This window comes from Castor canadensis, chromosome X (assembly GCF_047511655.1).
Source record: "Castor canadensis chromosome X, mCasCan1.hap1v2, whole genome shotgun sequence".
Classification (NCBI taxonomy): domain Eukaryota; kingdom Metazoa; phylum Chordata; class Mammalia; order Rodentia; family Castoridae; genus Castor; species Castor canadensis.
In genome coordinates, this window is record NC_133405.1 from 96,872,013 (window position 1) to 97,016,191 (window position 144,179).

General features: G+C 40.1%; 2 protein-coding genes, 1 non-coding gene and 1 pseudogene across 5 annotated transcripts; 1 reads left to right on the forward strand and 3 right to left on the reverse strand.

Moving 5' to 3' along the window:
• Window positions 1-12,949: 12,949 nt before the first annotated feature.
• Cenpvl3 (centromere protein V like 3) lies at window positions 12,950-118,884 on the forward strand. Its single transcript, XM_074062273.1, has 2 exons — window positions 12,950-13,372; window positions 118,171-118,884. Exons 1-2 carry the CDS (start codon window positions 12,950-12,952, stop codon window positions 118,210-118,212), a joined length of 465 nt encoding a protein of 154 aa, XP_073918374.1. The 3' UTR covers window positions 118,213-118,884.
• Window positions 27,765-29,860, reverse strand: LOC141419569 (proline-rich nuclear receptor coactivator 1 pseudogene; annotated as a pseudogene).
• LOC141420035 (U6 spliceosomal RNA) lies at window positions 48,899-49,003 on the reverse strand. The gene has a single exon (XR_012444743.1). It is a non-coding gene; the product is annotated as a U6 spliceosomal RNA (small nuclear RNA).
• On the reverse strand, window positions 105,853-118,981 carry Nudt11 (nudix hydrolase 11). Of its 3 annotated transcripts, none has more exons than XR_012444218.1 (2): window positions 118,850-118,981; window positions 105,853-107,528 (listed from the first exon to the last, which is right to left on the reverse strand). XR_012444218.1 is itself a non-coding variant. In XM_020188374.2 (2 exons), coding segments are annotated over exons 1-2 (510 nt in total). In that variant the 5' UTR covers window positions 112,608-112,738; the 3' UTR covers window positions 105,853-107,527. The 3 variants fall into 3 exon arrangements, 2 of the variants coding, with proteins under 2 accessions (XP_020043963.2, XP_073918692.1); XM_020188374.2 differs by lacking the exon at window positions 118,850-118,981 and adding an exon at window positions 112,099-112,738; XM_074062591.1 differs by lacking the exons at window positions 105,853-107,528; window positions 118,850-118,981 and adding exons at window positions 107,549-111,541; window positions 112,099-112,741.
• Window positions 118,982-144,179: the final 25,198 nt, after the last annotated feature.

Below are 144,179 nucleotides of genomic sequence, written 5' to 3' on the forward strand. Positions count from 1 at the left end.
AAGAAGGCCATCACCAGAAGCAGCCGCTTGAAATGGACCTACAGAATCATGAGCAAAAATGAAACTGTTTTATCATAATCAGTTTATAGAATTGTGTTATTAGCAACAGAAAATGAAGACAGCCTCTCTATATATGATTTATCATCTCTAAAATGTGGAGAAGAATGGTTCTTAATTTGAGAATTACATTTTATATGTGTGTGTATGTGTATAGTGGCTAGCACATAGTAAGTGCTCAGTAAGCACAGGTATTCCCAGACCACATGTTATTGTGTCTCAATACTGTCTTTTAAAAAAATTACCCAAAATTGTAGCAGCATCTTCAGAATTGGTGAGATGTGTCTCCCAAATGTCTACCTTCTCATCTCATCTTACTTGAGAGCTAAAACCAACCTGAACCTGGGGAAAGAGTACATTTTAAAAACTTGGTGTGTACAGGGGTGATGAATTGAATCATGTCCTTTCAAAGTTCCTGTTGATCCTTAATATCCCAGAATGTGACTGCATTTGGAGACATAGCCTTTAAAGAAGCAGCTAAGTTAGAATCAGGCTGGTATGGTGGGCCATACCTAATCTGAATGATGTCCTTATAAGAAGAAGAGATTTGGACACATTAAGAGACACCGAGGATGTGCATACACTGAGGGGAGGTGATAACACAGTGAGAAGGCCACCTGAAAGCTAAGGAGAGAGGCCTCAGAAGAAACCAAAGCTGCTGACACCTTGTCCTGGACTTCCAACCTCCAAAAGAGGGAGCAAATAAATTCTTATGAGAAAATCAGTTTCTGTTGTTTAAGTCACCCATTCTGTAGTATTCTGTCATGATAATCCCAGCAGAAACATATATTCTTCTGTTTTTCTTTCTAGTCTAAGAGTACAGGATGTGGCCAATGTATCTCTCTCACCCCAGTTCATACAGTCTGGCACACAGCTGATGCATTATTAGTATCTGTTCAATGTGCAGCGAATAAGTTAATATATAAGCACAGAAGAGGCTACTAATTATTGAGAACTGAGTATGGCAGAAGAATAGGAGGGTGGAGAGTACGTTAAAAGTAGGGGGATTTGGTGGTGTTCGCTTGTAATCTCAGCTACTGGGGAAGTGCTGATAGAAGGATCATGATTCAAGGCTGGCTTGAGCCAAAGAGCAAGAATCTGTCTGAAAAAGAAACTAAAAGCAAAAGGACTGGGGTCATGGCTCAAGTCGTAGAGTACTTGACTAGCAAGAGCCAGGTCCCGAGTTCAATCCTCAATACTGCAAAAAAGAGGGCAGGATTGGAAGTCACAGGACCTGAATTTCAATCTCCAGCCCCCTAGCTTCATAGCTGAGGGGCTCAGCCTCTTCCCTGGAGCTAACTAACTCATAAGGCACACTCTAGGGTCAATGTGCCTGATTCAGATCGGTTCCATTATGACCATGGAAACTTCTCCAAACCTCTCGCTGTTGATTCATTCTCTTCATACACAGCAATTGAGATATTAATAGTTGCCCCATCTTACAGCATGTGAGAATTAAATGCAATGATGACATTTAAGCGCTTAGAGCTGTGCATGGCTCAGTATAAGCAGTCAATAAATTTTAGCTCTTAAAATAAAGATACCTCAGGATTATTGTAAGCAATTATATAGATTCAATAAATGTTAATGAATATTACTGTATGGCAATTGAGGGCTGGGGGCATGGCTTAGGTGGTAGAATGAAAGATTATCAAAAAAATTAAGCCAACAAACAAATCAACAATTTATGACAATTGCTGCTAACATAACTTCATTTAACTTTTGTGACAATTCAGCAGTACAGGTGATAAAATTGACCTCTTACAGCAAGTGAGCTGCAGAAAAATGGTGGTGCACACCTGTAATTTCAGCATTCAGGAGGTGGAGGCAGGAGGACTGAGATTTTGACACCAGCCTGGGCTATAAAATAAAACCATCTCAAAAAACCAAGAATAAGTCAGGCTCATGCCTGTAATCCTAGTTACTTAGGAGGCTGACATTGTGAGGTCAGGGATTGCAGTTCGAGCCCAGCCTGTGCAAAAAAGTTAGTGAGACCCCATCTCAATCAACAGTTGAGCACAGTAGCCTGCGCCTGTCATCCCAAGCTACATGGAAGGCTAAGATCGGGAAGATCACAGTTCTAGACTAGCCAGGGCAGAAGTTTGTGTGACTCCATCTCAACGGAAAATACCTAGCATGGTGGTACATGCCTGTCATTCTAGTGAGGTAAAATAGGAGGATTGCGATCAGGCCTGCCTAGGCAAAAGCTAGACCCTATCTCCAAAATAACCAGAGGGAAAAGGGCTGGAGGGGTAGCTCAAGCCACCTAGCGCCTGCCTAGCAAGCACAGAGCCCTGAGTTCAAACTGCAGTGCCACTCCGTCAAAAAAAAAAGAAGGAACAGAAAAAAAGAAACTGAGCAGCAGTAGTGGGTGAGTAGCCAGGTATTCTAACTCAAGTGCCTCATGGAAGGAAGTTTTGGTCAGAGAAAGGTTACATGTTTGCAGATGTGATTAAAATGACAATCTAGCTTTCATTCTATTTTTTTGATGCTGGGGATAGAACCTAGGACCACATGCATGCTAAGCAAACACTCTAACCCTGAGCTACATTACCAGTCTTCATCCTAAAATTTTATCCCAGGAAAAAATTTACTCCAATTCTGCTGAGTTTTCAGCTTCCCTGAAAACAAAAATAGCCAAGCACAGTGGTTATCGGGACACAAAGCTACTTGGGACTGAAAGATTGATAGGATGGCAGTTTGAGGCCAGCCCAGGCAAAACATTAGTGAGAACTCATCTCAGTCAATAGCTGGGCATGGTGGCATTTGCCTGTGGCCTTGTCTATGTGGGAGGCTGTAGGTAGAAGGATTGTAAAAGCATAGGCCCTATGTGAAAAATAACTAAAGCAAAATGGGGTTGGGAGCACAGCTCAAGTGGTAGAGTGCAAGCACGTGGGGCCCTGAGTTCAAACCCCAGTACTGCCAGAAAAAAAAAAAAAAGAAAGAAAAGAAAAATAATTTGAAGGAAGATTGAATTTTATGCATCCATAGATGAAGCAGAATTTACACTGGCTTGAGGGTATGATAAGACACTCATGGCCAAATTGATTCAGTGTCCTCATTTGTAAAATGAAGGTGACCACAGCTATTTTGGAGGTGTGCCGGGAGGTTTAGGTTGGATAATACGGATAAGCCTCCTGACTACCGGTAACTGACACATCTTTGTATTCCATTCATATGTCACAGGACCTGGTACGTGACAAATGATGCTCTCAGTAATTCTTTGAAATAAATGAACTAGAGCAATGATGCTCAAATATTTTGGTCTCAGAAACCTTTCACACTTTAATTTTTTTGATGATGTAAAAGTACTTTTTTTTTTTGAGACAGGGTTCATGATGTAGCCCAGGCTGCCCTTGAACTTGCTGTGTATATTGAAGCCCTGTCTCAAAAAAAAACAAGGACTGGGGATATAGTTCAGTGGTAGAGCACTAGTTTTGCATGAGCAAGGCCCTGGGTTCAATCTCCAGCACTACAAATTGACATTTTACAAAGCATTCCACTGGATTGCAGAGTGATGTCATCACAGGTTCTGTCATCTCTGTAAAACCCAGCTTTTCATTAGAGGGTGAATAAAAGTTGAAAATTAACTGTTAGTATTATCATAAAAGTACCTTTGATTTTGCTAACTCCACAAAATGGCCTTGTGAACCCCTGCTCTAAAGAGAAATACTGCAAATTGTGGGGAACTATAAATTCCAGGAAATCTACATGGCAAACTGAACTTTGACTTAACAACTTTTAGATTCACCACTCTCCACTAAATCCTTACCCTGTCTTCAGAGGGTACACTCATCGATGAGGAAAACTAGAGGCTGTGGTAACTATGGAGATGTTTGGTCCAATAAATCATGAATATTTATCCAAGTAGGGTGCTAACTCAAGAAAATAAAGTGTGGGTGGGGGAAAAGAGCAACAGTCTTTGATCTGGCTTTAAACCAACTATTGGAGATCTGCTTGTCTTATTTATTTCTCCAAATGGGTACAAGTTAATGGTGTCTGTGGGTCTCAGCATGTAATTATACACCCACATGAAGAATTTCGTAATGTTTCAATGCTTACATTTGACAAGGTTTAGCTGGACAATGAATGTACAAAAACAGCCCTGTTGGGAGACTCCGGGAGATACATGCAAATTCGTTAGGGTATAAATCAGTTAAAATTAGTGTTCAAAGGTTTTTAACTTAAGGCAGGACAAGCGAGAGCAATGGGAGAAATGAATAGATCAAAGTAAATTATATACCAGTATGAAAATGTCATAATGAAACCCATTAACACATGCCAATAGAAATCAGGGAAAAAAAACTAAACAGAGTTTTTAAATTTAATTGCTTTCTTTAGATGGTATCTTTTCCCCTAAGAAAATAATTTCCCTACTTATTTAGAAACATGTATTTCCATTATTGAAATTGTGAATGATTCCCTTTGGAGGTGAGCATTACCATTTGCTTCCCTCCCCCTCCCCTGTTTACATGGTTCATACATACGCCTTTCTTTTAATATGTCTCTTATTTCCAGTCATGGCATGGGTTGTAGTTAAAAAAATCTTCATAACAATTCACAAGCCCCAACATAAATGTTTAGAAAACTGGTAGATAAACAGTTTCTGTATTTGCTGGAATATATCAGATGCTAAAACTAAATGTCTAAATATCTACACCCAACTTTTAATTTTGAAATATTTCAAATCCGTAGAAAAATTGAGAAAATTGAAAAAGTTAAAATGAGTGTCCAAAGACATGAATATTTTCCCACATTTTACATGTATTCACTCTCATTTGTTTACATCCATTTATCTATCATCTATCAATTATCTAGCTCCATTTTATGCTGAATCATTTGAAAGGAAAATGCAGATATTTTGAACTTCACTCCTAAACACATTAGCATTCATCTCTTAAAAAAGGACATTTTCTCTATATTTTTCCATATCTCTCTAAAACCATATTCTAACCATATAAATCCATATAATCATGTTAATTAAAATTAATTCAATAATGTGATATAAATAAACCTATTTTTTAATTTTTCAAGTATCTTCAATAATTTTGTATTCCAACACAATATTCAATAATTTAATCATTTGGTTATATGAATCTTTTTTAAAAATCTGAAACATTTGGGAATGGTGGCTCATGCCCGTATTCCTAGCTACTCAAGAGGCAGAGATCAGGACTGTGATTCAAGGCCAGCCCAGGCACAAAGTTAAGTGAGACCCCATCTCAACCAACAGCTGGACATAGTGTTATGTGCTTGTCATCCCAGCTACAAGGGAGGTATAAATAGGAGGATGGGGACTAGTCTAGCCCTGGGCATAAAAGCCAGACCCTGTTAAAAAAGTAACTAAAGGAAAAAGTGTTGAAGGTGTCACTCATGGTAGAATGTCTGCCTAGCAAGCATGTACCCTGAATTCAAACCCCAGGACCCCTCCTCCAAATCCATTAATTCACTCATGGACATCTTAGTTGATTCCATATTTTGGCAACAGCAAACAGTGCTACAATAAATATGGGAGAAATATGGGAGTTCATATGTCTCTTTGATATACTGATTTTAATTCCTTAATATGAGTCTGAAGGCATAGTTCAAGCAGTAGAGCACCTGCCTAGCAAGTGTGAAGCCCTGAGTTCAAATTTCAGTACAGCCCCCCCAAAAAAAACCATGCTTTGGGAACACTCCATAAAATCAGGTTAATGATATTTGATAATGGATAACCAACACATACCACTAAACACAAGTAGCTTTAGCCTGTCTGCTGAACCAAAAGGTTAGTGGGGAAAAAAAAAAATATATATATATATTTATATATATTTAACCACCATATAGTGGTAACAAAAAAAGAGTTACCCCTTCTTTGCATTCTTGCCAGCATTTGCTATTTTTGTCTTTTCTTTTTATTTGGCAGTACGGGGGTTTGAACTCAGTCTTGCTAGGCTGCCACTTGAGCCACTCCACCAGCCCTTTTTTGTGATTTTTTTTTTTGGGATAGGGTCTCACAAACTATTTGCCTGGGCTGACTTCAAACTGTAATCCTCTTGATCTCTGTCTTCTGAGTAGCTAGGATTATAGGCGTGAGCCACCAGTGCCCAGCTTAAATAAGCTTGAATATTTGGTGGGGGGAGTTGGAAGGGGGGGTGGTAATGGGGTTTGAATTCGCCACTTCATGCTTGCTGAGCACTTGAACCACTCCACCAGTCCTTATTTTTTATCTTTTTGATAATAACTGCAGTGAGTTGATACATTATTGCTTGTATTTGCATTTCCCTGATAATTGGTGATGCACACATATATTTTATGCACTTCTATATGAACATAGGCTTTACTTCATCATTTTAATAAAAGTGCAGTTTTTAAACTTAAAATTGAAATAATTGATTTAAAGGTACAGAAAATGGAAGTGTAATTGAAGCAATCACCTTTGGAGTACTCTGGTCACATCCTACAGGAGTTGAATGTGTGTACAACCTGTGATCCAGCTATTCCACCTCAAGGTTTCCACCTAACAGAAATGTGTACATATCTAGAAATGTACAGGTACCATGATGCTTATAACAGCATTTTTCATAATAGCCATTAACTTGAAATGATTCAGATGGCTATGTTGCTGCATAACTTTTTATCTCAAAACTTAGTGGCCTAAAATAATAATCTGATAAGGGACTAAGACCCAGAATATATAACGAGCTCAATAAATGAAACACTACAAGAATAATCCAATGAATAAATGAGAAAATGAGTTTAATAGACAGTTCTCAAAAGAAGGAATACAGATGGCCAGCAAATGCAACATCCTTAGGCATAAAAGAAATGCAAATTAAAACATCATTGAGATTCTATCTCATTCCAGTCAGAATGGCTACCACTAAGAAACAACAAATGCTGGCAAGGATGTGGGGAAAAGGAACCCTTATACACTGTTGGTGGGAATGTAAACTAGTGTAACCACTGTGGAAATTAGTATAGAGTTTCTGAAAAAAAACTAAAAATAGATATATCATATGATCCTGCTATACCATTCCTGGGCATATACCCAAAGGAATGTAAGACAGAGTAAAAGCAGAGATACCTGCACCCCATGTTTCTTGCAGCACTATTAAATGCAATCAGCTTAAGAGCCCCCTGGCTGGTGAATGGCTAAAGGAAAAGTGGTATAAATGCACAATGGAGTTTTAATTGGCCATAAAGAAGAACAAACTTACGTCATTTGCAGGAAAACAGATAGAACTGGAAATTATCATGTTAAGCAAAATAAACCAGACTCAGAAAGAAAAATATCATGCTTTCCCTTGTATGTGCAATCAAGACCTAAAATAATGTCATGAATCTAAAAGGGGGACTGAGGAGCTGGCAGAGTGACTCAAGTGGTAGAGCCCCTGCCTAGCAAGCATGAAGCCCTGAGTTCAAATCCCAGTACCATCAAAAAAAATTGGGCTGTCGGAATGGCTTGAGTGGAAGAGCACCTGCCTAGCAAGTGTGAGGCCCTGGGTTCAAATCCCAGTACTAATAAACAAAAACAAAATTATTAAAAGAGGGGACTGTTTGCAGGGAGAATAAGTGGGAGGAGGAGGATGAAAGGAGAGGATGGGGGTGGTGAATATGCTTGAAGTATATTATATCTTGTATGAAGACAACCTAATGAAATCCATAAAATTATAAAAAGGTGTGAGTGGGAATAAAGAAAGAACAATAGAGTGGGTGAATATGATCAAAGTACATTCATGCATGAGTGGAAATAATATCACACTGAAACCCTTTACACAATGAATATAAGCCTATAAAAAATAAAAGTATGTGCTAGTCAAAAGGCGGTTGGTTGGTTAGGGATGGAAACACATATTGGCAATTACCTTCTAAACACCTGTACCCTTTCCTGCCAGATGGGTTATTCCTTCTGGATGCCCTGCCACACCTCAGCCTCTAGGAAACAAAAATACTACCCTCTTATACTCTGTCCTAGTTTGCCTCAAGAAATTCTGAGACACCATGAATAGGCATTTTGAAAGGAAGATTAAACAGAGGTGATAGGATACATGTTTTTGTGTCCTTAGCATGGCATTCCTAGCCCCTCATGGTAACCTCTCTAAAATCATCTCTGCCACCAATTTCATTTCTTTTTAACACACAAATAAATAAATATAAATGTTTGTATCTCCCCGTCACCCACACACCATTCAACTTGCAAGCTCTGAGCCATTGCTCAAACAATTCTTTTTGTTTGCATTAACCCCATGTTCCTTTCCCATATATACCTTCTACTTATCCATTCACTCCCAGCTGAGGTCCCAACTCTTCCAGAAAGTCTTCCTTTCTCATAACATTTACCACTAGTGAAATGACCTCTTTACATGTTGGTCTCCCCCAGTAGACTGTACAAATTTTGAAAGCAAGAGCTATATCTTGGAGTTCTCTCCTGAGCCCCATCATACAGTCAGTGCTTAATAAATATCTGCTCTGGACTGGAGGTGTGGTTCAAGTGGTAGAGTGGCTGCTCTGCAAGTGTGAAACCCTGAGTTCAAATCCCAGTTCCACTAAATAAATAAATATCTGCTACCCTGTGCAGTGTCCTCAGTACCACCTGACAAGTGATCACAAGTGAGAGAGAGGAGCAGGGAGGGTAAGAGGAGGGGAATTACAAAGCACACATACCTGGATTTGATTCTCTGCTATCAACTTCACAACTGAGGGTCCCCACCAAAACTCTTGTGTTCCCCTCCATGTAGTGAATTGACTCATAGGACTCACTCCAGGCCTATGCTACCTGGTTCTTATGAGCTTTATAACTAACCTTCAGTGTGGATTGATTGTGGTAAATTCTCTGACTCTCTCTGTGCCTCGGTTCAATCATCTGAAAACTAAGCTTAGTACTAAGGGCTTCTGTGAGGATTGGATGGGTTGAAATCTGACAGAATAGCAAGCACTGTGCAGGCCGGCCTGGACCTTGATCCTGCTATTTATGCTTCCCACATAACTGGGATGACAGGCATATACCACCACACTCCAACTTTTATTGTTTGAGTTGGGGGGTCTCGAGGACGTTTTGCCCAGGCTGCCCTTGAACCACAGTCCTTTCCATCTCTGCTTCCTGGGTAGCTAGGATTACAGGCTTGAGCAATCCTGCCTGGCTAGGAAAAGTAAGTTCTAAGGACTAAAATATAACTCTAAATCTCTATTTAAAATTAAAAGTGACCCAAAATCCTGATGAATTTTCAGCCTTGCTGAAGAGAAGAAAAGTGAAGGAAGAATTTATATTATACATCCACGCATGTAGTGGAAATGACACAGGCTTTGGAGTTAGACAAGACAGACCTGCATTCCAATCCTGATCCTGCAAGGTAAGTCATGCCTTGTAATAAAGCTTTAGTTGTCAGTGGTCTTTCCTTGGAAGTTGTTCTCCAATAAGTTTCCTTACTGTATTCAGCAAAATTTATAACAATTTCAAAGCAAGCAGAGTCTGGTACTGGCATAAAACCAAATACTAAACCAATGGAATGGAACAGAGGACCCAGAATAAACTCACAACTAGATGGCCTCTTTCACACCCAGTGCTAGAAAAACTGGATGTCCACATGTTGGAGACTGAAACTAGATCCCTATCTTTCATTCTGTATAAACATCAATTCAAATTGGACCACATATCTTTTCTGGCATATATTAATTGTACAAAGGGGTTTTCTTGTGATATTTCCATACATGCACATAATGTACTTTGATCATATTCACCTTTCTGTTACTGATCACAGACCTTAAAGTGAGACCTGGAACTTCGAAACTACTAGAGAAAAACATGGGGTAAACACTTCAAGATATAGGCATAGGCAATGGCTTTCTGGATTGAACTCCAATAGCTCAGAAAATAATAGCAAGAATTGAGAAATGGGATTGCATCAAATTAAACTTCTGCATAGCAAATGAAAAAATTACTAGAGAAGACACAGTCTACAGAATGGGAGAAAAATTTTGGCTAGCTAAACATCAAACAGGAGATTACTATCCCAGAATATATAAAGAACTAAAATACCCCGAAAACACCAATAATCAATAAATGGACAAACAACTGAGTGGACAGTTCTGAATAGAATTACAAATAGTCATTGTGTTGGGTCTGGATACCTAAGGCAAAGTAAGCAGCCCATCCCCAGTGGAGAGCCCCATGAGCCCTGCACCCTGGGAAGTAGTTATAAATCTACATTCCTGCATCCTGAGAGGGAGTTGTAAACCTGCATTCCTGTACCCTGAGGAAGAGATACAGGGCCTCACAAATCTGCCACAGGACTGATAAAATTCTCCCAATGTTGTTCCCCCCCCCAATAAGGGGCAAAGAGTCCAGTTCATCTAAGAGGGCCCCCATGCAAATACATGTCCAATAGGAGAAACCCACCAAACTGATACCCTAACCCAGAATTAAAGCATCCTTAAAAAGCCCCAGCCTTCACCTGAGCGGGGAGTTACCTGCTTCTGGTCTCCGCTGCACTGCTCTAGCTGTAGCCTTTCCTTTCTCTCTAATAAATCCTACTTTACATACTGGCTTTGCCTCATCATTCAGCTGCCTCATGAGCCAGTTCCCTGGCCTGTGAAGGCAAGGACCCTCTACACCGTCCTGCAACACTTCGACACCGGCACATAACAATTATATACATTAAAAAGTTCAACATCTTTATCTATCATGAAAATTCAAATCAAAACTGCATTGAGATTCTACCTTAACTCAGTCAGAGTGAGCCCTTATACCCTGTTGGTAGGAATGGAAATCAGTGCAGCCATTATGGAAATCAGTATGGCGGTTCCTCAAAAAAATAAAAATAGAAATACCATGTGATCCAGCTCTAAGACTCCAGGACATATGCTGGAAGGAATCAAAGTCTGCATACAATAGAGATCCTTGCACACTTTACCCCATCACTAGTCACAATAGCCAAGATATGGTATCAGCCTAGGGGGTCATCAACAGATGAATGGACAGAAAGAATGTGGTATATATACACACAATGTAGTGCTAGTGAGCCAGAAAAAGAAGGAAATCATGTCATTTGCAGGAAAATGGATGGAACTCAAGATCATCATTTTAAGTGAAATAAACCAGATTCATACACACAAATATCCCATTTTCTCTCATATGCAAACTCACATGATAAAAGCGAGAGCACACAAGGGAGGGGTGAGGATAGGTAAGACACCTAAAAAATTAGCTAGCATTTGTTGCCCTTAACACAGAGAAACTAAAGCAGATACCTTAAAAGCAACTGAGGCCAATAGGAAAAGGGGACCAGGAACTAGAGAAAAGGATAGATCAAGAAGAATTAACCTAGAAGGTAACACCCACGCACAGGAAATCAATGTGAGTCAACTCCCTGTATAGCTATCCTTATCTCAACTAGCAAAAACACTTGTTCCTTCCTATTATGGCTTATACTCTCTCTACAACAAAATTAGAAATAAGGGCAAAATAGTTTCTGCTGGGTATTGAGGGGGTGGGGGGAGAGGGAGGGGGTGGAGTGGGTGGTAAGGGAGGAGGTGGGGGCAGGGGGGTGAAATGACCCAAGCCTGTATGCACATATGAATAATAAAAGAAAAAAAAAGAAAAAGACCTAAAAGTAGACAGGACAACTAATTTGCAAAGAGGAAGGGGACCATGGAGAGAGGCTAGGGACAACTGGAGGTGAATATGTTCAAAATGTGCATGCATGAAAATGTCACAATGAATCGCATCATTTTTGTACAATACATGCTCACAAAAAGTACAAGAAAAAAGAGTCATAGATATTCACAGTTAAACTGACAGAATCAAGAACGTGAAACCATAGACTAGTGGAATTGTTGAATACACATGAGCTCCACACTCACAAGGAGAGGCCTCTCTCCAGTTTCCTGTTTCTCTTTTGGCCCTTTATCTGATCTGTGGCTTCATTTGTGCCTCAGACTCCTTTGTATTTCACATGATACTCTGAAAAACTTCTAATTCTTCACTTAACCTCTTTCCTACAATTTTTCTACCATACTAGATTGTGAGGTGCTTGAGGAAAGGTTCCAAGTTACGTTGGCTTTTCCCCATCCGGCATCCAGAACATTTCCTGAACGTTGTCATAGAAGAAAGCTAAAAATAAGTCCAATAAAATTTTTTAAAATTTAGGACTGGAGGTGTGGTTCAAGCAGCAGAGTGCCTGCCTCCCAAGGGGGAAGCTGAGTTCAAACCTCAGTACAGCCACACACACACACACACACACACACAAACTTATTAAATTACTGGAAAATCAGTTTAGAATAATGCACACAATAAATGGAGATCCTTTCTGCTGTATTAAATATTTCAAATATGTTCTTGCACTTACACCTTGCTCCACCTAAGCTGTAATGTCTTATACTCCTTTTTTTCCCCAAAAGCAATTACTGAGAAGCGGAGAACTTCAAAACTATTTCACATTGACAGGTTTGTAACAGAATGAGCATGAAAACTCCACATACACGACGCCAACGCACACGACATCTCCCTGTGTACAAAAATCTCAAGACACAGGGTACCAACATGTTACACCAGCAAAGCAGTCATTTTAAGAGGAAGGAAAATCTCAAGTTCAAGACTCCTTGGTAGTGGAAAGGAGTGGTCCAGTAAGTTCTCAGAATTTGAACTCCACCTGCCCCTCTGACCCTCTCCCTCCCACTCCCCGCTTTGGCCACCAGCCCTGCAGGACCATGACTTTGCCAGACTTGATGTGCCTGGGAAGCCGGTGCAGCCAAGAGCAACCCTGGGTTACCTGCTCCCCTCCCTTTCCTCCCTCTTCCAGCCACCTTGGGCACAAAAGACAGTACTGAAGGGGATCGGGCTCGCGGCTAGATCCACAAAGATGCACAACCCTAAGCGCCGCCCCGAACTCGTGCTTGCGGGCGCGGTTCACCAATGAGCTGGACCTGGGCGCCGCGCAGCGCTGGGACGCTCAGGAAGCGGTGGGGCCTCGGCTGCGAGCGCGCCGCCAAGTTCCTGCTGGACACCTTCGAGGACCCGGCCCCGCATGCCCCACTGCGGGGCTGCAGCCGCCATGGGGTTCAGCGTCAAGGTCTGCGCCCCTGCAGTCGTGTGCGTGGTGGATTTCAGCTACAGGTTACGCATGAGGAAGCAATGGCTGCGCCTCCTCCTGGCGATCTCCTTCCTGAGGCTCCTCCCTGGCGTGGAGAGCATCTTCGCTCTCTGACCCCTCCCGCAGGCCGCGCCACACAGTTTCTGGAGCAAGTGCGGGGTGCCCAGTCGCACCCAGATGTCTCTGACCCTTGGATAATCCTGCCTAACGCTGCACTGCCTGGGCGACGGAACGTTTTCCTGAAGGTAAAGCCCACGGGCATGCGAAGGTCCTCACCCTCCCGCTAGTCCATATTCTGCCTGGAAAGATTCAGCAGATTGACCATTTCAGTGTCCTATGATGTGGCTATAGAGGCTTGGGTTCCAAGTAAGCAATCTCAGTTGTGACTCTGGATGTGTCCTTCGGAGTGGTGAATTTTCTGTTTGTCCAATGTTTTCTTGTAAGAAGGCGGGGTGTCGGTCGATTTCCAACTTCTTTGCACGTGGGAGCTGAAACAAGAAGTCTCACTTGTGGTCATCTTTGCAATATGCTACAATCAGTATTAAGTCTATGATTTGGAAACAGTAAAAAATATGTTTAAAGAAGTTTGAGGGATTGGGGAAAGGGTGTGGATTTAGATGCAAATGATTTCTTGTTTCATTAAAGGCTAGTGTTACTATTTAACTTTTAAGATCATGTATGTGATTTTGAGAAAATAAAGAATAGGTGATGCATTTATACAGAAATAATTTGTAAAAATTCTACCTAGAAAAACACAGAAATACTGAGCTTAATTTTAAGAAGACTAAATAAATGCTCAAACATACACACAGTTCCTAAAAGTTATTACTTGTTGATATCAGTTGTATTTGTAAAACAAAATGCATGTTTTACACTTGATCTCAGCACATTTGTTCATTAATTAGCTTAATAACGTGAAAACTCCACTTTGCAAAATTTGGAGGAAACAGTGCAATGTAGGGGACTATTGGCCACACGAAGAAAGTAGGGCTAGAAAGATTAACTCGCTGAAAGTCAGACACTAAGTACTGAAATTGAGCCTATCGCCCAGTTCTACCTATGTACCACTTGAGCCACACCCAAGCCTTTTTGCTTTAGTTATTTTTTGGATAGGATCTCCCATTTTTGCCCAAGGCTGCAATCCTCCTACCTAGGCTTCCCACATAGCTGGTATCACTGCATCACACCCAGCTTCTTTTTTAAAATTGAGTCTTGCTGATTGTCCCCCAGCTGTGCTCCTCCAGATCCTGTGTAGCTGGAATTACAGGTGTGCATCTTCCATGCCTGGCCTATCTGAAATTCTTGGGACCAAATGTTTCATAAATTTTATGCCATATATTACATGAGATCCATAGCAAGGTCTGGGGTGCTACTGCTGAATATAATAAAACAGTATTTCTGCAGTGAATTATATAAATATTAATTCCAAGATATAAAGATTAAACTATACTCATGTCAGGTTTTATGTGTAAATGTGTCAAGAAAAGTTTGTTTTTAAAAGCATTTTAGATTCTAGCCTTGCCTAAAAGAGATTGCATGAAATATATTTCTGTCAATTCTTGGCTTTCCAATTTTTTTTCTTTTTTGGTAGCTTTTATTTCATTGAAGTATAGCATTCAAATAGTAGAGTGCATAATTATCAATTAGCAATTTTGCAAATTGGTGACATTTTACAAAGTGAATACATTCATGTAACAACCATCAAGGCCAAGATATAGAACATTATCCTTCACTGTCATCACCCCTGAAAGTTAAACACTGTTGTGACCTATGTCACTATAGATTGATTTTAATACTTTATACAGTTATAAATCTTATGCCTGGTTTCTTTTGTTCAGTACCAATGATCTTGGTTCATTGTGTTGTGTGTGGGGATATTTTGGACCAGTGTTTATTCAATTTTTGATAGCTATTTATATTGTTTCTTACTTGTGACCATTTTCACGAATGCCACTGTGAATATCCTTATTCATGTCTTAGGGAGAGCATGCAAGTCTGTTGGATATACACTGAGTGGTAGGCAAAATTCTACAGTGGTTCCCAGTAACCCTTGTTTTTGTGTCATCATTGAGGTGATATCTATGAATAAGATGAGATTTCTGTCTTGTGATTATATTACTTTTATGGCAAACAGGATTTTGGAGATGTAATTAAGGTCAAGGCAGTTGCTCTTTCAAAATGGTTATATTCAGGGAGGGCCACACCTAACTAGGAGAGCACTTACTTACAAGGTTCTAGTTCCTGGCTCACGAGGGGATATTAGGAAGGGCCACATGGGAAGAGACTTCAGGTGGCCTCTCAGACGGGAGTTCTGCCTTGGTTTATAGCCAGCAAGAGAATGGGGGCCTCAGTCCTCTAACTGAGGAAGCTGAATTCAGCTGACAACATGGACAGTTATGGTTCTGAAAGAGCTGCTTCCTAAGAGCCTCCAGAGAGGCTCAGCAAGAGAAACAGCATCCCACTTTGGGTGTACCTAGGCAGGGCAGCCAGTCACACTCTGCGTGGCTTCTGACATACACGACTGTGAGGCAATAAATGAGCATAGGTTTCAGCTGCTAAGAGCGACGTGATGTATTCCTTATCAATAGAAAAACAACGTAGATTTTGGTGCCTGAGTGGGGTATGCTGCTACTGCAAACACCCAAAAATGTGGCCAAGGCTTTGGAACTTGGTAGTGGAGGAAGGCTGGAAGTATTTTGAAGTGCATGATGGGAACACTGTGATTGTCTTGGGCAGACAGTTGAATTCAGCTGGGTTTGTAAACTGCTTTGGAATTTTGAACTCCTTTCTGTATTCCATTTACTCCGGTATCAAACCAGAGTGCTTTGAACTCAGGGCGTCACACTTGCTAGGTAGGCAGGCACTCTACTACTTGAGCCACTCCACCAGCCTGAGAGAAGCTTTATCTTCTGGAATAAATTTTTGCATATGATTTAAGTTAGAAGCTAAAGCCACATTTTTCCTGTGGCTTGGTGTCCAGTTCGTCCATCTTCACTTACTTAAAGGATTATCTTTCTCCCCATGCACTGCAGTTAGCTTTGCTGTGAGGTGACCACTTGTGTCTTTTTCTGGACTCTTTATTCTTTGTTGTTCTATTTGTCTATTTATATAGATATAAAGATATATCTATTCCTGTATAGCAACCTATTATATACAAATGACACAATCTTAATTATCATGGCTTTATCTGACTGTGAAAGTCCTTCAAATATCTTCTGGGTAATTCGGCTGTTCTTGAATCTTTTATATCTATATATATTTTAGAATGAGTTTGCCAACTTCCAAAATACAATCTGCAGGGATTGTATTGAATCTGTAGAGCATTTTGATAAGAATTCTATTTTTCATTTTCACAATATTGTCTTCTATTCCATCATCATGCTGTATCTTTGATTAACGTGGTTCTTTTTTAATTTCTTTCAGAAATTTTATGGAGACTTTTAGGCAAAGTTCTTGTGAATTTTTATTACGTTTGTTCCGCAGTTAGATACTTTCTCATTGCTACAGAAAATGGCATTTAAAATTTTTTCTCTTTGTAATTTTTGGTGTTGGTATATAGAAGCTCAATTTGGTTTAACCTTATACCCATTAACCATATGAAATTCATTTATGAATGCTAAAAGTTGATATGTGTATTCTTTAAGTTCTTATGTAAACAGTTTGTTGCATGTCTTTTTTAAGAGCTTAGAAGCTTTTCCCCAAAGCCTCCAAAGGATGTGCATCCATTTCTTAGATGACAACAGAGAAATGCCTGTTTCCAAACCAGTCATCAATGTAGCAGTGAGATTATTATGTCCTGGTTAGTGAACCACACCACTCGTTATATATCAGATACATTGCATTATGACCCACAGTTTTTCTTTAGGTTAACCAAATATATAAATATTTGGAAATTAAGGCTTTGATGAGACATTTGAAAATCAGCAGATAATGTACTGCTATTTGTGAAATATCCATGTAAATGAGCTAAAACTACAATTCTTAAGTTATGTAACTTCTTAAGCAATGAGTAATATACTTAATATGTCAAAAATATTTGTAGTTTGTTGAGGAAGAATGCAGGGGTTCTTGGTGGTACTGGGGTTTGAACTCATGGCCTCCTGCTTGTTGTGCAGGTGCTCTTGAGCCATGCCCCTAGGGCAGAATGCCATTTTTAAATGAATTACATGTGGCTAGAAGAAATACCTCAGCAGTGGACCATCAGTGTAGTAAGCACAAAGCCCTGGGTTTAGTCCACAGCACCACAAAATGAATTCACTTATTTCAAGAACACCCTTTGCACTAATTATAAAGTATAAAATTACCATAGAAAAAAACTAACACATACATGTATCAAACTCTTAATGATTATTGATTACTAGTAGGATTTTTGTGATTTATGTTTTCTTAAAAATTTCTGAATTATCTAAGTGATCTACTGCAAGATTTATCCAACTTGATACTGTTGGCATTTTGGGCCAGATAATTCTAGAATCAATTTTTGTGTATGAGTCAAGTCAAAGCCTCATTGGAGGCTCTGGTGTGCACTGAAGTGGTTGAGCAGCATCCCTGGCTCCTACACACTAGATACCAGTGTGATAGCCTCTCCCCAGTTACCACAGTCCATATAAATTTTCAAATTTCCTCTGTGGGGCAATATGCCCCTGATTTAGAACAATTGTACTACAGTGGATGAAATTTCAATATACATTGAAAATTTCAAAAAATGTCAAAACAAGTAGATATAAATATAGGTCAGTAGTTACAGTACATCATGCAGGATTTTTGGTGTAATATAACCATTTCCCATGACACTTAATGTTTTTCAGAAACATCTCATAAAAGCTACATAAATTTATTCCATGAGCATCTAGTATTCGATTGGAAATGGAAGTTGTTTCAGATTTTTAAAAATAAATGATACTATACACATCTTTGCTTATTTTTTAGTCAAATGATTTGGGTGGTTTAGTTTTTATTTTCATTTTTTTGTGCTATTGACTTATACTTCCTTACATATCCTGGATGTTAATCCTTTGTTGGATAACTAGTTTGCAGATAATTTCTTCTAGTCAGCAGTTTAAATCTTCACTTTGTTGATTCTTTCCTTTGCTGTGCTGATTTGTACTTTGATAGAATCCCACTGGTCTATTTTTGCTTCTGTGGCCTTAGCTTTTGGGGTCATACCCAAACAACATTTGCTAAAGCATTTTCTCCTCTTTTCTTAATTACAGGTCTAACATGTAAGTGTTTAATCCATTTGAGTTGATTTTCATATGGAGAGAAATAAGGGCCTAATTTCACTGTTCTGTGTGTAGCCGTCCATTTTTTTCTCAGCACCATTTGTTAAGTCCTTTCTCCAATATATGTTCTTGGCACCTTTGCTGAAAAATGAGTTGACTATAAATATCTGGATTTGTTCTGGTTCCTTTACTCTATTCCATTGGTTTATGTCTGTTTTTTATGCCAGTACCTGCTGTTTGGGTTACTCTCTTTCTATAGTGTATTTTGAAGTCAGGTAGTATGGTGGCCTCCAGTTTTGTCTTTTTTGCTCAGACTTTCTTAGGCTGTTTATCTTTTCTGGTTCCACATGAATTTGAGAATTTTTTTTTGTATTTCTGTGAAGAATACCTTTGGTATTTTGATAAAGGTTGCACATTTATCCAAAGAAAACATGCATATAACTAAAAGGTTTATTACAATGCCCAGCATCACTAATCATCAGGGAAATGCAAACTGGAACCATATTGGGATATCATCTCACTCCTGTTAGGATGGCTGGTATAAAAAAGACAAAAAAGTAACAAATGCTGGTAAAGATGCAGAGAAAGGGGAACTCTTAAACACTGTTGTTGATAATGTAAATTAGTACTGCCATTATGGAGGCGCCTCAAAAACACTAAAAATACAAATACCTGTTTACCTAGCAGATCCACTACTGAGTATATATCTAAAGAAAAGGAACAGTAGATCAAATCTGCACTTCATGTTTATTGGAGCACTATTCACAACAACAAAGGTATGGAATCCACCTAAATGTCCGTCAATAGGTAAATAGAAAGTGAAAAAAATGAAATCCATACATCCATGGGAACATGAATACACCTGAAGGACATTATGTTCAACGAAATAAGTCAGGCACAGAAAGAGAAATATTGCATATTATCACTTACATGTGGATCAACATTTATGTCGGACTAGTGGTTATCAAAGGCGGGGAAGGGTAGGCCGAAAGATGGGCTCTAGAGAGGTTGGCTAACTGGTAGAAAATTGTAGTTGGGTAGGGGGAATATGATCTAGTGTTCTGTATCACAGTAGGATTCTGTAGTTAACAGTGATTTACTCTGTATTTCATAATGGCTGAGAGGATTTTGAATGTTCCTAGCACAAAGAAATGATAAACGTTTGAAGTGTTGGATATATTAATTAACCAGATTTGATCAGTGTATATTGTATACAGATATCAAAATATTACAGTGAACCCCATAAATAAGCACAATTATTATGTACCAATTAAAAATAATGAATGAAACTAATAATTGCCTTTGAGCATATAATATTGTGAATGTATATCTGAGAGTTTGTTTTTTTTTTTTTTAGACTTGGTCCTGGGAAGAGGAATTATACTATTGTATTATTTCATGTAAGGCTTTCTATTTATCATCATCTTGCCAAATTTTCCCTAATGATGGTGAATTTATGATCCCATCCAGTGGTATAAGAGAGCCTGTTTTCTTACAGCAGCTTAAAACCTAATTAAAACCTTTTTGTTTTAATTGTATATAAAATAATTGTTTTTAAAAATTCAAATAGGTATTTTTAGTATGCTCATTGAAAATATGCAGAAGGTAAAGTATCAATCCAATTAAAATCAGTCTTCCAGTTTTTTTTCTGTGACAACTACATACATACACACATACACATACACTTTTAAAATGGAATAAGGAGAATGAGAAAGGAGAGGGTATTGAAGACACAAATGGAATTAGAGAGATATTTCTTTAGAATAAAGTTTGAGATCTTAGAGAATAGCCAGTCAATAAGTAGAATAATACATGTATACATGTATATTATTTAAAGAAAAAAAGGATGGGGGAAGGGTGTTTTAGTTATTACTAAGTCAAGATCATGACTAAGACACACAGAAATTGTAGAAAAAAGGATGACTGCAAAGTCAAATAATTCCTCAGAGGAAAACTTGATCCACAAAATTGGTGAAAGTTCACCTACAGAATAGTTATGAGATAAATTGGGATTCATATTCCTAAATAACTAGAGCAAGTATACAGGGTATAGTGGTCAAACATGGTCTTAACAAAATCACTAATTCCCACTGTCTCCCTGATCTCAACTGAGCAAGTTTGCCATATTTCCGTAAGTGGCATTTCCATTCACCAAAATGTAGAAGTGATCATTTACTGCAGTCCTTCCCTCATGACCACATAGCCACTCAAGTTTCCAGCGGAGGACCCAGATGTTATGGAGCACAGAAAAGCCATCCATTCTATGTCCTGACTGAATTTAATTCTACAGAATTCATGTGAATAATAAAGTGGACATTATTCCATGAGACTAAATTTTATGGCATGGTAGATGATCAGAACACATTCTATGCAGCTAAGTCCATCCTGCATTTCCTCAATATTTCATTTTCCACATTCCATTCTTATTCAGTTCACATCCCAATCCTTCATGAGCCTGCATTTTACATTTCATTCTGTTCTTTTCTAGTATTTGAAGATCCATAGTGCAGATTTCATAGTCCATTGATTGCAGGCCATTATACATTCTGTTCCATTGTGCATTCTTTCCTAATTTGATTTGTTTTCTTTAATATTTGATACTATATTTCATTCCTGTTTTCAGGAACATTTTTAATTCATATGACATTATTTACTTCGATGTGTTGGTTTCATCCCATTTTCCCACTATACCCCATCCAGTGTTCAAGCTGTAAAATGTTCATTTACTTTCTTTCTTGTTTTTCCTTTTTTGGTGATACTTGGGTTTGAACTCAGGACCTCATGCTTGCTAGGCAGACACTCTACCACTTGAGCCACTCTGCCAGCCTCTGGTTCTATATTCCATTCCATATCCTGTCCAAGTATGTATTCCATTCCCAATCTCATTCCATTTCATTCATACACAATCTCCATTTCATCCCATTTCATCTACATTTCAAATCCACTTTCCATTCTGCATTGTTGAACACTCCAAATACCATTTCATTGCTTTTATCTTTCAGTCCAGTTGCTTATCCACTCCATTAAATATCCCAGTCATTTCTGCTGAAATTGTTATAATGCAACTTCCAGAACAGTTTTACAAATATGCAGAGACTTATGCCAAGCATTTCTTCTTTGGGGAATTTATCCACAAGGACACACTTGAAGATAGGAATAATTTTTGATGAGAATTAACTCACATTGATGTGAAAAGTTGGAAAGAACACAAATGTTGGTCAGTATAGGAATTTTAGAAAATATAAGCTTCGTCCTTAAAAGGAATATTTTTAGTTACAAAATGACTTTGTGGAAATTTATTGACATGGAAAAGTGTGTTTTCTGAACCCTCCAAAGCAGGTTACAAAGTAGTATGTTATGCATAAGTGATTCCGTTTTCATTCAACTAGGAAATATGTATAAATGGCTACTTTTCTTTCCCCGGATTTGCCTGGAGGTTTAGGTGCTGGTTTTAATATTTTTCTGTTTTTGGTACTGAAGAAAGCAGCCTTTTCGTAATAATAATTATAACTATGTCTGCATATTAAACTGCAAGTCTGTGCCTCAAAGCATACTTACGTTATCAGAAAATAAGTTACTATAAATGCATGAGTGACTTCCTATGTAACAGTTACGAAAGTGGATGGGTTTAGCCACAGCATCACCCTAAATCCTAGCCAAACTCAACCTGTACCTTAGGAGGCAAGGCAGCGAGAACCATGGTCGTGAGTGATTCTAAATGCCCATGAAGGGTGTGTGGCACCTGAGGAAGGCAGCACACTCCGTGATGAGCATCCCAAGCCACGACCGTGTGGATCCCATCCCTTTTGTCACCTTTGGGCCTGACGCTGACCTAAAAAGTGACCAGACTTCATGTGGGGTTATCCAGATGCCTAGAGGAGTTTTAGGACAGTTCCCCAATAGGGTCATGAATTGTCTAGGTTATAACCTCTTGGCCATATAGTATCTTTCAAGCAACCGGCCGCTAGAGGCTGAGCTACCAGCGTGGTGCTGCCAAAGCTGTTTTGGGGTGTCTCAAGATGTCTCACCCCAAAACCCTCCCACTAAACACTGTCACGGGGAGGGGTTAAGGCTAGGGAGATTTCCACTATTGACTCTGGAGCTCCGAACATAGATGGGTAGAGTACGCTAGACTCCGCCAGACGCCGAAGGGAGAGGCGGGGTCTGAGAAGCCAGACACCAGAGGGAGGGGGAAATGCAGGAGTCTGCTACATGGGAGAGGCGGGGTCTGAGAAGCCAGACGCCAGAGGGAGGGGGAAATGCAGGAGTCTGCTACATGGGAGAGGCGGGGTCTGAGAAGCCAGACGCCAGAGGGAGGGGGAAATGCAGGAGTCTGCTACATGGGAGAGGCGGGGTCTGAGAAGCCAGACGCCAGAGGGAGGGGGAAATGCAGGAGTCTGCTACATGGGAGAGGCGGGGTCTGAGAAGCCAGACGCCAGAGGGAGGGGGAAATGCAGGAGTCCGCTACATGCTAAGCATCGCGTGAAGTCCAACTAGCCAATCAGTGGTGGAGCTTCAGCCGGATGTGCCCATCCCCCACCGGCCAAGTTGCACCCACTCCACAGTAGGCTTTGCTACTTGCAGCTTGTCTAGGAGTGGAAGGGAGAATTCGCCATTATGTCCAGCCAGTCACCCCAGGAAAAGAAGCAGAAGTGCCGCCAGGACGAGATGCCTGGAGGGCTACAGAAAGATGCTGCCCTAGCCCCTGGCATCACCGCAGCCAGTGATCAAGATTCTGTTGCATTGGTTCCTGCAGCCTTGAGCGAAGAGTCTCTGTCGGTGAGCACAGAGGGAAGCAGAGCAGCAGGTACCGGGGCCTCTGCCGCCATTTCCATGGTTGGTGAAGACATGGCGCTGTTCTCTGCTGCTTGTTTGCTGGCAAAGCAGCATTCTGGTCCCCACGCCAACCTTAGAAGTGTGGGGACCGAGACCAGCGGCCAGGCGGTGCTTGGGCAGCTGTCGAGGGGCACTGGCTTGCCCGGTCAGTGCCCCGAGCCAACGAAGAGCCCGGGGAGCAGCCGTCGTAGGAAGCAGCCCCGCCGCCGCGACCAGGTTGTAAATCTGCCAGGGCTCCATCTTCTTCCTGGGGTTCCTGAGCCTCTGGCTGCCATGCCTCTGCCGCCATCTTTTCTGAGCTCTGAGCATGGCAGCCGCAGCCATTTTAAGGCTTCTAAGGGCAGTCATGCACCCCGGCTGGGGTCTGCCCTCTGCAGTGTCACCACCCTGCCAAGCCTTGCTCTCCGACGTTATGCATCAGCACCAGTTCTTCCACTCAGAAGCTGTGCACCTGCACCAAGTCAGGTTCTCCGACGCCATGCATCTGTGCCGATCCCTAATCTTCGAAGGCAGACCCCTCCACCAGGTCCCATTTTCCGCAGAAGTGCATCCGGATCCGGTGAAGATCTTCAAAACCGAACCGCTCCAGCAGGTCCGGTTCTCCGCAGCAGTGCGTCCGGGTCTGGTCGTGATCTTCGCAGCCGAGCCCCTTCATCTGGTCCGGTTCAACGCAGCAGGTCTGGTCGTGATCTTCGCAGCCGAGCCCTTCCACCAGGCCCGGTTCAAAGCAGCAGGTCTGGTCGTGATCTTCGCAGCCGAGCCCTTCCACCAGGCCCGGTTCAAAGCAGCAGGTCTGGTCGTGATCTTCGCAGCCGAGCCCTTCCACCAGGCCCGGTTCAAAGCAGCAGGTCTGGTCGTGATCTTCGCAGGCGGGCCCTTCCACCAGGCCCGGTTCAATGCAGCAGGTCTGGTCGTGATCTTCGCAGCCGGGCCCCTCCACCAGGCCCGGTTCAACACAGCAGGTCTGGTCGTGATCTTCGCAGCCGAGCCCCTCCACCAGGCCCAGTTCAAGGAAATAGCGCATCCCGGTCCGGTCGTGATCTCCGCAGCCGCACTCTCCGTGCAGGCCCTGCCACTTCGCCAGGCCCTGTTCTCCGCAGCAGTGCATCCGGATCTGGCCGAGTTCTCAGCAGCCATACATCTGCTCCAGGCCCTTCCCTCGGAAGCCGCGCCACCCGGCCAGGTCCTACCCTTCGCAGCGCCGCCATAATGCCTGGCTGTGTCTCTGGGAGCCGCTCCACCCAGCGAAGGTCTGCTATTCTCAGGCGCCCCTTCCCGCCTGGGCAGAGCCGCTCAAGCTCTCCCAATCCTGATACGGAGCCCCAAAGCCCACCTCCCCAGCCTGTTTGGCATGCAGTCCGTATGCGTGCCTCCTCCCCCTCACCTCCTGGTAGGTACTATCCTTTACCTAGCAGGTTTTGTGAGGTCCGCCTCTCCTCCTCCTCCTCCTCCTCCTCCTCCTCCTCCTCCACCTCCTCCTCCCCCCCTTGCCCTGTTAGGTCCCCTGGCCTAAGCCCCTCCTCTTCCCCTACTGTTTCCGAGGAGAGTTCCTCTTCCTCCTCTCCTAAGTTTTGTGGCCTGAGCTCTATCCCCACTCCTAGCCCTACTAGCCTTAGGCGTGCCTTTTTGCCTGAGCTGGATGCCCTGCCCCTGGGTTATCCTCCAGAAGAGCAGGAGGAAGTAGGTGATGTGCCTCGCACCCCCTCTCCGCCTGTGCTGTGACCCTTTTTGTGAGTAATCTCAGTATCTACAAAAGGGATCAGCACTGACCCACTGTTTGAAAGGTTGCTCTGTGCTTGCTTACTTGTGAGGTCTTCAAGAATTGCACTCATTAACCCATACCTTGGAAAGTTCTGTAGCCCCATCCATGTCCCTCTGACCGCATTGCTCAGCACTTACTGTTGTTGCCCTTTGATTCCAGCCTCCCTCTCCCCGCCCTCCCCTCGTTGAGAATTTGGTTTCCAAGTTGCTTTTATGCAATTATATGTTTTAATAAAAATGTTGGTTTCTTCTAAAAAAATGTTTTTATTGTGGTCCAATAAAGCTTTTCTTATATTATTAGGATTAAAGAAAGTAATTAGTATGCTAACTAACTCTTTAGAAGGGATAAGGATTAAGTTACTGTCCTGGTAGTCATTACCTCCCACTGTCTGAAATGAACATGTGCCCAGCAAGTTCTCCCTTTAGGCCTTTGTATACCCTCTTAGCATAGGTGATTTTCAGTTTGGGAAAGAAAAGAGGGCAAAATTTAACCCAAGGTGGCTCCCAAAAAGGAAGGGTGATGAAAATACCCAGGGTGAGAAAAGAGGCAGGGCATGATCCCGGGAGGGATAAATGGGAGGCTGAGGGAGGGGGCAGTAGGGAGGCCTGAGAAAGACCCAGGATGTTGAAGGGAAGCACCAGGGGGTCAGGAGCCTGAGGACAGTTTCAAAAGGAGAAAAAAAGATGTTGGGAATGGGGTTCCTGAGGTCTGGGGTGTAGGGGAGGTCCTAGGAGGGTAATTCAAGGTTGATGCGGCTGCAAAGAGGACATTTGGAGGAAATGCATGAACAGGGTGTATATATTCACATACATATATTTTTTTAAGTAACTGGTGATGGGTCTTCTATGTTGTACATTTTCCACTTTTGACCGAATAACTTGTTATTCAGAAGTAGTTTATAAAAAAAAAAAAACCTAAGATGGAAACATGGCAAGAGACCATGTAAATGGGTACAGTAAAAAGAAAGCTTAAATGAAGCCAGTAAAAGGGCTGGAAGCATGGCTCAAAAGGTGGAGCGCCTGTGTAAGCAAGTGCAAAGCCCTGCATTCGAACCCCATACTGAAAAAAAAAAGATACTTCCTCTTACTATGTTTTATCCTCTCTCTGCTTTTCTGGTATGTGACTAATAACAGGCATATCACCTGGCCTAAGCCTGGGACTCCTTAAAAAGTGTTCAACACCCTGCCACTTTCATATTAAATGTTTCAGATACCCTCGTTCCCTAAGGCTGTGTCCAGGACCTGCAAGGCCCCTATTCCTAAGGATGAGAGTTCTGGGACTATCCTATTAACACTCTTAGGCTCAAAAAGTTATCATATAGCTGCTGTTTGTGGCAGCAAGGAGGCCGCTTTAATGTATGGGCTGAGGTGTTCTCACCCACGGTGTAGGTGTAGAACAAAACTGACAATGGAAAGAAGAGATTGAAGACATGGGCCAGCATTCAGATGCTGAAAAGATTGCTGACTGTAATCTCTGTAGCCCCAGCCCCAGATATGCAGGGATGTATATCAGGCCTAACTGCAGATCATATTGTATGCCAGATACTTTAAGAAAAGCAATACTTACGGCTGTAGGTCAGGTTCCTTCCTGCAGTAAGCCAGCATTGTGTGCTGAATCAGAGATGCCAACCACTTTACTACATGCTAGTATTTTAGGAGTCTTCTGGATATTCTTGGGAGAAGACTCATAACACAAAGCTTTTAACTCCCATCTCAGCATACCAGAATCTATATAGCCCCTATTCAGCACAAGCTCCTCTTGACCTTTTGTCCTCCTCATAACCACATCTCCACACTGCAGAATGCAGTGGAAACTTAATCTTACTTGACCTTTTGGCAGAATTTGACAGAGATGATCACTCTAGGTTCCTTGAACAATGTTTTACCTTGGTCTTTAGAGGCTGCCTTCCTTTTATTAACTCCCCTCCCCTGTTCTGCATCTTCTCACTATGCACACTTTTGAGTGTTGGAGATCCAGGCCTCAGTTTTTTGTCTTTTTTTCTCTTCATATACTTACAAAGTAGGGAACCCTATCTACTCTCACATCTTTAAATATTTTTAAAATCTGGCTAATCTAAATACTGCATATCTACTCCCACCTGTTCCCTTGCACTCCAGTCATGTATATCCAGATGCTTAATTGACTTCACTTGAGATGGCTAAAAGGTATCTCAAACTTCAGTAATATGGAGTACTGTCTAATAGAAATACAATGCTTGTCACACATATAATTTACAATTTCTAGTAGCTAAAACAGAATATTTAAGGACACAGATTTATTTTAATTTTTAGCTTCACCTACCCCAAATACAATTTTAGTGTGTAATCACTTTTCCTACTAAGTTCAAAATAATGTCATGTGTTTTATACCTTCACATTTCAGTTCTGACTGACCACATGTTAAGCACTTGAGTCCATATGTGTAGACAGCACACGTTTGGATCTTCTCATTTTCTGTCTCTTATTCGTTTCTTATTGAATTGTGATTCTACCACAGCAATTTTTTTATACTTGTGGGTTCCTGTCCCAGAAGGGATCCCTGAGGGGTCAATTTTAAGATTACACCTGGGCAGTACTGTTATAGCATGTTTAGTGCTATAACACTAGGCCCCTCATACTTGCCTGGTATTGAAAGCCAAAACCCTTCCAGTTTCAGCTTCTAATGGATTAAAATAGCAAAGGAATTAAATTCAGCAGTGAGAATAAAAACAGTAAGACACAAAAATTTTTGAAAAGAAAAATTTAAGAACATGTATTTTAAAGTTTTGTTACTGTTATAGTTCTTTTTCTTAAATCTACAAACATCTAATGGCTAAGATCAGAAATTTTATTTATTTATTTATTTATTTATTTATTAGTTGTGTGTGTGTGTGAGAGAGACATTGAAGATCAAACCCAGGGCACATGCTAGGTAAGCCCTCCACAACTGTGCTGCATCCCTAACCCAAGAAATAGAGTTTTAATGCAGTAAGTTACAACTTCCCAGTGTTGGAAGGCCTACATTCATTTCGTGTTTTGTAGATGTGGAAAGTGAAGCTTAGGGCAATTTTGTGATTTTCAAAAATCTCACTGAGAGTAGAGGTTGACTCTGGAGTCAGAATTTCTGGGTTTGAATTTTGATTTCCTGTGGTCTCACTGTTCCTGGACAAGTTTATTAACCTGACATCGTATGTTCCCTCATTTGACAACTGGGCATGGTAACAGTGCACTTCTAGATTTTTTTTGAAGGGGGAAGGCCAAATTATTATTACTTTAAAATTTGATTACAACCAATTTTGTTGGCATTGAAATTAAGAGGCATTTTAAATTTGAATAGTAACTATATACCAAAACTTAGAAATTAAGTTTGGTAAAAATGGGAATAGTTTTCCAGTAATTATGGTTCAGGTGGCAAAAATCAATTTAGGGGAACAGACATACCCCACACTTAGATTGTGCCACAGATTTAAACTTCAGTAGTGCATTAGTAAACTGCTCACATTTAGATCTTCACTTTGAGATTTGACAGCTGTTTCTTGGGGAAAAATGCTCTCAGTACCTTGTGCAAATATATCAGTCTTTCATGTGCTTTAGCACACACTTAAAATTGCTCCACTGTATATATACAAAACACCTACCATGTTGGCAGGGCAAAATACATACTTTGATAACAAAACTATAATGTACCTCTCAAGTATGAACAATATACATATTATATATGGTATACAGTATTTACAAAATATAAGATATAATACATGCTGTATCTTAAAATTCATCTTTTGCACTTGTATGTCGCAACAAGGCAAATTTCCATTTCTGTACCAATTTTCTTTTAGAGTCCAGGGATTTGGGAAATACTATGTTTTACATACACACTGAAATCTAAGTTTGAACTTTGAGGAGCGTTTCTAAGTGTACTGCCATCAACTCCCTATTCTGGTTGGAATTTTCAACAGTGCTTCCCATCCAGTGACTAGGAGGATCTGGAAGAACACTAGGAGAAGGTGGATCACTAAACTTTGCCCCAGGGTAATTTTCCTTTTGGCTTACTTCAGTTAGAAATGCTGATTTCTTCAAATGAGTACTTTTACTGTCCTCAGTATTTTTAAAAGGCTTTTTTTTCCTGTTTCTGAATTCTATCAGGCAAATCAGAATCCTGCCAAAAGTTATTTTCATTCCTTTTTGCAGAGGTGATCTTGGTTAGTGGTAAGTTACATTTGCTTTTCTGTCTGTTTATCTTTGGCTGTTCACACAAGTGTTACCGTGCACAAGTTGGCTGTGGGGAAGAGCAGTTTTCTCCGATTTTCCCATCTTTGATTTTAAACCCTCCTTTCTGAATGTGGGCTGTCCTGGCGCCTCGGGCCGCAGCTACCCGGGACGGGGCTCGCACCCTCCGTTCGGGGTGCGGTGGCAGGAGCCGGGGCCGAGGCAGCGGCCCGGCCTGGGACTCCTGCACTCCGCTCGGGCCCGGCGCCTGGCTCCGGCCGCCCTCCAGGTTCGGCCTGTGTTGCTGGTACTGGTGGAAACGACCCGGCAGTTGGCCCGCCGGGCTGGCTCGCACCTTCTTCTTCGGCGCTGGGCAGAGCTGGAGGAGCGCGAGGCTGCGGGGTCAGACAGGGGCCGTGTCCCCCTAGGAAGTGAGGCAGGAAGAGGGTCGGCGGCAGCGCCCGGGGGTCTGGGATCAGGGGTAAAGGTGGCGGAGCCTTGGTCACCATCGGGAGGGCCCCGAAGTAACCGCGGGCGGAAAAGCCAAGCGGCACTAGACGGCCGCCCAAGACGAGCGGCTCCCGCTGCAGGACGGAGACAGTCATAGCGCTGGGAGGCTGGTGGCTCGGCAGGAGAAGAGCAGAAGGAAGTGAAGCCGGTGATCACGGGACGGCGGATGCTGCTAAGAGAGCCACAGAAGAGTGCGGACCATGACTCGGGCTGAGGCGGCGCAGCCTCTAGATTGTTCTAAGAATCAAAATCATATTAAGTACTTCCAATCGTTTATGGCTTAGAATGAGAGCCTGTCTCATTCTGATTAGATTTACGATCAGGACTGTGAGCACATGTGCCTGATCTTGCTTTTACTTTTAGTAGTGAAAATGATAGCAAGATTTAGTAGTGAAAATGAAGATTTAGTAGTGAAAACGATAGCAAGGAATTCAGTGGCAGGATAAACGTAAGGAGAAGTGGGAGGAAAAAGGGAGAAACATTTCCTGCTGTCCATGCAGGGAATGAGCGTAAGATTCCCGATATTTCTGACCACAACGATTAGACTCTTAACATTTTATTGGACTTTCCCAAGCAACAACACTTTAAAAACAAATTGATTTAAAAATGGAAAGATTATGAAGGCATTTCCATAAGGTGTTCAGCTGCATTTTTGCATTTCCAGAGGCCACTGTATAAAAATGTAAAGAAAAGGATTGAGTCTCTAAAGTACAAACTCTAGGAACTTATAACAATTTTGGACTTGAAGTAGTTATGTGACTGCTTCTGAGAATAATAGCTTTCCTCGGGCTGTTATTTGTATCTTAATTGATTTAAAATTTTCATCTTTTATATTTATTTATTTACTTATTTATATTTATTTCTTTTGGCAATACTGGGGTTTGATCTCAGGACTTCATGCTTGGTAGGCAGGTGTTCTACCACTCGAGTCACCCTCTCAGCCCTTTTTTATTTCAGTTATTTTTCAAGTAGAGTTTCCTGATGTTGCCCAGGGCTGGCCTCAAACAGTAATCCACCTATATTTATGGCCTCTTACTCTGCTGGGATGACAGACCCATGCCACCACACCAGCTTATTGATTGAGATGGGGTCTGGCTAACTTTTTCCCCTGGCTGGCCTTGAACCATCATCCTCCCTAGCTCTGCCTCCCCAGAATCTGGGATTACAGGCATGAGCTATGTTGCTTGGCTAAAATTTTCATTTTAGTTAATGAATGTAATATACCTGTGATTAACATTATTGACTGCAAGTAGCATGAGATAAAAATTGGTAAATTAGACTTTACTAAAATTGAGACTTTCTGCTTTTCAAAAGCCACTATGAGAAGAATAAAAAAGGCCAAGAAAGTGAGAAAAGATATTTGCAAATCATGTCTTATTTTCATCTTAAATAAGTAGTATTTTTAAAACCTTATGCATTCAGTAAAAAATCCTTTTTCTGTTCTTTTTCTCTTTCTTTGCTTCTTTCTCCTTTTCTGTCTTACTAGCTTTCTTTTTCCTCCATCTCTCTCTTTTCCTCCCTCTCTGTCTCCCTTCTCTCCTTCCTTCAATTATATGGATAGTTCACAAGTTTTGCTTATGCAAACACATAGGTTGATATTTTGCTTTCAAGTTTTGGCTATTATGATGAAAAAGCTTCTATGAACATTAATGTCCAGATATTTTTATAGACAAACTTTCTTTTCTTGTGAGTAAATACCTAATAGTGAAACCATTGGGTCATATGGTTAATATCTATTTACTTAATTTTTTGTGGTGCTGGGAATTGAACTCAGGGGCTTGTGTGTGTTAGGGAGTGCTCTGCCATTGAACTATATCCTCAGTCCAATATTTATTTAATCTTTAAAGAAACTCAAAAAATTTTTTTCCAAACTGTATTTAGAGGTTTTTGTTTTTGCAGTACTAGGATTCAAACTCAGGGCCTCATGCTTGCAAGTGCTCTACCACTTGGGCCATGTCTCTAGCCCTGTATACAGAGTTTTATGTCCCTGCTGACAGTATGTGATTCCAATTCCTCCATATGCCTGCTAATATTTGAGAAGGGCCAGGCATTTAAATTTTAGACATTTTTATATATGGCTTATATTTTTATTGTAGTTTTTATTTTATTTACTTGTTTTGTTTTTGTCTTTGAGTCTAGTTCTCACTACTTACACAGAATGGCCTCAAACTCTGACCTCCTGCCTCTAACTCCTGGGTGCTGGGATTATAGGGGTGAATCACCATGCCTGGGTCATTGTGTTATTTTTAATATGTATTTCTCTAAAGGCTAATAGTTGCACATTGCTTCTCATGCAGGCTTGTCAATACCTTTTGTAATTATTTATTGGTTGTTTATTTTCTCACTTTGAATTTTGAAAGTTCTTTATACCTTCTGGGTACAATTCTGACTGACATGTGATTTGCAAATATCTTTTCTCACTCTTGCTGGCTTTTTAATTCTTTTTAGTGTGTTTTGAAGAACAGAAAGTCTCAGTTTTTCTAAAGTCTAGTTTGCCATTTTTTCTCAAGTCTAGTTTGCCATTTTTTCTCTTCTGAATCATGCTTTTGTTGTCATATCTAAGCAATCTATCAATTCTCTAATTCAAAGTCACATAGATTTTCTCCCATTTTTCCTAAAATGTCCACATTTTACACTTATTTTTTTTTTCATTACTGGGGATTGAACTCAGGGTCTAGTTCATGCAAGGACCACTTGACCTATGTACCCAGCCTAAACTTTTACACTTAGGTTTATGGTGTACTTTAATTTTTCAGTATCATTCAGGAGATCCTTCAGCATTTTTTTATGTGGATAACCACTATTGCCAGAACTATTTGTAGAAAATATTAACATTTTGACATTGAACTTCCTTTGCATTTTTGTTGAAAATCAACTGACCATGTATGCCTATTTCTGTGCTCTACTCTAGTCCAGTGAATTTTAAAGGTTCAGTACCACACTGTCTTGATTGCTATTACTTTACACTAAGTCTTGAAGATAGTTTCTTCTTTCTCAAAGTTGTTTTGGCTATCCTAGCCTTTTTGTAATTCTCTAAAATTTTTAGCTTACCAATTTCTACAAAAATTCCCAACTTTATCAAAGTATAATTTGAGCTATAATAAACTATATATTTAAAGTATACAATTTGATATATTTTTACTTATATATATACCCATAAACTATTGCCATAATGAAGACAATATTTTCATCATCTTAAACTTTTCTTCTGCTTAACTGTAATCCCTCCCTCATCTCTCATCCCCCATTCTGTCGCTATCGATTACTTATAGTCAGTCTACAGATTAGTTTGCATCTTTGAAAATTTTGTGTAAGTGGAACCATATAGTGTGTATACTTTATGCTTTGTCTTCTTTCATGCAGCATAATTGTTTCAAGATTTGTCTGTGTTTTGCACATCAATATTTCATACCTTTTAATCGATGAGCAGTGTTATATGCATATAAAAAGATTTATGTATCCATTTACTTGTGAAGCACATTTGGATTCTGTGCTACGAAGTAGTTTAGCTACACAATTTTAAAAGACAAACTTTACTTGCTTGGCCTCATTGCTTTTGGGACTATAGCCAGATTGTACATTGTGGTGGAAGCATGTAGTAGACTAAGGTCGCCCACCTCATGGTGGCCAGGAAGCAAAAGCAGAGAAATAGGAAGGTGCCAGGATCCTAACAGACAATTCAAGGGCATGGCCCCAATAACCGAACTTCTGTGTCCAATTAGGTCCCCCTCCTAAAGTTTCCACCACTTGTCAGCAGCACTGGCAGCTGGGGCAAGCCTTCAACACATATGCTTTAGGTGGACATTTAAGATCCAAATCATAACAGATTCTGTTCAGTTTTTGGATATTACAGGCTCCTGTGAATATTTATGTGTCTGTACAGACGTGCTTTCCGGTTCTCTTGATTGAATCCCTAGAAGATGAATATAATAGGTATATGTTCAATTTTGTAAGAATCTGCCAAACATTTTCCAAAGTGGTAGTATCATTTTACATCCTCATTGCTAGTATATGAGGTTTCCAGTTCCTTACATCCTTGTCAATGCTTGGTAGGGTTACTCCTTCTCAATTTTCATGTTCTGATGGGTGAGTAGTGGTAAGTCATTGTGATTTTAGTTTCCCCTTCTGTAATGACTAGTGACATTTCTCTTTTCTCATGTGCTTATTCTTCATTTACATATTTTCATTTGTGAAGTGCCTGCAACTCTGCACATTTTCACAGGTGATTATTTTCTTATTGTTGGGTTTTAGGGTTATATGTATTTTCTAAATACAAAGCATAATCAAATATGTGATTTTCAAATATCTTCTCCTAGCTTGCGGCTTTTTTTCCATTGTCTTTATAATACTACTGAAAGAGTGATTTTTAATTCTGATGAACTCTTGTCAAAATTTTCCTCTATTGATCAAGTTTTTGGTATTATATCTAATCGAACTTTGCCCAATCCAAGGTCATAAAGACTGCTTATATTTCTTCTAGATGTTTTATAATAATAGATCTTACATTTACATCTAAAATTCACTAGTTTTCATTTTTGCAGTGCTGGGGTTTGAACACAGGGACCCACACTTGCAAAGCAGTCGCTCTACTGCCTGAGCCGCTCCACCTGCCCTGTTTCATGTTGGGTATTTTTGTGATAGGGTCTGGAGAACTATTTGCCTGGGCTGGCTTGGAACTGCAAACCTCCTGATCTCTGCCTCCTGAGTAGCCAGGATTACAGGTGTGAGCCATCGGCACCTGGCTAAAATCCATTTTGAGTTAATTTTGCTAAATTGATTTTTGAATATGGTGTCAGGTGAGGATTGAAATTCCTTTTTTTGCATATGCGTATCCAATTGTTACTGGTGGGTAGTGTCAGATCTCAGTTTCTTTCGTGTCCCAAAGAATTGAACAGTGACACACAGGTTGCAAAACAGCAACAAAGTTTTATTGAAAGTAATAGCAATAAATAGTGAGGGCGGGGCGGAGACACTGCAAGAATCTGGTGGACTCTGGCCAGATGGCTCAAGAGTGCTGATCTTTGTTCAATGGGCAATTTGTAAATTGTGAGAGCAAATGACAGGGAAAATCTGGATGGTTTTGGCAGGAGGGTCTAGAGTGATTGACAAGTTTGATTGATAAAGAATTGTTATATAACATAGAGTATTCTGCACATGCGCTTATGCCAGTTCCCAGGTGTTTATTCACATGCATGGGATGTGATCAGTATTCATAAGGTCTTAAGTAGAGAGCTTTACAGGAAAGGTTAGCTTGAGAACAGATTTCCTTTACCTGGCATGTGTCATTTTCCAGCCTGAATCAGCCAAGAGGCTCTCTTGTCTTTTGGGGGAAATTTACAACTGCAGAGAAATTTATAATAGCACTTCTGACCATGAAAGGACCACAAGAGTGAATGGATTTTTTAAAAGTAGGCTGCCTCACAGTTATCTTCGTACCATTTATTAAAGTCTATTCTTTCACTACTGAATTGCATTTCTATCTTGTTGGAAGTCAGTATGTGTCAGTCTGTTTCTGGACTTTCTATTGTGCGGTATAATTCTCTTTAGCTTTAAGCCAATGCTATCCTGTCTTGATTACTGTAGCTGTACAATGAGCCTTGAAGTCCCATAGTATAATTTGTCCAAAGTTGTTCATCTTTTCAAAATTATTTTGGAAATTCTAATTCCTTTACATTTCTACTCAAATATAAGGATTTTAATTGAAAATCTTGTCATGATCAGTCCTAAAATCAGTTTGGAAAGTAATGATCCATATATATGTTTATATTTTTTTTCTCCACATTTTAGGTCTTTATTGTCTTTCAGCAATGTTTACAGTTTTCAGTGTGAATATCTCCTGTTGTCATTTCATTTTCTGTTAGCGTATCATATTTTTAAAAATTCTGCTGCAAACTGAATTTTTCAGTTTAAAATTTTCTTCACTATATAGAAATATAGTTGATTTGTATCCACTGACATTGCATATCTCAGGCTTGCTAATATGCTCATTGATGTGTTCTAGTAATTTCGCTTTGTCAGTTCATTAGCATTTTCTCTTTAGGTGATAATGCCATCTATAGAGTTGTTTTTTTTTTTTTTGATTTTTCATTCGCTCTTTTATTATGCTGTGACAGCCAAGTAATCTTTAACTGTAGGCAAAGTACATTTCCTAAGTCCAGCTTCATTGCAGATTAAACTTTTTTTTTGGTTTGGTTTTTGTTTTCAGTTGTTTTTATTCATTTATTCACATACATTGTTTGGGGCATCTCTCCCCCGTGCCTCCCATCCCCTCCTTTTTCTCCCCACCCTCCCTTGCTTCCAGGCAGAACCTCTTCTGCCCTCTTCTACAATTTTGTTGAAGAGAAGACATAAGCAATAATAAGAAAGACAAAGCGTTTTTGCTAGTTGAGATAAGGATAGCTATACAGAGAGATTCCTAGCATTGCTTCCATGCACAAGTGTATAGAGTTTTAATTCTTCCTTTCTGATCTGACTACCTTTCATTCCTTTTTCCTAGCTTAGTACAGAACCTTAGTGCTACAACCTGAACAGAAGTGGTCAGGGTGACATAACTTACTTAAGGGTAAACCATTCAGGCTTGTACTACAGCCTATGAGATTACCTGGTTGCTTTCTGTAGAGGACTTTTATGAGTTTGAGGAGGTTCTCTCTGCTCCTAGCTTTTCAGAGAGGTTTTTTTTTGGGGGGGGGGTAAATGTTCAATTTTTGTCTCTCTGTATTTCATTGAATATATTTTATTTATATTTTGATCTATTAATTTAGTGGATTATATTCATTTTCAAATGTTAAAATAGATTGGCTACCTGGGATATACTAAACTAAGCTATTTTGTTTAATCTTGCTTGACTTAAAGTTTTGTCTTAAATTAACAAAGCATAATTGTATATATTTGTGTGGCACCATGTGAGACTTTTATACCTGTATATTTTCTGGGATGATCAAATCAAGCTAATTAATATATCTTTCACTTCAATTACCTATAGTTTCTATGTGGAAAGAACACTTAAAGTTCATTCTTATATTTATTTTGAATTATTGTTAACCATAGTCACCATGCTGTGTGATAGAACACCAGACCCTGTTCCTCCTGTTTAGCTAGAACTTTGCACCATTTGATCAACATCTCCCCTTTTCCTGTCCTTACCCACCAAACCTCAGGTAACTGCCATCCCGCCATCTCTCTCTATGAGTTACACTTTTAGATTCCACACGTAACTGAGATCATGCAGTATTTGGTCCTCTGTGTCTGTCTTATTGTTCTCCAGGTCCATCCATATTGATGAAAATGGCAGAATTTTCTGCTTTTAAATGTCCAAATAATATTTCATTTTATAAAATATACATATTATATATATATATATATATACACACACACACACACACACACACAACTTTTGGCTAGTGTGAATAATGCTACAGTGAACAGGAGGGCAGACATCTTTTCAACATACTGATTTCAGTTCCTTTGGGTATACACCCAGAAGAGAGTTTATAGGATTATATGGTAATTCTATTTTTGAATATTTTAGGAACTTCCATATTATTTTTCATATTGGCTATATGAATATACATTCTTACCAAGAGTATTCAGGAGTTCCCTTTTTCCCACATCTATCTTTTATCATATTCTCTATCTTCTCTGTCTCTCTATCTCTCTGTGTCTTTCAGCTACACTGAGGTTTTAACTCAGGACTTCACTTGTAAGGCAGGTGCTCTAACACTTGAGCTACACTACTAGCCCTTTTTGTTCTAGTTATTTTTGTAATGGGATCTCACATTTATTTCCAGGCTAGCCTGAACCATGATCCTACTATTTACACTTCCTGCCGTAGCGTAGCTGGGATGACAGTTGTATATGCCACCACACCTGGCTTTTTCTGTTGAGTCAGGGTCTCACATACTTTTTACCCAGCCTGGCTTTGAGCCACAATCCTCTGGTTCGCTGCATTAGCCAGTGGCAATTGGCTCTCTTTTTTTCTTTTTTTATAATGTCTTTATTTTTGGTGGTACTAGGGATTGAACTCAGGGCCCCTCTACCACTTGAACCACTCCCCCAGTCCTCTTTCATCTTTTTGATAAAACCAATCTAACAGGTGGGAAGTGATATGTCATTGTAGTTTTATTTGCATTTCCCTGATCATCACAGATGTTATGCATTTCTTCATATATTTATTAGCCATTGGTATGCCTTCTTTCAAGAAATATCCATCCAGGTCCTTTGTGAATTTTTAAAAATAAAGTTGTTTGTTTTGTTATTGAGTAGTTTGAGTTCCTTGTATATTGTGAATAGTAACCCCTTATCTAATAATATGATTTGGAAATATTTTCCCCCAGTCTGTGGGCTGTCTCTTCACTCTTCTGTTTCCTTTTGTTGTGCAGAAGTTTTTTAGCTTGAGGCAATCCAATTTGTCTAATTTGGTTCTTATTTCCTGTGCTTTCGGGTCATGTCCAAGAACTTTGCCTATCCCAATGCCATGGAGTTTCCTCCTAAGAATTTTTACTAGCTTTACAACTTCAGGTCTTACATTTAAGTCTTCAGTCTTTTGAGTCTATTCATCCATAAAGAGTGAGAAACTGTCCATTTTCATTTTTCTGCACATGGCTATCCAGTTTTCGTAGCACAATTTATTGTGAATCCTTGCCATGTAATGGTTAACACTCTACATTGTGTAATCATGTGTTTTGTTTCTTTTTGGTAGCACTGGGATTTGAACTTAGGACCTCACACTTGCCAAACAGGCACTCTACCACTTGGGGTACTCTGCCAGCCCTTTTTTGTGTTGGGGTATCTTTGATATAGGGTTTTGCAAACTATTTGTCTGGGGCTGGCTTTGAACCCATGATCCTCCTGATCGCTGCTTCCTGTCTGAGTAGCTAGGATTATAGGCGGGAGCCACCTGTCCCTAGCTGAAATCCTGTTTTAAGTATTACTTTTTCTGATTTGTTAATAAGACATCTACACTCCCATGTTTATTGCAGCACTATTCACAATAGCCAAAATGTGGAATTAACCCATTTCCACCAACAGATGAATGGATAATGCAAATATGATATATACAAATACATATGTATATATACATGCACATACAATGGAATACAATTCAGCAATAAAAAGAATGAATTGTATTCATTTGCAGCTACATGGATGGACCTGGAATTCATAATATTAGTGAAATAATCCAGACATAGAAAGACAAATACTCCATGATTTCACTCTTAAATAGAATCTATAAAAGTACAACTCATAGAAATGCAGAGCAGAAATAGTGGCTACCAGTGGCAAGGGAAGGTAGGGGGAGAGGACTGGGGAGAGAGTAATAATGGGTTCTAAGATATGGCTAAATAGGTAGAATAAGTTGTGGTGTACTATTACACAGAAGGGTGGTTAAAGTTAACGATATTATATAAATAAAACTAAGTAGAAGAGAGGATTTTTGAATGTTCTCATCACAAAGAATTGATAAATGTTTGCAATGGTAGCTAACCTACATATCCTGACTTGATCATTACACAAAGTATGCATGTGCCAAAATATCATTATACTCCATAAAATTATACCATTATAATATACCAACAAAGTACCTGTTTTTTTAATTAAAAATTTGTATCTGTATTCAGGATGGATGTATATCTACAATTTTTCTTTTAATGTCTTATTTTTCTATGAGAATGCTAACATCATGTAATGTGTGGGAAGCATTACCTCTTATAAGAATCTTCTAGAAGAATTTGTTTAGAATTGGTATTATTTCTCCTGTAAAAGTATGGCAAAATGCAACACTAAAAATCATCTGGTCCTGGAGTTTTTCTTATGAGAACATTTTTAGCTACAAAATCATTTTTCTTGGCAGTACTGGGGTTTGAACTCAGGGCTTGGGCCACACCTCCAGTCCATTTTACTTTGGTTATTTTGGAGATGGGGTCTCATGAACTCCTCCCAATCTTAGCCTTCCAAGTAGCTAGGATTTCAGGAGCGAGCCATTGGTGTAGCAGAAAATGCTAAGTTTAGATGAAGGGAATACCTGATGACAATCGGGAATGATTTCTGCCATACATAAAGCACTATTTTGAGGACAGTACTGAGTCCTGGAAATTGAATTGTTCCTTTATCTGTAACATTGACATCTAATGATTCTCTTTTTAGTATTTTGGTGATACTGATGTTTAAAGTCAGGGCCTGATGCTTGCTAGGCAGACACTCTACCACTTGAGCCACTACACCAGCCCTGCTTTGTGTTGGGTGTTTTTGAGATAAGGTCTCAGTAACTCTTTCTCCAGGTTGCCTTAGCTAGGATTACAGGCGTGAGCCACTAGCGTCCAGCTACAAAATCATTTTTTCCTTTATTCATTTATTCATATATGCATACATTATTTGGGCTATTTTTCCCCCCTGCCCCTTGCCTCCTTCCTCTCCCCCACACCCTTTCTTCCAGGCAGAACCTGTTCTGCCTGTTCTCCAATTTACAAAATCATTTTTTAAAAAGAAAAGCAATGCAGGGATGCTTAGATTTTTTACTTTTTTGTTTTTCTTTTTCTTTTTTTTTGGGGGGGGGGTGCTGGGGATGAAACCCAGACTTTTTTGTTTCTTTGAAAGTTTTTTCTTTTTATTTTTTGAAGTAGCATACATTAATAATATAAAGGTATTTCATTATGATAATTCCATAGATGTGTACAGAGTATTGTGAACAAGTTCACCCCTCCTTTATATTCACATATATCTCCTCATTCCTCCCCCACTTTTTCAAACCATGCTTGGTGAGTTTCATTTTTTTGGTACATATATATGAAATGCATTTTATATACATACATAAAATGTCTATCAATCTTCTTTATCCCTCAGTATCTTTTCCTTTCCCTTCTTCCCTCCTTTTGATTCCCCCCTCATAATCCCCCTTTTAATTTCATGTCCCATCATTATCATCATCATTTTAGGTGTAGGTTCCACAAATGATTGAGAATATGCAATATTTGTCTTTTTTGAGCTTGTCTTATCTTACTCAACATGGTGCTCTCCAGTTCCATCCTTTTCTTGCAAATGACACAATTTTTTTTTTCTTTATGACTTAGTAATACTGCATGGTGTGTGTGTGTATGTATCATATTTTCTTCATCTGTTTATCTGTTATTGGGCACTCCACCTCCTGTTTGTTTCTTCTTTTTTTGTGGCACTGGGATTTGAATTCAGGGTCTCATGCTTGGCCTCATGCTTGCTAGGCAGGTGCTCTACCACTTGAGCCACTCCGCCAGCCTTATTTGTTTTTTCTTGAGTGAACTTTGATACTTTAAGGCTTGCAGTGTATTTGTGCATTTCTTATAAATTGACCAATTCCCTGGCAGTAAGTTGTTCTTCTGCCCTTAAAATCATCTTAAAATCTGTAGTATATGTGGTTAAGTTTCCTCTCTCATTACTGGCATTAATAATTTACATTTTCTTTCTTTTACCTAATTATTCTGACAAGTGATTTATCATCTTTTTTAATCGTCTCAAAGAAACATTTTCTAGTGTCACTGATTTTTTTATTATTTAACTATGAAAAATTGTACTGTAAAATTTTTATTTCTACTATTCCATTGTGTTCTATTTCAGTGAGTTTGTTCTGATCTTTACCTTTAACCTGCTTGATTTATATTGCATTTGCTCTTTTGTTCTTTTGTATCCTGTGGTAGAAACTAAGGCCATCGATTTCAGTTTTGCTCTTTTTCAGATTAAGTTTTATTACTATCAGGCTTTCCCTTAGTATGGCTTTACTTAGGGAAATTTTGAAAGAAAATGTTTTGTCTTCATGGAGGTGAAAACCTCTTCTCAGTTTTCTTTTGATTTTTGTCATGAGACAGGGTTTCAGTATGTTGTCTAATACTAACCCAGAACTCACTGTGTAGCTCAGGCTGGGCTCAACCTCACCATCCTTCTGTCTCAGCCTCGCAAGTGCTGGAATTACAGGTGTGCATGGCCGCACTGAGCTTCTTTTGATTTCCTGTTAGACTCAAGGATTTCTTAGAACTGCATTATTTAGTTTCCACATATGTAGAGATTTTTCCTTGTAACTGTCTAGTGTTGATTTCCAGTTTAATTTCACTGTGATCAGATTACATACTTTGCATGATATGCATTTGAAAGTTATTGAGACTTGATTTGTGGTCCAGGATATGGTCTAGCTTGGTAAACTGAAAAGAAAATATATTCTTCTATTGCAGGATGGAATATTCTATAGATGTCTTTTTGATGGTGCTGAGGTTTGATATAAATGTCTTGATAGTGTTGTTCATGTATTGGATGTTCTTACTGGTGTTATGTTTCCTTGTCTTATAAATTATTTCAAAAAGTGGCATTAAAACCTTAGGTTGTGTTTATGAGCTTTTCTGTTTCTCCTCCCCCTTTTTTTGGCGGTGCTGGGATTTGAACTCAGGGCCTCACACTTGCTAGGCAGGTGCTCTACCACTTGAGTCACTCCACCAGCCCTTTGTGTGAAGGGTTTTTTGAGACAGGGTCTCTAGAACTATTTGCCTAGGCTGACTTTGAACCATGATCCTCCTGATCTCTGCCTCCTGAGTAGTTAGCATAACAGGGGTGAGTCACTGGCACCCAGCTGTTTCTTCTTTCAGTTTTATTACTTTTGCTTAATTTTTTCATATTTCTGAAGTTAAATGTGTACATCTTTAGAATTGACCCTCTGCTATTGTGAAGTGACCAAGTGATACTCTTTTTTTTTTTTTGAGGTACTGAGGATTGAACCCAGAGCCTCAACGTAAGGAAGTACCATACCACTTCAGCAAGCCCTCAGCCCTTTGGTTTGCATTTTGTTTTTGAGATAGGGTCTTCCTAATTTTTGCCCAGAATGGCTTTGTACTCACAATCCTCCTGCTTCCACTTCCACACAGTACCTGGGATTACAGGCATACACCACCACATCTGGCTTGTGACCCTCATTATTGTTACTTTGAAATACACTTTGTTGGATTAATAATAGAGCCACTCTAACTTTCTTTTGAGGGATTTTTTTTTCTAAACTCACCCAAGTTATTTGTGTTTTTATATTTCAAGTGGGTTTATTGTAAGCCATGTAATAGTTGCACCTTAATTTATTTCCCTGACAGTCTTTTGCTATTAGTTGAGGTGATTAGATCATTTACAAAGTTTTTTAAAAGTCCTTCTTTCCCCTACCAGATATTAGCAGTGTTACCAATTTAATGTAGTTCCCCTGGGTTTTTATTTCTCTCATGCAATAGCATACAGAGAAGTGTACAAACACTGAATTAATGCAAAGCAAATGCAAATGTGACCCTGCAGGTCACCACGTAGAAATTTTTAATTATTAGGCAGTAGTTTTAGGTTTTAATTTTTACTATAATAAAGAATGCTACAGGAAATCCTTCAATTTTGTTTTCCTTTGCTTTGATTTTTGAGACAGGGTCTTGCTATGAAGCTTAGACTGGCCTCAAACTCATGATCTTCCTGCTTCCACTCTCCAATTGATGGGATTATAGGCATGTATTACTACACCAGGCTTTTTTCAGTATCTCGAAAGACATAAATGTTAGAATTTTAAAATGGCAGGCAGGGAAGAGGTGGGGTGGGGTGCTGAGGCAGGAGAATCACGTGTTCCAGGCAAGCCTGGGTAATATGGTGAGTGTCTTTAAAAAAAACTAGGTTTTTAATATTGCCTCACAGAATACTGAGGCTCTGTCTGTCTGTCTATATATATATATATATATATACACACACATATATCTATTTCTGTTATTTGCCTTTCAATTTGATGTGCTTTTTTTGGTAGTACTGGTGTTTAGAACTCAGGGCTTTGTGCTTGCTAAGTGCTCTACCACTTAAGCCCCACTCTAGTCCTGCTTTTCAATTTTAATCATTCCCATTTATCTTTCTTTCAAGTTCACTGATTCCTTATCACTTTCTTTTTGTCACTGGTTTCATCCAGTGAATGCTTTATATGTATTAAGATATATTTAGTTTCTAAGCCTTCCATTTTTAAAAATAGTATGTTACTCTTGTAGAGAACTTCTGGGTTTTTTTAAATTTATTTCAAATATGCTTGCTTTTATTTCATGGAGCAAAGATACAGTATAATATTTTGAGAAATTTATTTCTTAAGTTGTTAGTCCAGTTTGGATTTTTTAATTATTTTTAAGTTATAGAATTTTAAAAATATATTCTGGATATGAATCTCTTACTAGATATATGATTTGAAAATATTCTCTCCTGTGGTTCAACTTTTCTGCTGATAGTGTCCCTTGAGGCAAAAAAAATTTAATTTTGATGAAGTCCAGTTTGCCTTCTTTTTCAACCTGTGTTTTTGGTGTTATATTCAAGAAATCACTGCCCTCTTCCAGTTTCTGGTCTTCAGGTTTTTGTCTGCAGTTCTTATGTGTCCCCTCAGGGTGGCTTCCCTAGCTGTGCAAGTCCATGTTCCTTTAGATAGAGGTTTCTCTCAGCCCCTTCCACTCCTTAGTGTAGATATATGACGAGCTAAGTGACAAGCAGTGGTACCCCCTCCCTGTTGGGTAAGTTTGGGGGGGCTCATCTCAGGTTGTTTAGCCAAAGACTCCTTTTGTGAGGGGGTCTGTCAGCTTCAGCTTGCTTACCCTAGGAGGCCTGATGGAGATGAATGGGGGAAGGGGGAGTTGATTAGGGAGAAGCTGCCTGCTCCCCTCTTATGAGGCAAGCCTGGGAGCTTTAGCTCTGGGTGTTTGGCCAAAAGTTCTTTTCTGGGGGTGGGGGAGACAGATTCAGCTTGGTACTATACTAGGTTTTTCAGAGGTGGTCAAATGAGTTATTATTTCCCACAGGCTGGGATCAGACTTGGCTAGCCTGCACCTATACTGTCTACTTTTATATAGACAAGATCAGGCTGAGATGGGAGCCCTGGTGCCCCTCCTCCACCAGCAGAGAGGGAGATTTCCTGGGCTCTTTAGGCTAAAAGCTTTCTCTTGGAGAAGTGTAGCCAGGTGCCTGCAAGCTGAGCTGCGCGGTGCTGTAGCCCTCAGGACTGAAAGCTGCTAGCTCACTGAATGGTTTGTGGGCATCGCTCCCTGGTATCAAAGGGATCCTGAAGATGGAGATTGTTTCCTTTCTCCACAGTGTGCTACTCACCAGGGTCATGCAAGGCCCTATGTGTAGAGTTTTAGCACTTTGGGTGCTACTCCAGTCCAGGAAAAAAGGGGAAAAAAAGTAACACCCACCAACAAAGCTCAAGTGGTGGTGGTATGAATTTATACTTTAAAAGGTTTTATTTAGAGATTGATCATTGTAGATATGGTCAGTCTATATATGGGCAACATCTTATTTAGCAAACTAACCAGACCAAATATACTTGCTGTCATGAACCTAAGGTTATCTTTCAGGTTTGTGGTGACTCACTGATCTGGAGGCTATTAGCCATCTGCCATCTTGGCTTCTCTTGTATATGAAAATTTCAAGGGGAGTTTTGTTCAAATGCAGATTTTGATTCAAGAAAAAATGGAGCAGGGCCTGAGATTCTACTTTTTCATGAAGCTCCTAGATGATGGACCAAACTTTTTGGTCTTTTTGCAAAAGGGTCTGTCAGTATAGCCCAGTCTGATCTCAAACTCAGGATCCTCCTGCCTCAGCCTCTAGAGTAGCTAGCACAATAGGCACACACCACTGTGCCTGGCTTCCTTCCTTCCTTCCATCTTCCTCCACTTTATCCCCATTTTTGTAAATCACTCAATTTTCTTAGCTGTTTTGTTTCTGTATAGCTTTTTCCTTTGGAGGCAACCCTGTGACTAGTTGATGTACCTCAGTATAGATAGAATCCAAGCTTGACCATATATCAGAATCTTCCCCAACATTATTGTTTAAATGTTAATTATAGTATTAACCTAGTGATTATTTTGGGTATTACAAATAACAAAACAGGGAATTTTAGCTGAGTGTGATGATACATGCCTGTTATCTCAGATCTTTGGAGGTGGATATTGGGAGGATCATGGTTTGAGGCCAGCCTATGCAAAAAGTATGCAAAACCCTATTTCAAGAAACATCAACTGTGTTGGCACACCTGTGGTCACAGCTAAGTAGGAGGCTATGGATAGGTGGATTGCAGTCCACGCCAGCCCAGGCAAATATGCAAGACCATAAATGAAAAATCATCTTACATAAAAATGGCTGGAGCGCGCATGGTTCAAGTAAGGCCCTGAGCTCAAACCCCAGCACCACAGAAAAGAAAAAGAAAACCCAGCAGATTTTATATTGAGCTTGCATATCACACTGCATGTTCTTATGCAGTCAGACATAACCTCTCAGGTCTTACCCATAATTTCTAAATTTCATCTATAGTTTTTGCTGCCAGTAAGTGGTCACAATGCAGCTTCATTTGCAGACCACAGATAACTTCGTGTTCACCCAGGAATTGGTAGTTTTATTAACTTCCGCTACATTGTCCTTCCTGGTCCCAAAACAAATATTTCAGTGAGTTAGGATTGTTCTAGAGAGTCCCACTGCTGATACAAATGTGAAAGTTAGGTACTATAGTCTCTACTTGAATTTCAGTAATTCACTAGAAGAACATACAGAACTCAGGGAGTCAATTTATGATCAGAGCTATAACCAAACTTAGTTATGATTTATTATAGTGAATGGCTTTAGATTAAAATCATGAAAATTGTCTGAAGGAAGAAACACATAGTGTGGAGGCCAAGACAGTTTCAACAATGGAATTTCTAATTGTCTTCCTCAGTGAACTCGGGGAGAGCACTACTTTTCCCAACAACGATGCACAACAAATTCCACAAAGTATGGCCAGCTAAGAAAGCTCTCACAAGCTTTGTGCCCAGAGATTTTTTTTTCTTTTATTATTCATATGTGCATACAAGGCTTGGGTCATTTCTCCCCGCTGCCCCCACCCCCTCCCTTACCACCCACTCCGCCCCCTCCCTCTCCCCCCCACCCCCTCAATACCCAGCAGAAACTATTTTGCACTTATCTCTAATTTTGTTGTAGAGAGAGTATAAGCAATAATAGGAAGGAACAAGGGGTTTTGCTGGTTGAGATAAGGATAGCTATACAGGGCATTGACTCTCATTGATTTCCTGTGCGTGGGTGTTACCTTCTAGGTTAATTCTTTTTGATCTCACCTTTTCTCTAGTTCCTGTTCCCCTTTTCCTATTGGCCTCAGTTGCTTTTAAGGTATCTGCTTTAGTTTCTCTGCGTTAAGGGCAACAAATGCTAGCTAATTTTTTAGGTGTCTTACCTATCCTCACCCCTCCCTTGTGTGCTCTCGCTTTTATCATGTGCTCATAGTCCAATCCCCTTGTTGTGTTTGCCCTTGATCTAATGTCCACATATGAAGGAGAACATATGATTTTTGGTCTTTTGGGCCAGGCTAACCTCACTCAGAATGATGTTCTCCAATTCCATCCATTTACCAGCGAATGATAACATTTCATTCTTCTTCATGGCTGCATAAAATTCCATTGTGTATAGATACCACATTTTCTTAATCCATTCGTCAGTGGTGGGGCATCTTGGCTGTTTCCATAACTTGGCTATTGTGAATAGTGCCGCAATAAACATGGATGTGCAGGTGCCTCTGGAGTAACCTGTGTCACAGTCTTTTGGGTATATCCCCAAGAGTGGTATTGCTGGATCAAATGGTACATCAATGTCTAGCTTTTTAAGTAGCCTCCAAATTTTTTTCCAGAGTGGTTGTACTAGTCTACATTCCCACCAACAGTGTAAGAGGGTTCCTTTTTCCCCGCATCCTCGCCAACACCTGTTGTTGGTGGTGTTGCTGATGATGGCTATTCTAACAGGGGTGAGGTGGAATCTTAGCGTGGTTTTAATTTGCATTTCCATTATTGCAAGAGATGGTGAGCATTTTTTCATGTGTTTTTTGGCCATTTGAATTTCTTCTTTTGAGAAAGTTCTGTTTAGTTCACTTGCCCATTTCTTTATTGGTTCATTAGTTTTGGGAGAATTTAGTTTTTTAAGTTCCCTATATATTCTGGTTATCAGTCCTTTGTCTGATGTATAGTTGGCAAATATTTTCTCCCACTCTGTGGGTGTTCTCTTCAGTTTAGAGACCATTTCTTTTGATGAACAGAAGCTTTTTAGTTTTATGAGGTCCCATTTATCTCTGCTATCTCTTAGTTGCTGTGCTGCTGGGGTTTCATTGAGAAAGTTCTTACCTATACCTACTAACTCCAGAGTATTTCCTACTCTTTCCTGTATCAACTTTAGAGTTTGGGGTCTGATATTAAGATCCTTGATCCATTTTGAGTTAATCTTGGTATAGGGTGATATACATGGATCTAGTTTCAGTTTTTTGCAGACTGCTAACCAGTTTTCCCAGCAGTTTTTGTTGAAGAGGTTGCTATTCCTCCATTGTATATTTTTAGCTCCTTTGTCAAAGACAAGTTGGTTATAGTTGTGTGGCTTCATATCTGGGTCCTCTTTTCTGTTCCACTGGTCTTCATGTCTGTTTTTGTGCCAGTACCATGCTGTTTTTATTGTTATTGCTTTGTAATATAGTTTGAAGTCAGGTATTGTGATACCTCCTGCATTGTTCTTTTGACTGAGTATTGCCTTGGCTATTCGTGGCCTCTTGTGTTTCCATATAAATTTAACAGTAAATTTTTCAATCTCTTTAATGAATGTCATTTTTTACCCGGAGATTTTAATGGGGCTCAGTCATTTCGATGCAATTCGCTGCCTGCATGGGTAACTTTTAGACTCCTCCCTGTCCTTGTAGAGTGCCTACCATGTGGCACAAAACGTCTCATGATAAATCACATTATTGTCTGGCATAGCTAAATGCTCTCAGGTATACAAAGCCTCTCTCTCTCTCTCTCTCTCTCTCTCTCTCTCTCTCTCTCTCTCTTTTGGAGGCGCTGGGTTTGAACTCAAGGCATCACGCTTGCTAGGTAGGTAGGCACTCTACCACTTGAGCCACCAGCCCAGTATACAAAGCCGCTCTTATCAGGCAGGACATTTCGAGGATCTGTATGTCACCTTCCTTAGAGGCAAGAGAAATTGTTGTGTTTCTTTGGTAAAGATTACATCTGTACAATACAGCATAGTAGCATAGCATTTCTTTCTCCACTCCTTACTTCTTTTTTTAATTCTTTATTCATTTATTCACATGTGCATACATTGTTTCGGCCATTTCTCCTCCCTACCCCCCCCCTCACTTCCAGGCACGTCCTGTTCTGCCCTTTTCTCCATTTTTGTTGAAGAGAAGACATAAGCAATAATAAGAAAGGCAAAGCGCTTTTGCTAGTTGAGATAAAAAATATGGAACGCTTCACGAATTTGCGTGTCATCCTTGCACGGGGCTATGCTAATCTCTCTGTATCGTTCTAATTTTAGTATATGTGCTGCCGAAGCGAGCACTCATTACTGTTTTATATTTAATCTCTCTCTCTCTCTCTCTCTCTCTCCCCCCTCCCTCCCCCTCCCTCCTTCCCTCCTCCTGTGTGTGTGTATCTGATAGATAGTCCTGTACATCAGGACTTTTTCATTAATGCATTTACTATCTTTTTAGAAAATAATGAAATAGCTTACATGGATATGTACTCTGCAATAAGATAAACTGAATTTAAAGTTGCCTCCCCCCTTGAAAACAAGAGAAGAAAATTAGAGGCAAAAGAGTCAGAGGAGCCAAATATGTTCACATCAAGATGATCCAAGCCTGATGTTATATTTGATCTTTTTTTGGCAGTGCTGAGTTTTGAACCCTGAGCCTTGTGTATGCTAGGCAAATGCTGTACAACCGATCTACCCTCTCAGCCTCTCAGCCCCCGCCCCCCCGCCCCCCGTAGTTAGGAAAGGTCCATGTGTTAAAGGCTTAGTGCCCAGCCTGGCACTATTAGGAGGTAATGGAAGCCAAGAGGTGGGACCCAGGGGGAGATCTTAGGCCTCTGGAGGCATGGCCATGAAGGGGATATCAGGTTCCCAACCCCTTTCTCTTCCTCCCTCCTTTGTGTCCTGGCCATGAGGTGAGCGTGGCCTTACCAGGTGCTTCTTACCATGAAGTACTGCCTCACCACAGGTTCAAAAGCAAATTGATTTTGGACCACAACCTCCAAAATCATGAGCCAAAAATAAACCTTGTGTCTTTGTACGTTGATTTTCTGAGTTGTTATTGTAATATAAGGCCGACTAATGCAGATATATTCATCTAGTTTGATAAGGAAATGGAAACTTCATAAAATGTACTAACAAGTCACAATATTTTCCCCACTTCAACTTATGTAACAAATGACTTGTCCCTGTGGAATATAATTCTCTATGGAGAACTAATTGCATCATTTTTTTCATTCTTATTCCATCTTTTGCCATTAAGAAGAAAGTATGTAAGAACTGAAATGAATGTGACATCGTTGTATCTGTGAACCTTCTCTAGTTTATTTCCATTTTATTTAATTTTAATTGTTTTAAAAATACATAACACGCCAGACATGGTGGTGCATGCCTATAATTCCAGCACTCTGGCGGTGGAGGCAGGAGGATGAAGAGTTCGAGGCCATCCAAGGCCTATAGTTTTCTTTTCTTGGAATATCTTTGACAAACTCTAAAAAGGTGTTAAATAAGCAGTAATACTGACCTCATAAAATGAGTTGGCAATTTTCTTTAAGAAGGATGGGGGTTAATTCTTCAAGTGTTTTGGAAGAATTTTCTGTGAAGGCATTGGGTTCTGGGCTATGTTTTGTTGGGAGGTTTTTGAATACTGATTCAATCTCTTTGTTAGTTATAGGTCTGTTCAGATATTTTATTTCTTCATGATTTGATCTTGGTAGGCTGTAGACTTCCAGGAATTTATACATTCCCTCTAGATTTTCTAATTTGAGTATAATTGTTCATAGTAGTCTCTTAAATTCTTTTTATTGTTTTTGTAGCATTAATTGTAATATCTCCTCTTTTATTTCTGATTTTAGTTATTTGAGTCTTTTTTTCTTAATGTAGCTGTCACTTTCGTTGATTTAAGAAAAAAACCCTCAACTTTAGTGGTTTTTTTTCTATTGTTTTTCTATACTCTAGGTTTCATTTGTGCTCTACTCTTAATGTTTCACTTCTTTTTGGAAAATTTGGGTTTAACTTGTTCCTGTAGCAACTTTTAGTGCAGAGCTAGACTGTTGATCTACTTTTCTGTCATTTGCTGCTATAAACTGCCCTCTCTGCTGCTTTCACTACATTCCACAAGATTTGTATATTGGGTTTTCATTTTCATTAGTCTCAAGGTAGTTTCTAATTTCCCTTGTCATTTCTTCTTTGACCAATCACTTTATTGAGATTTTGTTTTTTAATTTCCACAGATTTGTAAATTGTCTAGTTTTCATTTTGTAATTGTATTCTAGTTTCATTCCACTATGGGCAGAAAAATATATTTGCTATTTTTGTGTGTGTATGTGCGGTACTGAGGTTTGAACTCAGGGCCTACACCTTGAGCCATTCCACCAGCCCTTTTTTGTGATGGGTTTTTTGAGATAGGATCTTGTGAACTATTTGCTCTGGCTGACCTTGAACTGAGATCCTCCTGATCTCTGCTTCCTGAATAGCTAGGATTGCAGGTGTGAGCCACTGGTGCCCTGCTTGATATTCTTGCATTTTTAGAACCTTGTTTTGTGACCTAATAATATGTACTCTTGTGGAGAATGTGAGAAGAGCATTATTCTGACATTTTGGGATAGAGTATTGCACATGTGTCTGTTAGGTCTAACAGGTTCATAGTGTTGTTTACATCCTCTGTTTACTTAAATTGATCTTTTCTCTGATTTTGTAAACATTATTAAAAGTATAGTATTGTTTCCTTTTATTACTGTGCTATTATTTCTTCCTTCAGTTCAGTCAGTTTGCTGCACATATATTTAGGAACTCTGAAATTATATATATAATATTATGTATATAATTATACATAATATTGTACATATATTATTTGTATAAATATATATTATATCGTTCTTGTAAATTGACCCCTTTCTTATTATAAGATATAGTTTTCTCATAATGATTTTTATGAAATTTAATATGTCTATCTTATCTGATAGAAATATTCTCACCCTGCTCTCTGTTGGTTAATATTTGCATACAATACCTTTCTCCATGCTTTCACTTTCAGCCTACATGTTTTCATCCAAAATATTTTGTAAACAGCATGTAGATAGATATTGTTTGGGTTTTTTAAATTTCAGCCAATCTATCTATATCTTTTGATTGGAGAGTTTAATCTATTTTCATTCAAAATAGTTAATGATAAGGATGGACTTGAGAAGGCTGTGTTTGTGAACCAGGAAGTGAGCCCTCACTGGACACCAAATCTGTCAACATCTTGGTCTTGGACTGCCTCCAGACTGAGAAATAAATTTCTGTTGTATATAAGCTACCCACTTTGTGGTATTTTGTTATAGAAAACCACTGGACTACGATAAAAATTGGTACCAAGTACTAGAGGTGACACTTTAACAAATGTCTAAATGTGGAAGCAGCTCGTGAACTGGGTAATGGGTAGAGAGGCTGGAAATAATTTTGAGGTATTTACTGGAAAAAGTCTACTTTGCCATGAATGGACCTTAAAAAGGTGACTCTGGTGAGGTTTCAGAAGAATGGGATTGCTGTAGAGAAAGTTCGGTTTTCTTAGAGAATACTGAAGTGATCTTGAACACAATGTTGGTGAGGATGGGGATGGCAGAGGCCTTTCTGAGGATGCCTCAGATTGAAATGAAAAGCATACTAGAACCTAGAGGAAATGTGACCCTTGTGATGAAGTAGCAGACAATGTGGCTGGATTGTGTTCCTGTCCTAGTATTGGGTGGCAAGTAGGCATGACAATCAACAAGGCAGACTACTTGGCTAAAGATATGTCTTTCTTTTTTGGTGGTGGTGGTACTGGGGTTTGAACTCAGAGCATTGCACTTGCCAGATAGGCACTCTACCACTTGAGCCATACCACCAGGCTGTTTTTGTTTTCATTATTTTTCGGATAATGAAAAATTATTTCTTGTGGTTTTCCATGCTACACTCCACATTTTCTCATGCTACACTTCATCTTCTGCCTCCCTTGTGGTTGGAATTATAGGCACGTGCCACCACATCTAGCCTGGCTGAAGAAATTTCTAAGCGAAGTGTTGATAGTGTGGCATGTCTTCTTTTGAATGCTTGAGTAGTAAAATTCACAAATAGAAAAAACAATTTAAAAGGGAAGTGGAACTTAAGGATTTGGGAAATCCTCACTATCTGTATTACAAAAATAAAGCAAGCATGTTCAAGAGAGAACACAAACAGTGTTTTGCCCAGGCTGGCCTGGAACCTCAATCCTCTCAATTTCAGCCTCCCATGTAGCTTAGGATGATGGGGGTGTGCCATTGTGCCGATCTATTGGTTGAGATGAGGTCTGATGAACTTTTGGAAACCCAGGCTGGCCTCAAACCACAGTTCTCCCATTTCATCCTCCCAAGTAGTTAGGACTATAGGCATGAGCCACTGGTGCCCAGCCCTTCTATTTATTCTTTTCTTATACTTCTCATGATGACTATGTATTGGATTTTTGTCAAAAGTTTTGTCTGCACAAATTGATCTGACCTTTTTTTTGTGGTATTGGGATTTGAACTCAGGGCCTACACCTTGAACCACTCCACCAGCCCTTTTTTATGATGGGTTTTTTTGAGGAAGGGGCTCAAGAACTATTTGCCCAGGCTGGCTTCAAACTGTGATCCTAATCTCTGCCTCCTGAGCAGCTGGGATTACAGGCGTGAGCCACCAGCACCCACTCTGAACATATTTCTTTACCCCATTAGTATAATGGATTATATTGATTCAGTTTCTGACATTAGAGCAGTCTTTCACCTCTACAATAAAGTCTGGTTGGTTTCAGTACATTTTTATTTTTATTGATGGATTCTATTTGCTAATATTTTGTTGAAATTTGCATATATTTTCATGAAGGAAATTGGCCTATAATTTTCTTATATGGCAATGTCTTTGTCTAGTTTATATTAGGGTAATCCTGTGTTGTTAAAATGAGGCTGAAGATAGATGTTCACTGTGCTTCCATTTTCTTGAAATGATTATGAAGAAATTTATTTGTCAGTAAAGCAGTCTGTTTAGAGATTTATTTTTGTAATGATTTTAAACTACCCATTCAATATCATTATTAGTCACATGTCTGTATCGATATCTATTTGAAGTTACATTCCAATTAAGTGAGTTAGCATTTTTGAAATTGAGCTGTTGCAGGCTTCTCAAGTTATAAGGACAACTGAACAATCTATTTGAAAGATTGTAGGTATGTGTTTTGCTTCATATAACAAATCTTTTGCAGCAGTCAGACTAAGAACCCTTCCATTTGCTTTTCTACTTGCTTGAAATCAGGAAGCCCATCTAAAATATCTATATCTGTCTTCCAGAACTCCATATTTCCTCAGCCATGTCTAAAATTTGGTAAAGGGAAAGCGTATTTTGTTTTTTGGTGGCACTGGGCTTTGAACTCAGGGCCTCATGCTTGCTAGGCAGGCGCTTTTACTATTTGATTCATTCTGTCAGCCTGAAAGCCTACTTTTTGAAGAGAGTAGTGGGATCAAAAGATTATCCCTAATTGTCAGGGAGACCTAGCTACATAACATCTCCTAAATATTCTTGGCATATATTTTGTGTCACTCAGCTAATTTTCTGGATCAATGTGTTAGGAATTTTGGAATTTTCGTTTGTAGAGTCTAGAATCCTTTTCTGGAACTCCTGCACTCCCAGTAAGTTTGAGGAAAAGTTTAATATTTGAGGAGAGTATGGGCTGGAATATCTTTATACATATGGTTCTTAAGCTGTATAAAACTTTTTCAGGCCAAAAACATATAAGTAGATATTAAATAGAACTTAAATATTGTTACTCCATAAATTGAGCTTTGTAAGAAAAACACAGTCACTGGTAAAATTAAATGTATAACTTTGGTGTTCCTACTTTTAAATTAAGACTTTGTTACATATAAAGACGGCTAACTAAATAACACATTATGCTGAACAAAAACCAAACTGATGCTATTAAGACATAAGTAGAGTGGAAAAGGAGTATCCTGTTGAAAACAAGGATGCTTTCATATTTTAAATTATGCCAAAGGATTAGCCAAGGTTGTTATGTGTTTCTTTATACAGAAAAGTGTGACTTCTTTCTTTTCCACACAATAGTATATTTTAGTTTCTAAAAGATCCTTTTAAACAAGAATAGACAAACAGTAAAAGGCTGGTATTTTCTATTTTTAAAGGCACATTTCAACTTTTGATGGTGTCCATGTGCTCCTTGTCAAAGATAAGTAGCATACTTATGCTTTCTTTGTCTTGCCAAGTTATGATTTTGTTGGTATATTATTATTATTTATTTTATCAAAATATGAAACATCTAGATACATTTTAGTAATTGTCTTAGTCCACTCAGGATGCGATACCGAAAAGCCACACACTGGGTACATTATAAGCAACAGAAATTTATTTTGTGAAGTTCTGGACGTTGGCAAGTCCAAGATGTTGGTGTTGGTAGATTCAATATCTGGCTTTCATTCTGGTTCATAAACATGGCCTTCTTGCTGCATCCTCATATGGCAGAAGGGGCAAGGCAGCTCTGTGAAGCCACTTTCATTGGGGTACTAATAACATTCACAAGAGTTAATCACCTCCCAGAGGTCCCACCTCATAATACTATCACATTGGTTAGTAGGCTTCCAATATATGAATTCCTTGAGGAACACAAACATTCAAATCACAGCATTCTGTTCCTAGGCTCCCAAAACTCATGTCCTCGCATATAAAATACCTTTATTATATCTAGATAGCTCCAAACTCTTAACTCCTTCCAGCTATAACTCAAAAAGTTCAAAATCTCACCTAAATATCATCTAAACCAGATACGGGCAAGATTCAAGTTCTCATTAATCCCGAGACAAATTTCTCTTCCAGCTGTCAACCTGTGAAGTCAAACAAAGTATGAGCTTTCAAAATCCAATGGTGGGCTAAGCCAAGGACAGACATTCTCATTCTAAATGGAATAAATGGGAAAGAAGGAAGGTAAGGTAACAGGTTCTGAGTCAAAAATCTTAATGCTTGAACATAACCTTTTTGACTTGAGAGTCTGTCCTCCAGATTCAGTGGGTTGGATATCCTATCTTTGCAGGTTTGTTGACAGGAGCAGGAGTCTCAAGGTTCAAGGCAGCCCTTCCTCCATGACTCTTGGGTTGCAGTTGGATGCCTGTGACTCTCCTAGGCTAGAATCACATTCCAGTGGCACTATGAGTCTAGAGTTACAGAGGTAGCCTCACCTGCACAATTCCCCTAGATATTGCCTAGTGGGCCATCTCTGCAGTGGCCCTGGCCTCACAGCTGCACTGTGGCTGGAAGATGCAGTGGAGATGGAAGTGCCACCAGGACTTACTGCCTATGCCCTCTGAAATGTTGACTGCTTTAGCCTATGCTACACCTGGACCCACTAGAGCAATACCTTGGATAGCCAAGGAGCACCTATCCAGAATGCAGGGAGCAAAGCTTTGAGGCAGTGCCAAACAGAAAACACTGAGGTCCCATGGGTGCCCTCAGCCCCTTCGTTGAAATAGTTCTTGGGTAGCACCTATGATCTCTAAAATGCTTTGTGGTCATTCTTCCATGATTTTGATGCAGGGAACCTGACTGACCCATACTAATCTCTTTGTCAGTCACTTGCAAGATACTATCTCAACAAATAATCTCAACCTGTCATCCCAGCTACAGTGGGAAATGCAAAATAGGAGGATCATGGTTCAGGTTAGCCTGGGCCAAAAGCAAGACCCCACCTCCAAATAAGCAGAGCAAAAAGGGCTGGAGGCATGGTTCAAACAGTAGAACCCCTGCCTAGCAAGTTCAAAGCCCTGAGTTCAAATCTTAGCTTCAGAAAAAAATTAAAGGAATAAATAGAAGGAAATTTCTATAACTTGATAAAGAACATATACAAAAGAGCTATAGGTAAAATGAAACATTGAATGTTTTTCTTCTAAAAACAATAGCAAGGAAATTATGTTCACTTACCACTCCTATTCAACATATTAGTGGAGATCCTAGATAGAACAATAAGGCAAGAAAGGGAAATAAAAGGCACATAGAATGGAAAGGGGAAAAAACTAAAATTGCCAATAGTAGACGATGACAGGGTTTTCTACTGAAAAATCCCAAAGAATTTTTTTTTCTTTTTTGTAGTCCTGAGGTTTGAATAGGGACTACACCTTGAGCTACTACTCCACCAGCCCTTTCTTTATGGAGGTCTCAAGAACTCTTTGCCTGGACTGGTTTAGAACTGTGATCCTCCTGATCTCTGGATTTACAGGTGTGAGCCACCAGTGCCTGGCTCAAAGAATTTTTCCTTTAAAAAACTGCTACAAAGCTGAGTGTGATGGTGCACACAGGAGGATCGAGAGTTCAAAATCACCCATAGCTACATAGTGAGTTCCAGAACAACCTGGGCTACCTAACAACACTCTGACTCAAAAAAAAATTTGTTATGACTGATGAGTGAATAATTTAGCAAGGTTATGGGATGCAAGATCAATAAACAAAAATCAGTATGCTGTCAATAGAGTTGGGGACATAGCTCAGTAGCATGCACAAGGCCCTGGGTTAGATTGTCAGAGATGCAAAGAAAATACCATATACTTGCAATAAACTTAAAAAGGCAGGCCTTACTTTTTTTGGGGAAGTGAATGAATATATGGAAGTCAAAAATTTTAAAACAGGGGCTAATGTTTTAGCTTAGTGGTAGGGTACTTGCGTGGCATTGTGAGGTCCTGGGTTCAATCCCCAGCACTGAAAAAACTATAATTGTTCTAAAATCCGTACTATAGAAACATATAGGAAACTTCTTTCTGAATCTGTATGCTTACAATTACAAAATGCTCCTGAAAGAAACCAAGCAACCAAATAATTCAAAGCATGTACCATATTGAAGCACTGGAAGACTCAATTTGAACATAAGTTTATGTAATTGCTATCAAAATCTATTAGCTGAATATGAAAAACAGTTTTGAAAAGAACAAAGTTAGAAGAATCACATTACCTTTTACAAAGGCTTTCCATACAGCTACAGTAATCAAGACATTATGACACTAAGTAAGGGACAGACATGTAAATGAATGGAATAGGAATTGACTCACGTAAATATGATTATTTTCCTGAAAAGAGTTACAAGAAACAGTCAATGGAGGATGAGTAGTCTTTTCAGTAAATGACCTTGGAAAAATCACACTTCCATGGCATAAAAGAAGCTTGAAGTTTACACTTCATGCATTATGCAAAAATTAACTCAAATGAATATAAGATTATAAAAATGTTAGAGTTGAGAATAGTAGAAAATATTCATGATCTAGGGTTAGATATGATACCAAAAGTATGATCTGGAACAGAAAACATTTTAGAGAGCTGGGTGTGGTGGTGCACATCTGTAATCCCAGCACTTGAGAGGCGGAGGCAAAAGGATCATGAGTTTCAGGTCAGTTTGGTCTACATTAAAAATTGTTGGACTTCATCAAAAATGTTTAAAGTTCCACAAAAGATCTTACTGAGAGGATGAAAAGACAAGCTTCAGACTGGAATAAATATTTTCAGAACATGTATCTGACTGGGGACTCATATCCAGAATATATAATAAGTAACCTTCTACAATTAACAGTAAAACACAAGTAATACCATTGGAAAATAGGTAAAAAGGTGAATGGAGTCATTATCAAAGAGCATACACACATGAAGAAGATAAAAAACGCATATAAAGATCTGGGGGTAGCTGGGCTCACGCCTATAATCCTAGCTACTTGGGAGACTGAGATTGGGAGTGTCAAGAGTTGAGGTCAGCCTGGGCAACAAGACATTATCTCCAAAATAACTAGAGCAAAATGGACTAGAGGTATGGCTCAAGCAGTAGAGCACCTGTTTTGCAAGTGCAAAGCCCTGTATTCAAACTCCAGTCCTACCAAACAAGAAAAAGAAAAAGAAAGAAAAGAAGACGAGGGAGTGTTCTCAGTGGCAGAGCACTTGCCTAGCATGCATACACCCTGGATTCCATGCTCAGGACTATAAAAAACATAAAAATATTTTTAGCATCATTAGACACTAGGGAAAAACAAACTAAAGCCACAATGAAAAACCCTTCAAACATGTCAAAATGGATAAACTCTGTATGTGTGTGTGCGTGTGTGAGTGGGTGCGTGTGTGAGCTATGGACACATAAAATGCTAAGTGCTTCTGAGAATAATGAAACTCTGCAGTTTCCTATAAAGTCTGACAGATTTTCTACATTGCTAATTTACCATTATCCTAAGCACTTGGACCAGGAAAACAAAAATGTGTATCTATACAAAAACCCATGTATGAATTTTCATATTGGTTTTATTTTTATTAGCCCCAAACTGGAAGTCACCAAAATGTCCTTCAGGGGGTGAATGGATAAATAAACTGTGGTAATACAGGCAACAAAATACTACTTAGCTGTTAAAAACAATGAACTATTGCTCCATACCACTAATTCACACAGATTTCAGTGATTTCCTGAATGACTAAAACCAGTCTCATAATGTCACATGCTGTATGACTTCATTTATATTATATACTCTTCTACTTTTATGATCTATCTTGTTCCTAGATCCCATGTATGAAAGAAAACAAGGGATACTTTTCTTTGCAAGCCTGGCTTATTTCACTTAACCTGATGTTCTACAGTTCCATCCATTTTCTTGAAAATAAGATGATTTTGTTCTTTTTGACTGAATAATACCCCATTGTGGCTATATACTGTATTTCCCTTTCATTCATCTCAGTATCTTTTCTAATTTTGTGATTCTTCTAAAACCCATTGGTTATTTAGGATAATAATTGCTTAATTTTCCTACATTTTTGAATTTATAAAATTTTCTTCTGTCATTGATGTATATTTATATTCTACTTGTTATAGAATATAAAAACTGCTGTTTTCCCAGCAGTTTTGTTGAAGAGGCTGCTATATTTCCATCGTATATTTTTAGCTCCTTTGTCAAAGACAAGTTGGTTATAGTTGTGTGGCTTCAGATCTGGGTCCTCTCTTCTGTTCCACTGGTCTTCATGTCTGTTTTTGTGCCAGTACCATGCTGTTTTTATTGTTATTGCTTTGTAATATAGTTTGAAGTCACGTATTGTGATACCTCCTGCATTGTTCTTTTGACTGAGTATTGCCTTGGCTATTCGTGGCCTCTTGTGTTTCCATATAAATTTAACAGTAGATTTTTCAATCTCTTTAATGAATGTCATTGGAATTTTGATGGGAATTGCATTAAACATGTAGATTACTTTTGGGAGTATCGACATTTTTACTATGTTGATTCTACCAATCCATGAGCATGGGAGATCTCTCCACTTTCTATAGTCTTCCTCAATCTCTTTCTTCAGAAGTGTATAGTTTTCCTTGTAGAGGTCTTTCACATCTTTTGTTAGGTTTACACCTAGGTATTTGATTTTTTTTGAGGCTATTGTAAATGGAATTGTTTTCATACATTCTTTTTCAGTTTGCTCATTGTTAGTGTATAGAAATGCTAATGATTTTTCTATGTTGATTTTATATCCTGCTACCTTGCTATAGCTATTGATGATGTCTAGAAGCTTCTGAGTAGAGTTTTTTGGGTCTTAAAGGTATAAGATCATGTCGTCTGCAAAAAGGCTATTTTGACAGTTTCTTTACCTATTTGTATTCCTTTTATTCCTTCTTCTTGCCTAATTGCTCTGGCTAGGAATTCCAGTACTATGTTGAATAGGAGTGGAGATAGTGGGCATCCTTGTCTGGTTCCTGATTTTAGAGGGAATGGTTTCAGTTTTTCTCCATTAAGTATAATGCTGGCTGTAGGTTTGTCATATATAGCTTTTATAATGTTGAGGTACTTTCCTTCTATTCCTAGTTTTCTTAGAACTTTTATCATGAAATGGTGTTGGATCTTATCAAGGGCTTTTTTTTGCATCTGTTGAGATGATCAAGTGGTTTTTGTCTTTGTTTCAGTTAATGTGGTTTATTACAGTTATTGATTTTCGTATGTTGAACCACCCCTGCATCCCTGGGATGAAGCCTACTTTGGTCGTGGTGAATAATCTTTTTGATGTGTTGTTGAATTCGGTTTGCCATTATTTTGTTGAGGATTTTTGCATCCATGTTCATTAAGGAGATTGGCCTATAGTTCTCCTTTTTGGAGGTGCCTTTGCCTGGTTTGGGATAAGTGTAATACTGGCTTCATAAAATAGGTTTGGCAGTTTTCCTTCCCTTTCTCTTTCATGGAACAGTTTAAGGAGGGTTGATGTCAGTTCTTATTTAAAGGTCTGTTAGAATTCAGCAGAGAATCCATCAGGTCCTGGACTTTTCTTTTTGGGGAGACTCTTGATTGCTGCTTCAATTTCATTTTGTGTTATAGGTCTATTCGGGTGATTAATTTCCTCTTGGTTCCGTTTTGGATGATCATATGGATCTAGAAATCTGTCCATTTCTTTAAGATTTTCAAATTTATTTGAATATAGGTTCTCAAAGTAGTCTCTGATGATTTCCTGGACTTCCATGGTGTTTGTTGTTATCTCCCCTTTTGCATTCCTGATTCTACTAATTTGGGTTCTTTCTCTCCTCATTTTAGTCAGGTTTGCCAGGGGTCTATTGATCTTGTTTATTTTTTCAAAGAACCAACTTTTTGTTTCATTAATTCGTTGTATGGCTTTTTTGGTTTCTATTTCATTGATTTCAGCTCTTATTTTCATTATTTCTCTCCTTCTATTTGTTTTGGGATTTGCTTGGTCTTGTTTTTCTAGGAGTTTGAGATGTATCATTAGGTCATTGATTTGGGATCTTTCAGTCTTTTTAATATATGCGCTCATGGCTATAAACTTTCCTCTCAGGACTGCCTTAGCTGTGTCCCATAGGTTCCGGTAGGTTGTGTTTTCATTTTTATTGACTTCCAGGAACTTTTTAATTTCCTCTTTTATTTCATCAATGATCCATTCTTCATTAAGTAATGAGTTATTTATTTTCCAGCTGTTTGCATGTTGTTTTGTCTTTACTTTTGTTGTTCAGTTCTACTTTTACTGCATTGTGATCAGATAGTATGCACGGTATTATTTCTATTTTCTTATATTTGCTGAGACTTGCTTTGTGCCCTAGGATATGATCTATTTTGGAGAAGGTTCCATGGGCTGCTGAGAAGAATGTATATTGTGTAGAGGTTAGATTAAATGTTCTGTAGACATCTACTAGGTCCTTTTGATCTATTGCATATTTTAGATCTTGGATTTCTTTGTTGATTTTTTGTTTGGATGACCTATCTAGTGATGATAATGGGGTGTTAAAGTCTCCCACAACCACTGTGTTGGCGTTTATATATGCTTTTAGGTCTTTCAGGGTATGTTTGATGAAATTGGGTGCGTTGACATTGGGTGCATACAGATTGATACTTATTATTTCCTTTTGGTCTATTTCCCCTTTTATTAGTATGGAATGTGCTTCTTTATCTCGTTTGATCAATGTAGGTTTGAAGTCTACTTTGTCAGAGATAAGTATTGCTATTCCTGCCTGTTTTCGGGGGCCATTGGCTTCGTAAATCTTCTTCCAGCCTTTCATCCTAAGCCTATGCTTATTTCTGTCAGTGAGATGGGTCTTCTGTAAGCAACAAATTGTTGGATCTTCCTTTTTAATCCATTTGGTCAAGCGGTGCCTTTTGATGGGTGAATTAAGTCCGTTAACATTAAGCGTTAGTACTGATAGGTATGTGGTGATTCCTGTCATTTAGTTGTCTTAGTTGTTTGAAGGTTTGATTGTGTGTACCTAAGTTGAGGTTACTCTCTACTGTCTTGCTTTTTCTTTTCCTGTGGTTTGGTGCTGCCTGTCTTTTCACGGTTAAGTTGGGGTTCACTTTCTGTGTGCAGAATCCCTTGCAGAATCTTTTGTAGTGGTGGCTTTGTGGTCACATATTGTTTTAGTTTCTGCTTATCATGGAAGACTTTTATTGCTCCATCTATTTTGAATGATAGTTTTGCTGGGTAGAGTATCCTGGGGTTGAAGTTATTTTCATTCAGTGCCCAGAAGATCTCACCCCACGCTCTTCTTGTTTTTAATGTTTCTGTTGAGAAGTGTGCTGTGATTTTGATGGGTTTACCTTTGTATGTTATTTGTTTTTTCTCTCTTACAGCCTTCAATATTCTTTCCCTAGTTTCTGAACTTGTTGTTTTAATGGTGATATGCCGTGGGGTAGTTCTATTTTGATCTGGTCTGTTTGGTGTTCTGGAGGCCTCTTGCTTCTGTTTGGGAATAGATTTCTCTAGGTTTGGGAAATTTTCTGTTATTATTTTGTTGAATAGATTACGCATTCCCTTTACTTGCACCTCTTCTCTTTCTTTGATGCCCATGATTCTCAAGTTTGTTCTTTTGATGGAGTCGGTGAGTTCTTGCATTTTCTTTTCACATGTCTTGAGTTGTTTAATTAATAGATCTTCAGTTTTTCCTTTAATTACCATTTCATCTTCGAGTTCTGAGATTCTGTCTTCTGTTTGTTCTATTCTGCTGGATTGGCCTTCCTTTTAGTTTTGCAGTTCTTTTTTGTTCTTTTTTATGAGGTTTTTCATATCCTGGCTGTTTTCCTCTTTAATGTTGTCTATTTTTGTCCTGAGTTCATTTATCCATTTATTAATCATGTTCTCTGTTTCACTTTGGTGTTTATACAGTGCTTCTATGGTTTCCTTTATTTCTTCTTGTGCTTTTTCAAACTCTCTATTTTTGTTGTCTTGGAATTTCTTGAGTGTCTCCTGTACATTTTGGTTGACCCTATCCAGTATCATCTCTATAAAATTCTCATTGAGTACTTGTAGTATGTCTTCTTTTAAAGTATTCTTGTGCACTTCATTGGGTCCTTTGGCATAGTTTATCTTCATTTTGTTGGAGTCTGGATCTGAGTTTCTGTTTTCTTCATTTCCCTCTGGTTCCTGAACTAATGTTTTGCTGTGGGGAAACTGGTTTCCCTGTTTTTTCTGTCTTCCCGTCATTGTCTTTGGTGTTGTTACTGTCCCTGTACTGTGTGCAATTAAGTATTTTCTAGCTTGTAATAATAACAATGGTAATATTTAGAATGGAAGGGTGAGCTGAGATGGAAAGCAAGAAGTTAACGAAAAGGGGAAACAAATACACAGACAAGAGGGAGAAAGCAGAACAAGGTTTCAGACAAGAAAGTTTCAAAGGTATAAACAGGGAGTGTTAGTGTACTAATTGACAGTAAGCTGAACAGACATTAGAGAGACAGAGAGAGGATTGAAAATAAAAAATAAAAAAAATCAAGATAAGAATAAAAATAAAAAATAAGTAAATGAAAGAAATATCTATATATAAAAATCTAATTAAAATCAAATGGAAAATAGAAAATTTAAAAAAAAAAAACCAAAAAACCCCCAAGTTCAAATGCAATGAAGTTTCAGTCTTAATAATTTGCGTGTCCGTCTCAGTCTCCAGTCCTGGAGTTGGTGCCTCAGATGTTGTTCTGTAGTCGTCTCATCAAAGGAGATGCATAAAGTGGAGCAAAACTACACACACACACACACAAAAAAAAACCCCACCAAGTGTCCCAAGTTCAAATGCAATACAGTTTCAGTAAGTTTTTCTGCTTGCAGGTGTAATTCAGTTGTTCTCTCATCAAAGGTAGGGAGAAAAAGAAAAAAAAGAGTCTGGAGACAGTTCTGCAGCTGTGGCTTGCCTAACCGCTGCTGTCAGCCTGCTGTTGCTGGAGGCGTTATTTATGCAGATCTCTGGGGTGAAGTTAGCACTCACCTGGTCCCACAGGCTTTGTTTGCTCAGAGTTCTCCTGTGCGGGAGCCTCTGCTACAGGCTTTCCCCTTTCCAAGCACTGGGAAAGGTGACACTGCACCCACATTCTCAGGCCTGCGTGTTTATTTACAGTTCATGTGGGAGGTGGGTCTTCCCCCCTCTCCTGTGAAGTTTTCCTCCCACCACCACTTTTACAAGCTTTCCTGCTCCTGATTACTGGGCGGTGCTGCTGCTCCTGCCAGCCGCCATGTTTGTTTACAGCTCACCTGGGAGGTTGGTCTTCCCTCCTCTCCTGTGGAGTTTTCCTCCCTCCGCCACTCTCACCAGTTTTCCTGCTCCTGGTTGCTGGGCGCGTGCCCCGCCCCCGCTCCTGCCAGAGCCTCTCCGGCCTGCCCGGCTGGTTTGTTTACAGTCCCGGGAAGGATTCCCTTCCCCCAATCTTTAGTGCTCAGGGTGCCCCACCCTCTTTCCTGCGCGTCTTTATTGCTGTTATTGCTTATTACTCAGTTTCTCTTTTTTCCCCGGGTGGAGGTCGGTCTGTCCAGGGGGCTATGCTGCCCTGGCCCAGGCTTGTCTATGGGAGTACCGCATACCGCGAAGCTCACCTGGTCCACGTCTTCCCAAGCTGTCTGGGCTCGGGCGACTGGCGGCCCGGGGGCCCTCCTCGTTTCTCCGTTTAATGTGAAGTGGAGATTCTCTGTGCCGGCTGGAGGTGTGGAGGGGTCAAAGTTATGCCTTTTCTCAGTGATTATGCCTGCAAAGTGTGTCTCCAGCGTCTCTCCAAGATTTCACTATAGGAGGCTCGCTTTCTGCTTCCTCCCTCTAGCCACCATCTTGGAATCCTCCACAATTTTTCAATTATATAATTGTTAAGATAATAAAGGAGAAAAATATGCTTATGGCCTTTTATATCAACTTACTTACTTACCTTTTTTTTGGATCTCTTTATTTCTGCAAAGGTTCTTTTTTCCTTTCTGTTTTTTGAGACAGTGTCTCACTATGTTGCGTATGCTGATCTTGAACTCCTGGGCTCAAGTGATCCTCCTGCCTCAGTCTCCTGAGTTGTTGGGACTACGAGTATGCATCATCATGCCCAGCATGGCTCTCCTTATTTTTTTCGTGTATTCAAATTATCATGTGACATCAATTCTTACTTCAATCTACTTTTGTCTGACTTCCCTTTCTTTAGGTTGGTATTAAATATGTTGTACTTCTGTATACAATGGGCCAAATATACAATTATATAGATGTGTATGGAGTACTTTTTAACTCAATTAAGAATGAGGAGTTATACAGCCTTTTATAAACATGTACATGATTATTTTAGCAGTGTTTTGTTTTTAATACGGAGATTTACATTATCCCATGGCGTTCCTTTCGTTCAACCTGAAGAACTTCCCTGCGTATTTCTTAGGCAGCACCTCTGCAGTATATTATATCAGTGTCTTATTTCTTCTGCAACAAAATACCACAAACTTACAGGCTTAAAACAACAAAATTGTATTTGTATTACATTTCTGGAAGTCACAACCCATACATCTTACACTGCCAAAATCAAGGTATTTGTCAGGCTGTACTCTCTTTGGAGGCTTTAATGAAAATGTTTTGTCCTTGCCTTTTCCATGTTCTAGACATCACCTGCATTCTTTAGTTCATAACCCCTTCTTCCTATCTTATTCATCTTGCTGGTTGTTTCTTCTGCCAGCTCATATCTATTATTCCTCTTGTGATTTTTCTAAGTTGTATAGTTGGTTTCAAGTTTTTATTTAGCTCTTTTAAAAAATGATTTCTATTTACTGACATTTTTTATTTGCTGCATCATGGTGATTCTACCTTCCTGTAATTCTTTAAACAAAATTACGTTTCGTTCTTTGAGCATACTCATAATAGATATTTTGCAGCCTTTGCCTGGTAATTTGACACCTGACTCTCCCCCTCAAAGGCAGCTTTTACTTTTTCTTTTGTGTGTGTGTGTGTGTGTGTGTGTGGCAATACTGGGGTTTGAACAACTTAGCGCTTTTCACTTTGAGTCAAGCTTCCAGCCCTTTTTTAACTCTGGTTATTTGGAGATGGGGTCTCACTTTTTGCCCAAGCTGGCCTGGACCACAATCATCCTATTGTATGTTTCCCACCATAGATGAGATAACAAGCATATGTTACCATGCCCAGCTTTTTTTTCCAGTGAGATGGAGTCTTGCAAACTTTTTGCCTGGGCTGGCCTCAAACCACGATCCACCCAATCTCAGCCGCCCAAATAGCTAGGATTACACCCAGCTAAAGGCACCTTATCATGTCTGGTTTTTCCTTGTATGTGAGTAATACTTTTCTTGTTTCACTTCATATCTCTTTAATCAGACATTAAATAATACAGTGTAACAAATCTTTTTTCCTTCAGTGGCATTAGGATTTGAACTCAGGGTCGGATGCTTGCTAGGCAAGTATTCTGCCACTTGAACCGCACCCACAACCCTCTTTGCATTAGTTAATTTTTGGATAGGGTCTTGCATTTTTGCCCAGGCCAGCCTGAACTGCAATCCTCCGATTCAGGCCTCTCACACAGCAGTGATAACAGGCATGTGACACCATGCCCAGTTTATTGGTTGAGATGAGGTCTTGATAACTTTTTGCCTGGGCTTGCCTCAAACTGTGATCCTCCTAGTCTCCATCTCCCAAGTAACTGGGCTTATCAGGTATGGGCAACCATGCCCAGCTCATTGTAATAACATTTTTTTTTGCAAAGTGGTAGCAGAGTTTTGTTGCGAGTGAGAGACAGTGAGTGAGTGAAAGCAAGAAAGTACACTCCCCAAAGAAGGGGGAGTCAGGCTCTGAGCAAGGTGGCTTAAGAGTAGCACCTGTAGTTCAAGAGCTCTTGATTCTGATCCCTATCTAGGGCCGGTTGTTGTTATTGTTGATTGCTTGTGTGTATATTGACTTTGCTAGATGATTTCTTTTGCACAGAGCAACTCTGATATCCTTTGGTTAGTCTGATTTGCTTGTTTTTTTAGGGTTTTTAAATTCTTATTTTATATACCGAAAACTAATGGTTTCTTTCGTTTGGTGTATCTTGGAAAATCCATTCAAAGAAGACCACTGAGTATTGACAGAAACCCTGGCAGTACAGGGCGAACTCGTATTTCTGGATCAGATATTTCTCCTTTGAGCTGATGCTACAAATGCAAGAACCCTGGTTGAATATCACAGGTGGCTCCAGTAGAGTTGCTAGTGACTCATCTTGCTTTTAAGAGTGCAATAAAGCAAAAAGAAAAATTTCCGTATTCGTTTATTTTCTTGTTTTTGTTTTCATTGTTAAGCCTTGCTAACGGGGGTTGTATCTGGGCTCACATACTTTAGGAGTTAACTTCTAATTGGTCACATTGTGCTAAGATCCTTGAGCCAGGTCAGTGTATGGCTTGAAGACTTCCTTCACAGTTTATGCATCGGCCCCATAATCAGCCAGAGGTGGTAACTTTTAGCTCGGAAGTTGTCAACCTCTTCATTCTTAAGGATGTGCTGATGCGGCAGGTGCTTCATAGGATTTTGGCAGGGCTTTCTTTGACTTATAGTTCACTGAAACCCATTTTATGTGTGTGGCCATCGACCTCTCTTATATCATACTGGAATTGTAAGCTTAGTGTTCTATTGTTTTAGAAAGTGCTCTAGGCCTTAAACTCTGCAATGCTGTGATGCAAATAATGTCAGCTCCATCAGGAAGGGCCAGAGTGCTATAGTATTTCTTGGCTTTCCCTCCTCTCCCTTGGCAAAAGCTTTTCATTATGGAGTAGGAGCAGGAGGTAGGTATATGGGCTAATGTTGCTATTGGTTTCTTCCATTTGCTCAATTTGGATTTTCCACAAAATCCAAAGGTAAATACAAACTGAGAAAAGGAAAAAAATAGTTTTCATGGCCCAACATCAGATGTCAACTCATTCCATTCCCTTTCTTAGAGCATATACTTTAGACAACTTTTGTGACTTCTTCTTCTTCTTTCAGATATATGCAAATCTTTTTTAAAAGATGTCTTAAAATAATAGAATGCCATTATTTTGAACTGAGATATTACATTGGACCACAAGAGGTAAGAACAAACAAAAATAAAGTCACTTTGTGCTAAATGCCACATAATCAAATTGAAATTCTAAGAAAGCAGATTAATCCTCAAACAGACCAGCAGAGTTAAGTAAAAAGAAGGGCCTCTCTGTTTTAACCCTTTAAAAATGGAACCTGAAGTAAACTAGTGTTAACTAAGCAACTTTTGTATTATTTTGTTTCCTTGCTCCCACTTTGTAAAACCCATTGCCAAAGCCTGGAGCTCTCATTGTCTTTAAAGAGTGGAGGAGGCTGCCTTAATTCATAAATTGCAAAGACAATTCAACCAGAATTAGTTCAACCAGAACTAATTCTGTTGTAATTTTTTTAGCAAAGCAAAATAAGCCTTTTGTCAGCTTTCCAATCCAGGAATATCTTTCTTAAGGGCATGAGTGCCATCTCTTTGAAAGATAAAAATTAAGGAAGATAGGGCCAATATCTCCCAAGGAGAGTCATTTAGATATTTGGTTCCAAATTATAACTATCTGTCCTAAAAATGTGACATATCGGGAGTGGAAGGTGTATACCTCTGGATAAAGGCAATTAGCAAAGATAGATAGTGATCGCCATTGCCCGGTGAATTTGAAGTGAGCTATGAGTGACAAATGGTGCTAAGTCATCTTAATCGACGATCAGTCTTTGTTTATCTTGAGAACTCATATGAAATGGATTGAATCTGGTTGGGCTATATAAAAACAGTAAGATTTCTTTTTGTGTTTACAATCTCTTTAGAGGGTTAGAGGCCCCCTGGGTTGAACACTGGCTAGATCTCATGAGAGGTCCTGGTGAGTGAGGCTGGGAAAAGACTAGGGGATGATTACCAGCAGTTCCTGGGGTAAAATTAACTCTGGGGAACTGTCATTGTCTTCGCCAAGAACTATGAGCAGACCTCTGGCTGTTTGAATGGCATTTGGGAAAAATGAAGAGGGATCTGTAAGAAGTCACAATGCCTTGGCCAAAATGTAGGTAAGTCTTAGGGCCTGAGCACACTAAAACCTGTTTCATCTTGTCTGGGAAGGTCCTGCTGGGATCTTCAAATGGTCCCTCAAAAGGAAGAATGTGTTGGTGCCATATTTAGGTTAGAAATCTCAGGTTGAAAGAGGCTAGGGAATCTGGGGATCCTTCACAATCTGATTTTAAGGGATGCTGTCCCCATTTGATGTTTTTTTTGTTAAGACCCCCATATGGTTTTAGAGAGGGAACTTGTACCCCCTTTCCGGGCTTCTTTTAAACATTCCCATCTGTTGACCTAGGCTCTGGGGCAGGAAGCTCACATCTAGTTGTTTGTTTGTGTGGTACTTATTTGACCTTGACCTGTTTGATTTGGGAAACGCAACATCTGTTCCATCTGAAAGCCCTTTGTGAAAATTTTGTGGGGCTTCCTGGGGACAATGAGAAGCGAAAGAGTCCTTTCCTGCCCCTGGGAAAAACTCCAGGTCCTGCTGGCCTGCAGGACTCCAAAGAGGAAGAAGAGAAGGAACGGGAACTAAGAAGAATGGGAGAGCTTGGGATGGAAGAGGCAGAGGACTCTGTGTGGGAGTCCTAGATCTCACCCACCACAGAGGTTATCATGTAACTCAGGCCCATTAGACAGAGTCCAGGGCTCCGTGCCTCCTTTCTCCTCTCCTCTGATTCCTGCTCCTCCCCTGTGGACAAAACCCCAAGGAATGGAGGAAGGAAATAACTCCCTGCATCTGAATGTAACTGGTCCAGGCAGCTTGCACAGTTGCCCAACCCTGCAGGGATCTGCACCCTTTAGGAGCCTAGCAAGAGGGTTTGCTTTCAGGCCGAATGAGGCTGCGTGACTTAGCCTCTTTGTACCCCTTTTTTGCCCAAAGGGGAAGATGAGAAATAAAGGGCTAACTCAGGACCCTCAAGGTCATGAATCAGGGAAAGATACAAAGACAAAACCTAAGAAGTTTAAGGAGGTCCACCATGATCTCCATAAGAATAAAGAACCCTGAGTCCATCTTAAACACTAGCGAAAGTTGTAGGTAACCTATGGCTAAAGGTCTGTACTCAAATTAATAAAATTATTTACATGTGTTTCTTTTAATGCATTAGTCTGTCAAGGATTAGGCAAAAATTTCCTTTGCTCCTGGAACTCCAAAAAAGAACTGACTGATTGCTTATCTTTCCATGAGAAGTAAAAAATGCATGCTTAAATTGACAATTTTGACATGCTTAAATTAAAATATCTCTGTATAAGTGTGTAAACTTCTTTAAGATGGTTCTTAAACTGCTTCTATAAAATTAATATGTAAAAGCAGTTTTCAGATAATGTTATCTAAAGTTTTTCTCTCAATCAGGTCTGACTAAAATGCACGTATTCAGTGATTAACTCTAGGGCCTAGACTAGGGGAAAAAAGAGTCATTTTAAACTCAAGGGAAGCCTGCAGAAGGGATCTTAGAGTCTGAGTATTTGAAAAAAAAAACTTAACCTGTTTCATTCTGTCATAAATGTAATTTGGGATTTAATTTTCTTTTATAATACATGAGTCTATTAACAAATGTGCTCTCTGTAAATTGCTTTTGTACAGAGAATCCATTTTAAGATCATTTTCAGGTTTTTCATAAGAATATAATATTTTTATGAATACTACTAGAGTATTTTATTTCATTGGAAAAAATCTTGTCTAAGTTGAAAAGTTTTATAAAACTTATTTTAAAATGCAGGCATGCATTTATTGCTCATGCCTGTAATTCTAGCAATTCAGGAGGCAGAGCTCAGGAGGATCACAGGTCAAAGCCAACCCAGGAAAATAGTTTGCAAGACATTTTTTTAAGATACTCAATGCCAAAAAGGGCCATCTGAAGTGGTAGAGCACCTGCCTAGCAAGCATGAGTCCTTGAATTCAAACCCCAGCACCACCAAAGAAAAGTTATTTTTAAATGTAATTTAGAAAGAAGAGAAAGAAAAGAATCAACAAGTAGGAAAGACATAGGAAGGTATTGGGGATATGTTTTTGGAAAAAGAAAGAGGTAACACAAAATGCATTTGAATGAGAAAGAATTTTGTCAGGTAAGGTTTGTCCTAAATGATTATTCTAAAATGGAAAAAGAAGGTTTAGGAAGTCATGAAAGTACAGGGTAAGTCTGAAAAAATATATAAAAGTTGGGGCTTATAAAGGCTTGTGTGTATGATGATTAAATTGATTGGAATCTAAGAATTACCTAAAAGATTTTCCGAGATCAAAATTTAATGTAATGATGTTAAACTAAAACCTAATTCTGTGTGACCATAACAACAAGGCTGTCTTAAAAAATACTGTTCTGTTCTTGATAACATTTGCAAAATATTGACTTAAACAAAAGACTTTTGTTTTAACAAGATAACTGTCAGGGATTTTTGGCACTACATATTGGTAAAAGAATTTAACAAGACAAGCAAGTAGGAGAAACAAAAGTTTATTAGGACACAGAGAGGCAGCAGGCAGCTGACCACAGGGAATGCAGCTGTTCTAATATGAGGGTTGTGATATATTTATTTATGTAAACAAAGTAAAAGCAAAGCAAAAGTGTACCATCCAGATGGGATGATGGGGAGTTTCAAGAAGGAGCACTGTGCTGGAGGTTCTGAGAAATCAAGTTTTTATTGGGGTCTATAGAGATGGGGTTGATTAGTTCTGAAAAACTGGGTTTTGTGTCATTAACTCTCAGAGACTGGGCTACACATCAGCAACTCCTTCCACATGTTGAGTAGAGGGAAATTTTTGGCCTTGGACTGTCCTGTTATTTTGGGAGACTCCCAGGGCTGCAGGTCAGCAAGACCCTGCTGTGTGCCATGAGCCATCTGTTAAGGTTAGCAGTCTGGAATGTGATTCCTTATCAACATCCAAGCCATGGTTCTCTGCCGCTATGTTTCCTAAGTGGACACTTAGTCCTCATCAATATTTGCTTGTGTTCTATGTTGATTTTGTTCAGGGTTTTGAATACTGAGGTAACTGAGTCATGACTAAATGAAAGTTTATTTCAGAGTCTGTTTATCATCTCAAATCTTCTAAGTGACAACCTCATAATTGTGGTTAAACAATTATTGTAGGTGATTGTAATACAGTTAGAGCACTTTATGTATCTGAGACTAAAGATATGTTGAGATATGTATCTGAATGTTGTGCAAATGTTTATAGACTCAAAGGTGTCTAAGATGCATTCCATCTGAACCCCTTGCATATAAAAATGCTCAATAGGACCTTTGTCATTATTTATGGTCGGTGACATTCAGATGGGAGAAGGCTACCAATTGGGCAGGCCTGCGGTTTGCAACCTGACTATTTTTGCCTTGGCTGGGTAAACATTGTTATTTATATCAGATGCAGTTGAACATTAAAAATTTGGGCTAATCATTAGCAACACCACCACCAACAGGTGTTGGTGAGGATGCAGGAAAAAGGAACCCTCTTACACTGCTGGTGGGAATGTAAACTAGTACAACCACTCTGGAAAAAAATTTGGAGGCTACTTAAAAAGCTAAATACTGATCTATCATTTGATCCAGAAATACCACTCTTGCGGATATACCCAAAAGACTGTGACACAGGTTACTCCAGAGGCACCTGCACACCCATGTTTATTGCGGCACTATTCACAATAGCCAAGTTGTGGAAACAGCCAAGATGCCCCACCATTGACGAATGGTTAAGAAAATGTGGTATCTATACACAAAGGAATTTTATCCAGCCATGAAGAAGAGCGAAATGTTATCATTCCCTGGTAAATGGATGGAATTGGAGAACATCATTCTGAGTGAGGTTAGCCTGGCCCAAAAGACCAAAAATCGTATGTTCTTTCTCGTATGTGGACATTAGATCAAGGGCAAACACAACAAGGGGATTGGACTATGATCACATGATAAAGCGAGAGCACACAAGGGAGGTGTGAGGATAGGTAAGACACCTAAAAAATTAGCTAGTATTTGTTGCTCTCAATGCAGAGAAACTAAAGCAGATACCTTAAAAGCAACTGAGGCCAATAGGAGAAGGGGACCAGGAACTAGAGAAAAGGTTAGATGAAGAAGAATTAACCTAGAAGGTAACACACATGCACAGGAAATTAATGTGAGTCAACTCCCTGTATAGCTATCCTTATCTCAACCAGCAAAAACCCTTGTTCCTTCCTATTATTGCTTATACTCTCTTCAACAAAATTAGAGATAAGGGCAAAATAGTTTCTGCCAGGTATTGAGGGGTTGGGGGGAAGAGGGAGGGGGCAGAGTGGGTGGTAAGGGAGGGGGTGGGGGCATGGGGGAGAAATGACCCAAGCATTGTATGCAATATGAATAATAAAACAATAAAATTTTTTTTTAATTTTGGGCTATTTGGGGTCATTAACAATATCCCCCTGACTGAGGGGAAATCTAGGATTTGCAATTTTGTTAGTGCTATAAACCCATTATTTTCCCTATCCAAAAATTTAAGGTTTACTTCAAGAATAGCAACTAAATTAATATGTATGTATGTATGTATGTATGACATCTGCAAAACTATGATGCTGTTGCTGGCTCCTTTGTATGTTAAATATATTTGTGTTCTCCAAGTATATAAAGCCTTCTAAAATGCAAAGTTTAGAAAAACGATGTAATAAGCTAGTGTCCTACAATTGAAACTGGTAGTGATGCCAGCATTTTAAGCAGATTTGTGTGCATGTCTTCCTAACTGTAATGAGGAGAAGTTAATGGTACTGATGTAATGCTGTCAGTCACAATTATCATCCTAAAATGCTCTATACAAAGGAAATAACTAGAGTGTTCTGTTAATTGCTAACCTGTTTGGTCAGAATTTAGCCACGGCTATTCTGGCTTTTTTTGTTTGTTTGTTTGTTTGGTTTTTGCCTTTGGCCTTTGCATTTCTGATCCTTCTGGAGCATTTGCAATCAAATCCATGAACAATGAGTCTAACAAGTACTTATCTGTCAACCAATTCAGCTTCTTAAATATCTACTTTTGTTGGGTTTTGTTTGTTATCGTGCTTGTAAAACTTTGCTGCCTGCAGAAGGACTCCTTCTAACAAACAACCTGAACATTATTTGATATGTTAGGACATCTGTCGGACAGACAGAATTAGACTTTATAATGGGTTTCTGGTAAGCCCAGCTCAAGAGCCACTCTTTCTAAGCCTCTTTTTTGTTATGTTTGCCCAAAATGGTCTTATTGGCACTGACTCCCACCTTATCTGCCTGTTAGTTCCCCTCCATCATGGGATCAGATCAAACCATCCAGGAGAAAGCTAATCCTGGCTATGAAGGGACCAGAATGTTTAACTGGAAACATCTTCAGAGATGATTGTTCAGAGACAATTGCTCAGGAAAGGGGGCAAATTCAGAATGGAAATGGAATCACTTGTGCAAGACCTTTCAAAAAGTAACCCAACCTGAGAGGTTTAAAGAATGGGTTCTTACACATATATGGCTATCTGGTATTAAAGCCCTTCCAGACACCTTTGATGCGTCTCATATTTTTTGGCCAAGGCCTTCTACTTAAGTAGAGATAGATTGACTATTTCTGCTGGCTCCAGACATGTCCTTTTGATACCTATGGAATTATTTACTCCCTCTTGAATTCTACTTTATAATGGTGTTTCCAGTTTTAGGCTTAAGCAATGCATTTTTTTTAACTTATATAGGTGTTTGTACCCTTTTTTGTTCTGGTTTATTATTTACCAAGGAATCTACAAAGCCAGATTTGCTGACATCCTGATTTCCTCAAGACTGAGGAAATTTTCAAATGTAAGAGGGAAATTGTAATAGTGGCCTAAAAGCTGCTTTTGCTGAGGAGCGCTGACTCCTCACTTGGTCCCTGGAATTAACTAGAAGCAGGAAACAGATGATTACAATGTCTCTTTTCCATAGAAATGGAGGAAATAAATTGGCAATGGGGAAAATTAACTGGGACTACAAAAGGGAAAAACTTTTGATTGTAGTTACTTTTCATGCTGTCCAGTTTACTATGCCTATTAATTAAACTGACATCTTTTCCCTCTTTGTGTACATGTTGAAGGGTCCAAAATTAAGTCCTGAAAGGGATAAGAAGGAATGAGATGTCTCAACGGACCCCACCCCCCTGTTGGAGAAACCGGTACCAGATGCCCCGTGTAAATAAGATAAGCAGGGCAGCAGGGCTCGGCTCGGGGATATAGAATGTGAGGAATGTGAGAAGGTTGCGAAAGGTGATGGGATGTACGTGCAAGATGTGCTCTGCCTGCTTGCTCAATGTTGATAACGAAAATACGCGCGCAACTGCTGACCTTTTACTCTGTGTTACAAAATCATTGGTTAAGTGCTGCGCGGGCTTTTGCTGTAACGGCAGGTAGTGGTCTATATAAGATTTCCCCTAAAGAGGCTCAGGGTCGTGTTTTCCTAACCAGTCCTGCGTGTCCGTGTGGGAGCTCGACCCTGGCTAGCCAGCCCAATAAACTCTGCTTTGTTGATTGCATTCACGCCTGGCTCTCTGTCTATCGGGGGAATAGGATTCCCGTTCCTAACATTTGGAGGTCCCACCGAGATTCCATTTTCTCGAGAGACAGAACTTGCCCACGAGAAAGCAGGGGCGATCCCAAGTCCTAGGCGTTGGGAGGGGATCCAAGACCCTCATTTGGAGGAACTTGAGTGTTCCATTTGGGCCGCGGCGGGGATTCGGCCAATCCCCAGGGAGTTCTATTCTGAGAATTTCATTAGGAGGACCGCAGGGTCCTGCCGGGAGAGGTTCTCCTCTCATTTGGGCTCGAGCATTTTAGGAATCCTGGCACCAGGTGAAGAACTAATTGAGCTAGTCGACCAACCACCCGTCAAGTGGACGCCTTTCGGCCTGATATCCAAGTCGGACGGTGAGGAGGTTAAATGGGGTGCGCACCAGTGTGAGAGAAGGACCGGTCCGAGCGAGTGCTGGAGAGTGTTGTGTGTGTGTGTAATTATTGTTGCCTTTACCCTTTTTGTTCTATCTCTCTTGGTGTTTGATTCTCCTTCCACAATGGGACAGGGACAAACAACCCCAAAGTCTTTGATCCTTTCTCACTTTTCAGAAGTTAAAGAAAGGGCCTTAAATGCGGGTCTGGTCATCAAGAAAGGTAAGTTCAACACCTTTTGTTCTGCAGAGTGGCCCACCTTCGGAGTCGGGTGGCCCATTCAAGGTTCCCTCTCCCTAGACATGATCACTAAGGTTAAAGCAGTCATTTTTCGGCCAGGCAATCGAGGCCATCCAGACCAAGTCCCTTACATTATGGTTTGGGAGGATCTGGTGAGGAACCCACCCCCCCCCTTGGTTAACAGCTTTTCTGACTCACCCCTCCAGTTCGGCTCCCGGGGCTAAAACCCCAGTCACACCTGCCTTGGTCATAAAGGAGGAGGAGAAACTTCCTCTTCCCACCCTGACCGGTCCTCAGAATAGGGCACCTCCCTTACCATCTCCGGTCTTACCAGAGAGTTCCCCCCTTTACCCATCCCTCGCAGGGGCAGAGGAAGATCGGCCGCCTCCATACGTGACTCCCCCTGGCCAAGCCAGTGCCCCGGAGGAGGAAATTTCCTCATCCTCCTCAACAGGACTGGCAGCAGGAGGAGGAATGGGTCGAAGACTTCGCCCCCGAGGGGTTCGGGAAAGGGAGGGGGAAGACGGGCCCTCCTCATCAACACAGGGGGAGGAAACTGTCCCTACACTTCCAGTCTGGATGGTAGGTCAAGGGGGACTGGGAGGGGGGCAACAGTTTCAGTACTGGCCATTCTCCTCCAGTGATCTATATAACTGGAGGACGCAGAACCCGCCCTTTTCGGAAGACCCCAAGTGTCTCATAGATCTCCTGGAGTCCATCATGCATACACACCGTCCCACTTGGGATGACTGTCATCAGCTGCTCAATACTCTTTTTACAACGGAGGAACAAGAGCGCATCCTCAATGAAGCAAGAAAAAACGTCTTGGGGGATAATGGGAGACCCACAACTCTCCAACCAGCCATAGACGAGGCCTTCCCCCTACACCGCCCTGATTGGGATTTCGGGACCACAAAAGGTAGGGCGCGTCTCTGAATCTACCGCCAGACTCTTATGGCCAGTCTCCGAGTGGCCGCCAGAAGGCCCACCAACTTTGCAAAAGTAACAGCAGTCGTCCAGGGGGAAAACGAAAGCCCGGCCGGTTTCTTAGAGCGCCTCTACGAGGCATAACGTCAGTACACCCCTATTGACCCTGAGGAGGAGCTCCACCGGTCTGCTGTGGTGCTCTCATTCATTAATCAGGCAGCTCCAGACATTAGGAGAAAACTCAATAAACAGGAAAACTTAGGGGAAATGACCATTAGGGAAATGCTACAAATAGCAGAGAAGGTCTTTACCGCTAGGGAAACTCCAAAAGAAAGGGAGGAAAGGCGGAGAAAGGAAGACAGGGAGGCCCAGGAGAAATTGAAAAAGGAGGACAGGGAGTTCCAGGCTAAGGAAAACCGAAAGCAGCAAAGAGAAATGGCCCGTATCTTCCTAGTGGGTGTCCGGGACCAACCCAGGGGAGGGGGCCATGCCAGGACCCCGGATAAGGAACACTGTTTTTACTGTAAGGAAACTGGGCATTGGAAGAGAGAATGCCCTAAGTTAAAGGGAAGAAGAGGGTTTGGAAGGAGACCGGGGGATAAAAGGGAAAGGGAACGAGCAGTAGAGCAGGCCAGAGTCCTCCTAGCCAGAGAAGAGGACTGAAGGAGACGGGGCTCGGACCCCCTCCCCGAGTCTTGGGTAACAGTACATGTGGAGGGGAAGCCGATGGGGTTCATGGTGGATACCAGCGCCCAGTATTCGGTCTTAAACAAGGCACATGGACCTTTAAACAAGGAACGAACAAGTGTCGTTCAGGGTGCCACTGGTACACAGTTATGTACATGGACTACCAAAAGAAGGGTAAACTTAGGAAAACACCAGGTCACACACTCCTTCCTGGTCGTTCCTGAGAGCCCCGCTCCCCTGCTCGGACGGGACCTACTCACCAAAATAGGGGCCCATATCCATTTTGAGCCAGATGGAATAATTGTGACTGATTGAGAGGGGAGCCCGATACATGTCCTGTCCCTATCATTGGTTGACGAACATCGTCTGTTTGAGAGTCAACAGGAGCCAGGAGGGGACATGGCCCAATGGGTAAAAAGATTTCCCACGGCCTGGGCAGAGACTGCGGGAATTGGGCTCGCCAAACACCTCCCTCCCGTAGTTATACAATTGAAGGCTTCCGCTCTTCCCATTCAGGTAAAACAGTATCCTATGCCCGAGGAGGCTCGAAGAGGCATAGCCCCTCATATCCGCAGGCTATTAAAGGAAGGAGTACTGCGGCCTTGTCGGTCTGCCTGGAATACACCTCTGCTCCCCATCCAAAAGCCAGGAAGCAAGGACTATAGGCCTGTGCAAGACCTGCGAAAGGTAAATGAGGGGACGGAGGACATTCATCCCACCGTTCCGAATCCCTATACCTTGCTCAGCCACCTACCCCCCTCGCAAGTGTGGTGTACAACCCTTGATTTGAAAGATGCTTTCTTCAGCATTCCATTGTCAAAAATTAGCCAGCCGCTATTTGCTTTCGAGTGGCACAAGGATGGGGGCCAATCTGGACAGCTTACTTGGACCAGACTGCGGCAAGGATTTAAAAATTCTCCCACCCTGTTTAACGAGGCCCTGAGCCAGGACCTGGAACCCTTTCGCCGGAGCCACCCACGAGTCACTCTATTACAGTATGTTGATGATTTACTGTTAGTGGCAGAAACCCGAGAGGAATGCAACGAGGCTACTGAACACCTGCTAACGGAATTAGGTGAGCTGGGATATCGGGCGAGTGCCAAAAAAACCCACATCTGTAAAAGGTCAGTGACATATCTGGGTTATCGGATCGCAGACGGGGCAAGATGGCTGACTGATGCCATAAAACAGACTATTTTGGCTATCCCATCCCCCACATCCACTAGGGGAGTGAGAGAGTTCCTGGGCTCCGCGGGGTTCTGTAGACTCTGGATTCCGGGATTTGCAGAGATAGCCGGACCCTTATATGAGGCCACCAAAGAGGCTCCAGATTGGAGATGGGGGGAAAGAGAACAACAGGCCTTTGACCAGCTAAAGGACGCTCTTTTACAGGCCCCTGCCTTAGCCTTGCCAGATCCTACAAGACCATTCACTCTATTTGTAGATAAAAAAAGGGGGGTAGCCAAAGGAGTCCTGACCCAACAACTAGGCCCCTGGAAGAGACCTGTGGCATACCTTTCCAAGAAATTAGACGCAGTAGCAGCGGGATGGCCCCCCTGCCTCCGCATCATAGCGGCCATCACCATGCTAGTGAGAGAAGCCGATAAATTAACTTTTGGACAGGCCCTTTGGGTAACGGCCCCTCACCCGGTGGAGGAAATCCTTAAACAACCCCCCGGGAAATGGATGACAAATGCCAGGCTCACCCACTACCAGGGGCTCTTGTTGGATTCCCCTCGAATCACATTCACAGATCCTGTAACCCTGAACCCTGCCACCCTGTTGCCTAACCCGAAACTACCGACACCTGTCCATGACTGCAAAGAATTCCTCACCGAAGTTACACAGGTACGGGCTGACCTAAAGGATACCCCCCTGTCTGGCTGCAAATTAAACTGGTACACGGATGAAAGCAGCTTTGTCCAAGATGGAGTCCGAAGGGCAGGGAGAGCTGTAGTCGACCAAAAAGGAAATACGGTATGGAGCAGTGCTCTCCCACCTGGAACCTCAGCCCAAAAAGCGGAATTAATTGCCCTGGCAGAGGCCCTGGAGAGGGCAAAAGAAAAGCAAGTCAATATCTACACCGATAGTCGCTATGCTTTCGGTACCATCCATGTCCACGGGGCCATCTATCGCGAAAGGGGATTCCACACAGCAGAAGGGAAAAATCTAAAGAACCTGGCCGAGGTCCAGCGTCTATTAATGGCAGTGAAAAAACCGAAGGCAGTGGCAGTGATGTATGTCCCAGGCCACCAGTCTGCCAAGACGCCGGAAGCTGTCGGTAACAACAGAGCAGATCAAAAAGCAAAGAGAGCAGCAATGGTGAGTCCTTCCATGGTCCTGGCTGTAGACGTGCCTGTCCCAGAGCTCCCTTCGCTACCCCCCTGACCAGAATGCTCCATGGAGGATTTCACCTGGATGAGAGCCCACTCCCCCATTAGAAAAGGGAAAAATGGATGGAAAAGGCGACTTGGAAGGCAAGTTAATTCTGCCCGAAAAACTCAGATGATTCCTGTTGATTAACTTACATAAGTCCACCCATTTGGGGCGGAGAAAATTGCTAGAACTGCTGACATCCGCGCAGCTCCGATTTCCGAACCAGACCGTGGCAGTCCTCCAAATTGTGAAAGATTGTGCCAGCTGCACAGTCATGAAACCAGGACGAAGGGAGGGGCACCATACAGGTACTCGGGAACGGGGGAGAGCTCCGGGAAGAAGTTGGGAAGTGGATTTTACTGAGGTAAAACCAAAAAAGTTTGGGTACAAATATTTGCTGGTATTCATAGATACCTTTTCAGGCTGGGTGGAGGCTTTTCCTACAAAGAAGGAGACAAGTCAGGTAGTGGCAAAGGCCTTGCTAGAAAAAATCATACCCAGATATGGGGTGCCTGAGGCAATTGGGTCAGATAATGGTCCGGCTTTCGTTAGTAAAGTCCTGCAGGGACTAGCCCAGGCTATGGGGGCCAATTGGAAGTTACATTGTAAATACAACCCCCAGAGCTCAGGGAAAGTAAAATGGATGAATAGGACACTAAAGGAGACTTTAGCCAAATTGGCCCTGGAGACTGGCGGAGATTGGGTGACACTCCTTCCCTTGGCCATCTTCCGAGTCTGGAACTCCCCGTGTGTCCATGGGCTAACTCCCTTTGAGATCCTGTATGGGGCTCCACCCCCCATCATTCAAAGGACCTTAGGCCCGAGAGTAGATGATCTGGCCCCAAATTATCGGATTATGCTACAGGCTTTAGCTAAAGTACAACAACAAATATGGCCCCTAATTCAAGCGTACCATACTGCTGAGAGGACCCCGAACACGAAACATGGCATAGTCCCAGGGGATATGGTATGGGTTAAAAGGCATCAGTCCAAAACCCTAGAGCCTAGATGGAAAGGACCTTATGTTGTACTGTTTACTACCCCTACCGCCCTCAAGGTTGACGGCATCGAACCTTGGATCCATTACTCCCACGTGCGTCGAGCCAATCATCAAAAACAAAAAGGGGCTAAAGAGTAGACCGTACGGCGGCACCCAGACAACCCATTAAAGCTAAAGCTCTTGCGGCCCCAAAAACATGCAGAGTCTTCAGGAGCCGTCACGAATGAGTTGGATGATCTTCCTGATCCTGCTCATTGCCCGGAGCAGGAGCCTTGCCGAAACCAACCCTCACCAGCCTTATAAACAAACCTGGATACTCACCGATGGGGAGACACATACCACCCTCAACGAGACTACTCACACTGCCCCATTGGGAACTTGGTGGCCGGAACTACAATTCTGCTTCAGAGACATCAATCCTGCCTACAGGGCCACCGCCCCGGACTCAGCTCGACGCTATGGTTTTTATGCTTGCCTGGGCCACCAAAAGAGCAAAGACTGTGGGGGGATACAATACTCTTTCTGTAAGTCATGGGCATGCATCACATCTAACGATGGTGAATGGAAATGGGGAGTATCAAAACCAGACCTGCTCAAATTTGCCTTTGTAAATGGGGTACCATGGGGAAGCAGATGGGGGGGGGCCTGTGCCTTCCGCATATCACCCGCAAGTGCCGGCCCACAGATCTAGATAGAATCAAGGTCACTTTCACTAAAGCTGGCAAAAAGGACACCCCAGGATGGATACAAGGAAGGGCATGGGGAATTGTATTTTATAAATATGGTGGACACTCTGGCTTGACCATAGTAGTCAGATTAAAAACTGAGCCCACGGGGCCACCGTCCACAGCAGTAGGCCCTAATAAGGTACTTAGGCCACCCTATGTAAAGCCACCTCCCCGACCTTCCACAACTCACCACCTTCCCTCAACCATAGCCCGGGCTAATGTTACAACTCCAAGACCATCAGGAACCAGCCCTCCCCTGGTGAGGCCCAGTCTCATGACTGGATCTAAAGACCCTCTGTGGGACCTAGTGGGCGCTGCCTTCCTGACGTTAAACCACACCAACCCTAACATGACTAACTCCTGTTGGTTATGTTATGATCTGAGGCCCCCATTCTATGAGGCAATAGGGCTAAACACCACTCACAATACCTCATCTGAGAAAATCCCCACTCAGTGTTCCTGGGGAGACCGTAAGAGAGGTCTGACCATACAGCAGGTAAGCGGCCAAGGAACCTGCTTAGGAAAAGTGCCAAAGAACAGACGGGACTTACGTACTGTTATTAACGCCAGTTCTACCTGGGAAAATGCTATTAAATGAATAATTCCAAAGGACAATGGGTGGTGGCTATGCTCGCGGTCCGGACTCCCCCGTGCCTATCAACTAAGGTGTTTAACAGCTCTAAAGAATTCTGTGTTATAGTGGCTGTGCTGCCCTGCATCCTCTATCATTCAAAAGAGAGTCTATATTCATACTAAAATACAAAAATGGTTAAAAAAAAAAAAGAGAGAACCTATTTCCACAGTAACTATTGCTACCCTACTCAGCCTAGGGTTAGCGGGAGCTGGAACCGGCTTAGCTTCTTTGGCCACCCAGCAAAAAGGGATGTCTTCGCTACGCGCAGCCATAGACAAAGATATAAAAAAAATAAAAACCTCCATTAGCCACCTAGAAAAATCCCTCACTTCTCTGTCTGAGGTAGTACTTCAAAACCGACAAGGTCTGGACTTGTTGTTCCTCCAAAAGGGGGGACTATGTGTTGCTCTAGGGAAAGAATGTTGTTTTTACGCTGACCATACCGGAGTTGTTCGTGACTCCTTGTCTAAACTTCGAAAGAGCCTAAAACAAAAAAAACAAAAAAAAGAGGCCGGGAAAAGCTGGTTCGAGTCTTGGTTTAACCAGTCCCCTTGGTTAGCTACCCTTTTATCTGCACTGGCAGGGCCAATAATAATCTTCCTATTACTTGTTACCATAGGACCCTGGATTCTAAACCGACTTATGACTTTTGTCAAAGGTCAAATTAATACTATCCAACTTCTGGTCCTCCGCCAACAATATCAGGCTCTTCATCCCCTTGAGAATGATTCCTCAATTTAGGCCATAAGAAAAGGGGGGAATGAAAGGGATAAGAAGGAATGAGATGTCTCAATGGACCCCACCCCCCTGTTGGAGAAACCGGTACCAGATGCCCCGTGTAGATAAGATAAGCAGGGCAGCAGGGCTCGGCTCGGGGATATAGAATGTGAGGAATGTGAGAAGGTTGCGAAAGGTGACGGGATGTACGTGCAAGATGTGCTCTGCCTGCTTGCTCAATGTTGATAACGAAAATACGTGCGCAACTGCTGACCTTTTACTCTGTGTTACAAAATCATTGGTTAAGTGCTGCGTGGGCTTTTGCTGTAACAGCAGGTAGTGGTCTATATAAGATTTCCCCTAAAGAGGCTCAGGGTCGTGTTTTCCTAACCGGTCCTGCGTGTCCGTGTGGGAGCTCAACCCTGGCTAGCCAGCCCAATAAACTCTGCTTTGTTGATTGCATTCACGCCTGGCTCTCTGTCTCTCGGGGGAATCCCTTTACTATTCATTAAATCAGGCAGTCTTGTGCCCCTTATCTCTGTCTGACCAACAGAGAAGTACATCTGTCAGCCATGACATACAGCTTCAGAGATGTGGCCCCAGACACCTGGAGAAAGAGCCGAGGCCAGCAGCCATTCCGAACATGCGTTGGTCACACAGTCAAGCTGAGCTCCCTGAACTCCCCTTTAAAAGGACAATAGTACTTTGAGAGGTTTTCTCTCCCTGTCCTTCTCCATCGTCTGATGAATAATGCACCTTATTTCCTTTTCCTCAAAACCCTGCTCTCATTATTTGTGAGTTGTAAGTTGGCTTTGAGGCCAGGGAACCAGTTTTCTGGTAAAAAATCTTTTTTTTGCCAACATGCATTTTGCAGAGGATATGGGACCTCCCATTCAGCTGCTATTGCTCAGCTCCTGAAACTGCTGGAATAATTCTTCAGTAAAATGGAGATAGGGAGAAGGGATGGGTTCAACTCCTGGCTCAAACCCCAGAATGTTCTACTTTCCATGCTGAGTTTCAGTAGATTTTGACGAATAAAAGTTTCTAAATTATTGTAAGCTCTTTGGTCAATCTCCAAATACGTTGTCCAGTTTAACAGATACTCCTTTAAGGGAAAGGATTTGCTGAATTCCTTATCCTACTGTTCAGGACTCCTAGCCACTGAACTATTTTTACAATTTTTTATGATTCCTAAATTATTTTAAAAGAAAGACTTTAAAAATAAAATATGTATTAAGTGATGCTTCATATGGCTCAGGAGTGTCCTAGATGCGAGATTTATAAAGCCAATGAAATAGGTTCTTTCCCTTAAGGTTCTTATAGCCAAGTATGAGAGATAGACACACTCAGTGAAAAGCACACAGAAGTGTCATTAGTGCTGAATTAGAAATCTGTAAAAATAATCAGACTGCTAGGAGGATTAAAAAAGCAGAAGTTCTAAAATAAGAAAAGGAATGTCCAACAAATGAAAAGAAAAATCAGGGATCCTAGTACTCTGGAGGAAGAGGCAGAAGGATCTGGAGTTCAAACCTAGCCTGGGCTACAGAACAATAGTTCCTCTCTCAATAAAATCAGGGAACACTCCTTTTGAGTGTAAGAGCACTCACCAATACTTAATAGCTCAGTAGATCATTGGGTTCACATCCTTGGCTCTTTCTTCTGAGTAAAATTGAAAACCGACACAACTATTTACTATCCATGTGATCTTGGCCAAATTACTTTTATCTCTGCAATCTGTGGTTTTCTAATTTGATGCTGAGGATCATAGCACCACTTTATAAGAACCATCTCCCCTGAGAATTCTTTCATGGTCATGTAGACACCTAAATGTAGGTATCTATGTAGACTCCCCACCGTTAATTTTTATTCTGTGGTCACCACTTAGATTTTCAGTGACTCTGCTTGCTTCACATTTGTTGTTTTTAAGTCTGTATTTTATAATCCATGGTAAAGTTAGAAAAAGAATTCATATCTATTGATTTAAGTATAGCTCTTCTGCGTTCTAACTACTAAGACTTGGCATATACAGAATACTGAACACAATCTAGAACTAAATGTTTTTCTTTTCTGTAGACTGTCATGGTCAATGGTCATTTTAACTTTGAGTACTAACTACTTTTTGAACTGTTTCATCTATACTTAAAAGTAATTTTAACTTACTGTTCTCTCAAAATCCAATAAAATAATAGTATAATCTACATCTTTATAAATATTTCAGAATTTCCTTCCCTGAAGCACCATCCAGTGAATTGGTCACATCAGTGTAAATTGGAGTGTTATAAAAATTTTGCTTAAAAGCATATGCTAAACCATTACTATTCTGTCATAAATACAAACAGACTTTTTAATTAACAAGGCCAAGTAACACACATCTGCGATCCCAGCTACTTAGGAGGTCGTGGTTCAGGGCCAGCCCATGCATAAAATTTGAGACCCTATTTCAAAACAAGCCAGGCATGCTGGGGCACGTTATATAATCCTAACTACGATGGAGGAGGTAAGAGACTCTCAGTATGAGGCTGGCCTTGCAAAAGCCCAAGACCCTATCTGAAAAACAAAGTAAAAACAACAAAGCGATGGGGTTATGACTCAAGTATTAGAGCATTTGCCAGCAAGCGTGAGACCCCGAATTCATTCTCCAATATCACAAAATAGAAAGCCAATCAGAAACATGCCTCACTGGGACTCCAGAAAAGGGGCTCCCACTCACTCCTGAATGTTTTCCTGCTCTCATTTAGGACCTTAGGGCCTCAATGCCAGTTCACAAATAATAAGAGTAGGGTTCTGAGGAAAAGGAAAAAAGGTTTATTATGCTTCAGAGAAAGAAGAGGAAAGGGAGAGTCAATCTCTCAAAGCTGTCATCCTGCTTCTGAGAGAGTGTCTGCTTTTTAAAGGGGAGTTCAGGGGCTCAGTTCCAGTATGTGACAAAACTCACGTCCTACAGTAGTGCTGGTGTTGGTTCTCCCAGTTAGGCACCACATATCTGAAGCTGTATGTGTTGGCTGACAGGTTAACTGGTGGTCAGAGAGAGGTAAGAGGTAGAAGATTACCTGGTTTAATTGAAGAGTAAAGGGTGTTAACACTGGGTCTTCAGCATGTAGACAAAAGGGAAATTTTCAGTTTGATTAATAAACAGAGTAAACTGGCCAGAATGCAAGTTGGCTACACCAAAAGTTTTGCCCTTTTGTAGTCCTGGTTGCAAAAGTAGTAGTATCTCAAGATGCAAAATAAACAAACCAAAAATATATATCTAAAACATTTCCTCTGTTCTTCACTTTTTTAACTCTATTGGCCATAGTGAGAAACACTATGATAACCTGGTGTGTGTGTGTGTGTGTGTGTGTGTGTGTGTGTGTGTGTGTGTATGTGTATGACTAAATGGTGTGTTTTCAACCATTTATGACCTTTGTAAAGTTGTTCAGCCTTTCTGATTCTTGGTTTCCCCTTGTATAAAATGTTAGATATAGCATTTTATCTATCTTCTCAGAGATGGTATGAGGATTTGATGTGATTTAAAAAAATACATAGAAGTATTTTTGTAAGCTACAAAAGGGCCATATCTGTGTTGCATAGTCCCTTGGAACATCCTGCTGTGTTACATATGTGTTTCACAAAAAGGTTTCTTTGTTATTTGTTTTGCAGTTGTAGGGACTTAACTCAGGACCTCATACTTGCCCTGCAAGAGCTCTACCACTGGAGTCACAACCCCGGTCTTCTTGCTTTTTGTTTATTTTTCAGATAGGCGATTGTACTGCTAACTTTATCCTGGCTAGCCTTTGACCAACATCCTCCTACCTCTGCCTCCCGAGTTACTGAAATTACAGGCATGCACTACCATGTCTGGCTTGATTTTGAGTTAGACTCTTGCTAAGTCTTGCCCAGGGTGGCCTCAAACCATGATCCTCTTGTCTCCATCTTCTGAATAGCTGGGATTACAATTGTGTACCACCCTACCCAGCCAAAAGAAGTTTTTATAAAAGCAGACAGTTTTGCCCAGTTCCTACTATACAATTGTGAGTGTTCAGTATAGCTTATATTATGAATGGGTTGATGCAGTTGTTACCCATTTAAAGGCCATAATAAATGGGTAACATTTATTATGTTCCTGGAACATGAGATTCAAATGTATGAAACAGGGTCTTTTCCCTCAAGAAACTCATGATCTAGTCAGGAAACAACCCTTGAAACCATTAACTACCAGGACCATGACAGGGTACACAGTACAAGAATATGGCAAAAGGCAATGTCTTTACACAGGTAGGACAGGTACTCTCAAGTTCTTGTACCCTCTCAGCCTTTTGTTTTATTAATTGCCACATCTTCTATGTCTTGACCTTCTCCCTGTCTACTGGCCTGGCTCATTCCCATAAACAAATAAGCCATTCTACCTTCTCTGTCACTGTCACAGTTTAGTGAGTGAGTTAAACAAGTACCTCCAGGAACTGCAGGATTCACAGTGGAATTTCACTTTAAAGTGAAATAGGAAGAGATGGAGTGTCGCTTTGGTGAGGTATCTGGCTGTAGTTCATGAGAACATGACAGTGCTATTTACCAAGACAAGGAACCATGGAGGCCAAGTATTAGCAAAGGGATGGTTTTCAAGGTGACACATTCAGATGGAGATGAATAAAACACAGTGCTATCTAATACTCTGTACTTTGCATGAAGTGGATGAAAATAGTCTTTGTCGGGCTCAACTCAGCTCAAATACTGGCTTTGTGATTTTGAGAAATTATTTGTGTTGAAGATTTTTTTTGACCAACATTATTGTTAAGATTAAAAGCAACACTTCAAGGGCCAGGGATATAGCTCAGTAGTAGAGTACTTACTTAGCATACAAAAGGTCCTGCATTTGATAAAAAGGTCTGGGGCCATATCTGAAATGGTAGTGTGCCTGCTTTGCAAGCGTGAGGCCCTGAGTTTAAACACCACTACCACCAAAAAAAAATACAGCTTGTTATGGTGCTGTGCACCTGTAGTCCCAGCTACTTTGGAGGATGAGATAAGAAGACCAGTTGAGCCCAGGAGTTCAACGCCAACCTTGGACAATGCAGTAAGATATCAACCTTCAGTATTAACTACTTTTTATCCTATTTTCCCATTCTTAAAAGTGATTTTAACTTGATGCTCTCTCAAAATCCAATCCAAAACACTTGTTATAGATCAAAAAATTAACTGGGCTTGGTGGCACACATCTGTAATCCCAGCTACTTGGGAGGCTGAGGTTGAGATGAGTTCAAAGCCAGCCTTGATTTAAAACAGTACTACCCCCAAATAAACAAGCCGGGCCTGGACAGAGAGGGCAGGAGTGGTGGCACATGCCAGCAACCAGGAGCGGGAAAGCTTGTGAGAGTGGTGGAGGGAGGAAAACTCCACAGGAGAGGGTTAAAGACCCTCTTCCCACGTTAGCTGTAAACAAACATGCCAGACTGCAGGAGCAGCAGCACACGCCCAGCAACCAGGAGCAAGAAAGCTTGTAAAAGCGGCGATGGGAGGAAAACTCCACAGAAGAGGGGGGAGGACCCACTTCCCATGTGAATTGTAAAAAAACACGCAGGCCCGAGAAAGCAGGTGCAGTGTTACCTCCCCCAGTGTGCTTGGAAAGGGGAAAGCTTGTAGCAGTGGCGGTCATGCCAGGAGAACTCTAAGTAACAAAGCCTGAGGGGCTAGGTGAGTGTTAAGCTCACGCCTGAGATCTGCATAAATAATGCCTCCAACAGCAGCAGGCTGACAGCCCCGGGCAGGTGAGCCACAGCTGCAGATAGACATTCACAGACCTGTCTCCAGACTCTTTTTTTTCTCTCTCCCTACCTTTGATGAGAAAACAACTGAACTACACGTGCATGCTGAAAAACTGACTGAAAGTGTATTGCATTTCACCTTGTGACACTTTGTGGGTTTTTTGTTTTGTTTTGTTCTATTTTATGTTTCCCCTTTGATGAGACAACTACAGAACAACATCTGAGGCACCATCTCCAGGATTAGAGGCTGAAGGACGAACACCAAAATTATTAAGACTGAAACTTCATTGCATTTCAACTTGGAGGTTTTTTAAATATATATATTTTCTCTCATTTACTTATTTTTTATTTTTATTCTTTTTATTTTTTATTTTCAATCCTCTCTCTGTCTGTCTAATGCCTTTTCAGCTTATGGTTGATTAGTACACTGTCTCTCCCTGTTTATATCTTTGAAACTTTTATTTGTTTCTTTGTTTTGTTTTTTTTCTACTTGGTTATTTGTTTTTCCCTTTGCCTTTAACTTCTTTGCTTTCCATCCCCTCTCACCCTTCCATTATAAACATCACTAGTGCTATTATTACAAGCCAGAAAATACTTAATTGCACACATTACAGGGACAATAATAACAGCAAATGCAATCACGGGAAGATAGAAAAAACAGGGAAACCAGTTTCCCCACAGCAAAACATTAGTTCAGGAACCAGAGGGAAATGAAGAAAACAGATACTCAGATCCAGACTCCAACAAAATGAAGATAAACTATGCCAAAGAACCCAATGAAGCCCACAAGAATAATTTAAAAGAACATATACTATAGGTACTCAATGAGAATTTCATAGAGATGATACTGGATGTGGTCAAACAAAATATACAGGAGACACTGAAGAAATTCCAAGACAACAAAAATAGAGAGTTTGTAAAAGCACAAGAAGAAATAAAGGAAACCATAGAAGCACTGTATAAACACCAAAGTGAAACAGAGAACATGATTAATAAAGAGCTAAATGAACTCAGGAAAAAAAAACATTAAAGAGAAAGGGACTCAGGATATGGAAAACCTCAGAAAAGAGAACTGCAAAACAAAATGGAAGGCCAATCCAGCAGAATAGAACAAACAGAAGACAGAATCTCAGAACTCGAAGATGAAATGGTAATTAAAGGAAAAACTGAAGATCTATTAATTAAACAACTCAAGACATGTGAAAAGAAAATGCAAGAACTCACCGACTCCATCAAAAGAACAAACTTGAGAATCATGGGCATCAAAGAAAGAGAAGAGGTGCAAGTAAAGGGAATGCGTAATCTATTCAACAAAATAATAACAGAAAATTTCCCAAACCTAGAGAAATCTATTCCCAAACAGAAGCAAGAGGCCTCCAGAACACCAAACAGACCAGATCAAAATAGAACTACCCCACGGCATATCACCATTAAAACAACAAGTTCAGAAACTAGGGAAAGAATATTGAAGGCTGTAAGAGAGAAAAAACAAATAACATACAAAGGTAAACCCATCAAAATCACAGCTCACTTCTCAACAGAAACATTAAAAACAAGAAGAGCATGGGGTGAGATCTTCTGGGCACTGAATGAAAATAACTTCAACCCCAGGATACTCTACCCAGCAAAACTGTCATTCAAAATAGATGGAGCAATAAAAGTCTTCCATGATAAGCAGAAACTAAAACAATATGTGACCACAAAGCCACCACTACAAAAGATTCTGCAAGGGATTCTGCACACAGAAAGTGAACCCCAACTTAACCGTGAAAAGACAGGCAGCACCAAACCACAGGAAAAGAAAAAGCAAGACAGTAGAGAGTAACCTCAACTTAGGTACACACAATCAAACCTTCAAGCAACTAAGACAACTAAATGACAGGAATCACCACATACCTATCAGTACTAACGCTTAATGTTAACGGACTTAATTCACCCATCAAAAGGCACCGCTTGACCAAATGGATTAAAAAGGAAGATCCAACAATTTGTTGCTTACAGCAGACCCATCTCACTGACAGAAATAAGCATAGGCTTAGGATGAAAGGCTGGAAGAAGATTTACCAAGCCAATGGCCCCCGAAAACAGGCAGGAGTAGCAATACTTATCTCTGACAAAGTAGACTTCAAACCTACATTGATCAAACGAGATAAAGAAGCACATTCCATACTAATAAAAGGGGAAATAGACCAAAAGGAAATAATAAGTATCAACCTATATTCACCCAATGTTAACGCACCCAATTTCATCAAACATACCCTGAAAGATCTAAAAGCATACATTAACTCCAACACAGTGGTTATGGGACACTTTAACACCCCATTATCATCAATAGATAGGTCATCCAAACAAAAAATTAATAAAGAAATCCAAGATCTAAAATATACAATACATCAAATGGACCTACTTGACGTCTACAGAACATTTCATCCAACTACTACACAATGTACATTCTTCTCAGCAGCCCATGGAACCTTCTCCAATATAGATCATATCCTAGAGCACAAAGCAAGCCTCAGCAAATGTAAGAAAATAGAAATAATACCGTGCATACTATCTGATCACAATGCAATAAAACTAGAACTGAACAACATAAGTAAAGTCAAAAAACATGCAAACAGCTGGAAAATGAATAACTCATTACTTAATGATCAATGGGTCATTGATGAAATAAAAGAAATTAAAAAGTTCCTAGAAGTCAATGAAAATGAAAACACAACCTACCAGAACCTATGGGGCACAGCTAAGGCAGTCCTGAGAGGAAAGTATATAGCCATGAGTGAATATATTAAAAAGACTGAAAGATCCCAAATCAATGTCCTAATGATACATCTCAAACTCCTAGAAAAACAAGACCAAGCAAATCCTAAAACAAGTAGAAGGAGAGAAATAATAAAAATAACAGCTGAAATCAACGAAATAGAAACCAAAAAACCATACAAAGAATTAATAAAGCAAAAAGATGGTTCTTTGAAAAAATAAACAAGATCGACAGACCCCTGGCAAACCTGACTAAAATGAGGAGAGAAAAAGCCCAAATTAGTAGAATCAGGACTGCAAAAGGGGAGATAACAACAAACAGCATGGAAGTCCAGGAAATCATCAGAGACTACTTTGAGAAACTATATTCAAATGAATTTGAAAATCTTAAAGAAATGGACAGATTTCTAGATCCATATGATCATCCAAAACGGAACCAAGAGGAAATTAATCACCTCAATAGATCTATAACACAAAGTGAATTTGAAGCAGCAATCAAGAGTCTCCCCAAAAAGACAAGTCCAGGACCTGATGGATTCTCTGCTGAATTCTATCAGACCTTTAAAGAAGAACTGACATCAACCCTCCTTAAACTGTTCCATGAAAGAGAAAGGGAAGGAAAGCTGCCTAACACATTTTATGAAGCCAGTATTACACTTATCCCAAACCAGGCAAAGACACCTCCTAAAAGGAGAACTATAGGCCAATCTCCCTAATGAACATTGATGCAAAAATCCTCAACAAAATAATGGCAAACCGAATTCAGCAACACATCAAAAAGATTATTCACCACAACCAAAGTAGGCTTCATCCCAGGAATGCTGGGGTGGTTTCAACAAAGGAAAATAAATAAACGTAATGAACCACATTAACTGAAGCAAAGACAAAAACCACTTGATCATCTCAATAGATGCAGAAAAAGCCTTTGATAAGATCCAACACCATTTCATGATAAAAGCTCTAAGAAAACTAGGAAGAGAAGGGAAGTACCTCAACATTATAAAAGCTATATATGACAAACATACAGCCAGCATTATACTTAATGGAGAAAAACTGAAACCATTCCCTCTAAAATCAGTAACTAGACAAGGATGCCCACTATCTCCACTCCTATTCAACATAGTACTGGAATTCCTAGCCAGAGCAATTAGGCAAGAAGAAGGAATGAAAGGAATACAAATAGGTAAAGAAACTGTCAAAATATCCCTATTTGCAGACGACATGATCCTATACCTTAAAGACCCAAAAAACTCTACTCAGAAGCTCCTAGACACCATCAATAGCTACAGCAAGGTAGCAGGATATAAAATCAACATAGAAAACTCATTAGCATTTCTACACTAAGAATGAACAAACTGAAAAAGAATATATGAAAACAATTCCATTTACAATAGCCTCAAAAAAAATCAAACACCTAGGTATAAACCTAACAAAGATGTGAATGACCTCTACAAGGAAAACTATACACTTCTGAAGAAAGAGATTGAGGAAGACTATAGAAAGTGGAGAGATCTCCCATGCTCATGGATTGGTAGAATCAACATAGTAAAAATGTCTATACTACTGAAAGTAATCTACATGTTTAATGCAATTCCCATCAAAGTTCTAATGACATTCATTAAAGAGATTGAAAAATCTACCGTTAAATTTATATGGAAACACAAGAGGCCATGAATAGCCAAGGCAATACTCAGTCACAAGAACAATGCTGGAGGTATCACAATACCTGACTTCAAACTATATTACAAAGCAATAACAATAAAAACAGCATGGTACTGGCACAAAAACAGACATGAAGACCAGTGGAACAGAATAGAGGACCCAGATATGAAGCCACACAACTATAACCAACTTGTCTTTGACAAAGGCGCTAAACATATACAATGGAGAAAAAGAACCCTCTTCAACAAAAACTGCTGGGAAAACTGTTTAGCAGTCTGCAAAAAGCTGATACAAGATCCATGTATATCACCCTATACCAATATTAACTCAAAATGGATCAAGGATCTTAATATCAGACCACAAACTCTAAAGTTGATACAGGAAAGAGTAGGAAATACTCTGGAGTTAGTAAGTATAGGTAAGAACTTTCTCAACAAAACCCCAACAGCACAGCAACTAAGAGATAGCATAGATAAATGGGACCTCATAAAGCTAAAAAGCTTCTGTGCATCAAAAGAAATGGTCTCTAAACTGAAGAGAACACCCACAGGGTGGGAGAAAATATTTGCCAGCTATACATCAGACAGAGGACTGATAACCAGAATATATAGGGAACTTAAAAAACTAAATTCTCCCAAAACTAATGAACCAATAAAGAAATGGGCAAGTGAACTAAACAACTTTCTCAAAAGAAGAATTTCAAATGGCCAAAAAACACATGAAAAAATGCTCACCGTCTCTAGCAATAAAGGAAATGCAAATTAAAACCATGCTAAGATTCCGCCTCACCCCTGTTAAAATAGCCATCATTAGCAACACCACCAACAACAGGTGTTGGCGAGGATGCAGGGGAAAAAGAAACCCTCTTACACTGTTGGTGGGAATGTAAACTAGTACAACCACTCTGGAAAAATATTTGGAGGCTACTTAAAAAGCTAAACATTGATCTACCATTTGATCCAGCAATACCACTCTTGGGGATATACCCAAAAGACTGTGACACAGGTTACTCCAGAGACACCTGCACACCCATGTTGATTGCGGCACTATTCACAATAGCCAAGTTATGGAAACAGTCAAGATGCTCCACTACTGACGAATGGATTAAGAAAATGTGGTATCTATACACAATGGAATTTTATGCAGTCACGAAGAAGAGTGAAATGTTATCATTGGCTGATAAATGGATGGAATTGGAGAACATCAATGTGAGTGAGGTTAGCCTGGCCCAAAAGACCAAAAATCGTATGTTCTCCCTCATATGCGGACATTAGATCAAGGGCAAACACAACAAGGGGATTGGACTTTTATATGATATAAGTGAGAGCACACAAGGGAGGTGTGAGGATAGATAATTTTTTCACCTAAAAAATTAGCTAGCATTTGTTGCCCTCAACACAGAGAAACTAAAGCAGATACCTTAAAAGCAACTGAGGCCAATAGGAGAAGGGGACCAGGAACTAGAGAAAAGGTTAGATCAAAAAGAATTAACCTAGAAGGTAACACCCACGCACAGGAAATCAATGTGAGTCAATGCCCTGTATAGCTATCCTTATCTCAACCAGCAAAAACCCTTGTTCCTTCCTATTATTGCTTATACTCTCTCTACAACAAAATTAGAAATAAGGGCAAAATAGTTTCTGCTGGGTATTGAGGGGGGGGAGAGGGAGGGGGCGGAGTGGGTGATAAGGGAGGGGGTGGGGGCAGGGGGGAGACATGAACCAAGCCTTGTATGCACATATGAATAATAAAAGAAAAAGGAAAAAAAAAGAAGCCTCCTATGAAAAAAATGAAAAAAAAAAAAAAGAAAAACCTGATAGAATTTGCATGCATAAAAAATAAGGGTTGCCATAATTAGAAGTAAAAAAATTTACCTGACATAGAGGGATCGCTTCTGGCTCGTTCGAAGAGAACCTGACCCCGAACTAATGCTACTATTCATCATCTGCTTCCGTAGGTCATGTATTTTAGCTTCAAAACAACTGTACTCTGATGGAAGAAAAAGAGAAATGAATTTGTATTTTATAGTGTCAAAAAATAAATTACCTGAAGTGCTCAATATAAAAAAAAAAAAAAAAAAGAATTAACCTAGAAGGTAACACACATGCACAGGAAATTAATGTGAGTCAACTCCCTGTATAGCTATCCTTATCTCAAGCAGCAAAATCCCTTGTTCCTTCCTATTATTGCTTATACTCTCTCTTCAACAAAATTAGAGATAAGGGCAAAATAGTTTGTTGTGGGTATGGGGTTGGTGATGGGGAGAAGGAGGGGGTGGAGTGGGTAGTAAGAGAGGGGGTGGGGGCAGGGGGGAGAAATGACCCAAGCCTTGTATGCACATATGAATAATAAAAAAATAAAAATAAAATAAAACAATAAAGCAGTACTACCCCTTTCTTAGTGTAGGATAGTGAATACATCTTAACTTTCCAATTTGCTCATCAATAAAAGGGCATATTTAATTAACGGAGTCATCCATACAGGGTTCTTATGAAAAGTCAATGATTTAATATTTTAAATAGTATAGAATAATGCCTAGAAGATAGCAACTGCTAAGTGTTTGCTAAATATATTAAAATTAGCTATTCAAAGTTCATTGCAAATCCTGCAGAATATGACAGTAATAAATTGTAGTTGTCATTATGCCACTGTAGTCTATTCCAAAATTCTGATTTTTAAAAAAATACGTTTTTCTTTATGGCTTCGAATTGTGTTTATCTTAAAAGTAAAATTCTGCTGTTGAGTCCTGCCATCCCTTAAAATACTTGTCTCACTCACACACTCTACTGTGATAGCCATGGCAGCTATATCTAAACTGTACATGTCTGCATCTTCAATTTTGGTCCTCAACAAGGATTAGTTTTCTGTGGTCAAGGGAGCCCAGCAGGAGCTTCCGAGTGCTGGCATCATGTACTGCCTTGCAGAGGATGTGGCCCCATACAGAGGGTTATGATGAAGTCTGGAGATCACCGTGTGGCTTCTTTTTCCCTTCAGAAATTCCCCCTACATTTCCTATGTTGAATAGTTGTCTGCATCTCACTGTTCTTTGGCATTGGGCACATATATGTCACTTTCTCTGGCAAGGTGCTACTAGGACTAGTCATGAGATAGATTATGCATGTGTGGAATTTGAGCTTTCATATGTAAGTACAAAATCTAAATAAAAGATTAAATATATTTAAAAAGAGGTGTTGCATCAGAATTGGAAGCAGTACTGTTTTGTTTAGTTTTTCATTTGACTCTAAGAAACAGGGACAGGTTACATAGAGCTTCTATGGGTCTTACCCACCTGTCACCACACAGATGTTTTCCAGCCTCAACTGGGGCATTCACTGCTGCCTAGAAATCTTTCTGTTTCCTCCCTCATCTTGTTCCTATTGTCTACAGAACTGTGTCAACAAATGCTCCCCTTTTTCTTACCCTCTTATCGTACACTTTCTTACCTCATACTCAGTGGATAACTGATTCTTACCTCTCCCACAAAAATGAATCTCTCAAGTGAATGAATACTTTATTTCCATAAATGACTCAGTTCATGGGTACCTCTGTTTCATAACATAAACCTATACCCTTTGTTATACCTGAATCCAACCTTTCTGCTTTGCTCTTGGTACAGTGGAGGAGGCAACCTTCTCCTCACCTAAGACAAATTCCTTCACTGGGTTCTACATCCTAAGTCCTTCTACCTTCTGAGACTCTTGTTCCACTGATGACCACATCTTCCTATGTCTTCAGGATTTCCCTCTGAATTGGTATATCCCTCATCAAGAAATAAAGGTGCCCAAGTGTCTGATGCCTTGAAAATGTTAAAACTACCCTTCAATTTGACATCAACCTTGAGCTACTATCCTAGTTCTCTCTTCTTCATAGTCAGACTCCTTCATTGTATTATTTAGACTTATTGGATCCAGATCATCATCTCCCACTCATTCCTCAGCCTGCTGCCATCTGCCTTACCACTTTGCCAGTCTATTAACAGTTCTCATTAATGATCTTTTCTACTCTGTCACTGCCACTATAACACTCCATATTCTTCACAACATTGTCTTTTAGATGCTGTATACTCTTAGTTTTGTTACTCTTCTTTCTTCTTATTTTGATGACTGCTCCTTTTTTTGGCTGTATTGGGGTTTGAACTCAGGGCCTCACACTTACTAGGCAGGTTCTCTACTACTTGGGATGGATTTGATCAGTATATGCTGTATGGAAGTATGGAACTATCACACTGAGCCCCATTAATATGCACATTTAATTCATGTTAATAAAAAATAAAATATGGGCTTGGGGTGTGGCCTAGCATGTTGCGAGGCCCTGGGTTCAATCCCCAGGACTGCAAAAACAAACAAAAACTTAAAGGAAAATGACATAATTATGTATCATAAACCTCACTTCTTTAAAGTATACGATTCAGTGGTTGCTAATGTACTCACAGAATTATGCAACCATTATCACACTCGAACGTTAGAGCATGTTCATCATCTTTCCACAAACCCATACCCATGAAACGCCAATTCCATCTCCCTTCCCCTACCTATAGGAAACTACTGATCAACTCTCCGAGTCAATAGTTTTGCCCATATTAGGCATTACATATAAAGGAAATTATATAATATGTGACATAGTGTGTCTGGCTTCCTTCAGTTGGCATGTGTGCAAGGCTCACCCAGGTTAAAGCACATATTAGTACTTCATTCCTCTTCATTGCTGAATAATATCCCATTGTATGGAAAGACTACATTTTGTTTATATGGTAGCCCTTTCCCCACCCCCTTATCCACAATTTTGCTTTCTATAGTTTCAGTTACCTATGTTTAATTGCAGTTAAAAAAACTAAATGGAAAATTCCAGAAATAAGTGATTCATAAGTTTTAAATTATATTTATTAAGGTGTACTGTTATAACTATTCTATTTTTTCATTAGCTGTTGTTAATCTTACTTCAATTAATTTATAAATTAAACTCTAACACGGGTGTGTTAGTGTAGGAAAAACTATAGTATACATAAGGCTCAGTGCTATGTGCAGTTTCAGACATCCATTTGGGGTTTGGCATGTATCCCTTGTGGACAAAGTGGGGGGCAGGCTAAGATACATTCATAGTTTGTGGGCATTTGAATTCTTTCCACTGTTGACTACAGTGAGAAATGCTGCTGTGAATATTCATCTACGAGTTTTTTTTATGGAATATGTTTTCCTTTCTCTTGGCTAATACCTAGCAGTAGAATCCATGGACCTTTTGGTAACTCTGTTCAACCTTTTGTTTGAGAACAAGGTCTCACTATGTATCCAAGGTTGGCCTCGAACCCATAATCCTCCTGCCTCAGAGTCCAGAGTGCTGGGATTACACACTGCACCACCATGCTTGGCTTCTGTTTAACTTTTTAAAGAACTGCCAAACTATTTTCCATAGTGATAGTGATATTTTAAATTTCTGTCAGTAATGTATGAGGGCTTCACTTGTTCCACATTCTCACTATTGCTTGTCATTGTCTTAGATTATAGTCATTCTAGTGCGTGAAAACTGATTTTTCACTATGGCTTTTATTTACATTTCCTAATAACTAATAATCTTTATTATTAGTTGAGCATCTTTATATGTGCTTATTGTCTACTTATATATTCTTTTATAGAAAAATCTACACGAATCAATTGCACATTTTAATGGCATTTTTTTATCCTATTTTTAATTTGTAAAGTGTTCTTTAATAATTTGGAAACAATCCAGACTTCTTTTTGCAGTGCTGGGTTTGAACTCAGGGATTTGCATATGCTCGGCAACCCCAGCTCTTCTCTACTGTTTTTTTTTTAATCTATCTATCTATCTATCTATCTATCTATCTATCTATCTATCCATTCATTTATTTAAGGCCTTATTAAGGCAAGTGCTCTACCACTGAACTACAACCCCAGCCCCATTCTTTATTGTTTTTGTATTCACTGTTTTATTGATTTTCATTCCAATATTTTTTATTTTGTGAGACAGGGTCTCTCTATATAACTCAGGCTGGGCTCCAATTGGCAGTCCTTCTGCATGAGTCTTCTACTGCTGGGATTGCAGTTTGCACCATCATGCCTAGCACAGTGTTTACTATTATCTTCCTTCTGCTTATTTCATATTTTGTTTGCTCTTCTTTTGTAGGAATTTATAAGTATGTATTACCTGGTAAATAGTACTTCAGCTACACCTCAAATTTTGTCAGGTTTTTGATTTGGTGGTACTGGAGTTTGAACTCAGGGCTTTGTGCTTGCTAGGCAGGGGCTCTACCACTTCAGCCACTCTTCTGGCCCTTTTTTGCTCTGGTTATTTTGAAGATAGGGTCTCTCTTTTTGCCCTGACTGGCATGAACCATGGTCCATTCTACATTTTCTGCTGCGGTTGGGATGACAGGTGTGTACCACCAACATTTTTCCTTTGAGATGGGGTCTTGCAAAATTTTTTTTTGCCTGATCTGACCTTAAACCACCATCCTCCTGATCTCAGCCTCCTCTGTGGCTTGTGATAACAGGCCCATGCCACTGTGCCCACCTATTGGTTGAGATGGAGTTTTGTGGACATTTTGCCTAGACTAGCTTGAAACTGTTATCCTCCTGTGATCAGCCTCCCAAGTAGCTAGGATTACAGGTATGAGCTACTAGCACTCGTCAAATTTTACTGTTTTTACTATCCATCTTGAGTTATTTTCTACTTTCCACTGTGAGTTCTTCGTTGACACATACATTATTTAGGTATGTGTTGTTTAATTCCTACATATTTGTGAATTTCCCACATTTCTTTTTGTTTTTGATTTCTAATTTAGTTCCATTTTAGTGAACATAATTTGTATGATTATATCTATTGAGGCATGTATGTGGACCAGCATATGGTCTGTTTGGACAAGTTTCCATATATTTGAGGAATGTATATTTTGCTGTTGTTGGGTAGTCTTTCGATGTCTGTTAGTGTAGTTGTTTTATAGATTTCCCCATTGTTTTCAACAATGCATTTAGGCATGAACTTCTTCAGGTTCTTTTCCAAATAAACTTAATCCCTCAAGCAGAGGTGCTATTCTCAGTCTTATGGAATGCTTTTCTACTTTGGACAATGTACCTGAGCTAGGATGGGTATAGCTGGCTACTTGTGGTCATAGTAACACTATTCTCTACTGCCTGCTGACAGGCGATGGTAGGTTGTGGTCATTTCAGCTTGCCCATTACATATAGAAATTTCACTCTACAAATTTGCTGAGGCCCACATTGGGATCCCACTATCTTGGCCTATTACACCTGAGACAGAGCTCTTACCCTATGACTGGGAGCTAGCTAGTCTTCTGGCCCAGATTTGTTTGGAATAACACTTCTATAACATGGGATTGTGGGGAAATGAGAAACATTAGTGGCCTCTTCCCTGTTTAAAAGCATGGAATAGGAACTGAGCGATTAGGAGCCTCCATCTTCTTCCCATCTGCATATAGTAGAGGTCTGGAGCAAAGGTTGTCATATAGAGCTGAGGGAGATGGTACAAGTTATAGCTCAGATGAGACAGATTCAGTATTCTCGTCAGTATTTAGTAGGTTTTTCTTTCTTTTCCTTCCCTTTCCTCCTCTTCTTTTCTTCTTTTTCTTTTCTTTTCTTTTCTTGTCTTTTCTGTTTTCTCCTCTCCTCCCCTCCGCTCTCCTCCTTTCCTCTTCTCTCCCCTCTCCTCCCCTCCTTTGAGATAGGGTCTTGCTATGTAGCCCAGGCTGGTCTGTATCTTGAGATGCTCCTGCCTCAGCCTCCTGAGATTACAGGCGTGTGTCACTATACCCAGTTAAAATTTAGTAAATTTCCTTAACAAGTGTTTCTTCATTTTCTATATGCCCTTATGACAACTTTTAAAGACTCTTTTGTGTTTGTGTATCTGTGTGTTTACATGTAATTGTCACCAAACAATTGTGTTTCTCTGAGGATTGGGTCCATCAAAGTCCTCTGATAGTCCTTTAATGTTGATTTTGCTCAGGGAGCTCTTCACTGTCATCTGTCTACACTCTTTGCTGGATGATCATATGTATACCTACCTCCTTCAGCCACTCATCATTACTGATAATTTCAAATTCTGCATGTCTAGATCATTCTTCTTTCCTAGGATGTATGTTTGTTTATCTCTGGCCTTTTGGACATCTCCAGGTTTATGTCCCTTGGCATTTTAAAACTAATCTCATTTCATCAGTCCTCCACCACTAATGCTTTCTTCTAATATTCGATCTAAGGCAACAGCATTATCCACTCAGTTGCTCCAGCTAGATATCTTCAGCTGTATTGATTAAATCCATGTGCATCGTGTATCTTCCACATCCAATTAATCAATTCATGTCCCTTTAAGCGCTTTGTATTTCTTAAATATGTCCACTTCTATTAATGTGATCGATACCCTAGTTCAGGACACCATCATTTCTCACCTGAAAAATTATCACAGCCTCCTCTTGATCCCTTTTCAAACAGTTTTCCATTCTTCAAATATATCATCTCTCCTCAAATACCTGAAAATCTCTCATCAGACCTTCTATAATATGGCTTTTCCTTACCTCATCAACTTCATTGCTAGAAGATAGTTTTTTCTTCATTGTTCTTTATAGAGATTGGTTTTTTTGATCATCTCATATAGAATTTTTTTGAGTTAGGGTCTTACTGTGTAGCCTAAGCTGGTCTTGAACTTACAACCATCCTGCCTCAGCCCCCACGTACTGGGATTGCAGGTGCATACCACCACCTAGACTTCATACCTTCTTCTTTATGCCCACAGATTATGTTGTGGATATAATTAACATGTTCCTTTTCTTATAATCACCACACTTTATCCAAATTCCAACCTAACACCTGGTCTTCCCTCTTTTGGGAACACACTTTTGCTACTTATTCAGTATACCCTAGTCATCCATCATTGCCAGATTACATAGCATTTCCTCTGAAAACCTTTTCCTTTCTCCTCTATCAAACTAAGTTACTTCTGTCTTCAGGGACAAATGAATTCTCACTACCAAAAAAAAAAAAGAAAAAAAAACTTGGCACATATTTTTACAGAGTGCTCCATGCAGACAGGGCTGTATCTGATTTGCTCGCTCCATGAATCCGTAGAGGTAGCATAATTCTTGACCCAAAGTTCTGAATAGCCTTCTAAGGTAAAGCTCAGTTGTAAGGATGGAGGCATTAGAGAAATACAAATTCCTTCCCAGTTTTATATCAGGTTAAAGCTTCATGGAAAAACAGCTTAAATAACTCAAAGTTTTAGTGTTTCAAGCATGATGTAGGCTCTTTCTTAACATGTTGATTGCACTAATACTTTATTCAGAATTACAAAATGCTAATTGTAAATAATCTTGGACAGCAGCATGTTCTTGGGAAGGCTTTCAAAAGAAATTATATATATATGTATGTAAGTATATGTATATATTGGCTGTACTGGAGTTTGAAGTCAGGGCCTCATGCTTGCTAGGCAGGTGTTTTACCACTTGAGTCATTCTTCAAGCCCTGTTATGTGTTGAGTATTTTCGAGAGAGGGTTTCTTGAACTACTTGCCAGGATTGGCCTCGAACTGTGATCCTCCTGATCTCTGCCTCCCAGGTAATCCTAACTGATTACTGATGTGAGATACCAGCCCCCACCATTAGTATATTTTTACTTTTAAAAAATATTCTTAATAATACATTTTATTGTTCTATTTAAGGTATACCACATAACATTATAGGATACATATCAGCAATAAAGTGATTACCATAGTGAGGAAAATTTACATATCTATCATCTCACATATTTAGCCATTTACATTTTTTGTGTGGCAAAAGCAGCTGGGTTTCTTTTTGTGGTAGCATGCCCACAGCATTCTACACACCTGGTATCCAATCCCAGCTTTGTTCTTTATTGGAAGTGTTACATACAGCATTTTATTTAACTTTGCTGAGCCTCAATTTTCACATCTGAATTGAGACTAATGGAATCTTTTCTACTACTCCCCTCTGAGTTTGACATTGAATAATTTATATGAAATTAGAAGGGAATGCTGAGTACCCTGATTTGATTAAAACACACAGTATGCATATATTGAAATATCAAACTAGGGCTGGCAGAGTTGCTCAAGTGGCAGAGAATGCTTTTCTAGCAAGCACCTGCCCTAGGAAGCATGAGGCCCTGAGTTCAACCCCAAGTACCACCAAAAGTAATCATACCATACTTCAGGAAGGAGTTAATTCCTAAAATGTTCACTAGGGAGAAGGATACCATTGCTGGAACCACCTGCTATGAATGACTTTGCGGTCTAGTATTTTATGTCTGCTTTGTAACACCCAAGAAATGAGGTTTAAGTTTGAGTCAACAAAAGTAAAAGAGAAATTTGTTACCAACCCTGCCTTGAGCTCTCTGTCCCTTCAGTACTGGCTCTAAAGAAGTCTAAACTCCCAGAGCAAGCTTCTTCATATTGTTGTGTAGACTTACAGGGGGCACAGACTTTCATCAGTCGTCTTGGACCGTGGATTGGCCCTTTGGTTCCCCATGCGTACCATCCCAGAAGGAGCAGAGCACTGAGTTCACTAGAAGGTGTTGTCAATCTTACTGTTGTTTTTTTTTTCATCTTTATCCAAAGAGCATGAGCTTTGAGGTAAGATAAAATTGGATTGATTCTGGGAGTATAAATTTAAGATATCTCAAGTGCCAAATGGAGATTTGAATTCAGGAAGCAACTTTTCCTTTTTGCAGGTATGAGGATCACATATCCATGATCAAAAGTTCAGTCTCCATTTTTTGGTAATGATGGATGTTAGGGAACTTCCCTAAGCCATTTTGGAGTCAGATGCCACAAGGGAACAAGTTTTAGGGATGGAACCAAGAAGGGGTTGGATCCTTCTAGTAGTTTTAAAGTGTTCTTTGTCTTATATTCTCTTTATATAATTTAGTCATCTTTAGTAAAAATCTCATTAAAAGTCATGGCCTAGTCTTTTATGTGCTATAGGAAATTAGGGACGGTTAAGGGCATATAATAGGATAAAATGGTAGAAGGGGGAGAGCAGTATTTCCTTCCTTATGTCCAGGGTGGTGGTACCCTTAATTACCCATTTGAAACCACTGTGTCATGGAGGGGTAGCAACCATCTGAGGGCCAGAGGGTGCTGAGAGGCAGTGATGAAGTAGCTTGTTAAGGACCCGGAGAAAACAGAGGGAACATTTTGTAAAACAGGTAATAGCAGGCCTACTTTAAACCAGTATGATGCAATTGTATGACTTAAGAAAGCACCTCACTGAATTGATGCCTCATCCCCAGCCTCTGTGCTTGGTGAGTAAAAAGGCTGTGAAGAAGTAGGAAATCAAAACTAAAATCAAACAGGCCTGTTCCACCTTGTACCAGGACTTGGTAAACAGTTTGGTCTTGGGTTCAGACCCGTGCTTTCTGCATTTGTGCAGGGCAGAAGCAGCACAAATCCATTCTGGCCCTGACCATTAGCCTAAAAAATTCTAAGGAAGAGCAAGGTGTTGTGTGCTTAACAATGTAAGGCTCATGAGGTTTTGGAAATAATCTGGTGGGTGGGACTCACCTATGACATCCTTGAGTTACATATATTTATACTTGCAAAGAAAAAAGACTAAACATTATGTACCTTTTTTTTTCAAACTTGGTTATCTCTGAGTACAAGGTTCATACATGATTTTTCATTCATATTTAAAATTTCTTCTAAGTTTTCTGAAGTGAATATGAATTGACTTTGTAATGAGAAAAAAATTGCATCTTTAAAAAAATTAATTGTAGAATGAGGAGTGTTGTTCCATCAGGGACCTAAAGTTAGGTCCACCACTAGGGTTTAAAGTTGATATTCATGTATGGCATGCTGGTGGGACTAAAATCTTTTTGTGTATGTAAGTAGGGGGATTCCAAGGAATAATTCACAACTAGCGAAGAACAGTCTGCCAACAAGGTTAGCTTTGGAACAAAAGGTAGGTTTTTAGAGAGGAGGAATGAGTCTGGAATGTGATTTTTGTTTCCTGACCAGCCTTCCACACTTAAATCCTAAGGGAGAGAAGTGGCTTACAAGTAAATTCTGAAGAATACTTTTTTCAATTTTTATTACACAAATTTCAAACATATACAAAAGTATAGAGAATAATATAATGAATTCTCAAACATCCATACACAGCTTCAACAATTATCAAATCAGAGCCAATCTTGTTTCATCTATGCACTCAGCTACTCTACCCTCAGATTATATTGAAGCAAATACCAGTAGCATATCATCTGTAATTTTTTAGACCATTTCTCTAAAGATAAGGATTAAAAAAACATAAGCATAGTAGTGTATCACACCTAAAAACAATAAATTGTATGATGTGTTTTTATTTCAAATTGTGTAAGATTTGGGGACACAATCAATGCATTTCACTGGTACCAGGAGGAAGGGTGCAACACTGAAGTGGAGTCCAAGCTTGGCCCCAGGTAATTGCTTTATAATGCCAAAGAAAAACAACTACCATATTAGAGCCGTTTTAGGACCTTTGTAAGTAGCTGAAGAAGAGTGCTGATGTCACATAGCCCATGGCACAACTCCATGAAATTTCCTCTAAACATATGTTCTTTTCTTAAAGCTATTCTCCTGGAATCAACAGACCAAATCCTTCATTTTGTGTTCCCCTTACAGCAGTCTCTTTCACATAATCCTTTTCTAAGTGACAACAATTTAGTGTCCTCTCAGCCCCCCTGCATTTTCACATGCATAAAGTAGGTGGGTTGAGAAGGTAAATGAGTGTATGGGAAAGCGATGGAAACTATGGCCTACTGAAACAGTGAGAGAGGCAAAAGAAATCTAGGCAAACTAAATGGTATAATTAACCTTGGAAACTGCATATACTGCAGTCTTTCTTGGCTCTGGAATCAAATACTATTTGATTCAATACAATATATTGAATCTGCAAAATGAGAAAAACAATGTTTTCTTCAAAAAGATGTTAAGATGACATGTAGGAAGTGGTTAGAGCATTGCAAAAAAATTAAATGTATTATTTGTATATTATTTTTAAATTTATTCTTATAAAAGATCACAATATTTTGTGTTTATTGTATTTACTTTTACAATTACCTTTATAGCAAGTGGTTTTTTTTTTGAGTAAAGTTTTAAGCAAATCAACAACAGTACAAAAACACAAAAGTTGTTACACAAAGGACTGGTTCTACAAAACCCTAGTGATGGCATAATCTTAAAACTGTGCCAGCCACTGTGTGGTATGATATCGAAATATGAGTAATTCTTGTTCTTGGACACCTTAAACTGTCTCGAAATGTTTCTGAAACACCTGATACACAAAAACCACACACATGGTGCTTAGACAGCAAATACTCTACTAGCACCAGATTGGGAGGGGAATGCTTAGCCACACGTGGATTACAAAATGTTAATTGAACAAAGACCTTCAGGGATGCCAACCATATTCAAGTAGTGTCTTGGATGCAGGATATGCTCTCAAAGATAAAGTCTAATGGAGAAGGCAGACACATCAGAAAAGCACAACAAAAGGCTATAGGTGCTGATTTAAGAGTCTGTTCACGTAAAGTAGTACAACAATCAGAGCAGGAAGAGTCAGTGAAATAGACAGCAAAGGAGTGTCCCAAGATTTAAGAGGAAAACCAGATGAACTGTCTCCTTGGGAACGTTACAAGTTGACAATTCCATTGAGCACTGGGTTCACATCAATGATTCTTTCAGAGCAATCCTGAACATCTTTGCTATTCATCTGGAAAAAGAAACCAACATACAATTAGCAGGCATACATTAACAATTCTTCCAACTGACAAAGTTACTGAGGGCTTCTTAGGTAAAGGCATTTGGAAAGCCTTCACAGTATCATCTCATGCAGTTTGGATCAACAACTGAAGGAGTTTCAGGACAATATATATCATGACACAGAAAGTCAGGAAGTCAGTGACATGAAAAGTTTTGCAAAAGGAGAATGAGCATTTAAAACATGAAAAATCTGATGGCCACACAATGGTGTAAATAGGTAAGTCCAATAAATTGTGAGAATCATCATGCAGAAGGGAGTTTCTTAAGCTAGTCAGAAAAGGTTTCTCATTAGAGAGCTTTATGAAATATCCATTTTTGTTATCTCCAGTGACATGTTTAAAAAACAAACTTGAGAGCTCCAAATAATTAGATAACTTGGCTGAAGTTACAGAGTAAGAACTAAGTTTGTCTGACTTTCAAGCCCTGATGTAGTTTCAATGACATGAATCTCTCACTCATAAAAATGCCATGTTTTAGTGTAATCACCATAGTAACTTCCACTTCATAGTGCTGTTTGCCAAAAAAGTCTAAAATCTGCTAAATACCATACAGTACCTTACCAGGAGACAACTACAAGGAAAATACTGATAAAATTCTTTTTTGTAATGCCTGGTAGCTCTCCCGAGGGAAACCTAGAAGCAAAAGCTTTGACCAGGCAAAAAAAAAAAATAATGCTACCTGTGTAATTATATTTATTATAATTTCTAAATATAAAGAAATTGGCATTCGCACATGAACCTTTTGAAAGAAAATCATGCAAAGCAATTACAATTTTGTACATAAATTATCAAAATAATCTATGCAATGTAAGAAAGCAACTTAATTTAACAATTTCACCTCTTGCTTGTTTCTTTAAAGTGTGGGTAACAGATTTATATCTGCATGCGCACACATTTCTGTATTTCTATGTGTCTATACTAACCAGTTTCTTCTTTACACATTTGCAAGAATAAAACACTTGACCTGGTCTCTAGGGGCTCAGTGGTAGAGTACATGCTTATTTAGCTAACCTGAGGCCCTGGGTTCAGTTCTCCCCACACACCACCACAAACAAAAATGAAAACAAACAACAAAACACTTGACCTGTTGAAAATATAAGCTATTTATAAAACATACATAAAATAAATTTCTGATTCATATCTGCAAACTACAATTATCTATGGAGAGTACTTTCTCCTTTTTTAATTTTGGAAAGTCTATAAAATTTAACTTACATTTTTGGTACAATCATAAAAATAATGCTGAAGTGACTTCTCACATTCAGAATGAAAAAAATCCCGGTGGTACAACAGTTTCTTTTCTACATACTACCTCTGGTCACCTGTGTAGCCTGAAATTACTTATTTGAAGAGATAAGTCTCTCTTCCTGGGAGACTTTAATAATTTTGACAAGACTATGTTTCACAGAATACTTAAAAAATACTTTAATGATCCTGACAGTAAATCCTAAAAAAAGGGGGAAAATCTTCCAACTCATTTATAGGCTAACATACTTAAGAACAGTTTATAAATGCTACCCATTCTTTGCCTTCCTCAGATGTATAAGAACTAAATAAAATGATACATTGTTGCCTCTAATACTAGCAAGTACAAGTTAAGCTTCAAAAATATTTGTGACAGCCTTTCTGGTTGGAGGGACTTGATCTGCAAAATATAATCCAGTATATCTACTTGTGTCAATGTTAATGTAGAATTGTCTTCTTGCATAACTAGATTACTGGGAGCGAACTCTCAGCATCTACTTGAGATGGTTTGAAAATGAAAGTTTATTTGCAATTAAAAGTATGTGATTCGATGTATGTTCATTATATGAATATATATGTTCATTAGAGGAAACAAAAGTACTAAACCATATTTGATCAGAACTATATAATAAAAGTGTCATTGTTTTTAAAGTTACCTATTTAAGAGTTTTACTTTTTCCTTTGGTGGTATTACTGCAGAAAATATTTTGTGAACTAAGGGTATGTCTACTTAAATGTAAAATAACATTTCCCAAAACCAGGAGAACCACATTTCTTTAGTAGATACAATGACATCCACTTTTTAGTAGCATATAACAAAATTAAATTGTGAACTTGTAAAGCAAACCCTCTAAGGGAAAAGATTTGAATGCTTTGCAGGGTAAAATACACAAAGCAAAGAAGAGGGAACCAAAACGGAGTATAGATATAGTTCAAATACAGAACTGTTCTGTGGTATTAAAAGAGGAGAGCAATGGAGAAATTAGGAGAAATGCAGTGGCAATGTTAATTTCTTGATCTCGATGCTAGTTATCTTACTGTGTTAAGTAAGTGCAAATTCATTAGTCTCTACAGTTAAGATTTATGCATTATTCCATATATATGATGCATATCAGTAAATCATTAATTTTTAAAAGAGGGCAAGTCTATTAAATCTTTAGCATTGTATTAAAAATAAAGAATGGTGCAAGAGGTGGTGTGCCTGCTTAGCAGGTACAAGCCCCTGAGTTCAACTCCACTAACAAAAAAAATAATAATCTTGCCTTGCTGGCTCAAGCCAAGCCTGTAATTTTACTTACTCTTCCTACTGAGGAGGTAATCAGAAGGATAATGGTTCCAGGCCAGTGCAGGCAAAATGTTCAAGAGACACTGTCACAATCAATGGCCGGGGCACTGTGATACATACCTGTCATGCTTGCTACTGTGAGAAGCGTTTATAAATAGGAGGATTGCAGGCTGGTCTGGACATAAAGCCGGACCCTATCTCAAAAATAACCATGCATAAAGCACCGGCTGCGTGGCTTAAGTGTTAGAGTGCCTTCCTAGTAAGTGCTAGGCCCTGGGTTCAAGCTCCAGTACCAGTAAAAAAAAATTAATAAAATTAAAAATAGGCTACAAAAAAGGAACATCAAAAAACAAAATAGGGCTGGAAATGTGGTTCAAGTGGCACAGCATCTGCCTGGGAAGAACAGGCCCTAAGTTCAAACCCCACTACAACAAAAAAGGTTATTTTCAGCAGTAAAAATGGTTTAAGATAAAAATTGTTTTCCCTTTTATACACATAGTTCACACAAAGAATGTTTTAAAACTGCTTAGGGGGTATATACAGAATGATTTTTCCATCCCCAAGACTCACACAAGAGAAGCTTTCCTTCACCTAACTTCAGACATGTATCCAATGAACAGAGGAAGTTCCAGAATAGGCTTAAGTATTTTAGATGGGATTCCTGATTTCAGGCAAGTATCAAGGCAATCACAAGAACTCTGGACTGAACACCCAAAAAGTCTGTCCAGTGAAACAAAACGTTTACCCTAGGTCTGTAGGAGGTTATTCAGGCGTCCTAAGAGTTTGAGAAGTCTGTAACAGCTGAAGAGCAGAAGAGTTAACTCGCTCATTGGGATGTAACCACCACAAAGGATTCCATTCCTCTGGTTACTGCCAGTCAGGGCAGGGTCACTGGGGTTGTCACTAAACCAAACACTGGAGACAATTCTCTTGCAAAATCGAATGCACACTGAGGGAACCACAGTTCCTCTAGGGTGTCCACAAAGGGGCACTGGGAGTTGGAAGTCGAGCATCCTAAATCATACGCTACTAACAGAGTTTGATAAGATGTGTTTAGCTAGCAATGCCCCAGAAATAATAACGGTTGTCCGGGGCAACACCTTGTCAACTGTACAAGAAAGTGTCATGTCAAGTCAGCCGTGAAAACTTACCAGCTGTGAAAATTTCCTGGCAAGCCAAGGATAGACATATATATGCTATATACATAGACGCACATATATCATATATATATAATATATATATATTCATATAGACACACATGTATAATGAATAGACAAATTTCTGTCCAGGTGCATAAGCGATCACATTTCTAAAATGACTGCTGACTGCAGAGAGCACAAGATGTAAATTTTCCGAATTTTTCATTTTTACAACTTCAAACGGATCCTTTCAACCAACTCCTACCACAGAAGGGCTCGCTGACAAGGACGAAGGCTGTGAAAGAGAAAAGAACTTCAGGGGAGAAAATGCCTCAAGAGGCCCACAGGAGCAAGCCTGTGGTGGGACTGTCAAGGCCTCCACTAGGAAAGAAGCCATCGGCCTGGAATGAAAACTGCGCAGGCACACTCACGCAGCAACATATGGGAAATGCAAAAACGCCAACATCACAGGGCGCACGCACCCCACCCCACCCCACCCCACCCCCGAGAGCAGGGCAGCAGTTAAGGCACCTTGCAAGGAATCCCATGCTGCTTGGACTGACGGGAACATTTTACTATGGTGTCACCGAAAAGGGATTCTGAACGCATCTGAAAAACGTGCAAATTGCCTGAAAACAGTGCCTGGCAACCGAGACAGTTTGCAGCGTGATTCAGAGGAACGCCTGCCAAGGGAACAAAAGAAGCGTCCCTCCTGCCCATGCGACCACACTTGGCAGAGAGGTGCTCCTGGCGGGGGCAGGCAGGGCTGCTTTTCAGGAGGCCACCGACCGACCCACCGACCGACCGACCTAGGGACGGACGGGCACAAGTCCGCGCGGGAGCGGTACGTACTAGGGATCGCTCTCCGGTGGCGGCGGCGGCGGCGGCGAGGGGGCCACGGAGTTTCCATTGGTCGGGGAGCCGCCCAGCTTCAGTTTCTCCAGGTACTCGGCGTGCACGGGCTTGTGGCACTGGAGAACCTTGATGGCATCTTCGATCTTGAACCACTCTCGCTTCCTCCCGATGCTCAGCGAGTCTTCCCAATCCTCCAGCAGCTCGGTGACAGTGAGGACGTACACGTACGTCCTGTGCTTGCGGTCCTGGTTCTGCTCGAAGACGCCCAGCAGCCGGCCCAACTTCCCCTTGACTCCCGCCTCCTCGTACACCTCGCGCACCGCCGCGCCGCCCGGCTCCTCCTCGGGCTCCATGCCCCCGCCGGGCACGATCCAGCGGTCGGGGTAGCGGCTGCTGCTCACCAGCAGCACCTCGTCCTCGCGCTCGCTGCGGAAGCACAGGCACGCCGCCCGCTTCTTGAAGCCCTCGGGGTCGTAGGTCCGCGTCTGGTTCGGCTTGCACTTCATCCTCGGGCCGCCGCCCGCAGGCTGCTGCGCGGGGCTGCGCGGGCCGGGCGGCAGCCGGTGGCCCGGGAGGAGCCGCTGCAGAGAAAGGGCCGCGGCGAGGGCGGGACACCGAGGCGCCTGTGCCGCGAGCCCGGCGGAGCCCGGGGAAGACTAGGCGGGCGCGGGGCGGGGGCGAGCCGGCGCGTCTGGCAGGCAGCCAGTGTGCGGGGCGGGCGGCGCCGGGCGCGAGGAGGGTTCCCAGCCTGCAGCCTGATTGGAGGCGCCGCTTCCGCCGCCGCCGCCGCCGCCCGGGAGCCGGGAGCCCGCGACGCCCCGCGGCCCACCGCGTCGCCGCCGCCGACGGTGCGTGGCTCCCGCCCCCCTCCCTTCCCTCCGTCAGCAGCCCCGGCCGGGGTTGAGCGAGGTGAGGCGCATTCGCGTGCGCGCTCGCGGCCGCGTGCGCGTGCGCGCGCGCGTCCGCGGTGGAGGGCGAGGGGCGGGGGCGGGGGTCTCCCTGCTCCCGCAGCGCGCGACGCCGCGGGCGCACTGCGCAGGCGCCCCGCCCCTCTGCCGCGGGGAACCTCCTGCCCACCGAGGCAGTCGCCGCACTGTGACTTTCTTTGCTCAGGATCCTCTCTCTCCACGTGTGCCTCCCGGCCAGGCGGGGCTGCGGCGCGGATGGACAGCGCTCCTGGCTCTCCCACCCTGTCGCAGGAAGCGCACACGCAAATCCCTGTGCACAGCGGGGTCCAGGACGGGAGAGGCAGCGTCTCCCGTGATGAAAGACGCTGGCTTATTCGTAGCAAGGCCAGGTGTCCTCAGGATGACCAATGGCATTCTTGGCAAAACGCTCTTTGCTGAGTCACATGCAGTTTTCCATCTGCAACAGGTCCTCCACCTTGCCAAGCATCTTGGCGCATCCCTTAATTTAACACTTTTCTCAACCCCTTTTACATCTTGCTTGCTGCTCTCTTCCTCAGCTCCCTCATCAGTAAGCTTCCAGGCCCTCATCTCAGCCCAATGCCCTTTGAGTCCTATACACCCCATAACCTCATAGCTCAGCCCATTGCCCGTGGAATCCTGTACATCCTACAACTGGATAACCAGCCAACTGCTCTTCGGTCACAACTGTGGCCACCTTCCACACGCTCCAATCTTCCTTGTCTTTCTCTGGGATGAGTACTGCTGGGGGATGGGAACACATGCCCAGAGAAATCCCTTGGAGGTTTCCATTTTGATTGTGTGTGTGTGTGTGTGTGTGTGTGTGTGCAGTATTGGGTTTGAATTCAGTGCCTCATCCTTGCTAGGCGGGCGCTCTACCACTTGAGCCACTCTGCCAACCCTACATTTTGATTTTGAAAAGTCTAGCATGGGACTGTAGCAAGGCCGCTTAGTCCTCTTGGACTTCCATGGCCCTGGTGTCCTCCTGGCCGTGAAAGGACACTTTGGAGCCCCAAATTTAACAACCTAGAGCATTTGCTCACCCTATTTCTTCTCAGTGTTTCTATGGTCCCTTGGTAGTATGGCCTTAGAGAGAAGACCTCTGATGTCCCCTAAGGTCTATCCTGTCACAGTTTAAGCATCTTTGTCTCTCTCTTATTGACACTCTTCTGGCATCAGGCAGAGGGGTCATGGAAACATTTGCTTGATGGAATCCTCCCTTCATCAAGGGAAAATGGATTGAAGATTAAGTGGAAAGTAGTTAGGAAACATACGGTTCAATTGTCAAACAATAACAGTCTGGCTTCCCAAGATCAGCTTGAATCCATGTGTACCCGTGTACCCAGACGCACTAAGGATAAAGACCCTATACTCAAGGACAGCCAATGCCTGAACTTTCCAGAGCATGCTATAACAAAAAGAATGGATCGTACATGAAGAACATGATACAATGGTGACAGAAACAATGACTTCAGTGAATAGAGAGACTCCTGCTACTGAGGTACCAGTACAGTAAAGAAATATGAACGTCCAAACAACTTTTGTGGGAACCGACATCCCATAATTAAAACTAGGGAAATATAAATAGCAGGCTGTATTCACAGCATTTCCTAACACGTAAGCACAGAAATCCTGTTAAGGAACTGCAAAAATTCCATCACAAGCAGAATGAAGATATGTAGATGTTGTCATTGACATTGATAAATACTACTTAAGATGCTCTTTACGGTGTTACGATGTTTTAGAGAGACAGAAGGCCATCATATTCATAAAGTGATAAAGTTGTCATGATAGGTAGGTGATCTGAATATATTCTTTGAAAACCTCAGGAAAAAGTAAAAGCAAATTGTTGCAAATAGAAGAATGTAGTAGTGATATTTAAAAACGGCAATGCGTCCATGCTTCCCTCTTTGTCCTTAGGCTTGTCTATGTCGCTTGACCATCGCACCTATGAAGCCAGCAGAGAATTGAAAAGTCTTGACACCGGAGTTTGCCTATCTTTTAGCTCTTGAAACCCTATGACACCAAGGTGAAGAAACCAGGGCTGTGTGGAGGATGAGAGTCCCATAGCCTACTCATCCCATTCACCCAAAATGACAACGAACCAGTGACCCACAAGGTGGGGGAGACCATCCCAGTCCACTTGGCGTCCGGCACAGCCCCTCAGCCCACAGGGGCCTCGGCACAGGTGCATGAGTGGGCCAGAAAACCACTCAGAGGAACCTCGCTGAAATTGTAGACCGACAAAATTGGGAAAAACTGATTTTTCTTTTGTGTTTATCTCTTTGTTTAGGGCAGTACTGATGTTTGAAATCAGGACCCTTGCACTTCCCAGGCAGACACTGTACTACTTGTGCTACACCCCTTGTCCAATTTGCTTTTGTTAGTTTTTGGATTAGATCTCCAGGAAAAATCCTGGTGCCATGCGATCCTACTACCTGTGTCTCCCAAATGGCTGGGTCACAGGTTTGTGCCACCACACCCAGCCTGTTTGTTGAGTTGGGGTCTCACTAAATTTTCACCCATGCTGGCCTCAAACGCCTATCCTCCTGATCTCTACCTCCAGTGTAACTGGGATTAAAGGCGTGTGCCGCTACACACACTGTTCTTTTAAGGCACTAATTTTTAGGGTCCTTTGTCGTGCATTAAAAGCTAGCTGATACCACCATTAACCATTAACTGCAATCGAAAGTCAACCAAAAACAGAATGGTGAAACCATGCTACTAGTTATAACTTTCATCTCTGCATTAAATGATGGCATTTAACTGTCCCTCGCGTCCGAAGAGATGCCTGAGGTTAAGGTTTGTTGATTGGTCTATATGGGAAGCTTTGTGTGAAGCCCATGACTCACGTTGCTGTCATCCCAGTAACTCCTAGAGGGGCAGGCACTTAATCGTGCCCATTTCATTTAGGAGGCCACCGAGGCTGAGAATAGAGCTTGTATTTCAATTCAAGGTTTCTGCCTCTGTAGCCTGCACTACCATGACAGCCCTGTGGTTGCCAAAGGAATATTTTTATCCAGAGCTATGGCTTTTGTGGCCATTTTTTGGTGGTGTTTAGGGTTCCTTTCTTAGGTAAGGTGTTTCTTTCCTAAGGACCACTGAACTCAGTGAAAGGTATTTTCCATTGTCATGTTCTTGTTTGCTTGATGCTGCTGGTCATTCTGAACACAGGGTCTTGCGATCTATTTGCCCGACCTGGTTTTGAACCATCACCCTCCTGCTCCCTGCCTCCAGGATGGCTGGGATTGCAGGCATGAGCCCCTGGCCCCAGCTCTTTCAATGTGTTTTGAGTCTCATAGACACAAGGTCCCACCACTGTGCTGACTCAGAAGGGAACAGGTACATTTCAGGCTTGCTTCCACCCTTTCTTTCCTCACCAATATGCAGCCAGTGGGACAGAACTGTTGATTAGCGCTGTGGCAGAATAAAAGTCAAGGACTCAGCAAGTCAGAGGCCAGTGAATTAAGCCCACTGACAGGGGAGAAGGAGCATATGGTCAATGTCTCTGTGTGGAGTGCTCCTCTCCCACACATCCCAGAGCTTCCTCCTCTTCCCTCCATGCCAACTCCCCCCTTCCATCAAGGCCTGGGTCACTTCTTAGCTCCCCAGGACACCACATTACATACTGCTTTCCACACTCAGCTTTGCACCCTGTCGCTGTTGGTCCTGATCCCCTTTACCCTGGCCTACATTTTCTTTTCATTACGGTCCTTATCACCAGGCAGACTATGGAACTCACAACTTTATTTTGTTTATTCTCTCGCTCCTGCTTCATGAGTCCTGCTAGAGTGCAATTTCTTGGTGTTGGAACCTTTGTGTCTTGATCACAGATACATCTCACATAGACCATAATTTTCTGGCGCACACACTGTAGTCATAGAAAATACCTGAGGATATGATGAATGTGTTTGATGCCCTTGCTACCTCGGGAGGCCTTCGGTGACAGAGCCACATTTCTTTGGGCTTTGTCACTCTACCATTCAGAATCCTCTCTGATATGACTGGAAGTGCAACATCAAATATTTCTGGAGGAGACTGTGATGGGGAAAACATTCCCTTTCCATTTGCACTTATTCCAGGAGTTACCTCCTGTGTCAGCACCAAATATACCACATGCCCTGCAAATTGCTAGTCAGCTATGAGCCACTGTAGGCTGTCGGTAGGCTTCATTCTCTGTGGCACTTTCTTGGTGCCATGTAGTTCTTGCACACAGCCCTACTCAAGTTGGTGTTTCCAGGTCTCAGTCACTTAATACCTAAGTGACTTTATCTTCTTTATCTTCTTTATCTAGGAGGGACTGGCACTGTAATTTTCGTATTGTAGTTTATTTACATAGCATACTGTTTGTAGTCTAGAACACAGTTATATTCCTAATGTAATTAAACCAAAACCAGGTTATGAGGTACTTGAACATAAACTTGATTCTAATGTTTAGTGACAGTACCAGTATGATGTGCTATACTAGGCACTTCGTTTGTCTTCTTTCATTTATTCCTATTTGAACTCCTCCAAAGGAAATATTGCCCTTTTGTGAGGGAGAACATTGAGGTCAAAGGCCTATTAACTGGCCCAGGGTCTGGAAGCTCTTAGGTATCCAGAGGAGGTTGGGTCTCCAGGGCCCATTGACTGTTCACCCCCATGAAGCTGTGGCACAGGAAGTACCTGTAGGTAGCCCCCTGTCCCTTTCTCAGGTTCCCTCCCCTCTTCTCTGTGCTCTAACTGCAGCCTGTACAGTGTTTCCAGCCCTCCCCTCACACTCTCAGAAGCTCCTCTTCCTGCACAGCTGTGTCCGGCTCCTCTCACCAAATGGTGATAAATTCTACACCGGGTCCTGCTGTGACAGGGAAGGGACTGTCTCAGGTTCATCCTCAGATGTCATGCATTACCTGTTGTGTACAACTTCTTGCTTTTCGTGGAGCAAGATCCCAGGGAGTGTCCTTTGCTGCAGAGCTCATGCCCTGTGCACCATCCTCTACTTTTCAGGAAGCCCTCCCTTCCAGAAAGCCCAAAACAGCCTAGCTGGGGGAGATAGTCTACTTACTAATGATGCTGTCATCCACAGGCCTACATTCAATGACCTCAACTCCCCCAGAGGTATAACAAGCCTTCTATAGTCACCAGGTGTTGTTAAATGTCATAGGTCGGCTCCATGGAGACGAGGCACAAAGTACATTTGCTGTGACAAGAGGAGGAGAGAGGCAGAGGAGAGAAAGCAGTGGACCACTAGCAAAAACAGGAAACAGCAGCAGGAGAGGAATGAGGAGCACTGAGTCCTTGTGAGTATAAACAGTCATGGCTCCACCAGAAAAATACCGTTGTTTGCAGAATCAGACTTCATTCCATATTCCTAAGCTGTTGTGCTTTTCACCTAAACCCGTAACTGACTGAATTGCTAGTCTTCTAGTCACTCATTCATTCATGCCATTAAATTTCCATTATTTTTGTGCATTATTCACATCATATTTGTATATCTATTAAATTTTCATGACTAAGTATATGTGAGATCATTTCAGAAAGTAATTACTGAAAGGGTGCTGACATTGGTAATGGAAGTCAGAAATTCACTGCTACTAGAAGCTATTGAAAAGTAGGAACTGGGATAAAACTCAGGAAACCGCCATGTTTCATGCTGCGTGGTTAACAGCAGGCTTAGAGGGATCATGGAGGCATTAGACAGCTGTGTTCTCGCAGAAAATCATGCAGGCAGGTCTTAACCCCAGTGGTTTGTAAAGGCTTGTTAGACATGTTTGTCAGTGTGGTATGATAACGCACACACACACACACACACACACACACACAAGATTTTGTAAATTAGATACCTGGAGTCCTGGAGAGTAGGGCCGGGTGGTGTTGCAGCAGGACTTTCAGAGTCTAAAGGCTCGAGGAATGTTTGTCACACCAAATCGCTTTTCATATTAATTATTTCAGTTTAATCCAGGGCCATTATATGCCACTCCCCTGGCTTTGCTTATCTGTTGTTGACGCACAGGGCACCCTGGAACGGAATGTTCCTTCATTAGAGAGTGGGGACCGACGAGGGGTCAGTGCCAGCATCTGAGCTACTCCCACTGAGGAAGGCCCTATTGCATCTGAGTGTGTCCTTGTTTTGCTCACACCTCTTTCTGTCTGTTCTTGCTTCTATATTCCAATTACTCATTGCTGCACAGCATTTAGAATTCTCTGCACTCTGCCTTTGGCTCTGCTGAGTCTAATTTGCACCTCAGAGCTGGAGGTCGTTATGGTTGAGCAAAAATTATTCTTCATCCTCTCTGTATCTTGTCAGATAATACAGGGAATTACTTTAAACACATCCCGTTCAATGCAGCGGTAATGTCAATACCTGTGTCTTATTTTTCTATTAATGCATGAAAGCAGCACAAACAAAACGGCTTAAAACACGGACACATGTTTCTTCAGTTTCCATAGGTCCAATGACTGCGAGGGATCAACCGAATTCTCTGGTTAGGGTCTTTCTTACAAAGCAGTCAGCTGGGTTGGGATCTTATCTGGAGTCTCTGCTGAACAATCTGTTTCTAATTGCATTAGTGTTATTGGTAGAATTCAGTTCCTTCTCCACATGGATATATGAAGTCCTTTATTCAAATCCTAGTGTTTATGGGATCTGAGATCAGTCTTACTCTTTTTTTCTGGTTTTGGTTTAAAATGCACAAAACGTGTAAGCAAGCTCGATCCTGACCTAAATCAGTGAATTGAAATCCTATTAAAATCCGGTGCCCATTAAGCTCCTCTCCCTGACCACAAGTCTGTCTCCTCCACAGCAGCATCTACCGCCAGTGTCCTTGTCCAGAATCTCTTTGAATTTACTTTCTTGCTTTGCTATCCATGTCATCAATTCTATCTAGGGTAGGTTTATTGTTGTTTTGTTTTGTGTTTTGCATGTGTTTATTTTTGAGACACTTTCTCCCTATATAGCCCGGGCTGGTCTCAGCCTGGAGTGTACTGCAATTACAGACACCCGCCACCATGCTTGCCTTCATTTGTGTGTGTTCATGTGTTTGTTTTACTTTATGGAATCAGATATGTGCTCTGAACTTTTACTTTATCATTAGAGAGCAACCTCATTTAACTTATCTTACTTTTTAGATATGTTTAAAAGCAAACATTTTTCTCAAGTTAAAGGAGACAGAGATATTAATTTTATTGTACTGTATACATCTTACTGTCTATATACATCCCATAGCATCTGTTACGTGCCTTAAGTCTACATAATGCAATTCATTTGAAAAATTCAGTTTATTTCCCAGTTTTTTTCTCACTTTTTGACAGTGTGATGTCATTATCACAGTGGTCTCAATATGACTATAGCAGTTTCAGACCTGTAATCTAGGCATTGCAGAATTTACAGATTAAAGGAAAGATGTCTTCCAGTGTGCCTTTTGAATGAGACAGGGCCCATGACATTGTATTCCAGCGATAAGTCCACTACATACCTCAACATGTGGAACTAAAGTTGGTCACTTGACCAGCTCCAAATCAGTATTTGCCAAGGACATTTGAATTGCTGTGACTGGTTTTGATGAATAGGAGATAGAACAGAAAATGGGGAGTCAGTCATGATACCATCTGAAACACATTAATGTTCTTTTGTGAGTGTGTTGTGTGTAGTGTTCCTGAAAAGGAGCTGATTTCTGGTATACAATTGTGTCAGAGTCAAAGGACACAGATGGTGGCAATTCAGGAGCCAGAAGAGGGGAGACCTGCCATCTTGTATAGATACCCTTTGTTAATTGCATGAGGCTAGCATCATCCAATATGTCCATCTAGCACTAGGTAATATTTTCAGAAGGGGACCAAGAATACTCTAAGGCACAGTGCTTAGATGGACATTATACGTGCTTGTTTCCATGAATGATCAACCAGCCCCTTCTGAGTGATTCATTTACTGTGTGTCCATGTGAATGCCTTCACTCAAATCATGGTATTTCTCTGACCTATTGCCAATCTTACTCTTTGTTGCTGTTGTTTTAGTTTTGAAATAAAACATACAATAGAATAAGACATATATAGAATTTTATTTTGAATAAGTATAAATTTAACATCTATGTTTACATTACCCAAAACAATGAAATCAAACTGAAACCTCAAAGCCCACTATGCTCTCCTCTCTGACCACTACCCTATATCCTCACTACAGGTATCTACCACCCTGATCTTTGTTTAGTATCTCTTCCTTGCTCTACCTTCTGTGTAAACAACTCGAAACCACCTTATGTATTTTTTTACTTTATTGAATCACTTTGCTTTGAGTTTTAATTTACTTTTTGGAAAACACCAATTTTAACTTGTCTGTAGAGGCTTCCAGAAATGTTTCAAGGCAAATCCTCTTTCCAAATTAAAGAGATGACAGGTATTTCTTGAGTACCCATGGTGTGCTGGGCATGAAGTAAATGTTAAGGTATTCATGAGAGGTATAGCTTGTCTGCTACCTTCACTGAGTCTCTAGTCTATTTTGGAAGATGATGATAGTGTTCATTGCTAGACCCAAATACAGTTTAGGACAACAGCACGGCCATGAGTGTTGCAGTGAGATATTCCATATGCATCCTCTTACTGCCTTTGTGACTGGGCCAGTCTGAGCCGGTGCATTCAGTTCAGAAATAGAGCTAGTATTAAATTTTACTTATCGAGGTTGTATGTGTGATATGCTCTAGGCTATCAACAAATGGCAGATGGTGTTTGAATCAGAACCATCTGATTAAGCCAGGTGCCTGGTGGCCCAGGGCTGTAGTCCTAACTCCTTGGGAGGATCAGAAGGATCACAGTTTGAGGCCATTCATGTAAATAGTTCACAAGAACCCCGCTCTACAAATAACCAGAGCAAAATGGACTAGAGGCATGGCTCAAGTTGTAGAGTGCCTGCTTTGCAAGTGTGAAGCCCTGAAGTTCAAACCTCAGCCGTCCAACAGAGAAATGTTCAAATTAATGACGTACTTTAAAACAAAAATGAACTAAAGATATTAATGAGTACTCTTAATGAGTATTTCCTTATTCGAAGACACTGCTCAAATTTATTACATGCATCATCTCCTTTTGTCTGTAGCATGGCCCCTGGTGGTAGGGAGGCTGAATTATTATGTCTTTTTACAGGGCATAACCTTTTTTTCTTTTTGAAACCTTTTAATAGACATTTTAATTCAGATATTAAGTAACTTCTCTGTTATAATAAGAAATGTAGTATCCAATAATTTATCCCAATTGTCATAGGGAACCCCCATGCATTTTGGGAGTTACTGTATTGAGATAATTTCAAATTTACAAAAAGCATGTGCAAGGATAGTAACAGAAAATCCCATTCACGCTGAACTTCACCCTAATACATCGTTTACTATTTGTGTTCTCTCTCTCTCTCTCTTTCTCTCTGTCTCTCTGTCTCTCTGTCTCTGCTTTTGCCTATCTCATCATACACAGAAATATGCATAAATGCACATATATATCCATTTTCTCTAAACCATTTGGGAGTGAGATGAAGACCTATCTTTTTCACCTAAATACTTTAGACACACACAGAGACAGAGATATGGTGTATGTGTGAGTAAATAAACATTGAAAATGTTGACAATTGCAGTATTGAGGTGAATTAAAGTATCAATGGGAGTCCCATGTAGTGTTCTTGAATGCAACTTTTTTGTAAGTTTGAAATTGATTTCTTTTTTTTTTTCTTTTTTTATTTTTAAATATCTCCTCTGATAGGAGGCTTCTTTTTTTTTTCCTTTTTCTTTTATTATCCATATGTGCATACAAGGCTTGGTTCATTTCTCCCCCCTGCCCCCACCCCCTCCCTTACCACACACTCCACCCCCTCCCTCTCCCCCGCCTCAATACCCAGCAGAAACTATTTTGCTCTTATTTCTAATTTTGTTGTAGAGAGAGTATAAGCAATAATAGTAAGGAACAAGGGTTTTTGCTGGTTGAGATAAGGATAGCTATACAGGGCATTGACTCACATTGATTTCCTGTGCGTGGGTGTTACCTTCTAGGTTAATTCTTCTTGAACTAACCTTTTCTCTAGTATCTGTTCCCCTTTTTCCTATTGGCCTCAGTTGCTTTTAAGGTATCTGCTTTAGTTTCTCTGCGTTGAGGGCAACAAATGCTAGCTAATTTTTTAGGTGTCAACTGGGGTGGGGTGTACCAGCGGGAGGGAGAAAGGCATAAAGAAAGGGTGAAGGAGGGCAAATATGGTGGAAGTAGTTATATTCATGTATGAAAATAAAATGACGAAACCTATTGAAATTTTTCTAAGAAGGGATGAGGAAGTATAAAGGAGAAAGAGGGAGGAATGAATCTAATTAAGATATACTGTAAGCACGTATGTAAATGTCACAATGTATCCCCAGTACAACTATAATATGCTTATAATAAAAATACAATAAACATCATTTCCCACTAAAAGTACCCATAGCATCTTGAAGGAATGTCTATATCAAGGGATAGAGCAGGGAAAGTTAAAAGAGCTAGAAATATCTTCTTGCAACATAAACTAAAAAAAGGATACTAGGAAAGATGGGATCATTTCTGATCTGATGAGCTTCCAGTGATCAAAGGTGAGTCAATTTGAGCATCAAAATAAATAATAATGATAACAGATTATAAGTCAGTGAATAAAATATATATCCAGGAGTCTATACTGATATGAAATAAATATATTAATCAGTAAATAGAGAGGGGATATGGAAAGCACTTCATTACAATGTAATACCAACGTACAAATGTCCAAGCGTTATCTTCACTCTCATGTTCATTGGAACATGTTCACAAAAGCCAAGATATGGAATCAAGCTAAGTGTCCACCAACAGGTGAATCAATAAAGAAAATGTGACAAACACAATGGAACACTATTCATGCTTTAAAAAGAAGGAAATCCTATCATTTGTGACAACGTGGATGAACCTGGAGGTGATTATGTTAAGTGCAGGAATTCAGGCACAGAAAGACAAATACCACATGATCTTACTAATATGTGGAGTCTAAATATGCTGAACATAAGGAAACAGTAGAAAGATAGTTGCCAAGGTCTGGTGAACGGCACCAGGGATATTGATCAAAGAACACAACATTTCAGTTAGCTAGGAGGAGTAAATTCAAGAGATGTGTTGTATAACATGGTGAGTATAGCCAATAACAATATTGTATTCTTGAAAATTGCTGGGAGTAGGTGTGTAATCACATAAAATGAAAAGTTAGATAAAACGGGTGTTAATTACCTTAATTTAGCCATTCTGCAGTGTATGCATATTTCAAAAAAATCATGTTCTACATGATAAATATTCACAATTCTTATTTGTCAGTAAAATAAATGCAATACCAAAGGAATGCAACACAGGTTTCTCCTGAGGCACCTGCACACCCATGTTTATTGCGGCGCTATTCACAATAGCCAAGCTATGGAAACAACCAAGATGCCCCACTACTGATGAATGGATCAAGAAAATGTGGTATTTATACACAATGGAATTTTATGCAGCCATGAAGAAGAATGAAATCTTATCATTTGCAAGTAAATGGATGGAACTGGAGAACATCATTCTGAGCGAGGTTAGCTAGGCTCAGAAGACCAAAAATCATATGTTCTCCCTCATATGTTGACTTTAGATCTAGGGCAAATGCAGCAATGTGGTTGGACTTGGGTCCCATGACAAGGGGAGAGCATGGGGTAGGTAGAAAACCCAAAACACGAAAGCATTTGATGTCCCCACTCCGGGGAACTAATAAAGAAACCTTAAAGCAACAGAGGTTAACATGAGAAGGGGATCAGGAACCAGTGTAAAGATCAGTTAGAAATGAATCAACTTGGGTTGCAACACATTTGTGCATGAAAGCAATGCTAGGAATCTCCCTGTATAGCTATCCTTAACTCAACTAGCAAAAGTGCTTTGTCTTTCTTACTATGCTTATGTCTTCTCTTCAACAAAATTAGAGATAAGGGCAGAACAGGTTCTGCGTGGAAGTGAGGGAGGGAGAGAGTGAGAGGGTCGGGGAGGGGGCATGGGGAAGAAATTACCCATACAATGTATGCACATGTGAATAAATGAATAATAAAAAATTTAAAAAATCAATAAATCCTCAAAAAAGTAGAAAATAAAAGGATTATGAAAGCATCATTCTTAGCCAATGATATAGTAGTATATTCAGCCAAGAATCATCGATTGATGATAAAACAGTATATTTACTTTTTAAAAAAAACACAAGATTCTTAGATAAACAAAATAAAAATAATAAATTACATTAGAGTAACTTGGTGACTATGACCTTAACCAAGAGACCAAATTTGACATCATCAGCTGGAATAAATGTATTTCATGTGCCAAGTAATACAATGCATCCAGAAGGAAATGCTATCATTTTGTAGTACTTCTGGCTAAATGTATAAGGTGAATCTAATACTGAGGATAGAAAAATAAGGCAAACTGAAAGTGAAGGATACTAATACATACTTTTTTAAAAAAATTGTTATGGTCATGAATGACAAAATAATATGAGAACTTGTTCCAGGATGAAGAATATTAAATAGTCACATATTAATAATCACATATTAAGTGATACTTGTGATACTAGACTGGATCATAGACCAGAAAATTAAGAAAGTTTCTATAAATGATGACGTTGGGAAAATTACCCCGTTAGAATAAGTTCCACAAATGACATATACAGTATGGTAACAATGTGAAATTCCTGATTTTTATAATCAATCTGTGTGCCTATGTAAGAGAGTCTTCTTGTTCTTAAGAAATCAATTTCAAACTTACAAAAAAGTTGCATTCAAGAACACTACATGGGACTCCCATTGATACTTTAATTCACCTCAATACTGCAATTGTCAACATTTTCAATGTTTATTTACTCACACATACACCATATCTCTGTCTCTGTGTGTGTCTAAAGTATTTAGGTGAAAAAGATAGGTCTTCATCTCACTCCCAAATGGTTTAGAGAAAATGGATATATATGTGCATTTATGCATATTTCTGTGTATGATGAGATAGGCAAAGGCAGAGACAGAGAGACAGAGAGAGAGACTTTGTTTTTTTTTTCATGGTGTATATCAATCCTTTTTTTAAATTTTTATTGTTTTATTATTCATATATGCATACAATGATTGGGTCATTTCTCTCACCTGCCCCCACTCCCCTCCCTTACCACTCACTCAGTCCCCTCCCTCTCCCCCCCACCCATCATACCCGGCAGAAATTATTTTGCCCTTATCTCTAATTTTGTTGAAGAGAGAGTATAAGCAATAATAGGAAGAAACAAGGGTTTTTGCTGGTTGAGATAAGGATAGCTATACAGGGAGTTGACTCAATTTAATTTCCTGTGCATGTGTGTTACCTTCTAGGTTAATTCTTCTTGATCTAACCTTTTCTCTAGTTCCTGGTCCCCTTCTGCTATTGGCCTCAGTTGCTTTTAAGGTATCTGCTTTAGTTTCTCTGCGTTGAGGGCAACAAATGCTAGCTAATTTTTTAGATGTCTTATCTATCCTCACCCCTCCCTTGTGTGCTCTCGTTTTTATCATGTTCTCAAAGTCCAGTCCCCTTGTTGTGTTTGCCCTTGATCTAATGTCCGCATATGAGGGAGAACATACAATTTTTGGTCTTTTGGGCCAGGCTAACCTCACTCAGAATGATGTTCTCCAATTCCATCCATTTACCAGCGAATGATAACATTTCGTTCTTCTTCCTGGCTGCATAAAATTCCATTGTGTATAGATACCACATTTTCTTGATCCATTCGTCAGTAATGGGGCATCTTGGCTGTTTCCATAACTTGGCTATTGCTTCACCAGACCTTGGCAACTACCTTTCTACTGTTTCCTTATGTTCAGCATATTTAGATTCCACATATTAGTGAGATCATGTGGTATTTGTCTTTCTGTGCCTGAGTTCCTTCACTTAACATAATCACCTTCAGGTTCATCCACGTTGTCAGAAATGATAAGATTTCCTTCTTATTAAAGCATGAATAGTGTTCCATTGTGTTTGTCACATTTTCTTTATTGATTCACCTGTTTGTGGACACTTAGCTTGATTCCATATCTTGGCCTTTGTGAACATGTTCCAATGAACATGAGAGTGAAGATAACGCTTGGACATTTGTAAGTTGGTATTATATTGTAATGAAGAGCTTTCCATATCCCTTCTCTATTTACTTATTAATATATTTATTTCATATCAGTATAGACTCCTGGATATATATTTTATTCACTGACTTATAATCCATTGTCATTATTATTTGTTTTGATGCTCAAATCGACTCACCTTTGATCACTGGAAGCTCATCAAATCTGAAATGTTCCCATCTTTCCTAGTATCCTTTTTTTTCGTTTATGTTGCAACAAGGTATGTCTAGCTCTTTTTACTTTCCCTGCTCTCCCTTGATATAGACATTCCTTCAAGATGCTGTGGGTCCTTTTAGTGGGAAATGATGTTTATTGTATTTTTATTATAAGCATATTATAGTTGTACTGGTGATACATTTACATACGTGCTTGCAGTATATCTTAATTAGATTCATCCCTCCCTCTTTCTTCTTTATACTCCCTCATCCCTTCTTAGAACAATTTCAATGGGTTTCATTATTTTATTTTCATACATGAATATAACTACTTCCACCATATTTGCCCTCCTTCACCCTTTCTTTATGCCCTTCTCCCTTCCACTGGTATACCCCACCCAAGTGGACAGGACTTATTTTACCTTCCTGTCCTTCATTTTGTAAAGAAACATTTTTGTTAGTTTATTGTAGTTGTATAGGGGTTTCATTGTGACATTTCCATATGTACATGCATCATACCCTGAATTGGTTCATCTCTTCCATTATTCTCCTTTCTACTCCAGTTCCCTTCTTCTGATGACTTCAACACATTTCAGTGTTCTATATTCATACTTGTATAGAAAGTGCATTGTCCATACTCCTCCTCTTTACTTTCTTCATTTACCCTCCCACTCCACTAGTGCCCTCCTCTTAGCATGACCTGTTTTACATTCCTGCCCTTCTCCATATGGATATATGAATTCCGTTATTCAAATCCTAGTGTTTATGGGATCTGAGATCAGTCTTATTCTTTTTTTCTGGTTTCGGTTTAAGGTGCATAAAACATGGACAAAGATAAATAATGAATAATAATATGAAAGCCTATACAAGCACAATCCAAAACAGTGAAACTAAATCCTATTAAAACCCAGGGCCCATCATGCTCCTCTCTGTGACCACAACTCTCCATCTCCTACATAGTGGTATCTACCATCCAGGTCCTTGTTCAGTATCTATTCTTTGCTGCTTATTATAGCTTTGCCACCTATGAAATGAACTCTAACCCAAGTAGGCCTTAGCCTCGCAAGTGCTGGGATTGCAGAAATGTACCACCATGTCTGGCTTCCTTTTTCTTTCATTTTCTTTTTTAAAAACTTTATGGAACCACACCTGTGCTCTTAATTTTTATTGTAACTTAGAGAACAACCTTATTTAACTTGTTTCTAGAAGGTCATAGAAATGTTTAAAGACACACTTCCCAAGTTAAAGAAGCCAGAGGTATGACTTGGGACCTACTGTATGTGTCTATTATCTATATGCATCCCATAACATCATGCTCTGTAGCTTAACTATACACAATGCAATTTATTTGAGAAAAATTCAGATTCTTTTCCTATCTTTTCTTACCATTCGCAATGGCATGCCATCATTGCTCTGATCCCAACGTGTCTATTGCAGTTTCAGACCTATGATCTAGGCCTGGTGGTATTCACAGATTGAAAGGGAAGAGATGTCTTCCAGGGTGCCTTTAGTAAGAGTGAACACCCAAAACACAGTGCTTTTCAGAAGATATACCCATTATAAACCTCAACATTGGAACTGAATTTGGTTGCATGACCAACCCCAAACCAGTATTTGGCAAAAATTTTCTAATTGCCACAGTTGGTTTAGACCAATAGGAGATACAATAGAAAATGGGGAGTCAACCACTATGTCCCCTGAAATACATCAATATCGTCATATGATTGTGTGTGTGTGTGTGTGTGTGTGTGTGTGTGCGTGTGCGTGTGTGTGTGTGTGTACCTGTAGTAGATAGATGTATACCAGAAAGGGGGCTGATTTCTGGTAGATAATTTTTGCAGAGTGAAAAGAAATAGTTTGTGCTAATTCAAGAGCCGGAAGATGGAAGAGGAGCTGCCATTTTGCATGCATATACTTTGCTAATGGCATGAAGCTAACATCATCCAGTGCGTCCATCTCATGTTAAGTAATGCTTTGCAAAAATACTCAAAGTCACTTGGTAAAGCCATTTGTCCCAAACAGTACCTAGATGGGCATTACCAGTGTTTGCTTCCATGAATGAGCAAGCAGCCCCCTTTTGAGTGATACATTCATACGTACCCATGTAAATGCCTTCATTCAAATCACGGCACTCTCTGACCTATTGCCAAACTTGTACTTTGTTGCTATTGTTCAGTTTAGTTTTGAAATTTAAAAAATACATAAATATCAGTGGATAAAGCATATATAAAATATTTAATCATGACTATAGAGTCAACACCTATGTTTACTTCACCAAAATAATGAAATCAAGCTGAAATTTTAGACCCCACTATACTGGTGTTTACCAAGGCGATCTTTGTTTAGTATCTCTTCCTTGCTGCTCTTTATAGCTTTAACTACTATGTAAACAATTGTAAACTATCTTATTTATTTTTTAGAAAACTTTATTAAACCACTCTGCTCTGAGGTTTTAGTTTACATTTTAGAAAATGGCATTTTTAACCTGTCTGTAAAGGCTCCTGGAAATGTTTCAAGATAAATCCTCTTCCCATATTAAAAAGGCAACAGGTATTACATAGGTATCCACGGTGTACAGGATATGAACTAACCATCAAGGTATTCGTGAGAGGCTTACCATGTTCACTCCCCTCAATGACCTCTAGTCTAGTTGGGAAGATGGTGCATAATGATAGTGTACATTGATAGAACATGACATTTTGAAATGTGCATATATTGCAAAATAACTAAATCATGTTAACATGCATTATCTCACATGCTTTTCATTTCTTATGCTGTTACTCTCAGAGTTTTCAAGTATACAATACATTTTATTGGCTATACTCACCATGTTATATAACACCTCTTGAATTTACTCCTCCTAGCTAACTGAAATTTTGTGTCCTTTGACCAGTATCCCTGGTGCCCCTCACCAGACCTTGGCAACTACCTTTCTACTGTTTCCTTATGTTCAGCATTTTTAGATTCCACTTATTAGTGAGATCATGTGGTATTTGTCTTTCTGTGCCTGAGTTCCTTCACTTAACATAATCACCTCCAGGTTCATCCACGTTGTCACAAATGATAGGATTTCCTTCTTTGTAAAGCATGAATAGTGTTCCATTGTGTTTGTCACATTTTCTTTATTGATTCACCTGTTTGTGGACACTTAGCTTGATTCCATATCTTGGCCTTTGTGAACATGTTGCAATGAACATGGGAGTGAAGATAACGCTTGGACATTTGTAAGTTGGTATGATAACATACTGAATTGCTTTCCATATCCCTTGTCTATTTACTTATTCACATATTTATTTATCCCAGTGTCAGCTCCTGGATATATGTTTTGTTCATTGGCTAATAACCCATTACCATCAGTATTTGTTTTGATACTCAAATTGGCTACTTCTTGAAGCCCCTTGAAACTGATTCCTGTTCCTTTTGAAATGTGCCCTTCCTCATTAATACCCTTTATTTTACTTTATGTTGCAATAAGACATTCCTAGCTCTCTGTACTTCCCCTGTTCTATTCCTTGAACCATACAATCCTCCAAGAAGCTGTGGATTCTTTTAGTGGAGAATGACGTTTATAATCAAGTCTTCACCGAACCCCTATGTCTACTGACGATGATTTTGAAATCACCTACATTTCTCTCAACTTTAGTTACCCAATATGTAAAGTGCACATAAAAACAGAGCAAAAATAGGATTTCTGTCATAGGTATGTTGTGAAGTTTAAATAGGGTAATTAAAGCATTTAGCAAAATGCTTGGCACAGAAGTAATTTTTTTAATGGGACTGCTTGAACATTAGAATCAGCATAATAATAATAATAATTATAATAACATAAACCATGGATTATATCTAACAGATAAAATAATAATCAATAAAAGTGTATTTGAAAAAATGGTAGCTATTTTATTATCATTTATATTGCCATCGAATACTAGTGACAGTAAATGAGATCTGTCTCTTGAGAAAATATTAAAATTACAATATTACCCTTGTCAAGCCAAGGCCAGATCAATAGTGTTACAGAGTTTACAGAGGCAGAAATATGAAAGATGATTCCAGAAGCAGGCCTCAGGCCTTTAAGACCAGCAACTCCTCCTATAACCTCTGATACTAGAACCCCTATAATGCCCTTAACACCACATGTTTAAATGGACAGTTGTTAGTCTGTGACATTTGTTAGACTGAGACCTGTTACATGTGACAAAGAATGCCTGTCAGATAGGAGACATTCAACTAATGTTTGCTGAATGAAAAAAATGTTGATAAACTTCAAATGTCTCATTTGGATAATGGAGAGGAGGAAACTGACACTCAGAGAAGTAGAGAAGCATCCCTAAAGTCTTACAAACAAATAAGAGATAGAGGCAGAATTCCATCCTACTCTCACTCTGGAAGCTTAGCTATATTGGTCTATCTGGATACTGGATTTTCTCAAAGATTAACTTGTCCAGTGTCCATGTTTCCCAGACTTCACAGAGGAACCCTACCTGCACCATCTTGTGTATCTAAGACTGATCCAAAATCGGATAACTAACTCATCAAATATATTTTGATCACTTGCTATAGGGTTTTCAGGCTCTGGGGATACAGCAGTGAGCACAACACAGATCAACTAATCTCATTGATATGTCATTCTAGTGTGGAGAAGTAAGCAAAAGGATACTTAAAATTTCATATGGTAAAGTAAATCTTGATTAAGAAATAGAGAATTATATGTGTGTGCATTGAAGAGAAAGGGCATAGGGAGATGAAAGAAGGCTTGCTGGATAAATAAACCTAGAATTGTTTGATACTTCTGGAGACAGAGTGAGATATAACCTGGGGGTTGATGTGGAAAATTAGAAAGTAGAATCCAAAAAATGATAAGCCATAAGTCTAAGAAGACTGAAGCAATTCCAAGTATCTTTGCTGATCTCAGTGGAATGAAACCAAAATTCAATGACACAAAGAAAATGGGAAAATTCATAAATATATGGAAATTAAGTTATACACTCTTAGACAAGTATTGGGTTAGTTAAGAAATTTAAAACGAAATTAGAAAATATGGTAAGACAAAAATAAAACCAGAATACAGCAAAAGTCAAAGACAGCAGAAGAAATTAAAAGTACAGGCCAATATCCCTGATGAACATAGATGCCCAAAGCCACCCTCACATATGCAAAATTCTAGCAAACCAAATATAAAATTATTTTAAAAGAATCATACACCATGAGTAATTATGAGTTTCTGTGATGCAAGAATGGTTGGTTCTATGTAGCCAAATCAGTTAATGTGATACACCACATGGTAGAATGATGGAGATCTTATAGTCATGTCAATATACCGGAAAAATTGACAAAATTCAACACTGCTTCACAATAAATAATTTCTATAAATCATGTATAGAAGTAACACACCTCAACACAATAACAATCACTTACAAATAGACACAGGAATGTGATACTCAGTAGTGAAAAGCTGAACATTTTACCTCCAATATCAGTAGCAAGACAAGGATGCCCTCTCTCACCACTTCTATTCAACTCAGCATGGGAAGCTAGAGTAATTAGGTAAGAAAAATAAACACTTCCAAATTAGAAAAGAAGTTCTCTGTTTGCAGACAATATGGTCTTATATGTAAAAAACACTAAAGACTCTGTGAACTCAACACAAAACTATTGAATTCAGTAAAGTCACAAGATATAAAATCAACATAAAAGTCAATTGCGGTTCTTTTTTTCCTCTCTTGTCTTTTTGAGACCAGGTCTCGCTATCTAACTCAGGCTGGCCTGTAACTTACTATGTAGCCCAGACTGCCCTCAAACTCATGATCCTTCTGCTTCCACCACCCATGTGCTGGAATTAGAGACATGCACCACCATACCTGAAAAAAATCAGTTGCATTTATATACATCAACAGTGACCTGTCTGAAAATAAAATTAAGAAAACAATGCCATTTACAGTAGCATAAAAATACTTAAAATAAACTGAAACAAGGAGGTGACAGCTGTACCCTGAAATCTAAAAAATAAAATTGATAAAAGAATTTGTAAAATCCACAAATAGATGGGAACACATTCCATATTCATGGACTAGAAGAAGTAATACTAAAATGTCAGCACTACCTTCCAAGCACAGTACTACACACTTGTAATCCCAGCCACTCAGGAGGCTGAGGTCAGAGGATGGTGAGTTCAATGCCAGCCTGGGAAACACAGAGAAAGATTTTTTAAAAGATCAAACTACCCAAAGCAATCTGCAATTCTTATCAAAATTCCAGTGATGGCATTTTTACAGAAATCAAATAAGCAATCCACCAGGTACTGGTGGTTTATGCCTATAATCCTCGTTACTCAGGAGGATAAGATCAGGGGGATCACGGTTCAAGAGCAGCCAGGCAAAGAGCTCCAGAGACTCCATCTCAACCAATAGCTAGGTGGTGGCACATGCCTGCCATACTAATCTGTGATTGCGAAGACTGCAGCTCCAGGCTAGCTTTCACAAAAAAGTTTGTGAGACCCCCCATCTCAACAGAAAAAAGCTGGGCATGGTGGTATGTGCCTGTCATCTTAGCTAGGGCAGGAGCCTAAAATAGGAAAATCGTGGTCCAGGCCCACCTGGGCAAAAAGAGAGACCCTATATCCAAAATAGCCAGAGCAAAAAGGGCTTGAGGCATGGCTCAAAGGATGGAATGCCTGCCTCACAAGCATGAAGCCATGAGTTAAAACCGCAATATTGCACTCCACACCCAAAAGAATAAACAATCTTAGAATCCATCTAGGACCATAGAAGACTATAGCTAAAGAAATTTTGAGGGCTGACAGAGTGGCTCAAGAAGTTAGAGTGCCTACCCAGCAAGTGTGAGGCCCTGAGTTCAAAGCCAAGTGCCACCAAAAAAAAAAATTTTTTGAGCAAGAAGTACACATGACCATCTCAATAGATGCAGAAAAAGGTTTTGAGAAAATTCAGTACCCTTTCAAGATAAAAGCACCGAGGAAACTGGGAATAGAAGCAGCATAACTCAACATAATAAACATTATAACCAACATTATACTAAATGGAGAAAAACTGAAATCACTTCTACTAAAGTCAAGAACGAGAAGGGGTGTGTGCTTTCCCCACTCTTATTCAATATAGTTTTGGAATTCCTATCCACAACAATAAGACAGGATAAAAAATAAAGGGGATTCAAATAGGGAAAGAAGAAGTCAACTCATCTCTATTTGCATATGATATGATTTTATACCTAAAACACCCTAAAAACTCCACCAAAGAATTCTTAGAAATCAAACATTTTCAGCAAAGTATCAGGATATAAAATCAACATACAAAAGTCAGTAGTTTTTCCATATGCCAAACATGAGAGAAGTCAGGAAAACAATTCCATTTAAAATAGCATTGAAAATTAAATACCTCGGAATAAATTTAAGGAAGTGAGAGACTTTTTCAATGAAAACTATAAATCACTGAAGGAAGAAATCAAATAAAAGATCAGAAGATGGAACTATCTCCCATGCTCATGGATCAGCAAAATCATATGGTGAAAATAGCTGAATTACCAAAAGCAATCCACATGTTCAATGCAATCCCTATCAAAATTCAAATCGCATTCTTCACAGATTGAAAAACCATTCCTGAAGTTCATATAGAAGCTCAAAACACCTCAAATAGCCAAAGCAATTCTGAGCAAAAAGAGCAATGCTAGAGGTATCCCAATACCTGCCTTCAAACAATACTACAGAGCCACAGCAATTAAAAACTACATGGTACTGGCACAAAAACAGAAATGAAGACCAATGGAGCACGATAAAGAACCCAGACATAAACCCATGCAGCTATAGCCATCTGATTTTTTGACAAAGAAGCCCAAAACATGCTTTGGAGAAAAAACAGTTTCTTTAACCAATGGTACCGGGAAAACTGGATATCTACATATATAGACGACTGAAACTAGGTCCATGTCTTTCACCCTGTACTAATATCAACTCAAAGTAGATCAAAGACATTAATGTAACGCCTGAAACTTTGAAGTACTACAGGAAAGAATAGGGAAAACGCTGGAACATATGGGCATAGGCAATGGCTTCCTAAATACAACTCAATAGCTCAGCAATTTAGAGAAAGAATTAACAAATGGGACTGCATGAAACTAAAAAGCTTCTGCATAGCAAAGAGACAGCCTGCAGAATGGAAGAAAGTTTTTGCCAGCTATTCATTTGATAAGAGACTAATAAGTAAAATCTATAAGGAACTCAAAATACTAGTCCCAAAGTATTATGCAAGAGGCATAAGTACGAGAATCATAGTCCAAGTGGCCTGGGTAAAAAACACGGAACCTTACCTGAAAAATAACTAAAGCCAAAGTGCTGGGGTGTGGCTCAAGTGGTAGAGCACCTGCCTCGTAAGCATGAGACCCTGAGTTCAAACCCTGGTACTGCCAAAAAAATTTTTTTAACAACGATGATATATGAATATTATCTGAAATGAAACTATGTTCTGCTTATTGTTTTGGGTTGTTTGGTGAGACTAGGATTTGAACTCAGGGCTTTGTGCTTACAAAACAGACACTCTAGTACTTAAGCACACCTCCAGTCCATTTTGCTCTGATTATTTTGTAGATTGAGTCTCACAAATTTATTTGCCAGGGCTGGCCTTGTATTACGATCCTCCCAATCTCAGCCTCCCTAGTAGCTAGAATTACAGACATGAGTCACAGGTGCTTGGATGTGCTATGGATGTATATTGTTCTTCTACACATTTTCTAAGTATATTTACTGTGTGTGTGTGTGTGTGTGTGTGTGTGTGTGTCATACAAAAAGTATGAAAGGCCATACTACAAAATGTTAACAGCGGTCATTTGGATCAGTGGAACTTTGGGGTTTTTTTCTTTACTAATATGTTTTGATATGTTCTTAATTTCTTACCATGGGCAGGGAATACCTTCATATTTCTCTTATTTCTAAATAAGTGTAAGTATGAATTTATAAGTTAACAGTGGGCATTCAATAAAGACGGAATGAGTGAATAAGTTCATGCATCATTCACACATCCTAGGCATAGATTAAATGTCCACCATGTATCATGAGCTCTGGCTTCAGGAAAAGTAAGACAGGGTCTTTGTTTTCAAGAAGATTATTATCAGACAAATTCCACTTCCTTAGCTGTGTTTTATGCAAATTTATCTTATTGTAGTTGAGTAGGAATCCAGTGCAACTTTATTGAGATGTTATTCACATACCAAAAGACTGACGCTGTTTAACAGCACAAACCAAAGCATTTTACTATTTTCATAACATTGTGCAAGCATCATCACTATTAATTCCAGAATATTTTCCTTACCCCGAAAAGAAATGTTATGCCCATTAGAAGTCACTCTGCATCTCAATCCCTAGATCTTGGCAAACATTCTACTTTATGTCTTTATGGATTTGCTTATTCTAGACATTTCATATAAATGCAATATACAGTATGAGATCTTTTGAGTTTGGCTTCTCTTATTTAGTACATTGTTTCAAAGGGCCATCTATACTGCAGCATGTAACAGTAGTCGTTCCTTTTTATAGCTAAGTAATATTCCATTTTATGTTAAGAAAGGCTGAATCCACTTTTGGTATTTCACTGCTGACAGCTTTAAAAACATAACACAGGCTGGTGGAGTGACTCAAGTGGTAGAATGCCTGCCTTGCAAGCATGAGGCCCTGAGTTCAAACCCCAGTAACCTCCCAAAAGACATAACCCCCCCTCCCCGTTCTTCCACCTCTGTTCCCCCCTGTGACAGGAGAGGTGCTGCAGTTTGCATGTGGTTTGTCTCCTCTGTGAAATTCATTCTGCAATTTAATCCCCATTGTGAGGTATCAAGAGGGTGAAAATTTAAACTATGGTGTTTTGAGGTAGGGCCTTTGGGAGAGGATTAGGATTAGGTAAGGTTCTCAAGTCAGAGCGCCATAATTTAATACCGGTGGCTTAGTTAGAAAATGAAGGCGACCAAGATGTATATACACATGTGATACCTTGTGCCACCTTGAGACTCTGCCAGCACAAGATGGTCATCACCAGATGATGCCTCTCCACCTTGAAGCAGAAATGTGAATCAAAATAAACTTCTTTCTTTTATAACTTAGTCTGTGGTATTGTGTTATTAGCAACAGAAAACAGATGAAGACAAGAGGGAAGTTCAAGCCATATGTGGGAAGCCTCACCTTGACCCTAGCTCCTAAAAACAAGTTTCCTTCCCTACACTCTCAAGCCATTTCAAACCTGTTTGAGACCTGTGCTGATGTTCCAAGAAAGCCTCATGTGCACACTCATCCTTTTCATATCTTCTCAGCATAAAATATCCTCCTGGTTGGTAATGTACTTTCCAGATCAAATTTTGGGTGGAAATCAATCTGCCTCTGCAAGGGGCCACAACAATTGATGCACAAGTATGTATAGACAATGACTACCGTTACTGCAGATCTTTCTTCTCTTTTTGTGATTTGATACCTGGGTTTTCTACCTGATGGCAAGCAATCCTGACTGCTTGCTAGACAGACAGCACAATCCTTGAGGTGAACTTTCTTGTATTATATTTTCCTGAGTTGTACTGAAGCCCCTGCTATAGATGAAACAAACCTAAATCAGGAGTTGAAACAATTTACAGAAATAATGAGAATTGTATCCTCTTTATAGTGACTTTGTACCATTTCTCTTGACCCAGACCTATCTGTGTCTTAGAATGAATCAAGTGCCTGGGGGATAGGGGTGTAGCGCTTGCCTACCATGCACAAGGCCCCAGATTCTATCCCCTGCATGCCCCTCCTCCCTAAAAAAATGAATGAATCATGTGTCTAGATTTCAGCATAAATTCTGAAAGATGCCAGGCTCGTAGTTCACTAGAATCTTTCAAAAAGCCTTTGTTGCTGCCACTACTACCCATGTCTCTGTCACCACATTGTCCTTTTCCTGAAGGTCATAGGGAAAAATACCCCCCAAGGCAAACCTATGGTACACCAAGGGGTTAACTTAATCAAGTCTGACTTAAATCTAGAGCCCTTAAAACCTATAAAACAAACATTGCCATTAGCCAACGACTGTCTGATACTAATGATACTGGTATGAGGTTTGCTGTAGGAAGCGATTTATAAATATGAACAGGGTAGAGAGAGCTCCGCCTTCTGAAAGGGAGAGAAGGGAGGGGGGAGGGAAAAAGAAAGGAGGAGCAGAGAGAGAGACAGAAAGAAAGAGAGACTGAGAGCAAGAGAAAGGAAGGGGAAGGAAAAGGATGGAAGGAAAGGGAAGGGAATGGAAGGAAAAAGAAAACTTGGTATAGAGATAGGAAAAAACCTGAAACAGAAGTCCACAATTTGGTTTTTCACATGGTGGTGGATGTGATCACAGCTACTCAGAAGGTGGAAGTAGGAGGATCAAGGTTCTATGCCAGCCCAGGAAAAGAGATAGCAATACCTCATCTCAAAAACAAACCAGGTAATTGGTTTGGAGATTCGATGAGTTGAGGACCAGCTCTGGAGTTGTCCAAGTCCATGTTCTCTTTATAGCAACCCTAATAATGGGCTTGTAACAAAATGCTACACCTGGCTCTAACAAAAGCAACAGTGTCCATGAGAGTGGTGTCATGACAGAAGATGGAACAAAGTGCTTGAAAAGTGACACACAGCACCTGATGTCAAATGGGTAAAGACAGAAGTTTCCGGTAGATTTGGCCATGGTGTATTACATGAAGCTGAGAGGAACACTTTTTGTGGAGAAATGGGAACATGGACAAATAATGTTGATTTAATAATGCTAAAGCGTACTGATGGAGAGTTTTATGGGCTTCTGAGGGCTTTTTCTTCTTGTTTGTTTCTATTTTCAGGCTGAGTATTACTAGGTAGGTCATTCTGGCCTTGAACTCACAATCCTCCTATCTAAGCCTCCACATTTTGGGATTATAAGTGTGTGCCATCATATCTGATGTGAGAGGGCATTTTAAAGAAAAGATTTTAAGTTAATGCTGTAGAGTAATCTCACAATTAAGAAAATAGACTCTGGAGCAGGTAAACCATGATTTGATTTCATAATTTGCCTTGTATTAGTTATGTATCCTTGGTCAATTTACCTAACCCCTCTGAGCCTGTTTTTTCTTCTGTAAAAGAAAAAATAAAGTAAAAGCAAACATTTTAATATTAATTATATATAGTACATATATCTATACAATATGTATTTACTATGTTTATATAATATACAGTGTTACACATAATACCTTATATTCTGTATTATATGACATTATGCTGCATATACATAATATAACAATAATAAAAATTTAAAATGATAATGGGTTCTAATTTGTAAAGGTGATGTGATAGTTATAAAATGCTCAATGTTGTGTTAATATATGATAAATGCCTAAGTAATATTTGCTGCCTCTATAAGCATTTCTTCTTCTTATAATCATATCATCACCATCATTATTCCAATAAAGATTAATTCAAACCTTAAAAAAAAAACCAGGTATTTCTCAAGATGTAGAGTACCTGCTTTGCAAGTGTGAAGCTCTGAGTTCAAACCTCAGTGGCACCAAAAAAAAAAAATCAAGTCATTGTGGTAGCTCATGACTGTAATCTCAGCTACTCAGGAGGAGAAGGTGGAGGGAATCACAGTCTGAGGCCAGCCTTGGAAAAAACACAAGACCCTCTCTGAAAACAAAACCAAAGGACTGGAGATGTGGCTCAAGTGATAAGAGTATTTATAAGCACAAGGCTCTGAGTTCAAATCCCTGGTACTACCAAAAAGAAAATTCACAATTTGACAAAATCAGAAATACATTTACTAAATGCATTTATATAACAGAAAGATAAAAGGGGGCTGTTGACTTCTGTGCCTTTACAACATAGGTTCTGAATAAATTTAACATTTAATACCCAATAATTTGTACCAATTAGAAAATCTTCATGGCCTAATCAATACAGAGGCTGAAAGTACTGTTATACTTGGGGATCCTCTAAATTTAAGCCAGGCATGTTCAGTCTTAGGTTATTGAACATAAAATTGAGGAAGATAGGTATGCCTCATCTGAAACATTATAATCATTACCTTGCTCATTTCCCATGTATGATATCACTCAATGATTGAAAATGTTGTATAGTGGGTATGGATGCTCTGACCTAATGAGTAGCAGATTAAATCATGCCTTTGGAATTTAACAATTTGATTTGCAAAACATTGGTCCCCACAAACCTTCCTTGTGGGGAAGGTCCCACTGTCCCACTCCCCTCCCTTCCTCACACCCAACCCCCAAATACTCAATTACCAATCCTTATACCTTTCAACCAGGGTTGAGCTTCCAGACCATCCCTTTAGAAAACAACCTTACTAGGGAGACAGATTAGGGATTCAGTTGTTCCTTACTCATTCAAATACTTGATTTATTGCTGAATTGCTAATCTCACTACTGCAGGAAGTAAAAGGAAAAAGGTTGCAGTCTGGAGAGTTATAGGTCTCAGAACCACAGTGTCTGGTGGGAGACTGCTACCAGAGGCAGACATAGAGAGAGTGAAGTTTTGACTGGGGCAATCTGAAAAGCAACAAAAGGCCCAGAGGTCTGCGCCCTGCCTTTTCAAGCTACCTCAGACCTACTCATAGAAGTGGCCCACCCATCTGCTCAGATCTCTCAGCATTTCAGCAGGAAGCCCCAACCCCCTATCTATAGAGGCCTCTCAGACCCAAACCAACTCGGACAACAAACTGGAGATGTCAATTACCTGGTCCCAGATACCCTCCCCCTAAGGCCCCACCACACCTAAGCTAGAGTTGCAACTCTGCCCTTCTGAAGTTGTTCCCATAGCAACCAGGTTGTATGAGAATAAAACCCTGTTTTCTAGGGGGATGATCTGGGAGCTTGACACTGCTTGAAAGAAGGATTGGAAATTGAGTATTATGGGGGGTGGGGGTAGGGAAGGGAGGGGAGTGGGGTGATGGAAAGAAAGGAGGGGTAGCTGTAGGAGATAGTATTATGACAGAGCTCTATATATTTATAAGGGAAATAGAGAATGGTTTGGGGGATGGGGAGAAAAAAAGAGAAAAAGAAAAACATTCTAACAGAAACCAAGTTAAAACAGAAGAAAATAAATAAAAGGAAAAAGAGAATAAGTAGAGAAACAGCCAAATGAGAATAAATTGGATGTAGGAAAACAGACAAAGAGAAACAAAACAAAAAGTGGCAAAAACCAAAACAAACAAAAGAATACTTATAATTCTTTTTTTTTTCATTAAGTATTTTTAAAATTTTATCGTTTTTACATTTACTCACATGTGTATACATTGTTTGGGCCACCTCTCCCCACACACTTATAATTCTTACTGGAAAGAAATGCATTTGTCCAAGTTACTCCTTCTTGCCATGGTTGTTATGGGAACAACTTCAGAAGGGCAGAGTTGCAACTCTAGCTTAGGTGTGGTGGGGCCTTAGGGGGAGGGTATCTGGGACCAGGTAGTTGACATCTCCAGTTTGTTGTCCGAGTTGGTTTGGGTCTGAGAGGCCTCTATAGATAGGGGGTTGGGGCTTCCTGCTGAAAGATCTGAGCAGATGGGTGGGCCACTTCTATGAGTAGGTCTGAGGTAGCTTGAAAAGGCAGGGCGCAGACCTCTGGGCCTTTTGTTGCTTTTCAGATTGCCCCAGTCAAAACTTCACTCTCTCTATGTCTGCCTCTGGTAGCAGTCTCCCACCAGACACTGTGGTTCTGAGACCTATAACTCCCCAGACTGCAACCTTTTTCCTTTTACTTCCTGCAGTAGTGAGGTTAGCAATTCAGCAATAAATCAAGTATTTGAATGAGTAAGGAACAACTGAATCCCTAATCTGTCTCCCTAGTAAGGTTGTTTTCTAAAGGGATGGTCTGGAAGCTCAACCCTGGTTGAAAGGTATAAGGATTGGTAATTGAGTATTTGGGGGTTGGGTGTGAGGAAGGGAGGGGATTGGGACAGTGGGACCTTCCCCACAAGGAAGGTTTGTGGGGACCAATGTTTTGCAAATCAAATTGTTAAATTCCAAAGGCATGATTTAATCTGCTACTCATTAGGTCAGAGCATCCATACCCACTATACAACATTTTCAATCATTGAGTGATATCATACATGGGAAATGAGCAAGGCAATGATTATAATGTTTCAGATGAGGCATACCTATCTTCCTCAATTTTATGTTCAATAACCTAAGACTGAACATGCCTGGCTTAAATTTAGAGGATCCCCAAGTATAACAGTACTTTCAGCCTCTGTATTGATTAGGCCATGAAGATTTTCTAATTGGTACAAATTATTGGGTATTAAATGTTAAATTTATTCAGAACCTATGTTGTAAAGGCACAGAAGTCAACAGCCCCCTTTTATCTTTCTGTTATATAAATGCATTTAGTAAATGTATTTCTGATTTTGTCAAATTGTGAATTTTCTTTTTGGTAATGTGATAGTTATAAAATGCTCAATGTTGTATTAATATATGATAAATGCCTAAGTAATATTTGCTGCCTCTATAAGCATTTCTTCTTCTTATAATCATATCATCACCATCATTATTCCAATAAAGATTAATTCAAACCTTGAAAAAAAAACCAGGTATTTCTCAAGATGTAGAGTACCTGCTTTGCAAGTGTGAGGCCCTGAGTTCAAACCTCAGTGGCACCAAAAAAAAATCAAGTCATTGTGGTAGCTCATGACTGTAATCTCAGCTACTCAGGAGGAGAAGGTGGAGGGAATCACAGTCTGACGCCAGCCTTGGAAAAAACACAAGACCCTGTCTGAAAACAAAACCAAAGGACTGGAGATGTGGCTCAAGTGATAAGAGTATTTATAAGCACAAGGCTCTGAGTTCAAATCCCTAATACTCCAAACTCCCACTTCAACAACTCAACCTTTAATGTCTGAGAAAGAATTCAGAAGCTTATTGTTAAAACTAATCAGAAACCTCAGAGGGTTCAAATAAATAGAAAAATGAAGTTAGGAAGTCAATCTAAGGCCTAGACAAGAAAGTCAGCAACATGGAAGATAGATTCAGTAAGGAAATAGAAATTATGAAAAATAAACAAGTAGAAATGTTAGAAATGAAAACCTCAATAAATGAAATACAAGCCACAGTGGTATTATTAGCACTTGTATTATCAGCAGACAAGATCAAACAGAATAAACAATAAAAGTTGGAGGACAAAGATCAAGGAGCTATTGCATGCAAACAATCACAAAGAAAAAAATTAATGCACATGACTACAATATGCAAGAGCTCTGGGACATGATCAAAAGACCAAACCTAAGAATTCATGGGGTAGAATAAGGACCTGAAAAACAAACTAAGGCATAAGAAACCTATTCAATGAAATCATAGTAGAAAATTTCCCAAATCAATGTAACAATATAGACATTGAATGTATGAAGGTATTTCAAGCTTCAAATAGACATGAGTAGAGAGCAAACTTGTGACACAATTAAGTGAAAGGATTGACAAATGAGACTGCATAAAACTAAAAATCTTCTGCACAACAAAGGAAAAGGGTCAACAGACTGAATAGATAACTTACAGAATGGGAGAAAATCTTTGCCAGCTATACATCTGACAAAAGATTAATAATCAGAATATACAGGAAGCTCAAAAAAACTAACCTCTCAAAGAATCAACAACCCAGTGAATAAATGAGCAAACAAACTGAACAGATAATTCTCAAAAGATGTACGAATGGCCAATAAACATATGAAGAAATGCTCAACATCTTTGTCCATAAAAGGCATGCAAATCAAAACAACATTGAGATTCTACCTCACCCTGGTCAAAATAGCTACCATCAAGAACACAACAACAAATAACTGATGAGGATGTGGGGCAGGGGGGCAGGTGAAGGAACACTTCTACACTGTTAGTGG

What these genes read in the sequence shown, in the direction of transcription:
- Cenpvl3 (XM_074062273.1), top strand. Translation starts at nt 12,950, where the DNA reads ATGAGCTGGACCTGGGCGCCGCGCAGCGCTGGGACGCTCAGGAAGCGG. An exon ending in GACGGAACGTTTTCCTGAAG is followed by an intron (nt 13,373 to 118,170) that starts GTAAAGCCCACG and finishes TAAATGTCATAG; the next exon opens with GTCGGCTCCATGGAGACGAG.
- Nudt11 (XM_074062591.1), bottom strand. Translation starts at nt 112,607, where the DNA reads ATGAAGTGCAAGCCGAACCAGACGCGGACCTACGACCCCGAGGGCTTC. An exon ending in CCACCGGAGAGCGATCCCTA is followed by an intron (nt 111,542 to 112,098) that starts GTACGTACCGCT and finishes TCTCTTTCACAG; the next exon opens with CCTTCGTCCTTGTCAGCGAG.